At 37.9% G+C, this 144,179-nt stretch overlaps 4 protein-coding genes and 1 long non-coding RNA gene across 8 annotated transcripts; 2 read left to right on the top strand and 3 right to left on the bottom strand.

Moving 5' to 3' along the window:
• Nucleotides 1-34,903: 34,903 nt before the first annotated feature.
• Nucleotides 34,904-35,272, bottom strand: LOC127129941 (uncharacterized). The gene has a single exon (XM_051059040.1). The coding sequence runs from the start codon at nt 35,270-35,272 to the stop codon at nt 34,904-34,906; it is 369 nt and encodes a 122-aa protein (XP_050914997.1).
• A 3,621-nt stretch (nt 35,273-38,893) lies between these two features.
• On the top strand, nt 38,894-41,519 carry LOC127125677 (growth-regulating factor 3). Its single transcript, XM_051054475.1, has 4 exons — nt 38,894-39,232; nt 39,328-39,510; nt 39,635-39,926; nt 40,783-41,519. Exons 1-4 carry the CDS (start codon nt 39,010-39,012, stop codon nt 41,264-41,266), a joined length of 1,182 nt encoding a protein of 393 aa, XP_050910432.1. The 5' UTR covers nt 38,894-39,009; the 3' UTR covers nt 41,267-41,519.
• An 11,880-nt stretch (nt 41,520-53,399) lies between these two features.
• Nucleotides 53,400-92,862, bottom strand: LOC127125675 (1,4-alpha-glucan-branching enzyme 1, chloroplastic/amyloplastic). Of its 3 annotated transcripts, none has more exons than NM_001426903.1 (23): nt 92,418-92,700; nt 92,202-92,309; nt 90,794-90,948; nt 88,542-88,813; nt 87,973-88,071; nt 76,891-76,933; nt 75,673-75,732; nt 75,080-75,160; nt 73,516-73,632; nt 67,955-68,038; nt 61,807-61,928; nt 61,573-61,692; nt 60,681-60,810; nt 60,467-60,577; nt 58,610-58,738; nt 58,286-58,389; nt 56,979-57,123; nt 56,064-56,211; nt 55,863-55,963; nt 55,347-55,424; nt 54,832-54,987; nt 54,437-54,511; nt 53,400-54,250 (listed from the first exon to the last, which is right to left on the bottom strand). In NM_001426903.1, exons 4-23 carry the CDS (start codon nt 88,793-88,795, stop codon nt 53,939-53,941), a joined length of 2,469 nt encoding a protein of 822 aa, NP_001413832.1. In that variant the 5' UTR covers nt 88,796-88,813; nt 90,794-90,948; nt 92,202-92,309; nt 92,418-92,700; the 3' UTR covers nt 53,400-53,938. The 3 variants fall into 3 exon arrangements, with proteins under 3 accessions (NP_001413832.1, NP_001413831.1, XP_050910431.1); XM_051054474.1 differs by having other exon boundaries at nt 53,537-54,250; nt 92,537-92,823; NM_001426902.1 differs by having other exon boundaries at nt 92,202-92,862.
• LOC127125676 (uncharacterized) lies at nt 81,149-84,316 on the top strand. The gene is made up of 2 exons (XR_007804775.1): nt 81,149-81,293; nt 84,126-84,316. It is a non-coding gene; the product is annotated as an uncharacterized LOC127125676 (long non-coding RNA).
• Nucleotides 92,863-101,205: 8,343 nt separating the features above from the next.
• LOC127125674 (ABC transporter G family member 39) lies at nt 101,206-108,529 on the bottom strand. Of its 2 annotated transcripts, none has more exons than XM_051054469.1 (20): nt 107,953-108,529; nt 107,556-107,676; nt 107,371-107,459; nt 107,203-107,287; nt 106,793-107,083; nt 106,449-106,539; nt 105,442-106,342; nt 105,068-105,228; nt 104,849-104,952; nt 104,603-104,768; nt 104,426-104,509; nt 103,954-104,096; nt 103,486-103,818; nt 103,102-103,392; nt 102,939-103,022; nt 102,709-102,842; nt 102,387-102,614; nt 102,088-102,259; nt 101,684-101,938; nt 101,206-101,576 (listed from the first exon to the last, which is right to left on the bottom strand). In XM_051054469.1, the coding sequence occupies exons 1-20, from the start codon at nt 108,327-108,329 to the stop codon at nt 101,307-101,309; spliced, it is 4,380 nt and encodes a 1,459-aa protein (XP_050910426.1). In that variant the 5' UTR covers nt 108,330-108,529; the 3' UTR covers nt 101,206-101,306. The 2 variants fall into 2 exon arrangements, with proteins under 2 accessions (XP_050910426.1, XP_050910427.1); XM_051054470.1 differs by having other exon boundaries at nt 103,954-104,090; nt 107,953-108,528.
• Nucleotides 108,530-144,179: the final 35,650 nt, after the last annotated feature.

Genomic DNA, 144,179 nt, shown 5'->3' with positions numbered 1-144,179 from the left:
CCGGGCGTGCATGGCAAAACTTTCCATGTATCGATGCACACGAATTTCGTATCGATGCGTGCAAGGCAAAAAAGGGCCATGTATCGATGCACACGAGTTATGTGTCGATGCACACTGTTAAAAAGTGCCTTGTATCGATGCAAACAAGTTATGTATCGATGCATACTGTTAAAAAGTGCCTTGTATTGATACAAACAAGTTATGTATCGATGCACACTGTTAAAAAGTGCCTTGTATTGATACAAACAAGTTATGTATCGATGCATACTGTTAAAAAGTGTTATGTATCAATACATAACTCTATTTTGAGCTCTCATACAGCACTGTTCATGTCCATATTACTTCATGCACCATCTTCATGCACAAGAGTGAACATCTCATTTGAGCCAACACACTCCAAATATCAATTGAGAATGTATGAGCTGTCAATGAGCTGTCACAGGGCTTGAGTGAAAAGGCCATTTTGCCCTTGCTTAAGTAAATGCACATTTGCTAATTGCATGTCATTTTGCTAATTTGGTGATTAAAGCTTGATTAGTTGGAAGTATATAAGCTTAATCATAACAAACTCTTGAGGAGAATGCACAATTACCAAGTTCAGATCTCAAAACCATTCCAATTCTCTCACATTTCATCAAGAACACAAGAACTTCATATGCATCAATCTTCTTCATTCTTCAACCAAATCTCAAAATTCTTTTTGCTTTGGATTTGTATCATCATTATCTTGGACTGTTTTTGGAGATTGGAGGAAGAAACTCATCGAATCGTGACTGTAGCATGAGGAGCTTCAATGGTGAAATGTGGATTTCGAGCACTAGAGGCCAAGGCAACTGAAGTTGGACGCATCATTCATCTACCACTAGCTTGCACTACTTCTGTTTCGTGTAATTGAAGCTCAAAAACAACAAGAACTCCGCTGCCATATCCAGGTTTGAGCAAAATCGATCGTCACCATTTGTTTAATCATTATATGCGTTTGAAAGGCCTTGTTATGTAGATCGCGGTGATGTGATTAGTTTTGAGAATGATGAACCATAGGAGGAGAAATCTGGATTTTAAGATATGAACATAAACCCTAGCTCGCGCGATTCGTTCGATTTAGGAACTTTTAGCCAAGAATAAGTTGATATTCGTGATCCTTAGGCTCAGACGGTTCTAACGGATATGAGATTGTTCATTTTGGTGATGATTTGAAATTTCGTGTTCTTGAGGATTCTGGACTGTAGACGATGAAGTTCTGGAAATTTTACTGTTCAATCCAAAATCTGTTTTGAAAATTCAAACTGCATGTTTCCCGCTCCCGCCATTAGTATTTACGATAATGCCATTGTCAAAATTCTATTTAATTTAATTAATTGTTAAAAATCATTAACACATGAAAAAATTCATAAAAAAAATAGTAGAAAATTCAGAAAAATATGGAGATTTTTTCTATGACTTCCTTGTTGACTTTAGGACTTTTTTGATCTATTGGTCAAAGTTGTGCTTGGTAGAAATTCCATTTGCCCTAGGGTTTTCTCACATGAGTCACATTTTGATACACTTTACCATTTTAATTGTGAAATGCACATGCTTGCAAATAAATTCTTGAAAATTTTTGTGGTGGTTCTTGACTCATTGAGGATTATTTATATGTAAATTTCATGAATTTTTGATACCTGGTTAGAGAGCAGCAAATTCTGGAACTTAGGTGTGACAATTTGTGTCACACCTCTTGATGTCAACTTGTTGAATTTAATTGGATAACCTATGCATGTTAGAATTGAATGAAATTTTGCATGATGACTTGTTGACATGTTAGGATGCTTGATGAATTTTTGTAGGATTTTTCACTGTATTTTCAATTTAATCTTGATTTTTCATTTCTGGTTGTTGAATTTGCAAGTCCATGTGACCTAGGTTGGTAGAATGATTGAGAAATGCTCATGTTGTATTGTATGGCCATGAAATTTGATATGCATGAACTAGACACATGTTAGGACCTCCCTGTTTTGGTCTCATCCATTTCTTTTTAGTTTCCAATGAGATATGAATTTTTGAAGTGGATGTATGCATTGATGGTGTGAATTGAAGCATGTAATTGTGTCTGTTTCTGTTGATTTTCATTGACATGGTTCCATTTGCCCAATTGAGCTCAAATTTGGCATGGTAGACCTTGATTGACCCCTGTATAGGTGTAATTTAATTTGAGATTTTTTTGATGTGTTTTGGCATGGCTTTGAATGCAATACTTCTGTTTGTATATTTGGGGCTTCATTTGAACCAATATGGATTGTTTTGTGCATGAATTGAACTTGATGGATGATATAAACATGAGACCAAGGATGTTTGCTTGTGTTTGATGATAATTTGATGTTGGTTGATGGATACCTTGCTGTTTTAACTTTTTTCTTGCTTTGGGACTCTAGGCTTGGCCTAGTGGTCTAGTTGCTAATATTTGCTTGGTTTTTCAGGATCAAAAGCATAATGTACATGGAGAATGATACAAGTTGATTTTAATTGATGTTGTGGATGTTTGTACACTAACATAACCTTGTTTTGTAGGTGTTGGAGCTTGGGCTTAAGCCTTGAGCTTGCTTTGTGTTGTATTGTTTAAACTGTTTGATTGTTTGCTGTACAATTTGTTTGATTGAATACTGACTGAGTTTGATTGTTTCCAGGTACTTTAGTTGCTCAGTTCCTTGTGAACTATTGTTTTGCTTTGCGTTGCTTAAGCAACTTGCATAGAGGTATAACCTTCTTAAAACTTCATGTAGTCTGGAGACCCGGCTGTTACCGGGCCGGGCAAATTGTCTGAAGTCCTCCTTAAGAGGCAATGATTGTGGTTGTTTATTTTTAAGCCAAGCAGGAAAAGCCCTTCAAGTAAGGCAATTGGTGGAAGGTAGGGACAAGCAACCTGTCCCCCACTATTCAGTTGAGTCTTCTCCTTGCTCCCATTACATGGTTGTAGCATTGAGATCAAAAGCCCAAGATCCCGTGCAGTGCACATTGAGTCAGAGTCATCGAGTATAGAAGGGTTCCCCTATTCTGGACCCATGCTCATTTGTCAGCTCTCCCTGGTTAGGGATAAGAGCTGTGAGGTCTGATCCTCACTTCATCCTTTCATCTGCTTCACCTTAGCCTCGTAATGGCAAGGTTAAGAGCAAAACCAGCCTGTACAGACGACTCGCTTCGGCGGTCAAACCCCATTGATTGAGCCTCTTGTTTGGTTATAGTGGGTGTTTTGTGATTATTTGATTGACATGTTTGTTTGAGATGCCTGTTCTCATTTAATGTTGATATATGATGGTATGCTTGTGTGCTAGCTTCTTTCCTGGTTAGGTTAGTTTGCTTATGCAAGTAGGATAGAAAACCGAACTTAGGGTTAACGATGCATGACAACATTAGGCTCGAGTCTCAGCTCCCTAGTTGTGTATCTTTCCCCGGTTTCTGGTTAGCAATTTAGTCCCTTTCAGGGGAACTACATCGCCCTGATCCTCGTGCCAGACGAGGTATGTAGGCAGGTGGTCGTGCGAGACCACTCCGGGCAACCTTTTTCTTTTTTGCGTGTGTTTACTTGTTATCTGACTGTATGTTTGGGTTCGGATGCCGACGTAAGCCCAGTGATTGGCTGTCGGGCTCCACGTTTGCCCTTTTGAGTGTGTTTTGGTTCGGATGCCGACATAATTCCATCAAGTGGTTGTCGGGCTCCATGTTTGCCACCCTTGCTTGTTTGTATGTTTTGTGTTGTTTGGCGTGTGTAAGCCGAACTACAGTGGCTCTGATTCTTGTTCCAGACAAGATATGTAGGCATAAGGTGCGACGCCTTATCGAGCCCGTTCCTCCTAACCCCACCTGCGTTCCCTGTGTGTGTGTGATGTTTAGCAACCTTTTCTTATTCTTAGAACGTGGATCCCTAGGAGTACCTAGGACGTGAGGGGTGCTAATACCTTCCCCTCGCGTAACCGACTCCCGAACCCATTCTCTTGGTCGCGAGACCATGTCTTTCCAGGTTTCTCTGAGCGTTTCCTTTCCCTATCTTGGGATAAATAACGTTTAGTGGCGGCTCTGTGTGTTTTTATTTTTAGGCTCGCCGGTTGATTTTTCGCAGGATGCGACAGCTGGCGACTCTGCTGGGGAACATTGATGTAGACCTATGCTGGTCCATCGTCCCTAAGCGAGTCCTTCCTAGCGTTTTAGGATTGGTTTAGGTTGCTTGTTTGTGTTATTTATTGCATTTATTATTCTAACCAGTGTGTACATATTTGCATTAAATGTTTGCATGCATCATACTATCATGCTGTTGCCGTCCTCTGTGCAGGTGGTTCCTCTGTGTGGGGTGGGTGTTCTGAGTGGGGCTAAAACCCAGGCCCGAGTATACACCTAGGACTAGTGTGGTCTCACGTTGCTTCTTTCATGTTAAGTCAACATGTGCCTGGCGGCGTGATGTGCCACAAGCCGGACGAGGCTCACTTGATAGTGCTCATCTCTGTGGATATTCCGCTTTGTTTGAGTCACTCCATTTGAGTTGTTGACTCTGGTGACCGATCATTCCCGAATCTTTGGTTTAGACGATTTTAAGGGAGCTACAATGGCACACCCGAAAGGGCAAACCCATTGAGTATCTCCGCCCGATTGTCGAGACCATTATCCGCCTTAGGATGACTTGATTAGAACTTACCTGTGAGGGGAGGGTTGTTCTGTCAGATGTTTGTTCAGATAGCCTTCAGAGGGTGATTTTTGATCAGCGATTCAGAGACATATTTATAAGTCGGATTTATGGACATTTATTGCCGTGACGCCGGAGTGCTGTCCGTGACTTATCAGTGGGGATCCGTTTATTTCGGGATTCCCCGGGCCGAGATATTTATCAGTGGGGATCCGTTTATTTCAGGATTCCCCGGGCCGATTCAGATGATCGTGGGTATCTGTTCAGAGATGGTTTGATGATGATGATGATGTATCTGTCTTCCGTTTATTTCGGAACCCTTGAGTCGGACTTATGGTTAATCAGTACCTCAGATGGTAGTGATCGGTTCAGAGATCAGGGCTGTGATTCAGAGCAACAGATGATCAGATGACTTGGAGGATGGCACTATGCATTGCATACATCTGCATCATTCTCATTTTGCATTCATCTGCACCAAACTCACGTCTAGCCATATGGGGAGTATTATAGATTGAGAATCTGGTTGAGAGACATCATGAATTTCAGAATGTGGATGTCAAAATATTAGTTGTCTCGATGAAACCAGAATCCAGGATCAAAAGACAGAAGCTTCCTCATATGGATAGACGTTGCATTCATGCATATTAACCTGTTTGCTGTTTTGCAGGAATCATTGCTCGTGCTCGCAGAACCGTACCTTTGCACTCAACACGCCCTCACAGATATTACACCAGGCGCAATACTCCCAGACTGATGGATCCTCCCAACGCTGACATCCTCGAACTGAAAGAGAAGATGGGAGAGCTGATCAATGTCATGCAAGAGTTCGCCTTGGGGCAGAAAGTAATTGCCGAAAAGGTGGGGAGGATTGAAGATTGGCTGAAGATGGGGAACATGCAAGGAAACGCTTCGTTGTCTGGACCGAAGAAATCCTTTGGTAACGACCAGCGCAAGGATGAGGGTGGATCGAGTGCTGTATACGCCCAGAGAGGACACGGTAGGGGTCGTTACTACCAGCACACTGCTGCAGTAACCATCCCTGCTGGTAATCGGGCAGTCCGACAGCAACCTCAGACTAATCCCCAGAAGATACAGGGAGCTGGGAGTCAAGTGAAAGGAAAGGGGGTTGATCGCCATTTTGACAAGCCACCCATGCCATATGCTGCTCTGTTTAAAAAGTTGATGGATCTGGGGATGGTTCAGCCAAGGACGTTAGCTCCATTGAGAGCAGATCAGTGGCCACCAAACTATAATGAGAACGCCAGGTGTGAATTTCATTCTGGTACGCAGGGGCATGACATTGAGGGTTGTAGAGCCTTTAAGCATACTGTTCAAGACCTGCTGGAGTCCAAGGCCCTCCATTTTTCACTATTGACAGATGTTAATGCTAATCCCATACCGGTCCATGGTCAAGCGACGGTGAGTGCAATTGCTGAAGATTCAGATTACACCCGGGCAGTGGGTGGAAAGACCAACAGTGACTGTAAGCTGGATGGTTGGGTAAAACCGTGTGCACCGGGGCAGCAAATCCTGAACTGGAGGGTTTGAAAGATCAACATTGTTACTCATCTGGAAGAGTATTATTTCTTGTTTTCAGTTTATATGCATGAAAGCCATACGTGTTGCCCGACACGTAATGGTTCATTGTAAGGGCCACCTCATGTTTAAATTTGCATTTCTGCATCATTAATAAATGGATGTTTTTCAGTCAAAAAACAGTGTTCCCTGTTTTTCAATTATTTTTGCAGTTTAAAAACAAATAAAAATGGCAATGTTTATTTTCATTTTTCATCTTTTTTTGATTTGTCTCGTCCCAACTTCAAAAATAATTCTCCGGATCTCGTTGATAACAATTTGGTTACGCCCTCATATGACTTCGACAATCCGAGCGATCAGGCTGAAGAAGAAAGCGAAGAAGATTGTGATCTGCTGGAATTAGCCAGATTGCTGAAACAAGAGGAGAAGGTGATTCAGCCGCTCGAGGGCGAGTTGAGATTGTTATTCCAGGTACCGTCGAGGTCGGGAAGGAAAAATTGGGGCCGTTTCAGAGGCAAGCCAAAAGCAGGATGGTAGGCTTGTTGAAAGAGCATATGAATGTTTCTACTTGGTCACGTCAGGATACGCCAAGGTCAAACACCGATGTCGTTGCTCACAAGCTACCATAGAGAGAAGACTGTCCTCTAAAGAAGCAGAACGCCAGTGCCTATATCAGAGAGCCATGGTGACTTTGTTTCATGACATGATTCGTCATGAAATTGAATGTTATGCTATGACATGATAGCAAAGTCCCAGTCAGAAGAGGGGCATCTGGCAGACTGGGGGCAAGTCGTTTGACCAGTGGAGATAATTCAGACTGAGGTTGAATTAGAATGAGTGCACTATCAGAGTGCGATCCGGTAAGATGTTGGGGGGTCATTATAAGAGAGGAATCGAGGTTGCTCCTGCTTTAAAAAAAAAAAAAAAAAAAAAAAAAAAAAAAAAAAAAAAAAACAAATGCCTGAACCGAGAATAAAGAAAGAGGTTCGTGGTTTCTTAGAAAGATTGAACTACCTGTCATGGTTCACATCTCATCTAACCGCCACGGGTGAACTCATATTCAGATATTGATAGAAAGATCAAACGGTCAGGCGAAATAATGATTGCCAAGGGGCGTTGAAAAAATAAAAGGAAAAGTTGCAGGAACCTCTGATTCTGATACTTCCTGTGGAAGGAGCAACTGTTAAATCTGTACTTGACGGCCTTCGAGGGGTCTACGAGGTGTATTGGGTCAGCATGACGAGTCTTGTCGAAAAGAGCATGCAATTTACCTTAGCAAAAAGTTTATCGACTGTGAAACAGTACATTCCCTGTTCGAAAAAACTTGATGTACTTTGGCATAGGCTGCTCGCCGACTGAGACAGTATATGCTGGTTCATACCACTTTGTGGATTTCCGAGATGGATCCGATCGAGTATGGGTTTGAGAAGCCAACATCGGCCGGACGGGTTGTGAGAGTGAAAAAGAATATTGACTAATTTGGGATGCTCTCGGAAAGCAATTGAAGGGGTGTATTGTCTGATTACATCGCTCCGCAATCCATTGAAGATTATCAACCAAGGAAGTTTGAGTTCCCTGATGAGGACATCTCGAGGTGCTCTAATCGAAAGATTGAGAGTAACCAATCCCGGAGGAGGGGTCTGACCCTGAATCCGAACGGATTCTGATGTCTGATGGGGAGGATAAGATGAATAAGGTAGTGCTTCCTGGGGCACGATGGAATGCATCAACGATGGTGACCGAGGCCGAAGCTTGCATTCTGGGTACTGTACTTCGGTACGTACGTCTACTGGGGCAAACGCCTTTCTCACTCAGAGAGCCTGATTGGAGAAAAGAGGCTAGCAGCCATCTGTCATGGGCGGTATACCAGCAACGTATGAAGCGTGCTTTTGACAAGAAAGTGCGACCTCGGATGTATCACGTGGGTGATATGGTGCTGAAAAGGATCCTTCCTCCTCAAAACGATCGAAGGGGCAAAGGGACACCGAATTATGAAGGTCTATTCGTGGTCAAGAAGGTTTTCTCTGGCGGAGCCTTGTTGCTAACGACCATGGATGGCGGAGATTTCCCATCCCCTGTGAATGCGGACGCAGTTAAAAATACTTCGTATAAAGAGACCCGCTGGACGAAAAGAGCAAAACAGTCCAGGCAAAAATGGGCATCCTGGCGAACCAAAAACAGAAAAAGGTTCGGGCAAAAATTAGGGATATAAAATGAAAAACTGTACACCCGGCAAGTCGAAAACCTGAAAAGGCGACTTGGGCAAAAAGGGGTATCCCGGTGGACTGAAAACCCGAAAGGGCGGTCCAGGCAAAAGAGGGATTGAAACGAACAACTGCGTCCCGCATGATCGTTTTTGCTTTGGTTAAGGCATCATGGATAATACCCGGTAGGGATCAGTTGGAATTGTCTTGTTCAGAAGGCAGAAAGCATGGAGAGTCTGAGGACATATGGGGTGTAACCGAGTTGGAACTCGATGAGATCACGGGTTTCACGTTGCCATTAGGATAGATTTTTCCTTTTGTGCGCAATTACCTCTTTTCAGGAATTGCTTCCTTTTGTATTGCTCATTTGAGCCACATTTTTTCAATCAATAAAATGCACATTCAGTCAAATAATTTTGTTTTTGTTTTTCGTTACCGCTTTGATTGCAAAAACATCCAATTATTTTTGATAAAGAATCTTTGCATTTTAATACATACAGGTTCCTTCCAATGCATGTTTATGAGATTGAAAGCTTGAAATCTTATTTGGAAGGTTGAGTGACCCAAGTGTTGAAATCTTGACACGCCTGGGGCACGGTTTTATTTAACGATCTGTTTTGCAGGAATTGTTAGATATTTTCACTCACTTGCAGGTTGTGATGTGGAAGCATTGTAATAAATCCCCAGAGAGTCCGATCAGGGACAGAGATATCTGAAGAAACGACGGAGTGACGTTGAGGCGTACGACGATCCTTGATGATAATCAAGAAGACTCTTCAAAGTCGGAAGACTTGAAAGTGTGTAATTCCCCGCAGAGTCCAATCAGGGATGAGTGAATGGGTAGAGAAGTGGCGAAGAGGCGTTGAGGCGTACGACGACCTTTGGAACTAATCAAGAAGACTCTTCAAAGTCGGAAGATTGAAAAGTCTGTATAAATCCCAGGAGTTCGCTCTCCGTCGAGCGCGGCGCGACTTGGAATACAAGATGATGGAGCAGAAAAGGTCCAGATGAGTCTGGGAGTTCTCAAAAGTAGAAAGCTGATGCGAGATTGGAAGGTAGATACCGTGGTTCGACGAGTCGACGGGTGTTTTGTACCAACTTTTTTCATTTCCCAGCTAGGTCCCCAAGCAGAAGTATAGGACTAGCTCCCCAGCAGATTCAAGGTCGGTAAACTTCTCCAGCCAAGTCAGGATGGTTGTCCCCGGCCGGTTTACAACGGTGTTTCCTCAGCAGCCAGGTCTGAAGGTTGCTAATCCCCGAGTGGAGCGGGTTTCAAAGAAATATATCTCCAGCAGTTCCCCGAGTGGAGCGGGTTTCAAAGAAATATATCTCCAGCAGTTCCCCGAGTGGAGCGGGTTTCAAAGAAATATATCTCCAGCAGTTCCCCGAGTGGAGCGGGTTCAAAGAAATATATCTCCAACAGTTCCCCGAGTGGAGCGGGTTCAAAGAAATATATCTCCAACAGTTCCCCGAGTGGAGCGGGTCTTTTTCAAAGAAATATATCTCCAACAGTGTCCATCCTACCAGTGGATTGGACAAGTTTCCGTAGCGGACGGATGTTTGCATCTCCAGCTGAGTTGATTCTACCTATGGATTGCATGGGTTGTCCCCAGCGGAGTAGTATGCGTTTCCCTAGCAGGATCAGGATGGTTATCCCCAGCAGGTGATAGATTGATGTTTCCCCAGTTAAGCCTGGAGATTGCTATTTCCCCAGCGGAGTATCTGTGAGCATTTCCCCAGTGAAGTCAGCAGGTATCTGTGAGGGTTTTCCTGAAGCAGAGTCAGGATTGATATCCTCAGCAAGTCAAAGATTGTTGTATCCCCACAGAGTGCATTGGTGGTTCTTATCCCCAGCAAATTCCCGAGCGGATTGGGTACAAAGGAGGTTTCCCCAGCAAGGGTTGCCTATTTCCCAGCAGCAGTACTATTCCCCAGCAGGGTGGAGTTGGAGCAATGGCGAGTTCCTCAGCAGAGTGTCTCGTATTCCCCAGAGGAGTCCCTTGAGGGGGATATTTCTTTTTTATGCATTCATCATGAAAAAATAACATGGCATATTGCATAGAAAAATAAATAATCGCGTAGCATTTCCATATTTATGGAGCATTACGCAGAAAAATCAATCATGCATCATATTGCACGCATAAGCTAGTCTCAAGCTGTGGTTACTGTTTGAGAGGTGGTTTGGCCCGAAGAGCAAGGTGTTACTCCGAGGAGTTCAGAATCTTGGGTTAATCAGAGATATTCCCCAGCAGTGCAATACTGGAGGAAGCTTTTTCGTCGGGCAGAGATGGAAAGGTTACGCGATCAGCGCGACTCAAGCCGTGGTTACTACTTGAGATTTGGTTTCGACAGAAGTTGGAAGATGGTACTCTGAGGAGTTCAGCATCGGGGTTTTGGAGCAACAACATCTACCGGTCATCAATAAGTGTTTGGTCGAGCTTTCTTTGATGTCAGTAAACATCATCATCCGATGTTCAGTAAACGTCGAGTTTCTTCCTAGACACCAGTAAGTGTTCGGTCGATCATTGTTTGATGTCTGTCCGCATCATTGTTTGATGTCTGTCCGCATCATTGTTTGATGTCTGTCCGCATCATTGTTTGATGTCTGTCCGCATCATTGTTTGATGTCTGTCCGCATCATTGTTTGATGTCTGTCCGCATCATTGTTTGATGTCTGTCCGCATCATTGTTTGATGTCTGTCCGCATCATTGTTTGATGTCTGTCCGCATCATTGTTTGATGTCTGTCCGCATCATTGTTTGATGTCTGTCCGCATCATTGTTTGATGTCTGTCTGCATCATTGTTTGATGTCTGTCCGCATCATTGTTTGATGTCTGTCCGCATCATTGTTTGATGTCTGTCCGCATCATTGTTTGATGTCTGTCCGCATCATTGTTTGATGTCTGTTCGCATCATTGTTTGATGTCTGTCCGCATCATTGTTTGATGTCTGTCCGCATCATTGATTGATGTCTGTCCGCATCATTGTTTGATGTCTGTCCGCATCATTGTTTGATGTCTGTCCGCATCATTGTTTGATGTCTGTCCGCATCATTGTTTGATGTCTGTCCGCATCATTGTTTGGTGTCTGTCCGCATCATTGTTTGGTGTCTGTCCGCATCATTGTTTGATGTCTGTCCGCATCATTGTTTGATGTCTGTCCGCATCATTGTTTGATGTCTGTCCGCATCATTGTTTGATGTCTGTCCGCATCATTGTTTGATGTCTGTCCGCATCATTGTTTGATGTCTGTCCGCATCATTGTTTGATGTCATGTCAACATCATTGTTCGGTGCCTGTAAACATCGAGTTTCCTCCCGGTCATTGGTTAATGTCTGGTCGAGCTTTTTTTGGTGTCAGTAAACATCATCGTCCGATGTTCAGTAAACGTCGAATTTCTTCCCAGTCATCAGTCAGTGTCTGGTTGAAGGTGTACCCTCTGACGTGTTGCCCTCAGAGTGGTGATTGGTATTATTTCCGACATTGCCAGCAGAATTATCAGATATTTTCCGGGGTTCAAATGCAGAGGTCTGAGGATCGTTTGCACAAGCAGAAATTTCGGGGTCCAAGAAAAGCAAAGAAGAGAGAATAATAATCCCGAGCGGATGTGTGGTGTTCAGGCCATGGTTCTCCCTGTGTTACCATTTATTTTGGTATCCAGGTCGACGTTGTTCAGAGTTTGTTTCTTCGCCGATGCTGACAGGCGTTGTTAATTATTATCCCATCAGAGTGCAAATTGTTCGTCTGTTCTTGGTATTCAATCACTCTTCATCCTGATCATCCGAAAGCCGAGGCTATTTCGTATCGACAGGTTCACAGTGGATTGAATAGGGGCAGCTGTAACACCTCAAAATTTGCCCTCCTCTCTTGGGACTAGCATTAACATATTGCATATCATTTTAGGTCATTAGGCATTGCATATTGCATATCATGTGGTTACATTGTGCAAGCTATCCTCTCAAGTCTTGATCAGAAGATGAGGAAGTCAAAGGCAAGCCTAGGGGTTTATTGATTGATCATTGGCCATCTGAGGATTGGGCTGTGAAGTAGGGTTTCATGATTCTCAATGGATGTTGGTCTTCATCTTGATTAAAAAGATACATCATCATCATCATGGTTGGTCATCATCAAGTGTTGGAGCATATTCCTTGAGATTAGGGTTTTGACCACTGGTCAACCTTAATCATCTGCATTGGGCCAATCAGGGCATAATCAGGAGATGGGGGCTATGATGTATATGAGGATCATAATGTGATTATATTGAGCTCATGGATGCTAGGGTTTCATGGTTGAGCCATTTCATCAGGAGTTTGGGGCTCAATTTGATCAGTGCGTAGCCAAATTCATCTATCTGTCAGAAAAGTCAATTGTGGTCAACGGTGCCTGGATTGATGGATTTGGAGGAGGGAAAGGGCAAGAGATACTCCATTCATGTTCAAACAAGTCTCATTTGACATTTCAGATACTCACATTGAAGGATTTGAGGTCATAGCAAAGGTTTCCAAAAGGAAAAATGACCTATGGTTTCAAGTTTCCAAAAGGATGGCAAGTTTTTGGAACGACTTCAACCCAATTTTCCCCCATCAAAAAAGCTTCAAATGGAATTTTGTTGAACATGAAAGTTGTAGATCTTTCTCTCCCATTTTCAAAAAGTCCAAGATCGTGAGAATCGGATGAACGGTTGAGGAGATATGGTCAAATTACCACCGGGCGTGCATGGCAAAACTTTCCATGTATCGATGCACACGAATTTCGTATCGATGCGTGCAAGGCAAAAAAGGGCCATGTATCGATGCACACGAGTTATGTGTCGATGCACACTGTTAAAAAGTGCCTTGTATCGATGCAAACAAGTTATGTATCGATGCATACTGTTAAAAAGTGCCTTGTATTGATACAAACAAGTTATGTATCGATGCACACTGTTAAAAAGTGCCTTGTATTGATACAAACAAGTTATGTATCGATGCATACTGTTAAAAAGTGTTATGTATCAATACATAACTCTATTTTGAGCTCTCATACAGCACTGTTCATGTCCATATTACTTCATGCACCATCTTCATGCACAAGAGTGAACATCTCATTTGAGCCAACACACTCCAAATATCAATTGAGAATGTATGAGCTGTCAATGAGCTGTCACAGGGCTTGAGTGAAAAGGCCATTTTGCCCTTGCTTAAGTAAATGCACATTTGCTAATTGCATGTCATTTTGCTAATTTGGTGATTAAAGCTTGATTAGTTGGAAGTATATAAGCTTAATCATAACAAACTCTTGAGGAGAATGCACAATTACCAAGTTCAGATCTCAAAACCATTCCAATTCTCTCACATTTCATCAAGAACACAAGAACTTCATATGCATCAATCTTCTTCATTCTTCAACCAAATCTCAAAATTCTTTTTGCTTTGGATTTGTATCATCATTATCTTGGACTGTTTTTGGAGATTGGAGGAAGAAACTCATCGAATCGTGACTGTAGCATGAGGAGCTTCAATGGTGAAATGTGGATTTCGAGCACTAGAGGCCAAGGCAACTGAAGTTGGACGCATCATTCATCTACCACTAGCTTGCACTACTTCTGTTTCGTGTAATTGAAGCTCAAAAACAACAAGAACTCCGCTGCCATATCCAGGTTTGAGCAAAATCGATCGTCACCATTTGTTTAATCATTATATGCGTTTGAAAGGCCTTGTTATGTAGATCGCGGTGATGTGATTAGTTTTGAGAATGATGAACCATAGGAGGAGAAATCTGGATTTTAAGATATGAACATAAACCCTAGCTCGCGCGATTCGTTCGATTTAGGAACTTTTAGCCAAGAATAAGTTGATATTCGTGATCCTTAGGCTCAGACGGTTCTAACGGATATGAGATTGTTCATTTTGGTGATGATTTGAAATTTCGTGTTCTTGAGGATTCTGGACTGTAGACGATGAAGTTCTGGAAATTTTACTGTTCAATCCAAAATCTGTTTTGAAAATTCAAACTGCATGTTTCCCGCTCCCGCCATTAGTATTTACGATAATGCCATTGTCAAAATTCTATTTAATTTAATTAATTGTTAAAAATCATTAACACATGAAAAAATTCATAAAAAAATAGTAGAAAATTCAGAAAAATATGGAGATTTTTTCTATGACTTCCTTGTTGACTTTAGGACTTTTTTGATCTATTGGTCAAAGTTGTGCTTGGTAGAAATTCCATTTGCCCTAGGGTTTTCTCACATGAGTCACATTTTGATACACTTTACCATTTTAATTGTGAAATGCACATGCTTGCAAATAAATTCTTGAAAATTTTTGTGGTGGTTCTTGACTCATTGAGGATTATTTATATGTAAATTTCATGAATTTTTGATACCTGGTTAGAGAGCAGCAAATTCTGGAACTTAGGTGTGACAATTTGTGTCACACCTCTTGATGTCAACTTGTTGAATTTAATTGGATAACCTATGCATGTTAGAATTGAATGAAATTTTGCATGATGACTTGTTGACATGTTAGGATGCTTGATGAATTTTTGTAGGATTTTTCACTGTATTTTCAATTTAATCTTGATTTTTCATTTCTGGTTGTTGAATTTGCAAGTCCATGTGACCTAGGTTGGTAGAATGATTGAGAAATGCTCATGTTGTATTGTATGGCCATGAAATTTGATATGCATGAACTAGACACATGTTAGGACCTCCCTGTTTTGGTCTCATCCATTTCTTTTTAGTTTCCAATGAGATATGAATTTTTGAAGTGAATGTATGCATTGATGGTGTGAATTGAAGCATGTAATTGTGTCTGTTTCTGTTGATTTTCATTGACATGGTTCCATTTGCCCAATTGAGCTCAAATTTGGCATGGTAGACCTTGATTGACCCCTGTTTAGGTGTAATTTAATTTGAGATTTTTTTGATGTGTTTTGGCATGGCTTTGAATGCAATACTTCTGTTTGTATATTTGGGGCTTCATTTGAACCAATATGGATTGTTTTGTGCATGAATTGAACTTGATGGATGATATAAACATGAGACCAAGGATGTTTGCTTGTGTTTGATGATAATTTGATGTTGGTTGATGGATACCTTGCTGTTTTAACTTTTTTCTTGCTTTGGGACCCTAGGCTTGGCCTAGTGGTCTAGTTGCTAATATTTGCTTGGTTTTTCAGGATCAAAAGCATAATGTACATGGAGAATGATACAAGTTGATTTTAATTGATGTTGTGGATGTTTGTACACTAACATAACCTTGTTTTGTAGGTGTTGGAGCTTGGGCTTAAGCCTTGAGCTTGCTTTGTGTTGTATTGTTTAAACTGTTTGATTGTTTGCTGTACAATTTGTTTGATTGAATACTGACTGAGTTTGATTGTTTCCAGGTACTTTAGTTGCTCAGTTCCTTGTGAACTATTGTTTTGCTTTGCGTTGCTTAAGCAACTTGCATAGAGGTATAACCTTCTTAAAACTTCATGTAGTCTGGAGACCCGGCTGTTACCGGGCCGGGCAAATTGTCTGAAGTCCTCCTTAAGAGGCAATGATTGTGGTTGTTTATTTTTAAGCCAAGCAGGAAAAGCCCTTCAAGTAAGGCAATTGGTGGAAGGTAGGGACAAGCAACCTGTCCCCCACTATTCAGTTGAGTCTTCTCCTTGCTCCCATTACATGGTTGTAGCATTGAGATCAAAAGCCCAAGATCCCGTGCAGTGCACATTGAGTCAGAGTCATCGAGTATAGAAGGGTTCCCCTATTCTGGACCCATGCTCATTTGTCAGCTCTCCCTGGTTAGGGATAAGAGCTGTGAGGTCTGATCCTCACTTCATCCTTTCATCTGCTTCACCTTAGCCTCGTAATGGCAAGGTTAAGAGCAAAACCAGCCTGTACAGACGACTCGCTTCGGCGGTCAAACCCCATTGATTGAGCCTCTTGTTTGGTTATAGTGGGTGTTTTGTGATTATTTGATTGACATGTTTGTTTGAGATGCCTGTTCTCATTTAATGTTGATATATGATGGTATGCTTGTGTGCTAGCTTCTTTCCTGGTTAGGTTAGTTTGCTTATGCAAGTAGGATAGAAAACCGAACTTAGGGTTAACGATGCATGACAACATTAGGCTCGAGTCTCAGCTCCCTAGTTGTGTATCTTTCCCCGGTTTCTGGTTAGCAATTTAGTCCCTTTCAGGGGAACTACATCGCCCTGATCCTCGTGCCAGACGAGGTATGTAGGCAGGTGGTCGTGCGAGACCACTCCGGGCAACCTTTTTCTTTTTTGCGTGTGTTTACTTGTTATCTGACTGTATGTTTGGGTTCGGATGCCGACGTAAGCCCAGTGATTGGCTGTCGGGCTCCACGTTTGCCCTTTTGAGTGTGTTTTGGTTCGGATGCCGACATAATTCCATCAAGTGGTTGTCGGGCTCCATGTTTGCCACCCTTGCTTGTTTGTATGTTTTGTGTTGTTTGGCGTGTGTAAGCCGAACTACAGTGGCTCTGATTCTTGTTCCAGACAAGATATGTAGGCATAAGGTGCGACGCCTTATCGAGCCCGTTCCTCCTAACCCCACCTGCGTTCCCTGTGTGTGTGTGATGTTTAGCAACCTTTTCTTATTCTTAGAACGTGGATCCCTAGGAGTACCTAGGACGTGAGGGGTGCTAATACCTTCCCCTCGCGTAACCGACTCCCGAACCCATTCTCTTGGTCGCGAGACCATGTCTTTCCAGGTTTCTCTGAGCGTTTCCTTTCCCTATCTTGGGATAAATAACGTTTAGTGGCGGCTCTGTGTGTTTTTATTTTTAGGCTCGCCGGTTGATTTTTCGCAGGATGCGACAGCTCACTCCCTTGAACATTGGAGGATTGTTCTTCTGGAACTCACTCAACTGACGAGCAGCTCCCATTCCCGCAACATTCGGATTTCCTCCAAGTACTCCAGCTAGCATACCCAGAGCCTCAGCAATTGCAGCATCATCTCTACCTCTTCCAGCCATCTCTATTCTGAAAACCCAACAAGCTAAACAAATGAGTACTGATAGGGTTACACAACCCCTATCCCGTACAGGGAAAACAGAATAATTACGACTCGACTCGACCGACTATGCTCTGATACCACTAATGTAACACCCTTCTAAATACCCCAAATGATTATAATTAAAATAACAATATATTCATCAGAGTAATTATGCCCCGAAGGGTGTCACACAATCATGTCACAAAATCATTAAAATATCCTGTCATGCTCATTTATTTAATCAAAATAAGGTTCTTTGCATAATTCGCAGCGGAACAAAATTCAACTCAATGTAAAACATGTAACACAATACATGTAACTCATCAACAACCAATATCAAATCAATTAAGACATCCCCTCCCGATGTTACATCTATCAGAGCATGACCATAAGAACTACTCTAGACTCCAAGCATTAGCTTCTACTCAACTCATTTCTCGTTACCTGAAAAATAGGTTGTAAGGGTGAGTTCCTCAATCAATATAATAAGCATTATAGAACAACATGTAATGCTAAGTAAATAACACATTAATTCACCCTAACCAGACTACGCATTCAGCAACGGCAATATCCGTCCAAACATCATATTCAACAATAATATATATCATATGTATAATCCTCAAACCATATTCAACACCAACAACACAACACAACGATTTACTCACTAATTCCTCACAATGGGAATTAGCTACAGCCCCACAGGCTATGCCATGCATTCATTATGCAATGAGACTCAACATATGCGGTACCGACTATTCTTGAACATATAGTTCAAGCTCACCGATCAATCCAGATACGGCTACTAAGCTCACTAGTCCCACTCATTTGAGATCTAATGACTCACTCACTAATTCCTCACTATGGGAATTAGCTACAGCCCCAAAGGCTAGACTCCACAATGATTCACTCACTAATTCCTCACTATGGGAATTAGCTACAGCCCCAAAGGCTAGACTATGCAATGATTCACTCACTAATTCCTCACTATGGGAATTAGCTACAGCCCCACAGGCTATGCCATGCACACTAATCATCTAGAAATGCAGCATCAACAACAACTCACAATGGACATATGCTCACACTCTAAGCCATACAACAGTCCATTCACAAATACATGCATAATATATTAATTCACAACATTTTGCATATCCTCAGACATCATCAATACATGTATCAACACATCATCAACACATGTATAAAACACTTCCTCAACACATGTATGAAACACCTCAGCAACGCATGTATAAACACTTCTTCTGCCTTGCTCGCTAGGCGAGGCAGTGGCGAAGCTCTGGTTCGCTAGGCGAGCTCAAGGCGAACAGCTCCAGGAAATTGGTAAATTAATTCGCTAGGCGAGCTCAAGGCGAAGGTAATAGCGAACTCATTCTGTTTTGGTGAAAAACACAGCTAGCACTCACTCGCTAGGCGAAGCTCCAGCGAGTCCACAGCGAACATTACAGTAGCAAAACCTCTCAAGCTCGCTGGGGCGAGGTTGAGGCGCGTTCCTTCGCTAGGCGAAGGTTATGTTCGCTAGGCGAACATGACAGTTCACCAGACGCGTTTTCTCTGGGCAGGGATCTCATGTGCCCATCCCAGACCCTTCCCACTCAAACTTACTCGTCGCCATTCATCACCAATTTATCGGTTTGATTACACACAATTATCAATTTGATTACGGTTTTCACTCAACCTATTCATCACAAATTTTCAGCATTTCAAATCCCAATTAGGGTCAAATTGACGGCTTATCACTACCCATGACATATTATCCCAAAATACCCATTAATCGACGATAAACCCCCCTTACCTTAACAATCCGGCAGAATCTTTGAGCTTCAAGCTTTCGTTCTCCAACCTTTGCTCTTCAGCTCCTCTTCTCTGCCCTTTTTCCCTTTTTCTCACGATGCTTCTCTGTTCTGTTTTCACGTGAAATGCCTTTCCCAATGAGAACTTTTCCTTATTCCAACATATATATATTTTCCAATTTATTTTATTCCAATAATAATAATAATTCAATAATTCCCAAAAATAATAATAATAAAAATTCCAATTATTTAATTAAATTAATAAATATATTATTAACTCAATTTAAATAATTATTTTATTATTATCGGGGTGTTACATCGGTACCCAGATTAACAATCTCCAACTCCTCCTGATGAGGTTGGATGACCCTTTCCTCCTGCTTCAGCAATCTGACCAATTCTGCGGGGAGTTCACAGTCTTCCTCACTCTCCTCTTCAGCTTGGTAGATGGGAATATCAAAATCATACTGAGCCATAACAGAATTGTTCATAGTGGATTCCGTGAGATCACTTCTGCATGTTAATGCCTTATTTTAGAAAAAGAGTTCAAGAAAGTCACAAAAAACAAAAACATGCCATTTTTATTGTTTTGAAAAAACGAAAACAAAAATAGAAAGACAGGGATCACAAAATTTGATTGCAAAACGTCCTTTATTAATGATAATCATTAAAACATGATGAGGCCCTACAATGAACCACTACGCCTTGGGCAGAACGTAGGGTTTTCATGCAAAATGAAAAAACAAAAGAAAATTACTCTGTCTGAAGAGTAACTTGGACCACTTCTTCAGCCGTCCAGTTGTTGATAGACTCCCCTGATGCACACGGGCGAACCCAGTTGTCTAAATCACAGTCGCTGTCACAGTCTTCACTACCAGTTGCAAAGACGTCGCCATGATTCATCAGCCCAGCGTTGGTAAAAGTACTCGGACCCGCCTGCACACTCTGCTCTGCTTGGAGAGGCTCATAACCAATGCCAAATTTGTCTTCTTTGATAGGCAAGTCCACCATCTTGCCCCAGCCTTCAGCTTTGCCGGAATTAACAACCTCTTTGGCCTGCTTGTACGAAGCAATCGAAGCACCTGGCTTCCTCTGCTCAGCGTACGCCACTTTCTCAAGAGCCACAGTCTCAAATGCCTGGCATAAGGTTTCGTGGATCTCGCCATCCACCTCGACATACTTGAACGAGGATAGGTGACTCACCAGAATCTCTTCTTCGCCACACACGGTTACAATCTGACCGTTCCAGACATACTTGAGCTTCTGATGGAGAGTCGACGAGACTGCCCCTGCTGCGTGAATCCACGGACGCCCCAACAAACAACTGTAGGCGGGCTGAATGTCCATAACATAGAAGATGATATCGAAAACCTTCGGACCTATCTTCACCGGCAAAGTAACTTCCCCAAACACAGAACTCTTGGATTCGTCGAAAGCACGAACGATCAGGTCACTAGGAGTAAGCACAACTCCTTCAACATCAATCTTCTTCAGAATCTGCTTAGGCAGCACATTCAGCGACGACCCGGTGTCTACCAATACGTGAGACAACACTGCCCCCTTGCACTCCATAGTGATATGCAAGGCTTTGTTATGATTACGTCCTTCAGGCGTTAAGTCTAGGTCGGTGAATCCTACACCATGCCTGGTGCTCACATTGGCCATCACACCCTCCAGTTGGTTGACGGAAATCTCTTGAGGTACGTAAGCCATGTTCAGCATCTTCAACAAGGCATCACGATGTGCCTCAGAGCACAGCAGCAAAGAAAGAATTGAAATCTTGGACGGAGTTTGATTAAGTTGATCTACGATCTTGTAGTCACTCTTCTTTATGATCTTCATAAACTCCTCCACGTCCTTTTCAAATGAACCCTCAGGCACCTCCTTCTGAGCCGGTTCTTCGTCAACGACAACCTGTTTGCCCTTTGACTTGGCAGAAGCCTCAGCATTAGCATCTCTCAACGGCTGAGGAGCAAACAGTCGTCCATTTCGAGTGAAACCTTCTGGTCCACCAACGTTGTCCACAACGGGACTCATAACCACAGGAGTTTTAACCGGTGCACTGATTGTCACAGGCGCTTGATTTGCTGGCCTCGTCTGATTATCAGCCCTTCTGTTGCTGCGGTAGGCATTATCATATCTCCATGGCACAGCCCTACTATTCTCAATCGGTCTTCTTCCAGACGCAACGATAGTAGTTGGAGCACTGATGGTTACAAGCGCGGAAATGGTAACTGGGGTACCACTTGTTGCCGGTGCACTAACAACTCTTTGTCCACGTCCTTCAGACGGTTTAAAGTAGATGGTGACAGTAGACACTGCCCCACGATCTCTATTATCAGCCCGGACAAACTGGACACAGCCTTCGTCTATCAGCTTCTGAATACCAGCCCGCAACTGATCACACCCATTCTCGGATTCAACACACCCAATACAGCCCTCGTCACAGCCCGGGTCTACACCCTCATTCAGCAGACGGCCCTTTACAACCAGCAGAGAAGTCTGAACATCATCAACACTACCAACCAGATCTTCAGCTTCTTCCCCTTCAATATTGTTCACTCTATGCCCACCATGCTAAGGCATAGGATTGTTCACGACGTTAGGCACTGGAGCGAAGTTGATCGTCTTGGCGTTGATCAAATCTTGGACTTTGTGTTAGAAAGCCCGGCATTTCTCAGTATGGTGCTCTGGTGCCCCAGAGTGAAAGTCACAACGGACGTTGGCGTCGTACCCAGGAGGCAATATTGTTGGCGGAGCCATTGTACGCAACTCAACAAACCCCAACCTGAGTAGTTCGGGCAGCAGTTCAGCGTACGACATGGGTAGCGGATCAAAACGTCGATCAGGCATCCTTTGTCTGGGCTGATACAGACGTTGCTGTTGTTGTTGTTGTTGTGGTTGCTGAACTCTTTGTTGTTGTTGTTGACGAGGTTGAGGTGCTGGAATGGTTACAACAGCAACCGGGCGATACTGATTTCTGCTCACACTTCCTCTGTACACATTCCCTCGGTGTTGTACAGCATTGGTTTCACCCTCTCTACGGCGAGGTGCCCCAGAGAAAGGTTTCTTTGAAGACGAGGAACTAGCATCATTGATCTTTCCAGCTTTGATCAAACTCTCAGTCCTCTCTCCACAAATGACTACATCAGAAAAACTACCGAATGAGCAGCTTCCCATCCGGTCCATGAATACTCCCTGAAGTGTGCCAATAAACATATCGGTTAACTCCCTCTCCAGCATAGGGGGTTGAACTCTCGCAGCCAGCTCACGCCACCTCTGGGCGTACTCCTTGAAGCTCTCATTGGATTTCTGATAAAGACTTTGCAGCTGAGTCCGGCTAGGCGCCATGTCCATGTTGTGCTTGTATTGCCTCAAGAAGGCCTCACCCAGATCCCTCCAACAGCGGATAGAATCTCTCTTCAACTCCATGTACCAGTCCAAGGAAGCTCCAGATAAGCTATCTTGGAAAAAATACATCCACATCTTCTCATCGTCTGTGTAAGCAGAGATCTTCTTGTAGTACGCCTGCACGTGGGTGCGAGGGCAAGAAGTACCGTTGTATTTATCGAAGGACGGTGCTTTGAACTTGTATGGGATCCTCAAGCCTTCCACTAACCCCATATTTGTCACATCAAAACCGAGAGAGTTCTGACATTCCATAGCCCGGATCTTCTCAGCAAGGGCATCAACTTTACGATCCCTCTCATCAACCCTTCCCAAAACGTCTTCGTCTTCACTGAGCAGCGTGAACATATCCTCTTGTTTGTCAACAATCGGAGCCTGATTACGGGCCGGAGCACAGACTACTCTGGCCTTAGCGGGATCTGGAGCAATAGGTTGACCGTTGATTCGAATACCCCTCAATTCGTCACCTACAGCATAGTTGTTGATGGGCACAGCCGCAGTAGCAGGGTCATTGATCGGGCCTCCCACTGGCAGAGCTTGGTTGGCCGGTGGAATTACAGCTTCTTGTCTCTGAACTAGAGCTCAAAGTTCTTCTTGACCTTGCGCAACCCCTTGCATCATGTGCATGAACTGGGCCATGTTAGCCCTCATCTCAGCTAACTCAGCTTGCACTTGATCCATGTTCCTTTGATGATTCAACCTCGTTGAGTAGCGATGCGGACGTTGATCAGCTATCCTGCCTAAGCACAGGAACCAAAGTGAGAAGTCACGAACAAGAACACCTGCTATGCAAAATGATATGAGTATGATGTTAATGATGTGTATGATGCACATGATATGTTCATTTCTCAGGCATTCAAAGAGCCTGATTCATCCTCAAAAGATGGCAACCTGCAGCAACAAGGGAACAACATATACGAGATAAACGAGAACAAAATGAAACACCAACAACCTTATCTATAGATAAAAGCAATAGGATCATACAACAAAGTCAACAAAGATCCAAATAAACGGAGTACAACAATGAATCCCATCCAACAAGCCTGGAGGTGATTCTCAACATACACATCAAAGATACAAGCTAAGACAAACGGTCTCCCGGAATGAGAGTCTTCAGGTACTGGCACTGGTCTATCAACAGAGCACATTCTGAACATTCTGGTAGAGGGGTGATCTTCTCCTTCAATTGTCTTCTAAGCTCTACAACTTCTCCTCCAAGATGGTTCTCTGATGCCTGTCTCAAGTCAACCTCATTCTTCAACTGGATGTCTTTGTCTCTGAGTTGCTTCTCCAGGTCTCTGATCTTCTTCTGATAACTGGCTTCAGCTCTCTGCAGCCTCAAGCACTCCCGGTGTTCTGCATCTAACATGGATTCCATCTCCTCGTAGGATCTCTTCTTGCTTCTCAGTCTACTAGCATCTTCTCCCTGCACTCCTCTGAGTTGATGAGCCAAGTTCAACCTATCAGCTTTAGCTTTGTAAAGCTCCATCTGGGTATCTTGCTCCTTCTCTCTTAATCGGCGATTCTCCATCAGGGCTTGCTTGTAGTGCTCAGCAGGCACACTCTCAGCAAGGACCAAAGGTGGTTGCTCCTGCAATGGCTCCATCCTATCGTAGGGTAACAACAAAGTCTCCACTCTCTCCTTGACCCAATCAGTGTAATCAGGCATAGCAATGGCAAACTTCTTCCCTAAGACAGATCCATCCTTAACACCAATAGACTTCCAAGCTCTTCCTATCTGCTCCAATCTAACCGGGTCACTCTGCTTCTCAAAATACACACTTTCAGCTATCTCAGCATCAAGTGGTCTTCCCTTCATCACAAACCCCAACTGGCGAAGAGAAAGAACCGGGTTGTAATTGATGCAACCCTTAGTCCCTACGAGTGGCACATTACGGAATTCTCCACAGCTCATAATGACGTTACGCACATCCATCCGGTAAGATTGCCATCTGATATCATAAGAGGTAAGAGACATAACCCTCTGAGTCCACTTATGCGTGCTCTGAGCATCCACAAAAGGTCCACTGACTGGCAGGAGAGACATGAACCATCTGAGCAAAAGCGGGAGACAACATCTGATAGCCCCACCCTTACCATGCCTACTGTGAATAGCATAGTAAGTGTCAGCTAACAGAGTAGGAACTGGATTCCCTCCAATGAAGCTACAGACTGCAGCGTAGTCCACAAAGTTGGGCATACTCGGGAACAAGACAATCCCATAGATCATAACAGCTAGCTGGGCATGAAAAGCTTCCCAATTCCCCTTCTCTGCTTCTCCTCTAGCAACTCTCAACAAGAACTTCAAAGGCAACCCTACAACATCCCCACTGGGCTTCCAGTTATCACAAACTTCTTTGATACCCAAATGAAGAGCTCGAGCAACGACTCTGAAATCAACTTCCTTAGGCACATCCAAGAAAGGAACCTGATACCGGATCGGGACACTCAGCAGAATAGAATACTCCTCAAGAGTAGGCGCCAACTGATAATCTTGAAAGGTGAAACAATGAAGCTCTGGGTCGTAGAACTGAAGAAGAGTCTGCAACGGCACCGGATCGACTACCATCTTCAACAGCGTCAGAATATCCCTATACTGGTCAACAAACCCCTTCTGGTTACCACTGGTCATAAGGCTACTCAACTCAATCAGAGACGTCAAAGGCTCACGGTGAAAGTTGTAGGAACAAGTCTTCCGCTTCGGCTCTGGGACTGTTGCCATCTCTATCAGTGAACAGACTCTGGAATGTACCTGAGAAATGATATGCATGCAAAGATTAGCTTTTTTCTTTTTTTTTTCTTTTTTTCTTTTTTTTTCTTTTCAATTCTTTTTTATTGCGTATTTTTTTGAAAATAAACATGCTATGATGCAAATGATGCAGACAAGACCAGCTGTATGCGCATTTCAGAACACAGGATCGAAGCTTCGGTTTAGACTCAGAACCACGATTCATCTGAAACCCAAAGTCAACTGAGAAACTGTCATCTGAACCCAAAGTCACCAACAGGACCACAAGTCACCAACGGTACCTGTAATAATGATCATCCCCTCCCCACTCACGGGTGTCATCTAGGCCAGGGTAAGGTCGAAAGAAATGCAGCATAAATAACCTTTCACAGAATATCATCATATACACACCCGAAGTATGTAACGATAATATCCCATCAGGGTCTGAACTGCTCGTGATGTCAATGTTCCGCTAAGTGTCGCAATACCACCCGCTTCCCATGACTCACTCTATTCCTAAGTATCCTAGATTTCACTCATGGCCTGGGTATTGGGCCTTTTACCTCAAGTAACTCCCACCCCAACAGAGAGAAACAGACAACCAGCCAGCCAGATGAACAATGAATATGAATGAATGCAAACATAAATGCAAACAATAAATAATGAATGCAATAAATAACAGCAAAAAGCAACCAAAACCCTAACCTAGAGAGCGCTAGGAGAGACTCGCTTAGGGAAGATGGACCAGCAGGAGGTCAACTTCTGTATTCCCCAGCAGAGTCGCCAACTGTCGCATTACGCGAAAAACCGGCGGGAAACGAAAACAACAGAGCCACCACAGTGCGTTATTTATCCCAAAAGAGGGAAAGGAAACGCTCAGAGTAAACCTGGAAAGACATGGTCTCGCGACCAAAGAGAATGGGATCGGGAGTCGGTTATGCAAAGGGAAGGTATTAGCACCCTTACGCATCTGTCGTACTCGACGGGATCCATGCACAATAGGAAGGAAAATGGTTGCTAAAACACTGCTCAAACAAACATCTACACAGGCTGAAAGAGACACAAGAAAACAAACAAGACTGACTCGGCAGGATATCGCATCCTGGGCCTACTTAGTCTATCAAACATAGACATCAGAGTCAAAGTAGTTCGGATTGAGGGAAAAACATGCTCGCTAGGATGTCGCATCCTATGCATACGTATCTTCTCGGACTAAGAAGAATCAGAGCACTCGTAGCTCGGCTCACGCACACCAAACACAACAGACACAGGCAAACGTGGAATCCGAATGCCAATCGCTGGGCTTACATCAGATTCCGAACCAAAACACACCCACACTGGAAACCAGATGCCACTTAATGGACTTATACCGGACTCCAAGCACACAACAAGAGGATACGGAATGCCAATCGCTGGGCTTACATCCATCTCCTGACACACACAAAGACAAAACAAAAAGGGCGCCCGGAGAGATCTGCTCATCTCCTGCCTACGTACCTCATCTGGTATGAGGATCAGGGCGACGTAGTTCCCCTACGAAGGGACAAAGGACTAGCCTAACCAGATAACAAAGGGAGACACAACTAGGGAGACTACGACTCGAGCCTAGATGTTATCATGTATATCATCCCTAAGTTAAGGTTGTTATCTAACTTGCACAGGAAGCAAGCTAACCTAAACATGACTTGCACAGGGAGCAAGCCAAACTAACCCTAACTTGCACTGGAAGCAAGCTAAACTAAAAAAGCACAAACACACAAGCACAAATGGCACACACTATATGCAATCAGTTGGCTCAATCAAGGTTAGGTTTTAGTCGAGGGGTTATATCAACCTCGACAAACAAACCACTGTAACAGGGTAATGTTAGCTCTTAACCCTAACATTGAGAGTTAGGGTGAAGCAGATGAAATGGTGAGTGAAGATGAGACTTCACAGGTCTTATCCCTGGCCAGAGAGAGCTTCAAGACAATGAAAGTGTGGGTTCAGAAAGTTGGAACCCTTCTACACTTATGACTGACACAATGTACAATGATCTTGGGTTAGTATCTACAATGCATCAACACAGTGGTGTGAGCAAAGCAGATGACACACAGAATAGTAGGGGATGGATTGCACATCCCTGGTATCTGCCAATGCCTCTTCACTTAGGAGGTCTTTGGATATGTATAAGGACAAAAGTAAACAAACACAAACATTACCTCTTAAGGAGGACTTCAGACAGGTGCCTGGCCAAGTAACAGGCCAGGTCTTCCAGACTACATGGAGAAAAGAAATTCTACCTCAATGCTCAAGCTATCAAGCAAAGCCAAAGCAAGTTCACAAAGGAACTATAGCAACTAAAGTACCTGAAATCAATCCAACATAATCAGTATACCAGACAAACAAAAGTCAAACAGAAAATTACAAGTCCACAGCACAAACAGATAACAAGCATCAATGCACAAAGGTGCAAGCCACAAGGCCTAAGCATAAGTCTTAATGCCTACAAAACAAACTCAAAGTTAGTCATAAACAAGCTATAAACCAACTCCAATTGAATGCACATCATCAAGCATAAGCAATTGTGCTCTTTGACCTGAAACAAAGCTCAAATGTGAGAGCACAAACCACTAGTACAAGACTAGGGTCAAAAGGGGAACAATAAACCAAAACAGAACATGAAACTTATCAAAAATTAAGATCAATCAAATAAGAATCAAATCCAAGTGGTCTCATGTTCATATCATTCACCATTATCATTTCTTGAAGCAAAGAGTACAAAGCATGCAATTTGAAGCTCATAGAACCAAACAGAATGATTCAACTCAAATCAACTCACAAACATTTCAATAAATCCCAAAAAAAAATTATGGTCAAACAGCATTCATAACATGACAATCATACCAAATTTCAAGTCATTTGGACCAAGGGAAGCAAGTCAATTAAATTCATCAAGTCAAAGCATGTTCAAGCAAGCTCATACAAGGCACCAAATCATGCATCAACTTCAAGCAAGCATAAAACAGAATTGGCATAAGATAAATGAATGAAACCAAAGCCATGCCAAACTTCAAGATGTCTATTATACACATGCCAAATTTCAAGTCCATCCAATAAACCACAAGAATTTCACAAATCATATAAAATCATGTATCACAAGACGTCAACAATTGGTCAAACAGGGAAGAAAATCTCAATCAAATTGGAAATGCACTCAAAAAATCCACAAATATTCACATTCAAACTTAACATCCAGAAGATTCAACATGCAAAAATTCAGGTCATTTCAAGTTCATATGGCATGGTAACAAAAATCAAGAAGTTGGACATGAAATGGTGTGACACAAATTGTCACACCTCCAAAGATCATAGCATATCTCACAATCCAGGAATGAAAAAATCACAAACTATGTACCAAAATGCTCCTCAAGGTCTCTAGATTAAGCATGTAAAGTTTCAAGAATTTCCAATTAAGCATCATCATTTCATGATCAAAATGGTAAACAAGGTGCAACAAATGACATGTGAAAACAAACCCTAGCCAAAACAGAAATTCACACGTGCACAATTTCTATAAAAATCATCAAAAAATACTAGACATGGTAAGGATCATCATGGAAAAAATCTCATATTAATTAGACAAATATTGAATGAGTTATGATTTTTGTAATGGGATGAAAAAATAAAAAATGATGAACAATGCATGTGAAACATGGAAGCAAGCATGAAGAAAAAAAATGCCAAAGCCAAAAGGAAATGCTGGAGCGGAGGATCGAACCTCCTCCAAATTCAAATACAACGCGCGCTACATGAAGCGCCGCATTTCAATAAATGACGTGTCACGACTTGATTGGCTTCATGAGCGAAAAACAACAAAAACATGCAGCACACGCAGGAAACGGATCAAACATGAATTCTGGGCAAGGAAATTAGGGTTCACACGCACATTCATCCAGTTCATCATCATCATGAACTTTTTTCACAGAAATTGAAAATGGATACACCAATCGGTTCATCTCATCATGCACATCAATAATCTAACATTGGTTTAACCTAATTCAAACTAACATGGAAGAATCGAACAGAATAACATTCAACAACCAAACTTAAAATCCAGATATCTTTCTCAATACTCAGTGAAAATCAAAACTAAAAAGTTCAGCATGCTCATGAATACAAGATCTACAAAAACCATAGCATAATTTCATGAATGGTGGATTTCGAAATCTGACCTTCAATCAAGTGCAGATGTGAAATCGGGTGAATCTGGCTTGGAGAGGTTGAAACAGAACTTCTACAACCCTTGGATAGATGAATGGATGCTGCAGAATAGCTCAACAATGCTCAAACTCGAGGAAATCTCCAGCTGCCATGTGAGGTGCTTGATGTAACAGTGCTTGAAACAGCTTGAAATCCTTGCTCTCTTGCTTCAATCCAGCTCAGTGATGATTGTAGATGATGATTCAATCGTGGAAAATGGCAAGGGATTGGAAGAAACTTGCAGAAAAAGTGAGAGCAAAAGTTGAGAGAATTTGCAATTGGATCTAGATCTGAGTAGAAATGAAATGCTAATGTGTTTTTTGTTTTGATTATGCATATATACCATCTGTTAATGATCTTTGTTAATCAATATTAAGCCAAGCCAAAAGGATTAATGAATGCAAGTGTTATGGCCAATTGGGAATTCACCCTCATGTGCATGGGGTGCATGCTACAGTACACGAAATTGGGCCTAAATCCACTTAAAACTCTGTTTGTAATCCAATGGGAATGTTGCCAAGTGTAAACAATGCATTATTTTAATATTTGAAAATTCCAACCAAAAAGTCAAGTGAAAAATCAAATAATTTTGTGATGAAAATGCATGACTTGTGATGCATGATTTGAATAGTGCATGTTAAAAGGAGAATGTAGCAAAAAACCCCACTCAATTTGGCCAAATGGTGTGAAAGTTATCCAACTTTGAAGTTCAAATTTCCTTGACAAAGATCAATCCATAATTTCTCAACTACACATGAGAAATTCATGTTCTTGGACTTTTTGGAAAGGTGAGATCAAGATCTTCAACTTTTATGTTGGAGAAAAATTCATTTGAAGCTTGTATGATGATGTAAATTTGAGGAGAAGACCTTTCTATTTTTGGCAATTTCCAATTACAAGTCACTTACTATTTTTGGCAATTTTTCATCTGACCTCAAATTCTTCAATCTTGATCTTTGAAATGTCAAATGAGACTTGCGTGGACATGAATGAAGCCTTTCAAACCATCTCCCACCTTCAAATCTATGAATTCAAGCACAGTTGACCACAGTTGACTTTCTAGGGTTTCTGGTGGATTGAACAATGACTGATGACTTCTGAGCACCCAATCTTTGACCAAACCACTTCAAAAGGACCCCTAGGTCATGTGAACATGTTGAACCAACCCTAGGGCTTTGCTTCCTTGAGAAATGCACTTGCTTGCTTGTTTGACTGATCCTCCTAACCAGTTGACCTAATCTTGTCTGATGGCTTGCACTTGGGCAAAGGACAATGCAATGCTATGCAGTGGACAATGTAATGTTAATGACCTAGTCATGAAAATGTATGTACAAAATGGGAGGTGCAAATTTGAGGTGCTACACATACGTTGATCCTTAATTGGAAATAGGCGTAGTAGACGTAGCATACGTTGATCCTTAATTGGAAATAGGCGTAGTAGATGTAGCATACGTTGATCCTTAATTGGAAATAGGCGTAGTAGACGTTGATCCTTGATTGGAAATAGACGTAGTGGATTTGATCTTGTCCGGATCGGAAGCGTGGCTTGGATTCTAGATATTGAATCGGAAAACGGTGAAACATTGGGTTCACATTAAGGTACCACATGCATAGAGTCACATGTCTTGCATTGAGTCACATTAGAGTTATGTGATCATCGAGTGTATGCATTATTGTGATTGTGATGTGTGTATGAGATATGGTAATTGAGTTTGGTGATGTTTGGATACATAACTTGGCAAAATATGTGATTATGTGATAATTGTAGTTATGTGTATTTTTGGGAATATAGTATTGGATTTTAATATTGTATTCCTTGAGTTTTGATGGATGTTTGAAACATGTGAAATAAATGTTGATTAATATTACTTACATGGTTATACGAAGTGTGATGAATTCCTTTAATTGTTGATTTAATCATTGTGCCTTATTATACTCCTTCATAATGATTTGAATTCTCACCCTTTCTGTTTGAATGTTACCTTTACATGGGTATCGTGCAGATACTCAGGAGTAGTATCGCTGAAGTAAGTGGAAGGTAGCTCATTCGAGATTTAGCCAGAGAGCTTCCGTATTCTAGTTTGGAGACTAGGTAGTGAGTCAATGCTCTGGTCATGTAACACGGGGTAAATTAGTAGTATTGAACTCGTATCCTATTTGGATAAGTATTTTGTTATTACTTGTGAACATGCTTATTTGCAATTTGCTGTTTGAGAGGCCATAGTGCCAAATATTATGGATATGGTTTTATTTTATCTTGAGGAGATTATTGAGAGATGATCATGGTATGGGACATGGATCATTTTATGAAATGCATGAGTATTCATTATTTTCCGCTGCGAACGCATATTCGTGAATATTCATGATAATTGGAATGTGTTATTTTAAATGACCAGGTGTATTATATATTGATGATGAATGATGTTTGGTTTTTGAAAGCTTGTAGTTTTTGAAAACGTCGATGTGACGCCCTTTGGTCTGTATGCGTGCTTATTTACTCTGATTATATGTTAAGTATTTTGGGGTAGAAAAAAAGGTGTTACACTTGACAAGCACATGAGGCTACTGCAACAAACTCAACTCCAGTGCTTGAAAGAGTCACAATGGGTTCCTTCTTTGAAGACCATGATATATGACCTGATCCAAGCTTAAACACATACCCTATAGTACTTTTTCTATCATCCTTATCTTCTGCATAACCAGATTATGACCACTCTTACAAGACCATCTCATCATTCATATAGTACAAAACTCACAGGGTCATAATTCCATTTATATACCTTAGGATTCTTTTTGTAGCTGCCAGGTGAATCTCAATTGGTATCTCCATGTATTTAGCTACCAAGCTTCCCACCACTTGCTTGTAGCTTATGGCATTAACTGGTTTGCCATTTTCATCCTTGTTCAACCTACAACCTGATACAATAGGATTATAAACCTTATTGCATTGAACCATGCTAAATCTTGTGAGTATTTCATTGGCATATATTCTTTTGGCAGATGAAGATTCCTGCACTTTTTTCTTTACTTCCACCCCCAAGAAAGTATTTCATTTTCCTCATATTTGTCATGGAAAACATCTTCCTCATTGATTCCTTGAATCCTTCAAACATTTGTTGATTATTTCCATGAGGGCACTTTTCAAAGTTCTCTTAATTGAAACATGCTTCAATCTTTCTATACCAGGCCCTTGGAGCCTGTATAAGGCCATAAAGTGAATTTATCATCTTGTAGACCTTGTCTCTTCCTCATTTCTCATAGACAAGTGGTTGATCTATATAGACATCTTTCATCAACTCACCATGCAGGAATACACTCTTGATATTAAGCTGATACACCTGCCACTTCTTGCATGCTGCAAGTGCTAAGACAATCCTGATAGTATCCCACCTTTCCACACGAGCAAAAACTTCATTATAATATATGTCATGTTCTTGTGAGCGCCCTTTATCCACAAGCCTTGCTTTTATTTCTATACTTCCCATTTTTCATTGCAATTTTGTTTTGTATACCTATTTGACACCAACTTTCTTAGCTCATAGTGGTAGATGGACTATGCTCCAAGTATCATTTTTCTCAATAATTTCAATTTCCAAGTCCATAACTTTCCCCCACTTCTCATGCTTGACTGCTTCGTCATAATTGAGAGGATCATTGCTGCTATAAAATAATGCTAAGTTGTGTAGTTGTTATTCTTCCTCCCCTTCAGGTACCCTGACCTTCTTCTTTGCCTCACTACTAGCTCTGCATACTCTTGTCTTTGAGCATTGTTGTCTTCTTTAGTAACATTATCCTCACTAGCACCTTCTACATTGCTTCCCTTATGTTGAGATCCATCATTTTCAACATGCGCTCCATCATCAATCACTTCAACTTCATCACTCCCCATGTTTACTTCTTTTTTGTTAAAATTGTTGGTTGATTGAGTCTTATCTTTTTTGTCATGATTGTTTTATTCCTAACTTTTTCATTATTCAAAAACCACATCCTTATTGATCAGGGTCTTATTATTCACAGGATCATAGAGCTCGTAAGCCTTTGATTCTCCACTAATTCCCAGAAGAAAACACTTTGTACTCTTGATATCTAGCTTTTTTGTGCACATCAGGAATGTGTACAAAATCTATGCACCCAGACACCTTGAAGTGACGCACGAAGGGATTTACACTATTCCATGCCTCTTCTGGAGTCATGTTCTTCGCAGATAATGTTGGACTTCTATTGATTACATATGCTGGCCATTTATTTTCTTTAGGCCAAAAGCTCTTAGGAACATTTTTACTTGCCATCATGCTTCTGATCACATTCATCAGAGTCTTATTCTTTCTCTCTAATACTCTATTTTTCTGTGGAGTATAGGTAGTTGCCAATTACCTCTTGATGCTAAGAAGACTACAGAAGTCACAAAAAAGCATTTGATGTAAACTCTTCTCCTTTATATGTCCTAAGACATTTGATGTAGAGGCCTGACTCTTTTTCTACTAAGGCTTTGAATTGTTTGAAAAAATCAAAAACACGAGGTTTTTCATGCAAAAAGTAAATTCATGTCTTTCTACTAAAGTCATATATGAATGTAATGAAATACATGCTCCCACCATTTGATGCAGACCTGATAGATCCACACATGTCTGAGTGGATTAACTCAAACTTTTCTTTGGCTCTCCATATAGATTGCTTTGGTATGACTTCTCTATGTTGCTTTCCCATCAAGCAATCTGAACAAGTATCCTCCAAGTCCCTTCATCATCTCCTTATTGACGAGTGTGTCAAGGCCTTTAAAGCTCAGGTAGCCATATCTACAATGCCACAAGTGTGTGACATTATCTGAATAAATCTTCATGCACATGGGAAGAACAACAGGTGCAGACACAACAAATATTTTGTTGGATGTGATCTTTATGCTCAGGATCAATCCTCTATTAGCATGATGTATTTTGCAACCTCCCTCCTTTAACACTATTGTTAGTTCCTTTTGCATTAATTGACCAACACTTAGAAGATTATTCTTCAAGCCTGGGAAGTAATACACATCAATGATTACTTTAGTGATTCCATTCATGTGAAGCTTCAAATTTCTCTTTCCCATTATTTGCATCTTGGAATCATCCCCTAACTTGACAGATTCACGAAATCTTTCATCAAAATTGAACAACCATTATTTTGGCCCAACCATATGATTGTTGCACCTGAGTCAAGAAAACACACTTTATTGTTGGTTTTTATGTATTCCTTTTGAGCCATGAGTAACAACTCTTCACTTTTATGGAATTCAACAAAGTTTGCATCGTTCTCTTGCCAACTTGAACATTCACTTTGATAGTTCCCTATCATGTGGAACTTATAGAATTAGATATAATCTTTGCCCAGTCTTCCTCTGCCACGACCACGAAAGCCACCATGTCCCTTACCGTGACTGTTGATACCACCACAACCATTTCTTACAATCTTTAACACATGTCCATCCTCATTTTCTTGAGTGATCTTCATCATTTGCTCATGCACCAAGAGACTACTTTGTAGCTCATCAATGGACAAGGATGTGACATCATTCGATTCTTCTATCATGCACACCACATAATTGAATTTTATGGTCATAGACCTCAACACCTTCTCAACAATGGTGGTTTGCTCCATCTTCTCACCTTGAGCAGTCATCTTGTTTGCAATAGCCAAAGTTCTTGCAAAACATTCATAAACTGTTTCGTTATCCTTCATGCAAATAACTTCAAACTCTCGACGCAAAGCCTGTAACTGAGCTCTCTTCACTTTCGTCGATCCTTGCTACTTCTTGCGTATGGAATCCCAAATATCTTTGACTGTGTTGCAATTCATAATTGTTTCAAGAATTGTTCGATCAATTGCTTGAAACAAATAGTTCTTAGCCTTGAGATATTTGAGCTTGACTTCTTCTACAAGTTGTCTTTGTTTCGGCGTTGCATCTGGTGGTGCAACCGTAATAGCATTCTCTACAAGTTCCCAATACTCATTGGATCTAAGATGATTCTCCATAAGCATGGCCCAACGATCGTATAATGTATCGAATTTGGAAATTGCTGATGTTAAGAATTTTGATGAATCAACCATGAAGATGATTCAGATGGGGGTCTGGTATGAAAGGATAACAGAAATAACAATTTTCTCTCACCACGATATCGAAATTGCATTTCTTGAATGAAAGAGTCACACATGGATCATCAACCATACTCTAGATACCACTTGTTAGAATCTGAGAAATTTGTTATTGAATAATGCAACTGTAAACTGTTTGTTTACATGAAAGATCAATTGCTTATATACAAGGAATCACACTCATAATTAAGTGCTTTATAACTAACTCCTAGTGAGTTATTCTGTTAGCCAACTACATTCTAACATTTGTATGTTGAACACAATGTTGTAACATTTTGTTTGACATTCCAACATACCAAAACACAAATATATTTTCTCAAATATTTTGCACAAATTATTTAGATGATTTTTTTCAAATTTAATCCCTTAAGTGATCAAAAACTTGTGATTTGATTTACTACCCACATTACTTGTACATGTAACAAAGAAAATATTGAATTTTTTAAATTTATTTTCATCGCTATAATTTTTTATTTGATATTTTACTTATTTTGTTAAGATTTTCTCTTATTTATAATTTGACACAACCTCGTTATAAAATACAAATTAATCATTTTATATTGAGAAAAAAATGTATTAATAATATAAAATAATTTTATATTATTAACTAATCACCATTATATATTTTGTTAAATAAATTAGTTGTATGACATAGTTGAATGATAAATTTCTATTGAATGAGAGTGTAAAACTATTTTACATCCTTTTCTTTAATCTCTTTTATATTATTCAATAACTTAAATGAATATAAGTTTTTATTATGCTTGTTACAAATAAAATTTAATTTATGAAAACCACTTCCCACCAAAAAGAGAGAGTTTAACGAAAACAAAGGAATTATTTGTTTTTTTAACTCCATTCACACTCAAAGTCAAAACCTGCCTAAAACCTCTTCCCAGTCTGAAATGCAGAAGAAATAGAATAACGAAAAATCGTCTGATAATCTTTCTCAGATACTGAAAATAGAACTCAAGTGTCGGATCAAAACTCCATATGTCAGTCTTCATCTCTCTCTGCAACAATATATCTGCACTCTGCAAAACAACAAACACAAAAACAGAAAAATGAAACTCAACTTTTTTAGTATTTCTTTCAAAATACACACCAAAAGACAAATTTGAATAGTATAAAAATAATAATATTATTATACTCTACTATACTATACTATACTAGTACTAGTACTAGTACTGTGAAACTGCTGCTATAGATAGACTTTAGTAGTAGATGCTGCTATAGCAGTAAACTTAATTATTATAAATATATTTTATTACAAACCCCATGCTGTTAGTTTTCTGCTACTATTTCCCTGGAGAGTGGTATTTCCCAAGCAAAAGCACAAAGACAAATACCGCAGGTTCTTTCATCTCTCACTATCTTTTTATTTTTTTATTGTTTTCTTCTCTCTCAACTGTCTTGTCTCACTGTCTTTTCTCAAGTGCTCTTACCCTTCCCCACTCCCTTCAAAGACAAATTTTGCAGGCTTTTCTGTCAGAATACTCTCTCTCTCTCACTACCTCTGGTTCCATAAAAAAATTATTTTTGTGGATACATTAAATAACTAATACAGTCAAAATTATCCTAAATTATAAGAAACTTTATAAAAAGAATTGTTCAAACTATAAGCCACTTTATATTATAATTCTAATGTAATAATCTATTTATAATCTTTTTCTTAATATTTATTATTATTTTTCATTCTTTCAACTTTTTTAATTTTTCTTTTGTATGTAATTACGAGAGACATTACTCTAAAATTATATATATAATTTGTTTTTTTATACAATACTGTAATAATTAAAGTTTTTTAATTCATATGAAATAAAAGAGTGTCCCAAAATAAATAATTTATTTTAATTTTTAATATATTTCTTTTAATTTTACTCTCTAATTAATACTCCATTTTTTAGTTGTCAAGTTTTTGATAATTTTGTGTTTATTTTTAATTGTCACTTGCTAAGTTCAAAGTACTCTCTCAATTCTTTTTTAAGTGTCACTTTCTTAAAAAAATTGTTTCTTTTTAATTCTCATTTGCAAAGTTTAATGTAATGTTAATTGCATTTTTCTTAAAATTACTCATAAATAATTATTAGAAAGAAAAAATAAAATGAGTATAATAAATAATTAAGAGTATTATAGATAAAAGAATAATTATTATTTAAAAAATAAAATAATGATTAGCTTTCTTGATATACGTAAAATGTCAAAAAAATGACATTTAAAAAAATTGAGAGAATAGCATTAAAATCGTTTTTGTCAAAATTATCCATAAATAAATATTATAGAAAGTAGGCATGGCAATATAACCTGTACCCGCGGGTACCAACCCGAATTCGCCTCGAAGTTGACGGGGAAATCCGCTTTGATTGGGTTTGGGTTTGGGTTTGGGTTTTTCCCGATTTTAAAATATGGGGACGGGTCGGGTAATGGGGACACTAGTACCCCGAACCCGTCCGCGTTTATTTTACTATGTACATTATTATTTATTTTTGATAATTTAAAATATTAAATATGTGGTCAATGTTTTGATATTTTAATTTAAATTTATTGTTTAAAATATTTAAAATATATGTATGAAATTTTTTTAGATTATTTTATTTTATTATTTGTAATGTAATTTTATTTTGGAAAAATATATATTTTTATTAAAAAATTAATTTTACTAAATGAATGGTGGCGGGACAGAGATACCCGAACCCAACCCGAACCCGTTTGGGACGGGTTTGAGTTTTGATTCCCCATCCCCGTTTGGATTTGGGGCGGGGAACGGGGATTGTTTGGGAATTCGGGTTTTGGTTTGGGAGAGGTAAAAACCGTCTCCAACCCGTCCCGTTGCTATGTCTAATAAAAAGAATGTAAAAGATAGCAATATTAATTAGCTTTTTTTGATATATGTAAAAAAATTAAATTAATATTTAAAAAATATAAAGAGAATATTATTTTTATAATTTTCAATATATAATAAAAATAATTTAATAAAATATTGTTTTCTTTTATTTATTTATTTATTTATTTATTTTAATATGTATAAAATAGTCAACTGCTTCGTGGAAAAAAAACTTAAACCTTGAGGTATATATTTTAGAAAATATAGTCTAAAATTATAAATAAGGAAGAGATAAGGGTGTGAAAACAAAAGTTAGAGGTAGTATCTATCTGTGAAAGATATAAAGGAAGGTGTACAAAAAGCTTTTTACATACAGTACTTGGTTTTTACACATCCAACACAAACACTGTCACCTAACCGAGTTAATTTCCTACACACACTATTTATCAAAAGTAACACCAAACACAAACAAACTTGCACTCTCTCTCTCTCTCTCTCCATGGACTTTCATCTGAAACAATGGAGAAACCAGCATGAGTCAGAACAACAACAACATTCTACAAAGATGCCAAAACTTGCTCTTCAGCCTGCACTATCTCATCAACAACAATCTTCTGTTACTCCTGCACTTCCTTTCTTTGTACCTCAACCCAACAACACCAAAGTCACTAACAACTTGTCAGATTCCACATTATCACCTTCCTCCAACAGATCATTTCCTAGTAAGCACCTTTCTTTTTGAGTTAACTTAACGCATCAGTTACTTCATTTCAAGTTTTCTTTCAAACTTACTACTTTTCTCTCTTCACTTTATTAGGAATGGGAAGCCATTTTAGCTTGTCTCAGTGGCAAGAACTTGAGTTACAGGCTTTGATATTCAGGTACATGTTGGTTGGTGCTTCTGTTCCTCCTGAACTTCTTCAACCTATCAAGAAAAGTCTTCTTCATTCATCTCCTTATTTTCTTCATCACCCTCTTCAACATTATCCACCTGCAGCTTGTAAGTCTCAAATCTTTACACGATTTTCAATATCACATACTTCAAAATAAAACAAACAAAAACAAAACTCGTTTTTAGTGTTTTGTGATATCAATGAATATGTTTTTTTGTTCGTTTGTATTAGTGTTGCAAACGGGGTATTGGGGAAGAGGAGCAATGGATCCAGAGCCCGGTCGTTGTCGGAGAACCGACGGCAAAAAGTGGCGGTGCTCGAGGGATGTGGTGGCTGGACAAAAGTACTGTGAAAGACACATGCATCGTGGTAGAAACCGTTCAAGAAAGCCTGTGGAACTTCCCACACCAACTAGTGCCGGTGCTGGTAGTGCATCTTTCAATGCTTCTTCCACTATTTCTTCTCAGCCTCTTGTTACTTCCTCAATGAAATCTCCTTTCAATCTTCTTCACCTTAATGAACGGTAATCTTCTTCTCTTCTCTCTCTTTACTTAAATAGTCATTAGTTTATCCTAATGAGTAATTAATTACTAGAGGTGAGTGATGTGAACATCATTTAATTTAGTGGGACATGACTTGATTGAAAAAAATGTTATTTTCTTTGATTTTAAGATGGTTTCATTGACCTACAAAAAGCAAGTTTGAATGTGATGCATAAGAAATATGAAAGGAGATAGATAGATAGAGTATAATTAGTTTAGCATTGTGACAAGACTTATGACGGATACCTAACTAGGATACGGATCCCTAATGAGGGAGCATGGCCAATATGTCTCTCATGCTTTGCAAATAATGAAACTTTGGATTGGCACAAATAATCCCCAACCGTTTCTTTCTAAAACTATATTTGGAAAATCATCAATCATGCCATCCATTTGTTTTATGACCACTATTAAGAGTCCAATGTACTACAAAGTAACTTTGTGGGTCATGATTCACCCTACAAATTGGTGGTTTTGTATCATTAAGTCCTAATGGTATCAACTATATCATAAATTTGTTGGACACCCATTTTTTTTACATATTTAGTAACCGATCTTGAGACAGACTAATTCAAGAGGATGAATCTCACTATTTACCAGTAGAAATTTATTTAAAGTCAGAGCGAGTCTGACCCTAAATCCTGATTTTTGAGAGAAACACACTCTCAGGTCCTACGCTATCACCAACCCATTATTAATAGTACCTAAGCATTTAAGTAGTTTATTATAGAGTTGAGTGAGATCAAATTTTGTTTATTATGAATTCTATGGAGACATTTTTATGATAAAATGTCCTTGTTTGATATTTATGATGTCTCATAACTGGGCCATGTGTAGTTCATCTGGAAGCAATAATGAAGAGAAGAGATTATTTGAAAACGAAGATGATCATGTGGGTGGGGATGGAAGATCAGGTGGGCAAATGCTAAGGCATTTCTTCGACGATTGGCCGAGATCACTGCAAGAATCTGACAATGGTGGGTCATCCTCCACATGTCTTTCAATATCAATGCCAGGAAATAATAACACCAACAAGACTAGTTCATCTTCAGATGTGTCATTGAAATTGTCTACCGGTTATGGTGAAGAACCATGTCCTAGAAATGTGAATGTGGGCCTAGAAACTGAGCAACAACAGCAACAACAAATTCAATTGAATTGGGTTGGAGGATGGAATTCAGGTAATCAAGTGAGTTCTTCAATGGGAGGACCACTTGCTGAAGCACTTAGATCATCATCCACTTCAACTTCTTCACCTACTAGTGTTTTACATCAATTGCCACGTTCTTCTGCTTCTGAGACCAGCTACATTAGTACTTGAGTTTAGTGGTTGGTGCTTTTTATTAACTTGTGTTCTTTTTTTGGGGAATTCTTGGACCACGAAACACGTTTTGTATCAATCTTATGACATATGTTTGTTGCTGACTTGTTGTTGGGAAAGAAAGGGATCATTGATTCATCAATATTTCATTATGTTTGATTATCCCCTTGAGTTTCATTCTAATGTCATAAGATGCATTTTGTCGCATCAAAACTTTGTCTCATGAATGATGAATCCCACAATTTTTGTTTTATTATTATGACAATGACGTGACTAAAATAAATATACACGTTATTCTTTATACATTGAATTAGTAATGCTAAAGTGAACGAAAAGGGTGATGAAAATAACAGGAGACTTAAATAGAACTTCTAACACCCCCTTATTTTTACTCTTTAACACCACTCTCACCTCTCTCTCCCTTTGTATTGTGTACCAGGACGAGAGGATCCATACTCCAAGAGTGGCCTATATTTTTGTTACCAATTTACTGTCAAGCACTATTAAATTAATGAGATTAATTACTATACATTGTAAAACTCTTTTACACTGACAGTGTATTTCAATTAATTTTTAAATTAATAGAGACTAATAAATAGAGTAATAGTTTTTTTTCATAGATTAATTTGCAATGACCCGTCTTAATATATCTCTAACACAAACTAGTTTGATATTAACATTTTAATATAGTTTTGATGGTTCAAGTTTTTCAAATGTGTGATTTTGGGTCTTGTTTATCAAATGTGATTTTAGTCCCCTTTCAAATTTTGACTAGATTTTATTGGTGTCCCAAAACAAATAACGTCACATGATCAACAAAGCACATTCGAAGAAAAAAATATTTTTTTTTTAATTTTGATTATTCATCATATTTCTTTCTCTCTATTCTTCATTGGTCTCTCATCATATTCACCACTTTATTATTTTTGTGCCACTATCAACAACCATTCCAGGATCATCTAATTATCAATATATTTAATCTAGTGTAGACCTGAGATGGTTGATGTCGCACATGTTTGTCTAGATAAGATGACGAGTTTCGACAACCGATGATTATTTGGTGCTTGGTACGACGTTCGAGGTAGTATTTACAAATACTGTGATGCTTAAATCAATGACTTAATTGAGGTAAAAGGAAACATTTTGGTTAAAATGGTGTGCATTGATTTTTCGTTTGCCTCTCATTTTATAGGTGGATTCTAGGATTTTTTTTGGAAAGTCTAGAACCTAGGCATGGCAACGGGACGGGTTGGGGACGGTTTTTACCTCCCTCAATCCCAAATTTGAATCCCCAAACAGTCACTTTTCTCCACCCCAAACTCAAACGGGGATAGATAATCAAAACTCAAACTCATCCCAAACGGGTTCGGGTTAGGTTAGAGTATCTCCGCCCCACCACCATTCATTTAGTGAAATTAAGTTTTTTAATAGAAATATTTATTTTTTTCAAAATAAAATTACATTACAAATAATAAAATAAAACAATCTAAAAAAATTTCATACATATATTTCAAATATTTTAAATAATAAATTCAAATAAAAATATCAAACATTAACCACATATTTAATACTCTAAATTATCAAAAATAAATAATAATGTACATAATGAAATAAACGGTGCGGGTTCGGGGGCGGGTACTAGTGTCCTCATTACCCGATCCATGCCCATATTTTATATCGGGAAAAATCCAAACCCGAACTCAAACTTAATCAAAGCGGGTTTTCCCCGTCAACTTCAGGGCGGTTCTGGTGGGTCCTCATGCCTACTAGAACCTTTTTTGTGTAGGATAGTTGTTTGTCTTTCATTTTATAGGTGGGTTCTAGGATTTTTCGGAATGTCTAGAGCCTTTTTGTGTAGGATAGTTGTCTAGATGGACAAGTTTCAATGTTTTATTTGTTCTATAATCTAATAGTCTTGCTTAAATCACTCATCTTGATTAGGTGTTTCTTTAGATCACAACTTTGTGTATTTTTGAGTTCACATTATTCTCTTTTTAGGGAGACGTTATTCTTCATTTATTTTGATATTGTGATCTCGAACTAATGTGTCGTAAGGTTGTGGATCGAATTGAGTCTTCCTCTTTATCATGGACCCATACTATTATTGGATTGTTGTAAGTGTGTTCGTCAACCCATGCGGGAACAATAGCCCCTGGGCATGGTTAGGCGAAGTGAGAGTATTGACGTGTAATCTCGATCATTTTTAGAGATGGTCTTTTGGACTATTTTAATAAATGTTTCATCCATCATTAATTTGTCTCATCATTAATGATCTTTGTTATTCCTTTTTCTCCTAACAAAAAATAATATGGCTCATTTGGATCTATCGTCTTTGTTATTTGCCACATGTCATTTATGGAGGATAAGGTGATGATCTATTCATTGGCATGGTATGATTATCTCTTGGGATTCGTAACTGTCATCATTATTTTGATAATTATATCTTTGATAATGTCACACTTGTTTACTGGTCGATACGCGACACTTAGATCCACTAAAGTCATTGCGTTTTTCGAATCTAAAAACTTGTCTATAATGGATTTAGATACTCTATTTAATAAATTGCAATAACACACAATATTGAACTAAATTGTAAATATAATGGTTGCACTTAGAGATAAATAAGTCAAAGACAATGAGTCAAAAATAGAAGGCTACCAAAATGTTCATGAATTTTCTAGTTCATAAATTTAAAGAGTTCATAAGATACATAAAACAACCTCAAAACATTCCGCATAAAAATGAAGAAAAATCATTATTTGTCCAAAACACGCTTTTCAATGCGGAAAGAAATGTCACGTAAAATCAAATTATTCGCTAACAAGAGGAGACCTGAAAAAGACAAAAGACCATAAAAATAGCTTACATTGCATAAAACTAAAACAACACATACTCCTCCAATAAATTCGAAAATAGGAAGAAATTGACATATATCTCATGGAAAACCACAAAGAAAGTGAGGTAAACAATTATGAAACAAAACTTACTTTTAATGACCTTTTCTCCATATCGAAAAGAAATATTTTCTCTCTTGAAATTAAAATTGACACTCTCATCAACAAAATAGAACTTCTTAAAAAATATATTTTTTAAAAATAAAAACTACACTTATACTTATTCTAACCATTTTCAAGAAAAAAACCACCAAATGTGAAGAACACAAAATCTTACAAAATAAAATTGAAAACTTGTATAACACGCTTGATAAATTTATCAAAGATATAGATTACTTAAACATGATCATATATAATCAAATAAGGACTTGTAATAAAGTTGAGTTGGACTATTAAACTAAAATCAATGCTAAATAAATCTTTCAGAATTCTTTATCACCTAAATAAGACCCCTAATAATAACATGCTTAAATATATTTATCCTGATAAATCCAATCACAATTCTTGTTCTTCTTAAATAAGAAAAGATCACGAAATTATTTTCACTATGAAATGAATTTCAAAAAACATCATATATTACACAAATGCTATTTAGGTACCCAAGATTAATAATTAAATTTGTGAGCAAATGTGCTTTATAGTCTAGAACTCAAAACGATATCTTAATAGTGGTCGTTCAAATTATTAGAATTGGGACAAAAACATCTTATATTATTTTTATCCTAAGAAAATGCTATATATCTTATGATGACAATAACAAAAGTACAACTAACATAAATTAACAATAATAAATAACAAAATCTAGACACTACCAAATAATTTTAGATGTTTCAACATCTTGGTTATGTCGGCGATAGACCTAGAAATTATCGCATCAAAATCGATTAGTCCCTTAGTTAGCCTACGGTGATATGTGTCCACATAAATTTTAAATCTTTATTGATCTTCAACTCAATAAGGTCGTATTTCACATTTCCATCAGTATCAATCCAGTCTGAACAAAACTCGATCTTACTCACCTTTCTGTTCTCGGTGTCAAGAAACATATCATTTAACTTGGGTCTCAAGTCGGCGAGACATACAGTACCCTCCGAAAGCCGAAACTCTATTGGTGGTTTCACCCTATTCAAGTACACTTCTACCTTAAATAGAAACTGAGAAATTGTAAGATTTTTTTCTTAATAACACATGATCCCTATTTATACAACTTTGGATTCATTCAGGAACCCACAAAATGGTAGGTGCAATCGTAGTCGTACAATATTATCGGCAAAATTGTAACCGTTTAAAATTTAAACTACAAAAAATTCATTTTTTTAAACTTCCGATATCACATGGTATTTCTTAAAAGCATTGATATCGTTTCAAAGATACCGGTCTTTTTAAAAAAATAGGTATACTTTTATATCGACAATTTTAAAATAAAGTGTTAATGGAATTTTTTTTGAACTACCGATAGTTTAGTTTGCACATTTTGTCCAAGGACAGTTTTGAAATTAATGAAATATGTGGAGACTTCTCCATGATATCGATCTAACGATCTATGAGGTTATGGGTCGAATCGAGCCTCCATCTTTACATGAGCCCATAGTCTTAGTGGGTCATTGTAAACACATATGTCAGTTGTGAGCATTTAACTTGACACCCCCCAGTTGTAATGGTGTTCGCACGTGTTTTCGCGTGAACAATCTCTAACCTCCTTTTGAGGTTTACTTGTAGGATCAGATACAAAATCCTAGATTAAGTGTTAAGTTTATGGGATGTTTTGTTTAAATTTTTGGATTAAGAAAATGGTAGATAGAAAATGCTTGTAAAAGGTGCAGTTAAAATAGATGAACGAAAGACAAGATAATTCGTAAATGGCAAAGCAGATAAAAAGACTTGGTAATTTAAATTGCTTGAAGGTAAATGTGGACGCAAGCATACATTTTAGTAGGAATGAATTATTTTCTCTAAACGCTTGATACTTTGAGTGTTTTCCCTCTACAATGTTACAAATGCGACCCCCTAAAACTAACAATGAACTTTGCTTAAATAGGAAATAAATTTAACTACTATTTCGCTCTTGATGATTAATAGCTTGACACGTGTCTACCCACTTCCTTTATAACTTCCCACGTTCTTTCTATTTTCAAATCTTACCCGCGTAAATTGTCATTTGCTTCGACTTCGACCTGCATATTTTCTATTTGTCGGACCTATTTGGAGTTGGCTTGTGTTCCATGCCCGTCTTGTTTGTCGAACCCCTTCGACTATGTTCACTCTTCTCGACGCTTCGTTTTGTGATTCCATACTTCTTGCTTCGATTTTCCTCTTTTGCATAGTCAAAATTTGTTGGCTAACAAATTCCCCCCCTAAAAGACCAATTTCGACTGAGAAACGTTTTGACTGAGACACTTGGCATTTTGTCTTTCCCAATTTCGACGGGTGTCTAATCGTTGCTGACATCATGCACAATGATGAGACCTTTCTGCGCCACGATTTCCAAGGGGAAATGTCATCATTTGCAGCTACTCCCTAAGTCGTTGGTTTTCAACCACCTTTACTAACTTTCCACTATAGCAGAAACTGAACACTTTTTAACCCTCGATTGTCTCTTGGTTGGCATCAACTTTTGCTTACAAATACCTGTCTTTCACATTTTTTGCTTTCCTTCTTCTCTGTTTTCAGATTTTTTTCTGCAACTTTCGGAACAGTAATTCTTTCCTCATTTCCCTTCTTTCTTTCGTTGCAATGGCCTCTTCTACCAACGTTATGGATACAGTCGCCTACAACACTGGTAATAATCCCATTGCTTTCAACCTTACTGAAGAAGAAATTCTAAAACCCATTCCTCAACCAGCATATACTGACGAAGTTGTAGTAGAGATTTGGCAACGTCAAATGCTCATTCCCTTTGTTGTTGCTGATAAACTCCTAGCTTTCCACGAGCCATATCTGGATACAAAAATGCAACGAAAAAACATTTAATCATACTTTCCTTGCTTTACTCCAGCTGTTCCACCTGCCTTTGAGAAGAATGGTTCCATCGACCTGAAGTTCATGGACCCAAAGGCTAGGGTTTTTAGGTCGATGTCCACTCCTTGTAATAAAGAGTATGTGACCTGGCTCAACAAAGTCCAAAACAAACGTCGGGAACAATGGAAAATGGTTGGCATCTTCGACGCCATCCAATTTTCGAGGAATGCCCATCGAATCAACCCCTGTATGCTGCTTGCTTTGATGTACTTCTGGGAAGGTTAGACTAACACCTTCCAACTCCCTTGTGGCATGTTTACACCTACCCTTTTCAACATGGCAGCCATCATTGGTCTCTCACCTCTAGGAGAAACCTTCGACCTAACTCTTCCGGCAAAAAACACTTTTGCCTTCAATCGTGCAAGTTTTTAGAATTACATTGAAGATCGCTATGATCAAGACTCCACTGAAGTGTCCGACGAATATCTCGTCACATTTAGACACGTTGAAAGTGTAAGTTTTAGCAAAATATTTATCTGTTTTCTCCGTTTTGACGGGACTTTTCCCGTTTGATGGTTTCAACCATTTACACGTGTAAGGAGGTCCTGGCTTGAGCTCAGCCACGTTGACCTCACTTTCATCGACAAGCTCTTCATCATCAGAAGAGTATTCGCCAGCTACTACATAAGACATTTTCTCTTTCTTATGGTATCTACTAGTTTTGTTTTTTTCAGCTTTTAAGCGTTCGATTTGTCGAACTCTATCAGCTAATTGTGCCATATCCCTAAGATATTGTGTGTCTAACTTTTTCATGATAGAATAGTCTAAACCGCCTGCATCTACTTCAACTAATTCGTGCTCAGGGACTTGAGTAAAGCATATTGATTTTAAAAGTCTAAACATGTTGAGATATTGATCGACTGACTCAGCGGTCTTTCGTTTGACGTTGGTCAGTTCTTTCAAACTTATTTTCGCATGTCCCGTGTATAACTGTTCATGGAACAATCTCTCTAATTGTGTCCACGTATGGACAGATTGTGGAGGTAGCGTTGTAAACCAAGTGAACACATTCTTTGTGAGGGAACTTGAAAAATATTTCATTTTAAAGTCCTCATTATTTGCTATGTCACCAGCTTTGGCTTGGTATCTGGCAACATGTTCGACAGTAACTCTTCAGTGTCTCCAGCGAACTTGGTGAACTTTGGAACCTTCAATGCCCTAGGTAATTTTGTTTGTAAAATAAATTCTGGTAATGGATAAGAATATGTTGGCCTTTGAAGGCATGGGTTTACCCAATTTCGAACCATGATTCATTCGCAAATGACCTCTAAATTTTGTTCCCCAGCCATTGCATATTATCGAACCTGCCTGACCACATGGTTAGGATCTTGATTTCTATTGACTAACACAATGAGAGGCCGTTAGGCCACCCTGGGTATTGGTCGACCACCTGGTGTTCTTGGTCAATCGTTTTGTCGAACAACTCCTCATGTCGGGCTGGGGTTTCCGGTCGAGGTGGAGGTGGGGAAGTCTGTCGAACTTGTGCTATGGGAGCCCCTAGGAAATCACCTATTCGGGTCATTTGAGTTGTCAGGTTTTGGTAACTCTGAGTCAAATCTTGAATTGACGGTCTAAGTATGGTACCCATTTGCTGACTCAACATATGGACCATTTCGTGATTACTTTCGTCCATCTGCTGTCTCATGACTCCGACAGAGCTCGATGTGAAAGTTGAGATCGACTAAGATGAAAAACCTAAACCTGGGGGTCGACTGAATCGGTTTTCCAAAGGCTATAACCCATGGTAGGGTGGGAATAGCGATAATGGATTTTCATCAAATGTCGAATTGCTATTATATATACTTGCCATAAATTCAGTTGGCATTCCTAAGGTTCGATGTATCGGCACTGTGAAACTGGACATATATTTCCATGAAGTCCCCATCATCGTCGGCCTTGGAGTCGTAGGCTGACGTGGTGTCAATATTGGTCCACTATGTGCAGTTGAAACCGCAAACACAGTGCCAGAACCAACATCAATTGTTTGCGATACAACTGTACTTCCTCCTGAAGAGGGTTCTTCGTTTGGATTTGGACGTGGTGTTGCCATTTTGCCACTACGTAATTGCATATACTTAACACAATGTGTCCTATCAGGTGTGCCAATTTGTTCGCATGTCTTTTCGCGCGAACAATCTCTAGCCTCCTATTGAGGTTTACTTGCAGGATCGGCTACAAAATCCTAGACTAAGTGTTAAGTTTATGGGATGTTTTGTTTAAATGTTTGGATTAAGAAAATGATATATAGGAAATGCTTGTAAAAGATGCAATTAAAATAGATGAACGAAAGATAAGATAAACTGTAAATGGCAAAGTAGATAAAAAGACTTGGTAATTTAAATTGCTTAAAGGTAAATGTGGACGCAAGCATACATTTTTGTAGGAATGAACTCTTTTCTCTAAACGCTTGATACTTTGAGTGTTTTCCCTCTACAATGTTACGAATGCGACCCCCTAAAACTAATAGTGAACTTTGCTTAAATAGGAAATAAAATTAACTGTTATTTCGCTCTTGATGATTAATAGCTTGACACATGTTTATCTACTTCCTTTATAACTTCCCATGTTCTTTCTATTTTCAAATCTTACACGCGTAAACTGTCATTTGCTTCAACTTTGACCTGCACATTTTCTATCTGTCGGACCTATTTCGACTTGGCTTATGTTCCATGCCCGTCTTGTCTGTTGAACTCCTTCGACCATGTTCACTCTTCTCGACGCTTCGTTTTGTGATTCCATACTTCTTACTTAGATTTTCCATTTTTGCATAGTCGAAATTTGTTGGCTAACAACCGGGCACCCTCCATATTTTCATATTTCCGAAAATGTCCCTGCTACTCCTTCTGTCTCGTAAAAAGAGTCTCATTTGCACTTTTTATATGTCTCAATATAATTGTCCCTTTACAATACAAATGCAACATTTATTATTATTTTTACACTACTATAAGCATATTTATTAACTTTTACTTTATTCAACTACCCTATTAAATATAATTAATAGATGTGTTCTAGTAAATGATATTAGTTTTAGAAGGAGTAACTAAAATCAACACATCTAATCATTTTCTTAAGAACCACGCATTGTTCAAATATGATAGTTTTTATGAGACGGAAGGAGTATTATTTACCAATGAAAATTTACTTTTCTTAAAAAAAACCACTTTTATTAACATGTCTAAAACAAAATTTTCGGTAGTGTAAACGAAATTTCAGGTATGATTTTATTTTTCATTTTTTGAAAATCTAACATTTTTACCGACATTTTTAAAGTTTTCGGTGAAGAAATACCGTAAGTTTTAAAAATTCTGGTAGTTTCCTGGAAAATCCCAAACCTATACCGGAAATTATTGAAATTTCCGGAAAACTACTCAAACTTACGGAAATTTCAAATTTTCAGGTACACCAAAATTTTTGTCCATACTCAAAATTTTCGACAGTACTGCAGAAAAATGTTTTACTATATACATCCCAAAATGTTTTACTTAAAATGGACACTGAAGAAGCTCAAAGATTTGTTCTCTTAAGAAAATTTGCTACCGTAGGTTGTGGTGATGGATCGGGAACTTGCATTGATGAATTCCATGGAAGTTGTGTTTCCAAATTCAACTCATTTGTTGTATTCGTTCCATATTTTAAAAATCGTTAGTATGAAATGTAAAGAGTATGTTAAATCAGAAAGACAATAACATGTCATGGATATATGGAACAACATCATGTATGCTAATAGAGAAACTGAGTTTGTCGAACACTTGAAGCACTTTGAGACTGTTTCTGCTGATATTCCTTTATTTGTTAAGTTTGTGAGTAAAATATGGTTGACACCTTATAGAGAAAGGTTTGTTGCTGCTTGGACTAACAAAGTCACTCATTTAGAGAACATAACAACATACAAGTACAAAGACTTTATTTTGATGTTATTACATTACTAAACATAATTTAATATATACATTTCTAATTATGGTTTTTAGGATGGAGTCTGCTCATTGGAGACTAAAAAACATGTTGACGACAAGTCAGAGAGATTTATATCGAAGTTGGGATGCTGTAAACACCATGTTGAAGTTGCAACAAGGTTCAATTAGGGTCTCGTATCAAAAAAAATATGTCAACATTGATCATCAATATAACGCTCTATTATATACCAACTTGCACAACTTTGTTTCAAGGCAGTGTATACAGCATATTGGAAAGAAACTATAAAGGGTAAAATTTATTGGTGCAAGCCAAGATGCATGTGGTTGCTTCATTAGAACAACACATGGATTATCGTGTGCATCTCAATTTGTCGGTTTCCAAAGGCGATCATGTTCCTTTAGAACCAATTCATATTTTTTTGGGGAGAAATTACACATTGAAAGGCATGATGTCACTCATGAAGACAATGGTACACAATTAGATTTAGAAGCAGAGTGTGAAGAGTTGAAGACATATTTTAGTATTTTGGATATTGTAGGTCATAGGGTGTTAAAGAAAAAGGTTTGAGAACTAACACATTCATCCATAACTTATATTTGTCCACCGTCGGTGAAGTACAAGTCAAAGATGGGAGTTAAGAAGAGCAGAAAGGATGAAGAGAGTGATGTGCATCATGATCCTTTATAGTGGGAATATGGCGAGGGCTCGCATGGGAGTTAGACTACAAAGAGATCATGCACGGAAATAACTGAAAGTCAACTGTCAAGTATGTCGGCTAGAAGTCAATTGTCTACTGCATTTTTTAGAGATGTTTACTTGTCTCAGTTTCCTGATTTCTTACATTCATACATTGATGACATTGTTGATGTGGGTGACGATAGAAATTGTGGTTTTCGGGATATTGCAACTTTATTTGGATGGAGCGAATAGTCATGGCCTTTGATTTAAACGCAGTTAGATACTCAAATTCATCAACATCCTCGATTATTTTCCAATATGTTATATGACATTGTCTCTACAATTATGAATGTGTTACGAGTAGAACACTTGGATGTGCAGGGTATTGATAAATGGATGATGATTCCTGATATGTGTTACCCTATTGCTTGTAGATACAATGTCGTATTTGTCTCCCTGTCAAAGAGACTTAATATCACATTTTTCCCTCCTACCTTAGCTCCACCTATGTATACGAGCAGACATAAAATCATTGATGTTGGTTTTGTCAACAACATCATTGGATTCATATAAAGTTGAAACCTGATTGTCCCTTGTCTTCCGTCACTGACCATTTGAGACAGTACTGAAGATGCAAAAACATGATAATCAACATATGCAGGACGCATACGAGGAAGATGAAGTTAAGAAGTCATCCTAATTTATTTTGTATTCTTGTATGTAGCATAATTTTATTATATGTATATATTTTATCGAATAGTTTTTTTTATCGAATCAGTTATGCAAGAAAAAAAATGAACAAGTTTCACTCATTGAATATCGAAAATTTCTTAATTTCCAGAATTCTATGACAAATATCAAAAATTTCACAATTTTCAAAATTTTGTTCTAATTTCTGAAAATTTCACAATTTCCAATAAATACAATCGTAAATCCCAAAAATTTCACAATTTTTTCTATCAGAATTTTTACTAAAAGTTTTAAAACTCCCTGTGTATATATATACCGGTAATTCAAAATTGACGGTACTTTTAATTTCGTTGCTGTAAAAAAATGTAACTTAAAAAAAATTTCAGTACATATTCAAAATTTCAGAAAAACTAGGTACATTTCAAAATTTTCTGGTATGGCAAGTTAAATGTTGTTGTTTGTGCACAGAGAAGTCTAATAAAAAAATGTATAAGAAAAAAATAAAATAAAAGTCACGTGAAGTGTAATTTTTAAGCAAATTGACTTAACTTCACGTTTATTAAGAATTTAGTTTAACAGTTTTGATTTTAATATAAAAATAAGTTATAATTATTATTTATCACAATAACCATCACAATAAATTTGTTCTGTAACGATGCACCCATTTTAAAGAGATGGAAGAATTAGTGATAGATATTTTTAAAACAATAACATTAAATACAGTTGAATTTTGCCAATTTAGCTCAGGTTTGAAACTATTATATTATGATTTTTGTTTTGTTTTTAAATTAGATAAAATAAGTATAATATATATAAATGAGTTTATTATTATTATTATTATTATTATTATTATTATTAATAATAATAATAATTATTATTATTATTATTATTATTATTATTATTATTATTATTATTATTATTATTATTAATGCTATTACTGCAATTGGAGGCAAAGGTTCCACCATTTATATTTTATAGTAAGGCAATACTATTTTCACCGTGTACAAAACAATTATTTCATCAGCACGGCCCTATTGCTATGACTCAACTTTTAATTCTGAAAGGAGAAATCATATATAAGGCCTCCCGCAAAACTTTCCAGGGTTTAATTAAGGTTTGTGCACTTATGGGTAAAAAGGATTTATATGTCCACAGAAACGGAGGATCTGAGGACAGTACATTTGTTGTTTCACATTCACACGCCACGCAACTTGTGCCTATTAAACCCCAAGTAAAAACAAAAAACTTGACGTGCTATACATAATTGACCTAGCAAGCAATGGGTACAAACACTTCAACGTTGGTTTGCTGCCGCACTAAAGATTAAGTTAACACAAGGGCTCCGCCTTGCAGTTTCAGAGCCTGCTCTAATCACCTTAAGTTGGTTGGCTGGTTTTGACTTGATTGCACTGATGCCATTATGAAATTGATATATTCATTCCAGAAAAACTTGTCATCATGGTTCAACTTCAACTGACTATTGAGTTGTCTCTGATTCAACTTCAACTGACTGTTGAGTTGTCTCTGATTCAACTTCAACTGACTGTTGAGTTGTCTCTGATTCAACTTCTTCAACTGACCGCTCAATTGGCTCTGATTCAGCTTCTTCAACTGACAGCTCAATTGGCTCTGATTCAACTCCAACTGACAGCTCAATTGGCTCTGATTCTACTCCATCTGACAGTTCAATTGGCTCTGATTCAACTCCATCCGCAAGGGCATACACCACTGCTGTTCTAGAAGGTGCATAAACGAGGAAAGATCGAGGCCGGTCATCATACCACCCTTCCTGTAAAACCATCCAAGGGAATCCGAAGAGTCTGTTAATTTAATTGGGAGAAGCCAAAATGGTAAAACCATGACCACAAGAATGTAAGGGAAAAAACATAAAGCAAAATAGAAACACAAATAATTTATAACACAACAACACGCTTGATCATTTTCACACAGAAACATGTTTAAAGAAGTCCCTTACAGAGGTGAAGTACTCAGCAGTATGATTGAGCCTATTGAAGCCACCAAACAAGGTATCATCTGAATCCAAGACAATCTAAAAAAAGGAAAAGCACAAGCCACCAATACAAAGTTATGCTCTCTAGAGAAAATGAATTTAATAATGATATACATCCAAAATTAAGAAAGAAGATTAAAATTGGTTCCAATGAGGCTTTTGTAATTAAAAATTTGATATTACTTAACCAAGTGTGGCACTTTCCTTGATTGGGGTCTGGGTTAGGAGAGACTAACCAAACATGTGATGCAAAGGATGTTTCTTAGGATAAAATAACATATCTTAGCTTTGACATTGTTATAAAGGAATTTTCTTGTTACAACTTTAGTCTTGCCAGACTAATAATTGATAGATATTACCTTATATTTCCCTGGCTTTAAACAGCCAACCTTGTAATCTGAATAACTGTTGGTCCAGTGAAAATTGAAGACAAAGACCAGGTTGTCTCTTTCAAAGATTATAACTCTGTCACCTTCATTTTTCCGTGAAATATATTGGTGCTCAGAAGTCATGAACTGCATCAAAGGTAGGTACAGTTAACTTTCCTCGACTGCTAAGATATTAAAAACCAATAAAAAACTTTATTAATGGTTCACCCATTAGTGATAACAATCCTAGGTTAGATACTATTTGTGCTCTTAATTAAAATAATTTAAGATAAGTTGCATAACACTGTAGGTAGAGCTTGTTTTGAAATAAGAAGAAATCAAGTCTGCTTTCACAAAAGTGTTAACTTTTATTCAAAACCAACTTCCCACAAGTTATCTCAAAATCCAATGATGAGCAACAAACATCAAATCATAAGCAGATACCAAAGAAAATTTTCAGGTATTTCGTTGGCAAATAAAGTAGATGACAAAAATTGAAATCTTACACCATATCTCTCTTCTAGATGCTGCATAGCTCGATCAAATTCTTGCATTCCATGATATCTTAGATAATCTGCATCACCCTGATTAAGCAACACAGAAGATGATTTTTATAATTATTGAATGAGAAAAAATGAGAGACATATGATAAAACTGTGTTTAAAGTTTCAACTACGGCATGGAAGTTTCAATATATAGGCTCAATATACGATCTACAACATTAAATACAATAAAATATGTTATTCCTATATTTACATGATATACTAATAAACATATCAAGAGTTCCCTTCAAGTTGGAGCATTTAAATCAGTGCACCAAGCTTGCTACATATATAACTAATTCTAGGACCTCGCAAGGACATTGTAATAATGTGGGCCAATTGATTATTGAAATTGACAAAGCTTGTGACCATGTTGCTTGATTCGATCATCTCTTTGACAAAATAGCAGTCTATATCAACAAACGTCGGAATATAAAGTAGTAATTATACAAGTTGTGAATGGAGGAACCAGAAACTTACCAAGTCAAATCTACGTCTGCATTTATCATAACTGTTGTTATTCCCAGGAACTATTTTGCCATTAGGAAGATGTTGCTCACCCCTTGGAAAATCGATCCACTCTGAACAGAACAATAATAAATTATCAAACTTAAGGTATCCTTGATTTGGTAACACCAAATCCAAGAACTTCTCAAAAAGAGTTAAGTCAAATATGTTTACCAGGATGTCCGAATTCATTCCCCATAAAATTCAAATACCCTTCACCACCAAGGCCCATAGTAATAAGCCGAATCATTTTGTGTAATGCTATACCACGATCTATTAGAGGAGTAGATGGCCTGTCTAAAGCCATGAAGTCATACATATCCTGAAGCAGCCAACAGAGCATAAGTAAAATCTAAATGTACAGTGACAAACTACAGCAATTCCCATTTATTAAGCAAAAGCAAACATCTTTAATGATTTGACAGAAGCTAAGTAAGAACCTAAGGAATTCAAGAAACGGCGAGAGAATCAATGGATTCCTAAGTCGCAATAACACTAATCGAGAAGTTTCCACGAACATTTATAATAGTCAAGAAAATTTGATGTATATGCTACTAAAAATAACTTTACTGCAGCAGGCAATTTCAAATGGAGAAACTCAACTCCCAAACTCTTCAGTATAAAAAGAGATAGCTTTTGTTAAGAATGGTGATTAGGCCTAACTCAACCCTACAAAACCGGTTGATAGAGTGAGGATTGCCCCCATTTATAAACTCATGTTCAGGCCATATATTGTCCGATGTGGGACTCTTAACAGCTTTGATCCAAAATAAGTTCTTCTAGTATAATTGAGAAACACTATACTCCCTCTGTTTAATAATATAAGTCATTTTTCCGTATTAAGAAATGTGATCATTGTTGTATGGAAAAGAGAGATTATGAAGAAATTTACAAAATTGTCCTTCATTAATTATATGGGAAAAATAAATTTAAAGAATTGAAAAGAGAGAGAATAATAAATCCTTAAGGGTATAAAAGGAAAAATAACTTAAAGGATTTATTGGTATTATAAGACTTATAATTTGTTACAATTTTTTCCTCAAAGCGACTTAAAATAAAAAACGAAGGGAGTATTCAAGAGCTACACACCTTGTCCATCAACCAAAATGCTAGTGTCTTATCACCAACCAAGGCCTGGTCATGACTTTCAGCATAAACCACACATTTTTCCAGCCACCTTCTGTTTGTCAGTGTGTGGACTATATCACCCATTCTCCAATCTTCATCTTGTTTCCTACATGAAAAACAATATGGCTGAAATTTAACATGATTTTTTTTACACTGCTAGCAAACCACAAGAATGAATGACAATGGCTTATGTTGGAGAAATTACAGCAAGAGGTTAGAACCGATATAGGATTTGATTTGAACAATATTTGGAACAAAAAGACACATATATGCATGCTATCAACTTATGAAACAACAACTCATGCCATATCTGATTGGCTTATACTAATGAACATACATATTTTTTTGGGTTCATTAATGCAGATTAGAAAGACATTAGAGCTTTATATCCATTTATGATTTATCTAATATTCTAAATTTGATGCAGATTGATACGAAGAAGTGCTTTATTGATTTAGTTTTCTGATATTTTCAATGCAACAAATTATGCAAAAAGGTTGAATATCATAAGGCACCAAAAGCGAATTTAATATTTGTAACCTAAAGATGATAATAAAAAACCTTAGAAAAACTATAAGTCTAACAAAAAAAAAACATAATTCTAGTAAATCATGATTACATTAAAAAATAAAAAATAAAACTAGATAAATCCTAATAAAAATATCTAATGTGTTTTTATTCTGCATCACTCATTCACATTGGTTTTAACCTAAAATTTATCTGTAACCCAATATCAAGAAAGCATTGAATACATACAAGCCCATTTAGAATCTTCCCTTTGGGTCATTTTAAAAAAAAATTATCTATCATTCTGATGCACCATGTCTTGGCTCTTTCATGATTTGATATAAAGGTAGAAAATTATATAACAAGGAAGTCCAACAACCACCAAGCCTTATCCCACTAAGTGGGATCGGCTACCTGAATCGTTAATTTCGAGATCTTTGTTAATAATTTCTCTTATAGTTTTTCTAAGTTTTCCTCTATCTCTAATTGTTAAACTTCTCTCTGTCTGATCTAGTCTCCTTACCAGAGAATCTACAAGGCTTCTCTCTACATGCCCAAACCACCTAAGTTTATTTTCCACCATCTTTTCTACTATAGGTGTAACCCCAACACTCTCTCTAATGTTGTCATTTATAATTTTATCCTGTCTAGTCTTACCACACATCTACTTGTATTTTTGTAATCTAGCCATCCTCAAACAGGACTATTTGAAAAAGCATAATATACTGTATTTGCACTCCAGAATAAGAATAAAAGATTACTTAAGAAGCTCAATCCACTTGTCTGCAACAGCCATATGCAAGCGGTAGTTAAAGCCAATCCCACCATCTTGCGTCGGAAGGCAGAATGTTGGCATTCCACTCACCTGGAAATGGAAAGAAAATTGTAACATTGACTGCCAGTTTTAACTGACTTAATTTGATGGTGTTCAAATACCATATTATCTTTTGTGCTTTACAGCAGTTACTGAGCCCTCTAGAAATTTAAGCATGGAGAGACAATAAAATCTATGAGATCACAGTTACTCAACATACAACTTAAATGAAATATAACGAATTAGCATAAAACTCGAGAGGAGGGCATACATCTTCACCAATTGAAACAGCTTCAGGGAAGAGCCCGTGAATGAGATCATTAACAAGCATCATGTAAACCACAGCCTCAACATCAGTTGCTAAACCAAAATACTCACTGTAATTTCCGGTAAAAGATACCTGCAGCAAGATTCAATAATCCTTTTAAGGAAAAAATAAATAAACGATTGATAACGGAAAGAATCCTATATTTGATTGAAATGAGAACCCTTTTCTTCAAAGGATAATCACAACTATAATATATTTTGACATTGTTTCCTTTCCTTCTCTTTCTTTATCTACTTCTTTTAGTCCATTCCTATCTCATTATCTGTGTTGAGGAATCTATCTGAATCGGAGTTAGCATTGTTGTAAACAAGGGGCCTAGATAATTTTCTACAGTAAACTGGATTTAGATTATATTCTATCATGAAACTTATGGAAATCATTTACAACGCAAAATCAATTGCTTAAAATCTATAGAAGGTCAGTTTTATATTGGTGCTAATTGCTATTGTCCTTTACAATGTATCATATACTGTATATCCCAAGTTTGTTTATGAGATCTGTCTATGGGATGGAGAACCCCTTGTTATCCTATTCATATATTTGTATTTACCAAAAAATACTATAGACTACTTAGACCCACGTCAATGTGAAGAGTGAAGTGGAAGTTGGTAAGGGAGAACCTAAATTGTCAACTCCACCATTGAACAATTTTTCAATTATTAAGCCAGTTATGTTCATGGTTATCATGCATTGGTGCATTTATGTGGACCGACCAAGCTGTAAAATTATCATTCAGAAAAAAAATTGTGTGAAGGAAAAAATTTAGAGAGGAAAGAAGTGCAAGGAGGAGGAGGACAGATCTACAACAAATGAGCTTAAAAAAACAAACAGGACTATAAAGCAATAAGGTTACCCAATTCTCTGCAATGTTCTGATACCATTATAGAAATTGAAAGCATAGTATGAATCTAGAGAGAAGCTGAGGGAAAATATTTCTTCATATTGAATTGAAATCCGTGGCAACCAGAGTAGTCATTCCAGGATAGCAGCGCGGAGCGGGCAACCCCAAAAGTGGGATAGCATGATAGTGTATAGTGGGATGACCGCTCTATTTGATACTTTTTTGGATAAATTACATATAATAAGTATAGACATATATTTAATGTAAAATTAAACAAATAACTCAACTCATTAAATATTCATAAATCAAAGCACACATGACTCTTGAAGTACATAAACGATTATGAAGCTTGAAGTACATAAACGATTATGAAGGAAGGTTAAGGTTGTGTCTCAACTCAAATTTGATTGAAAAAACCTAAATTATCCTTAAAACATTGTAAATTTAAGGGGGGTAATTTCGGTTATTTAGATGGGAAAAGGATAGCAGGCCAGAAACCACTCTGCTCCGCTATCCCGCTATTTACCTTATAGCGGCCGCTATAGTGTTCTGCACCGCTAAGGCTCTTCCCATAGTGGTCGGCCTCCGCTCCGCTATAGCGGGATAGCGCCACTATTGGCCGCAATTGACTATTCTGGTTGCAACTAAATTCTAGCTTTGAGAATCTAGAGAGCAAGTATTTATATCTAGCTTAGGAGCTGCTGCGACTCAGCAGAGTCAGTTACAGTAGTGCTGACTTAGCCAAGTCAGTTACATAGTTAAAGCCTTATTTGGTCAGGATAGAAGTGCATTATTACTAGATACTCTAAGCTGATATTAATACAAAATGGTATTTAAAATTTCAGCCCTTCTTCACTTGGAAATACTATAATCCACAATGATCAAGCACGAATGCAGCCAGGTTATCTTAGAATATCATAAACTTAAAGACTACACCCAAGAAACCAACCAAATTGTACCTGCAGTCCATGATGAGTGTACATCATTGATGTGACGCCATCAAATCGAAACCCATCAAACTTATATTCATCCAGCCACCATCTTGCATTTGAAAGTAGGTACCTTAGTACCTAATTAAGAAAATAAGCCACTATCAACCAGAAGGGTATAGAAGAATCATGATAGAAAAAAATATTCAGAACAATGTCAATGAACTCTGGGAGTAGCACTTACTTCCCAGCTTCCATAGTTAAAAAGGCGAGAATCCCACATCCAATGATAACCCCGTGAACCAGGATGGAAGTAATGACCATCAGTTCCATCAAACATGTTCAGGCCATCCAATGTATTATTTGAGGAATGGCTACATTAATCAGATACTGGTAATCAGGTCTAAGCAGCAGATTAAATCCCATCAATAAGATCTTGCATGTACTATCACTATGCACTGATGGCTGATGATTCAGTTGAAAAATAAGAACTAGAGATATTTTACAAATAGGGCTCCAATTGTGAAGACTTATTCTAGGAGGAAGCCCACAAATTTATATGGGCCTGGGGTAGAACTTGTTAATTAAGTATAATTACAAATTAGGGATGAAAGGAAAGTAGGAAACATTCGATTGTCCGTATCTTGGTTGGTTGGGAGAGACTAGGCTCTCTAACTCCTAGGGTAGTTCCTTGTGGTTACCATTTTACTTTCTACTCTAATTATTGTATTTTCTATTTCCCTGAAACTACTTTGTTGGAAGAGCACTCCCAGAGATTGATCAAATAAAGCAGAAATATTATTCAGTCACTATATTTATTTCAGACTAGTTTCTATTGATTGGTGTCAGAGATGGTTCAGTGGCTTGGAAAGGGCTACCTACAGAGGGACTGACAGGAAAGATTGAGAAAGTGTCGTAGAGTACTTCTGCCAGGAGGTAGACTCTCAGGGCCGGTGGTATGATAGGGGAGTTCGATGTTTTCGGGTGCCTAAGTTCCACATCGAGTAGTATGAGATGTTTAGTTGCTTGGTCATCCCCCTTGATAGCTAGCTTTTAGGGGAGGGTTCTTCAAGTTCTTGGATACTTATCAAGATATTTCCAGAAAAATGAAAAGAATATTAAGGTATAAATATTACCTATGTACAATATCCATCAGAACAAGCAGGCCTAGTTCATGGGCTCTGTCTATCAGAGACTTGAGATCTTCTGGAGTACCAAACCGACTGCTAGGTGCAAAGAAATTAGTAACATGGTACCTGTCATGCAGAACAATCTTTTTAAAGTCAGGCCACAAATTTAAATCAGCATTTTGGGAGGGGGAAATTTTTATGATTAATGATAGCACTGGATAGGCATTCTAGAAGAATTACCCAAAACTAGCATAATAAGAATGTTCTTGGATAGCCATAATCTGGACAGCATTATAGCCAAGTTTTTTAATGCGAGGTAGTACATCATCTCTAAAGTTCGCATATGTGTTGATTTTTGGCTCCTGCACCACATGGTTCAAAGCATTATTAGTAACAGAAAAAACACTAGCTCTGAATAGACATTTCATTGAACATTATAGATTAACTCTGTTATTATGCAAAATATTCTGTATTTAAATCTGAAAGACACCGATTGTATTAATGAGACCAATGTCTTCATTGCAAGGAAATAATTCAATAAAAAATAATTTTTACAAAAATCTAAAGCCTTGTTGCACGTAACAAACAACTAACGCCTTTCACTTAGCATTTAGTGGAAGAGTGAGGAATCAGTTTAACTAGCCTTACTTTTGTGAACCGTAAGATGATTTCACTTCATGACGCAGATAAACGATACAATTTCAAAACAAGTAACTATTTGCAGTTTGACATTTATAAATAGAGTAACTTTTAATTTGAGAATCACTAAATAAGAATGGAATCCTCTGAATGTCATTAGGTCAGCTAAGTCACACTTGCCCAAGGATATAAAACTTAATTTCGGGTGGTGTCTATCTACTTAGTCGTGCAAGTCAATTCAGTTCCATTTGTAGGCAATCGGGAATGAAACTTTCTGTAAAGAAATAATTATGTTGCTTTCTTGCAAGTTCAATATTGTCGCTTCTAAGGAAGTGAAAGAGATGAGAGGAGATGTTTCAAGTATGATATTTTCTCCTGAGCAGTGTTTCCCATCAATAAATCTGATAGTAATAATTCTGGGTGGAAGCTTCCAGGACATATGAACATGTCCCAAAAGGTGAGAGGGTATGTCGAATGTCAAACAGTGGGGCTATACCTGTGAATAGGAATTAGTTTATTCATAGATTAAGGGTTTGTTCCTAGAATAAGGGAAACAAATCAGTATGAATAGGAATTAGTTTATTCATAGGGTTTGTTCCTAGAATAAGGGAAACAAATCAGAAATTGATTTGTTCTTATTAAATGTAATTAATTAGTGTAATTACTTGTATAACCCTGTAATCTCTATATATACCAGAAATAATAATGAGAGAGGTATCAAACCTATTTTCCTGACATGGTATCAACCTCGCGATCAAACCTGTGATTTTCTGGTTCTGATCGAGTTTTGTTGTTCATCGTTTATTGGTCTTTGATCGATCAACGTGGAATTTGTTTCGCGGAGATTTCATCGTGATTCTAAGGTTAGGGCTTCGGTTTGTTTTGCGATTCTTTTCCCAAATCGTGATTCTCGGTCGTGTTTGGTTTTTTTTTCGGTTGCAATTTTGATTTTTTTGTTCTTGGATGTTCTTGGTTTGAGATTCTTGATCGTGATTATCTTTTGATTCTGCCGCTTCTTCAAAATTGCATTTGCTTTGTTTGTGGATTGTGGATTGTTCGGTTCGTGGATTATCTTGGTTATCTTCTTGTTGCACTGTTTGTGGATTATGGACACTATACTGTCCGTGGAGTATTTGGTTTGTTTGCTGTTGCTGGATTATTATTATAATCATAATTATTATTATAATAAGAATTATTATTATAATAATTTATCAATTAGTGAGGTTGAATCTTGTTGCATACTAACTTAGATGGCTTCCGAAAAAGAAAGAGATAATTTTTGTGTCCGTTGTACCGGAAAAAATTATTCGGCATGGGAATTTCAATTTAAGATGTATGTTAGAGGAAAGGGATTATGGAGTCACTTAGATGATGTTTCTAAGGCACCGACGGAGAAAACTGCTTTAGATGTGTGGGAAACTAAAGATGCTCAAATCATCACTTGGATTCTCAACAGTATTGATCCTCAGATGATCAATAATTTGCGCTCTTTTTCAACTGCTCAAGAAATGTGGAATTATTTGAAGCGCATTTATAACCAGGACAATTCGGCAAAACGGTTTCAGTTAGAGTTAGACATAGCCAACTATAAACAAGGTGACTTGTCTATTCAAGAATACTATTCTGCTTTTCTAAATCTCTGGACAGAACACTCCGCTATTATACACGCTAAGATTCCCAAGACCTCCCTCACGGCTATTCAAGAAGTTTACAACACCAGTGGGCGAGATCAATTTCTCATGAAACTTCGTTCAGAATTTGAGGTTGTCAGAGGTGCTTTGCTAAATAGGAATCTTGTTCCTTCTTTGGATACTTGTGTTGGTGAACTTCTCAGGGAAGAACAACGTCTGATTACTCAAGGAGCTATGTCTCATGATGCTGTCAGTTCCGAACCCGTGGCAATTGCATATGCTGTTTAGAGCGAGGAAAGGGTCGTGATATGCGACAAGTCCAATGTTTTTCTTGCAAACAATTTGGACATATTGCTCGCAGCTGCAGTAAGAAGTTTTGCAACTATTGCAAACAACAGGGTCATATCATCTTTGACTGTCCCACGCGTCCTCCCCGACCAGTACAACGTCCAGCCCAAGCATTCCATGCCACTACCAACTCTACAGTTGGTCCTCTCAGTACTGGTGCATCTAATGGCGGTGTTATACAACCTGAAATGATTCAACAAATGGTACATTCTGCTCTTTCAACCTTGGGAATTCAGGGTAAGTCTTCTAATGTTTCTCAACCGTGGTTTCTTGATTCTGGCGCATCCAATCACATGACGGACTCCTCTGAATACTTGCACAATTTACATTCTTATAATGGCAATCAGCAAATTCAAATTGTTGATGGTAATAAACTCACTATCGGTGATGTTGGTAACATAAACTCTAACTTTCGTGACGTGCTTGTATCACCCGGACTTGCTTCCAACTTATTGTCAGTTGGTCAATTGGTGGATAACAATTATAATGTTAATTTTTCTCGTGTTGGTTGTCTTGTGCAGGAGCAGGTGTCGGGGAAGGTGATCGCGAAGGGGCCTAAAGTGGGAAGATTGTTTCCGCTCCAGTTTAGCTCTAGTCGTTTATCTTTTGCTAGTAATAGTGTTTTGAACTCTTATGAGGATTGGCATAGAAAATTGGGCCATCCAAATTCTGTTGTTTTGTCTCATTTATTTAAAACTGGTTTGTTGGGAAATAAACATGTTTGTACTGCTTCTATTTCATGTTCTGTTTGCAAATTGGCTAAAAGTAAAACATTTCCTTTTCCATCAGGTGCTCATCGTGCCTCCACTTGTTTTGAGATGATTCATAGTGATGTGTGGGGAATGTCTCCTGCAGCATCTCATGCTCACTATAAATATTTTGTCACATTTATTGATGACTACAGTCGTTTTACTTGGATATATTTTCTTCGATCTAAGTCTGAAGTGTTTTTTATGTTTCAGAAGTTTTTGACATATGTTGAAACTCAATTTCAAGCAAGTGTGAAAATTTTTCGATCTGACTCTGGAGGTGAGTATATGTCTCATGAGTTTCAGGAGTACCTTCAACAAAAAGGGATCTTATCTCAACGATCTTGTCCCAATACCCCCCAACAAAACGGGATGGCAGAGCGAAAGAATCGTCATTTGCTTGATGTATCGCGCACTTTACTTCTTCAAGCTTCTGTGCCATCCCGATTTTGGGTAGAGGCTCTTTCCACAGCCGTATTCTTGATCAATCGTCTTCCTTCTACGGTTATTGATTTTGATTCTCCTTTCTTTCGTCTTTTTAAAACTCAGCCTGATTATAGTTATTTACATACTTTTGGATGTGTGTGTTTTGTTCACTTACCTCAGTTTGAACGAAATAAGCTTGGAGCACAATCTATTCAATGTGCATTTATGGGGTATAGCAACTCTCATAAGGGTTTTGTGTGTTATGATGTGTCTAATCACCGCTTTCGAGTTTCTAGGAATGTTACATTTTTTGATAATCAATTTATGTTTCATTCTCTTTCTCCTGTCACAAATGAAATTGCTATTCTTTCTAATTTTTCTGTTATGCCTCGATCTATAGAACATTACAAACCAGGAATCACATATGTCAGACAACGCAGAAAACAGGTTCCCACTGCCCCTCCCGACACAGATCCGCCACCTGATCCTGAACCGGTCAAACAACGACGTTCTAGTCGAATATCTAAAGCACCAGATAGATATTCACCAGACAGGTATGATTCCTCACATACTTCTCTGACCACCTCACTGTCTAGCATATCTATTCCTACTTGTTATGCACAGGCTGTTAAAGACGTGCGCTGGATAAAAGCAATGAATGAGGAACTTCAGGCTCTTCAAGAGAATTTTACATGGGATATTGTCTCTTGTCCCCCTGATATCAAACCCATAGGTTGCAAATGGGTGTATTCTGTGAAACTGAATTCTGATGGGTTTCTCAATCGTTTCAAGGCTCGATTGGTTGCCTTAGGAAATAAGCAGGAATATGGAATTGATTATGATGAGACATTTGCACCGGTTGCCAAAATGAAATCTGTTCGTACAATACTCTCCATAGCTACTTCTAACGGGTGGTCTCTTCATCAAATAGATGTGAAAAATGTTTTTCTTCATGGTGACCTGACGGAAGATATTTATATGACTCCTCCTCAAGGTTTATTCTTGTCATCTAAGGGTGTGTGCAAGCTCAAACGCTCCTTATATGGTTTGAAACAAGCGCCTAGAGCATGGTATGAAAAATTCCGCTCAACTCTACTTGGGTTCTCCTTTACTCAGAGTCAATATGATTCTTCTCTATTTATTCATAGAACTTCTACTGGAATTGTCCTACTTCTTCTGTATGTTGATGATATGATTATTACTGGTTCTGATCATGCTTCGATTCAAAGCCTTAAACCACAGTTACAAGCATCGTTTCATATGAAAGATCTTGGTAATTTGCATTACTTTCTTGGTCTTGAGGTTCATTCTACATCCAAGGGCATATTCCTCCATCAACACAAGTATGCCACAGATTTAATTTCTATGGCTGGTCTACAATCGGCTAATCCAGTGGATACTCCTCTTGAGGTTAATGTTAAATATCATCGTGATGATGGTGATCTCTTGCCTGATCCCTTATTGTATCGTCAACTTGTGGGTAACCTTAATTACCTGACTATTACTCGCCCTGACATATCTTTTGCTGTTCAACAAGTAAGTCAATTCATGCACTCTCCTCGTCATCTTCACTTGGCAGCAGTTCGTCGCATAATTCGCTACCTGAAGGGAAGCTCTCATCGTGGTTTATTCTTTCCCACTGGAATTGCTCCTAAACTGAGTGCTTATAGTGATGTCGATTGGGCAGGATGTCCTGATACTCGTCGATCTGTCACTGGTTGGTGCATGTTTCTTGGCTCTTCATTGATATCATGGAAAAGTAAGAAACAAGCGAGAGTCTCTAAATCTTCTACTGAATCTGAGTATCGTGCCATGTCTGCTGCCTGTTCTGAAATAATTTGGCTTCGTGGTCTTTTGGCTGAACTTGGATTTCCTCAAACAGAGTCAACTTCACTTTATGCGGACAATACAAGTGCCATCCAAATCGTTGCGAATCCTGTTTTTCATGAACGCACCAAACATATCGAAGTTGATTGTCATTCGATCCGTGACGCATATGATGACAGACTAATATCACTTCCTCATGTCAGTACTCAGTTGCAGGTTGCAGATATTCTTCCCAAGGCCGTTCCGCGTCCACGTCATCAGTTTCTTGTTAGCAAATTGATGCTCATTGACCAACAACATCAATTTGAGGGGGGATGTGAATAGGAATTAGTTTATTCATAGATTAAGGGTTTGTTCCTAGAATAAGGGAAACAAATCAGTGTGAATAGGAATTAGTTTATTCATAGGGTTTGTTCCTAGAATAAGGGAAACAAATCAGAAATTGATTTGTTCTCATTAAATGTAATTAATTAGTGTAATTACTTGTATAACCCTGTAATCTCTATATATACCCGAAATAATAATGAGAGAGGTATCAAACCTATTTTTGTGACAATACCTATGGTCAGGGCATAGTGTTGCCATGAACCATGAAGTTGCTTGGGTTGGCAAAAAAAAAGTTTTAGTCTTTGACATTTTGCCATTGATGATAAACAATAACTATCTTTTCTTCTGATGTAATAGATCATTGACTTCCCAATAAGGCAACAAGGGAAAAGAAAATAATTACCTATTACATAAAATTAGAGAAAGAAAGAAAATACGCACCGGGCTACTCATTCCAATGTGTGACTCATATATTCTAATTGACTGTGGTCGTTTTGGCTGTGGATGTTTGAAGACATACTTTTCCTGTAAAAAGAGAAAAATATAAACCACAACAATAGTGCATGACAGAAAAATCAAATGATATGTAGAAGTCAACAATTAAGTAATTGACACTATAGAAATATATTGTATATTTCATTGTGATAGGAACTATTACATTGTACGGTATAAATAGGATACAACAAGCTGTACTAACTTGTTAATAAACAGAGAAATAACTCCGTATAATTGCTGCTACCTAAATAAGGAAATAATAATAATAGAGAATAAATCTATTTACACCACTGTTTTGTAACAGCTTAACAAATCATAATCAAATGATTATGATTTGATATGTGCTAATCTTCAACACTCCCCCTCAATCTGGGTGGTAGATGTCTATCATACCCAGATTGGATTTGATATTTTCATAAGTATTCCTTGGAAGAGCCTTGGTTAAGATATCTGCAGTTTGCTTGCATGATGGGACATGATCAATATTTATAATCTTCTGATCAATTTTTTCTTTAATGAAGTGCCGGTCAATTTCCACATGTTTTGTTCTATCATGTTGGACTGGGTTCTTTGCAATGCTTATAGCAGCTTTGTTATCACATAGTAACCTCACATAATGGTTCACATGAATTTTGATTTCATCTAGCATGCTCTTAAGCCACATTCCTTCACAAATACCTAGGGCCATAGCTCTAAATTCTGCTTCTGCACTACTCCTCGTCACTACAGATTGTTTCTTGCTTCTCCAAGTTACTAGGTTCCCCCACACAAATGAACAATAGCCTGTAGTCGATTTTCTGTCTGTGGAGCATCCTGCCCAATCTGAATCTGTATAAACTTCAATGTCCCTGTTTGAATTCCTCTTGAAGTGGAGGCCTCGGCCTGGTGTGCCTTTGAGATATTGGAGGATTCTATTCGCCATTTTCATGTTAGACTCAGTTGGATTTGACATGTAGCGACTAGCCAAGCTTACAGCGAACCCAATGTCGGGCCTAGTGTGAGATAGGTAGATTAGTTTCCCAACTAAACTTTGATATCTATCTTTGTCGGCTGGTGGACTTTCATCTTCTCTTCCTTTTATTTGTTCTATTGGTGTATTAGCTGCCTTGCACCCAAGCATTCTAGTTTCTTGAAGTAAGTCAAGGGTGTATTTCCTTTGTGATACATAGATACCATCCTTTGTTCGAGCAACTTCCATCCCTAAAAAATACTTCAGTTGTCCCAAGTCCTTAACTTCAAATTCCTTTGCCAAGAGTCCCTTTAAATGATCAATTTGATCATAATCATTTCCTGTAATAACGATATCATCAACATAAACAATAAAAAAGCTACCTTTCCTTCCATGGAGTGTTTAACAAACATAGTGTGATCTGATTGGCATTGGTTGAACCCGTCTTTCTTTACAACTCGAGTCAATCTATCAAACCACGCCCTTGGAGACTGCTTGAGGCCATAAAGGGATTTTCGGAGCCTGCACACCATATTTGCGGTGCTGGATGATTCAAGTCCAGGAGGAATCTGCATATAAACTTCCTCTTCTAGGTCACCATTTAAGAAGGCATTCTTGATATCTAGTTGATGGAGTGGCCAATCTAAATTTGCAGCCAAAGAGAGAATAACTCTAACTGAGTTCAGTTTGGCCACCGGTGCAAAAGTCTCTTCATAGTCTACTCCATATGATTGAGTAAATCCCTTTGCTACAAGTCGAGCTTTGTACCGATTTACACTCCCATCTGCATTATACTTCATGGAGAATATCCATTTGCATCCTACCGGCTTCTTCCCTGATGGTAGGCTTGTGATCTCCCAAGTGCCATTCTTAATTAAGGTCTGAACCTCTTCAGTTACGGCTGCTGCCCATTCAGAATTTTGGAGTGCCTCATGGATGTTGCTTGGAATATGTGTATTGTCAAGGGCTGTTTCAAACGTCTTGTAACTCTGGGACAATTTTCCATAAGATACAAATCTTTCAATGGGATGTTTAGTACACGATCTTACATTTTTTCTCAAGGCAATAGGAATATTAATGTCGTCAACATTCACAGAGTTAGGAGCAGTATTACCTGAGGGAACGTCATTTTCTAGAGTCTTGGAGGTTTCTTGGTTCTGCCTTGGAGCTGTGCAGGACTCTATTCCCTTCTTGCTCTTCCTGGAGTACACTCTCACGTAGTTTTCTGGTGCAGTTTCTGTTGTAGGGGCTGTAGTTTCTACTGCAATTTCCTCTACATTTTCTAACGTAGTTTCTTCTGGTCCATGTGTAGGTTCTGCAGTTTCTGTTGCATTTTCATTTGGTTCAGGTGTAGGTTTTGATGCCTCTGCAGTGAGTTTGGGTTCAGTTAGCTCAAGTTCCAAAAGTTGGGATTCTACCACTTCAATTGGATAGATCTTCTCCCCCTGAATGCCAACTTTGGGATAATATGGTTGATTCTCAAAAAAAGTTACATCCATGGTGTGGTAGAATTTTTTGTTTTGAGGTGAATAACATTTGTATCCCTTTTGGTGAGGAGAGTAGCCGAGGAATATGCATTTAATGGATTTCGGGTCAAGTTTACTGCGTTGGGGATCAAGATTATGGACAAAGGTTGTGCATCCAAATATTTTCAAAGGAATAGATGTAAGGATGCGATTGCTTGGGTATAAGGTTTGGAGAGTGGAGTAAGGCATATGAAAGTTAAGGATTCGGGAAGGCATTCTGTTTATTAGATAGGTTGCAGAGAGGACAGCTTCTCCCCAAAAATGGTTAGGGACATTTGTAGCTAGCATGAGAGATCGGGTTACTTCTAGGAGGTGTCTATTCTTTCTCTCGGCAACCCCGTTCTGCTGAGGTGTATCCACACATGAGGTTTGGTGTATTATTCCATGTTGCGTAAAGTATGAGCTTAGTGCAGAATTATAGTACTCACGACCGTTATCACTCCTAAGCACTCTAATCTTGCTTTGAAATTGTGTTTGCACCATGGTATGGAAACATTCAAATATTCTACCAACTTCCGATTTGTCTTTCATAAGGTAGACCCAAGTGATCCGTGTATGGTCATCAATAAAGGTGACAAACCATCTTGATCCAGTTACATTTCTGACTCGCGATGGTCCCCATACATCACTATGAATAACATAAAAAGGTTGGGAAGGTTTATAGGGTTGAGGTGGGTGGGGGCTGCGTGTATGTTTGGACAATTGACAAATTTCACATTGAAACAACTTCTGATTTTTATTGAATACTTTAGGAAGCATTTTTTTCAAGTACATAAAATTTGGGTGGCCTAGTCTATAGTGCCACAGCATTGCAGAATTTTCACTACATGCAGAAACTACAGCGCAAGAGGTTGCCTCGGATTCTGGTTTAGATGCTTCAGCCTGAAGGATATAGAGTCCAGCACATTCTTTAGCATTGCCAATCGTCCTCCCCGACTCCAAAATCTGAAATTCACACAGGTTAGGAAAGAATTTAGTGATACACTTCAAATCCTTTGTAAGTTTACTGATGGACAGCAAGTTACAATCAAGTTTAGGCACATACAGTACTGAACTAAGAGTAATATTTTGTGAAATAATGACTGAACCTTTACCCATGACCTTAGAAAGGGTACCATCAGCAATTCGAACAGTCGAATTATTTTGACATGGAGAATAGCTATCAAAGACAGTCAAATCTCCAGTCATGTGATCAGATGCTCCTGAGTCAATAATCCATGAATTTTGTTTTCCCATGCTAGTGTTTAGAGCATGAAAAAGATTACCTTTTTGTGCCACAGTAGCTGTACCAATTGTTTGTTGAAGCATTTTTTGTAAGGCTTCCATTTGCTCCTTGTTGAATGGTGATGAGTGAGAATTTACCTCAGCTGTGTTCCCCCTGCTGTCCCGGTTTTTAGTCCATTTTAGCTCTGATGGCTTTCCATGAATGATCCAGCATGTCTCCTTGGTATGACCCGGTTTCTTGCAGTGGTCACACCAAGGCCGAGTTTTCTTTTGGAAAGAACGCTGATCTCCCCTTGCTGCCATTACAGATCCTTCTATAGATGGGACTGCACTGGATTTTCCAAGCATCACTTTTCTCCTGCTCTCCTCTCTTCGTATTTCCGAGAATGCTTCTCGAATTTTTGGAAGAGGTTTGGTTCCAAGGATTCTCCCACGAACTTCATCAAGTTCTGTGTTCAAACCTAATAGAAATTTGTAGACTCTATCTTTCTCCACCAATTCTTTGTACTTCTTTTTGTCCTCCGTGCAGCTCCATTCAACTTCATCATATACATCCAGTTGCTGCCAGTGACGATTGAGAGTATTAAAATACTCTGTGACTGAGCGGTCATCTTGACGCAAATCATGGAGTATGCTCTTGATTTCAAAAATTGCAGATGTATTGTCGACATTAGAGTAGGTTTCCTTTACGGCATCCCACATCTCTTTGGCAGTGTCATAGTACATGAAATTTTCTCCAATTTCATTTGTCATGGTGTTTAGCAGCCATGACATTACTAGACTGTTTTCTAGTTGCCATTTTTCGAGGGTTGAATCCCCCTTTTTTGGACACTTGGAGTCTCCTGTGATATAACCTTCCTTCCCTTTTCCTTGAAGGTAGATTTTGACTGAGCGCACCTATTGATTGTAATTCTGGCCATTCAATTTGTGACCAGTGATAGGAAGAGCATGTCCTTCAGCCAAACTGTTGGCTGAATTTTCTGCTTTAGTATCTGCCATGGGTGGTGCTCAAGATTTAGGGATGGTTCAGATCTTGTGCTCTGATACCATATAGAAATATATTGTATATTTCATTGTGATAGGAACTATTACATTGTACGGTATAAATAGGATACAACAAGCTGTACTAACTTGTTAATAAACAGAGAAATAACTCCGTATAATTGCTGCTACCTAAATAAGGAAATAATAATAATAGAGAATAAATCTATTTACACCACTGTTTTGTAACAGCTTAACAAATCATAATCAAATGATTATGATTTGATATGTGCTAATCTTCAACAGACACATATTATAATTTATATTGAATAGCACCTAAGGTCTGTTCTCTTTAGTTGTCAAGATAGCCGGTATACTGTACCAATAAAATTACATTAATTTGAAATACAGATATCTTAACAGAACTACTTCGATAATGTTCTGCGAACCGGCAGTTGCAAAAAGTAGTTATAAAAATGTTGCAGCTTTGTCTAGTTTTTTTAGTCGTTCAATTATAGTTAAGGAACAAGGAGAGATTATATACATATTTTCTATGAAGGGTGCAATTAACGAATAGTATACTTGCAATATAAAATTTTAATGGAACAAAGGTCAGAGTGATTGACTTCTGAAAATACTATAGAGCAATCAACCACATTATATGTCATTTATATAAAAGTTCCCTTGAAACCACCATTAATAGATAACCAGAGGAATGTCATAATAACAATTCTATCCCATGACATATGTAAGGGAGAAAGAGATATTTAGAATTGGTAATCTTTTTTTCCATGCTTAACCTCCATGGAAGAAATGTAGAATCTTACCTCCTCTGGGGGATCATAGTATATTCCATTGTATGGAATTTCACCAGGAGCCTGTACAGAGAATTTGATCCAAGCAGGAATCGAGTCCTTGATCCCAGAGGGAGTATCCATGTGGATCTACAAATATAAATATTTACGAAATCTTTAGTTTACATTTCAAAAATATACTCATAGGCTTAGTTCAAGATATCAAAAGACGTTTAACACACTTGGTCCTGAAAAAATCGATGTCCTTATTTGCTTTTGTAGGATAAAAAACATATAATTAGAGAAAGAAATTTACAACCTACATCGGGCAAGGATAAGACATGTCGTAGTAATAAAAGAAATGTTTTACACTTAAAAACCAAAGATGAAGAGAAAGATAGATCAACTAGCCTAGCTTGCCAATTTTCTTCGGTTAAGAATCCCACGTCGGACAATCTATGGGGGCAATCCTCACCTTACAAGCCGGTTTTATAGGGTTGAGTTAAATCCAACTACACATTCTTAAGATGGTATCAGAGCTTCGTTTAAGATCCGGTCGGCCACCTACTATTAGGTTTTTGCTACCGGACCACCCACCATTTATTTCCATGCGTCAGATGTCCGGTCCTGGGCGTGAGGGGGTGTGTTAAGAGTCCTACATCAGACAATCTATGGGGGAAATCCTCACCTTACAAACCGGTTTTGTAGGTTGAGTTAAGCCCAACCACACATTCTTAAGATCTTCAAAACTAGTATGGTTTGCAAGAAAGTATGGTCATTTCAAAATAACAACCATATTCCTATTAAAGTTTCTGTTTTGAACATCCTATTTGCATTCTAGAATATTTTGTTTGGTGAATTCTTGTACCAATACAAATGAGAATACCATAACAATTGCATAAATGATACCATTTTGTCATTTATACATTAAAATGACCCATGCCCAGTTTTAAAATATAGATCTCTCTTTTGATTTAAGTTGTATTTGCATAATTTTTTAATAATTTTTGTTTCCAGAAAATTTGAAACATCATTTTTAATGAACTTGAATGATTGGGCTCTCCCCTCCAGGGGGTGCTGAGCTTCCTATGCACAATTCCTAAAAAGATACACATCTTTCCAATTCATCCATAAAAAATCTAAATAAAGAAAAAATTACAAAGAAGAATTATGGAACATAGAGATGGATGGTTTCAGAAGACAATCTTTATCTAACCATTGAATAATATATCTATTCCTTTTCTTGTTTGTGTTATAACATCATTCTTGATAAATGCAAGGAATTTCATATTCTTTCTCAAAGTAATTCTTAATAAAAAGTAAAAATATAAAGAAAAGTTATGTGGAACCAGGTCACATATTTGGAAAAATCTTCATAATTTGTACTGTAATACAATTCATTATCAAAAAATACTCAAAATACCAACTATAAAGGAAATAAAAAGAAAGATTATAACTTAGTGTAGTAAACTGGTGGAATTTAAACAAATTGTTGTTTTTTGCAATCCAAAATCGACAACACTGCTATAACCAATGACTATATGGACATACATGTAAATCTTCAAACTCAAGAAATTATTTTCAGGAGGAAAATTACCTTGACTCGAGAACCATGAGGAATTGGTGGCGAACCATCGGCATTGTTTGGCAAGAAGATCTCCCATACACCAAAAGCGTCCTGTTTGACAAAACAAGAACATTTTAAAAATTCCAAAATCAATACAATCAAAGCGTCCTGTTTGACAAAACAAGAACATTTTAAAAATTCCAAAATCAATACAATTGTCAACTAAATCTAAGTAAGGATGTCCAATATCCAGGATTAGGTGTTTGTCAGATTTATCACAATCACATCTGTCCATCGATATGAATTCTCTTAGAATTTGGATTGGTTTGAAACAATCACATTTAAATTCAACAAGTTTTAAAATAGAAATCAGAATGGTCTTATTGTCACTGTCCTCCGTGAATCATAGATCTCAAACAAATACAGATTCTAGGTCATAATAAATGAAGTACATTTATCCAATTCAATTTTACACAAACAATGAGTAGGAACATAATAAGGGGGAAAGGAGGTGAGGTTCTAGGTCAAAATCAAATAGATGGCGAAAAATATGAGGAAGATGAAAGCAACAGACTTTTTAATGAACACATTTAAACTTCAAAGAGAAATTAAGAATTACATACCTTAGTCATTACATCTGCATTTGGATTCCAATTGTTGAAATCTCCAACTAATGCTGCTGACTGAAGAAGCAATCAATAATATCCATAATGGTTGCAGAGGAAACAAACTCAGTTATACTGTGATTGATTAAATGAATTGTTTTGAAGTTTAAAGACAAGTTACAAACATGATATTCAAAACCATATTGTCTCAAAGCTTTGTTTGAAAACATATAATAATAGAAATGCAAAAGGAAGAGGTAATGACAACTGCTTAAAAATAAATACAATTTCCTGAATCTATCTTTTCAATACTATGCCTTTTTGTTTTCTACCCAAATAAACTGATACATAACTTCATGTACTACACAAATACTACTATCATTGTATAGACAATAAGACAGTAACTGTAGTCTATGAGTGCAGTTGTAAATCAAATAAAAGTATGAATTTGATCATGTAAACAAAACAAAGTTTGATGGAGCATATTTCCTTCAAGCTACAAACTACTAAGAGAACTCCATTATTTCCTAAATAACTATTAGGTATTTGTAAACATGATACCCATTATAATGCACGTTGATTGAAGTAGAATTTATATCTAAACAAAAAATCTCAATGACTTTGCCAAGAAAGCATAGATACTTCAAAATAGTCGTCATTCCCGTGTTGGACACCTAATGAGCACTTCAAATACTCCTAAATGCATTTTATAGCTTTGTACTTCAATTTTTTGAACTCATACACCAATCACCAATACAAATGGTGAAATAGAATAGGACAAACAGGTATTATACAGCTCCCGCCAATAGCAGTTGGGGTCCAAGGCATGGTCAGATCTGTTGCAAATCTATTTTAGTAAGCCATACCTTGCATTTCAAGAGATTGATTTCACAACTCAAACCTATGTATGACCTTCCAGTAATATGGTATTAACGACAAAGTCCGGGCACCCCTTCTACTGATAAAAGGGAATACCAAGATAATTAGATAATAAATTATAGGAATTTATTATGTCTTTAATGACCCATTCATTCTGTCTTTTGATTTGGGATTTGTCTTTATGTTATTTTTATGCTATCTTTAGGTATCTGACATGTTATACTATCATGCCTATAATTTTAAAATCTAGTATATCGCCATATCCTGTGTTGTATCCATGCTTTTAGAACTCTACAAAACAATTTGAACCAAAAAACGAGAACCAGGGTTAATAACAACAATTGAAATGAAGTATACCTTAGCTCCAGGTGCCCACTCCCTGTAAGTAATGCCTGTAGCACTGCAAACAGATGTGTGTAGTCATTAAAGACCATATCAATCAAGTGGAAATTAAAGCATGCGCTAATTTCCTTTTTAAGCACAATTACTGTTTGGCTATCAAACCTTACACTATTAAATTACTCAAATTATAAATAAAAGCTGGAAGACGGTGTAAGTTTACATGTGGGAGGGAGAGTAATAAAAGTTGAGAAATACTATAATATCTTTAGTATATTTTATAGAGTATTCTATATGTTCTGTTAGGAATTATTTTTCCTTAAAATTGTATCATTTGTTTCCTTTAATTAGGACCTTTGAAATAATTAGGTACATTGTATATCATGTACATTGAAATAGAATCTCCTATATTAATTGCATTAAAATAACTTTGTTGTGTAGCCAAGACACACAGTTTCAACATCTCCTGCCTCTGTTTTTTCCCTTTCAACATATCATATTGGTTCTCTTGCGGCCCGAAGCCTTTGAAATTATAGTTTTTTAGATAAAAAGAGAAGAAAAAGAGGAGTAATTTTGAATTATGAATATGGTTTGGTATGATTGATGATTATGATTTGATACAAAAAGACTAAATACTAACCATCATTTATACTAATAAAAAACTTCACATCCAAATTAAACAAATCATAAGAGATAGTCTAAGGTCAGTGTTGTCATCAGACATGCAGTAGCAGAGCACTTCAGTATAGCAGACATAGCAGCTGCTACAGAGGTCAAAAATGTAACTGTTGCCACCACAGTAGCGCTGCACCTAATAATTAGATTAAAAAATTCCTAAGATTCCCTTAAATTTTAACATTAGATCTATTTTGTCCATATTGCGCTATAGCGTGGCAGTGGTAGGATACTTGTTTGTCTTCTTTGTCTTCTGTTTCTATTCCTAAAACTCCAGGTGAAGCATTGTCTCACCCTGAGTGGAGGGAAGCAATGATTGATGAAATGTGTACTCTTCAAAGCAGTGGTATCTGGGAACTGGTTCCTCAACCCCATGGGAAATCTTTAGTAGATTGTCGTTGGCTTTATCCAGTGAAGGTTGGTCCAGATGGTAAGATTGATCGATTTAAAGCTCGCTTGGTAGCCAAAGGATACACTCAGATTTTTGGATTGGATTATAGTGATACCTTCTCGATGGCGTCTATTAGACTTTTCTAGCCATTCCAGTCATTCGACATTGGCCTCTTCATCAACTTGACATCAAAAATGTTTTTTTACATGGTGATCTTAAAGAGGAAGTATATATGGAGCAACCACCTAGATTTGTTGCTCAGGGGGAGTCATCGAATATGGTGTGTAGGATACACAGGTCTCTTTATGGTCTTAAGCAATCTCCGATAGCTTGGTTCGGCAGATTCAGCATTGTAGTACAACAGTTTGGTATGATCCGTAGTGAAGCTGACCATTCTGTTTTTTATCGTCACTCAGCCCAAGGGTGTATTTATCTTATTGTGTATGTAGATGATATTGTCATAACTGGTAGTGATCATCAGGATATACTCTAGTTAAAGCAACATCTCTTGAATCAATTTCAGACAAAAGATCTTGGTAAACTTCACTATTTCTTGGGTATTGAGGTAGCCTAATCTAAAGATGGTTTGGTGATTTCTCAACGGAAATATGTTATGGATATTTTGGAAGAAACAAGTTTGTTGAATGCTAAATCAGCTGATACTCCTATGGATCCAGGTGTCAAACTACTACCCAATCAGGGGGAGCCTCTATCTGACTCAGGAAGGTATAGATGATTGGTTGGAAAGTTGAATTATCTCACAGTCACTCGTTCAGACATTTCTTTTGCAGTTAGTGTGGTAAGTCAGTTCTTAAACTCCCCTTGTCAGGAACACATGGATGCTGTTATCCGGATTCTGAGATACATCAAATGTGCTCCAGGAAAAGGTCTAGTGTATGAAAATAAAGGAAACACCTTATAACCGCCTATGTCAGAAGGGGGAAAGGTTTAATAGAGAATTGGTTATAACAAGCTTGGTGCATTTGACTTATATGCTCGAGCTTTAGGGGGAGTGTTGATATCTGTAAATATAATATTAAGAATATTTGTATATCAAATAGTCTCACATCGACTATATCATATAATTAGTTATAATCTCTCTATATATAATAAAATCTCCGTAGTGTTTTTCAAAACATACGGTTTAACCTAAATGTCTCTTAGTCTCTCCTAATTCAACAGAAACATTTGAATTACCTCACATTTTAAATCCTCCAAAATTTTCAATTATCTCATCTAAATACACTCTAGAACTTTTTAATTGAGATATTTCAAAAACTCGTGTAACTAAAAAACATCATAACATCGGATAGAAACTCAAAATTCAGATAAACGAAATTTTACATTTTTGTCTATAAACCGTTACGTAGTAGTTTTAACTTCAATCAATAATACATTTTTCGTTTATCTGAATTTTGAGTTTCTATCAGATTTTTGTGTCTTTTTGAAGTATGTTTTATGGGAAAGATGTAAAAACAGTTTTGATTGATTGTTGTTTATGGAAAAATGAGATAGAAACCAAATTAAATGTAACTTGCATTTAATTTTACCTTAAAAAATATGCATTTTTTAGAAAAAGATGCTTAAATGAAATAAAGATGACTCTTTTGCTTATAATTTGTTACAAAAAAAAATGAGTGTTTTTTTTTGTTATAAACTGTTACGGAGGGAGTATTACAGAGAGGACTCCCTATAATCCCAGAGCCAAGTGCTCTTCAGAGGAGAGATGAGGAGAGATGATTCTCACTCTGCCAAACCCAAAAGGTCTCTAGCCAAAAATACACAATGAATCCTCCCTTGCTATTGGTGTCCTTATATAATTACCTTTCCCCCTTCTGACATAGGCGGCTAGAAAAATAGCCTTGTCCTCAAGGCTGAGACAAGAAAAATGGCTTGAATAAATTTGATCATCTCTAGCTACTTGTGTAACTCCTCCTACATGAGGAGTTTGCAAGTCACCAAAGACTTATCCATGAACAATTTCAACAAAATAGCTACTTTTACAATGGACAAAAAGAGAGTAACTAGGACAATAGATAAGTGTCATTGCAATACAAACTCTTGAAACTTGAAAGAAACCTCTGAAGCTTGAATCCTCTTGTACCGACTACTTGAATTCTGCCAAAACCTCAATGCAAAAGTAATTCAGCCATTGTTGGAAATAAGACAAACATGCTCGGAACCAAAGGGACATTGGTAAAGTCTCACACCTGCGCACTATGAGGGTCAACTTGTCCAGTCATCCAAATAGACAATTTCCAAAAATGCAGTAATTTTTTTCATATATTGTGGAAGAATCTGGGAGAGCATTGCCTTGAGAAATTGTTGGCACCAATGCTCTATGACCATATAAGGCACTCCTACTCCTTGCAGTACAAACGCTTGAGCTAGATTCTTTTGCATTGAACAGTTTTGCCTCATAAATCCCATTATCGTTCTTCATTTGCACTGTTTCTAACATTTTTAACAGTAATGATTGTGTTGCTTGGGTTCCCTTATCTTCCCCCACACCTTTGCAAAAAAGAAACCGTTGTCCATTAGCCCAATTAAATTTGAAAGGCCCACCTAAAATAGAAATTAAACTAAGCTTTTCAATTCCTTTCTCCCACTTATTATATTTATAGAGGCTAATCCAATAAGGTTAAAGTGGGACCCAACTCACCTATTACCCATTTAGCCCTTAATATAACTAGAATGATCTCCATCTTAAAAATTAGCATTTTTGTCCTTAGTTGTGTTTCTAGATCATTCTCTATCTCGGTAGTGATAACATATAGTGATGAAATGCACCTGATCTACTTTGACACAGAGGGACTGAGTTTAGATGATTTTGTTCCCAAACGTAAAGAGAATAAGCCACAGCCAATTGTAGAGGGCATGTACCTAGTAAATCGTCGTGTGGTAGTTCTGGTGGTGGTGGGATCGTTGTCTCTCACAAATATACTCGGGCGGTGATTCAAAAGGGAACCATCATTGGTAGAGCATTGAATAAGCTTTCCAACGCTTCTGACCGTGCGTAAATCGGAGTTACGGTTCTCATGTAATGTCAAAAATAAGATTTTGATTTTTTGTATTGCAGCAGAGCGCACTTAGCGGGATCTGCTACCACTAAACGCGATTTCACTTTCCAGCACACTATATTTTCACTTTTTTTCATTTCTAGGGTCATGGTTTGGGTATTTTTAGCTCCCACTCCATCACCAATATTTTTTTTAGTAGATAGACTTAGAAACAATATTAGAGGTTGCATTTTGATGATCCGGAGCTGAATCTGCATCAATCGGATTGACAAACCGAGAGATTCCTCTTCATCTTCATTCTTCTCTTTTTACCCTTTATTGTTGAGGTTTTGTATGTAAGTTACCTTGACTGTATGTATGTTTATTGATCATGGTTGTTGTATACAATCTCTTACAAATCTTTATCGATGTTATCTTTGATTTCAATATTTATCTTAATGGGTTTGGATTGCTATAGAAATATATGGTTCAAACTCGATCTAAGATGAACATCTATTAGATTCTAAACTCTAGACATGGATTTAGGTCTAATATTCATAGTGGGTACCGATTCTTAATGCTCTGTATTGTTGGATAGGTCGAGAGATCGTCAATTAGACAATACGATAAAACTTTCGTCAGTGTTGCAGACATTAACACTAATGTGAGCGAAACGTGATAATATTGATAAGTGTTTTACGTTATGCGTAACTGATTGGTAGATTTGCGTATTAGATAGGTGAAATTCAATTCCTGACGAGTTCTCTCGACTCCGAAGAATGCATTTATTTTTGTTGATATGTTTTTCTTTTTGCATTTTACTTTCAAACCATTGAAACCCAATCTTAGAGACCGTTGAAAGACATTCTTTCCCTCGCACCAATCCCTGTGGAGACGATAAAACCCTGAATTCTTCCGAATTTAATTTTTACTTGTCGCTTTACCGCAACAACATTATATCGGACCAATTATAAAAACTCAAAATTCTGATAAATGGAAAATGTATTATTGATTGAAATTAAAACTATTACAGGGAGGAATCCCTATAATCCCAGAGTCAAGTGCTCCTCAGAGGAGAAATGATTCTCACTCAGTCCAACCCAAAAAGTTTCTAAACGAAAATATACATAATGAATTCTCCTTGCTATCGGTGTCCTTATCCTATCAACATCATTGGGGTTTCGTCTCTAGCTTATCTCATTTGTGTTCTCTCTCACCCTATGGTATAAAAATTTCGAAAAAGTGGTATAAAAATTTCGAAATAGTGGTCAATGGTCCATCCCGCTATAACAACTTTTAGGTTGGCAGCTACACTACATTATCTAGAATTGATAAAATTGCCTAAGATCCTCCAAGATAAGAAACTAATCTTTAAGGGATGATCTAATGTATTATGAAATATCACGACATTATAATTGTTCATAAGGAATATTTATTGTTCTGATTTTGTTATTATTATCTCCGTTTTTTTATATAAGAGACAACTCAGGTTTTAAGTTCATTGAATAACCAATGTATTTGGTTAGTTTGTAGACGAGATACATTGATTATTCAATTAACCTAAAAAGTGAGTTGTCTCTTATATAAAGGATTAGAGGTAGTATTACAATTTATGTTAGTTGCTAAATATATGTTAGGTTATCTCTAATTATATAGCAATTATAGGAATTAGAATATTTGTATCTTTAGTGTTGTTTATGACTTATGTACTATATATGGAGAGTATCATATCAATGAAAAAACACATACCACAGAAATTTTGACATGGTATCAGCAGTTTATCGATCAAACTTGTGTTTTCTTAGTTGATAACGTGTTATCTTCGAAAATATTGTTTGTCATTTTTTTTTTGGTTTGGCTCTTGTTTTGTTTTGGGTGACTCTTGTTTTGGACCCCTTCTCTGCACTCGTTTTTTCTCGTCGCTATTTCTTGCTTTTGGTTTGGTTTCATGGCTTCGAAAAAGGAAAGAGAGAACTTATGTGTTTGATTTACTTGGAAAAATTATCCTTCGTGGACACTTCAATTTGAAATGTATGTGAAAGGGAAAGGAATGTCTGGTCATCTCAATGGGGCTTCGAAGGCTCCAACCGAGAAGGCTATGTTAGATACATAGGAAACAAATGACGCACAAATTATTTCTTGGGTCCTTACCTCCATTGAGCCTCAAATGATTAATAATTTGCGTTCCTTCTCGACTGCTAAAGCCATGTTGGATCACAAGAAGGTTATATACGATCAGAATATTGCAGCGAAACGCTTTCAACTTGAACTAGATATTGCAAATTATCTACAAGGCACTTTGTCCATTCAAGATTTCTACTCTGATTTTCTAAATTTATGGGTTGAACCCTTTGAGATCTTACATGTTGATGTTCCTAAAACATCCCTTGCAGTTGTTCAAAATATTTATGAAGTCAGCAAACGCGGCCAATTTCTTATGAAACTTAGCACAGAATTTGAAGTGGCTCGTGCAGCTTTGCTGAACCGCAATCCAGTCCCTGATTTAGAAGTTTTTGTAGGGGAACTTTTTCGCGAAGTGCAGCGCCTACTAACCCAAAACAGCATGTCGCATGATCAGAGTAATCCCAAAGCTCTCACAGTCGCCTATTCAACTCAAAATACAGTCGACAGACGCGACACGCGACATGTCCAATGTTTTTCCTGCAAACAGTTTGGTCATATAGCTCGCAGTTGCACTAAGAAAGTTGCATTAAGAAATTCTGCAACTACTGCAAGCAACGTGGCCACATTATTACTGAGTGCCTCACAAGACCTACTCGGAGTCCTACCTACTACCCATGTTGTCGGTTTTTTTACTCATATCATCGCCAATGCATCTGATGCATTGACTCCTGAGAAGGTGCAACAAATTGTTCTCATCTCTATCAGCTTCGGGCATTCAGGATAATTTTACTAGTGCTTTAACACCTTAGTTTGTGGATTCAGGGGCTTCTAATCATATGAGTGAATCCCCTAAGCACTTACAGAATGTCCATTCTTATAAGGACATCCAAAATATTCAAATTACTTATGGTAACACTTTGCCTATTTCTGTTGTTGGTGATATCAATCCTTCCTTTAATAATGTATTTGTGTCACTAGGACTTGCATCTAATTTAATTTCCGTAGGCCAACTGGTGGGTAATAATTATAATGTTAATTTTTCTCGCAATGGTTGTTTTGTGCAGGATCAAGTGTCAGGGAAAGTGATCGCAAAGGGACCTAAATGGTTGTTTCCGCTCCAGTTTCATTCCTCTAATTTTTCTCTTGCTTGTATTGATGTCTCACATTTGTTTGCAGATTTGCATAATAAATTAGGACATACAAACTCTGTTGTTTTGTCTCACTTAATAAAAAGAGGTTTATTGGGCACCAAGAATATCACCGTTGACTCATCTTTTAATTGTTTGGTGTGTAAACTTGCCAAAAGCAAAACTCTTTCTTTTCCTCTTAATGCTCATCGTGCTGAAAAATGTTTTGAAATTATTCATAGTGATGTTTAGGGCGTGTCTCCGATTTTATCTCATGCCAAATATAAATACTTCATGACGTTTGTTAATGACTTTAGTCGTTTTACTTGGGTTTATTTTCTTCGTTCTAAAGCTGAAGTTTTTGCAGTGTAAGAAATTTTTGGCTTATGTTAAAAACCAATTTCACACCACCATTAAGATTTTACACACAGACTCCATGGGGGAATATATTTCTCATACTTTTTAGGAATTTTTGCAACAAAAAGGTATCCTGGCTAAGCATTCATGTCCTTATACGCCTCAACAAAATGGCATCGCAGAACCCAAAAATCGGCATTTACTTGATATTACGCGTTCCTTGCTTCTTGCTACCTCTGTCCCTACCCAATTTTGGATTGAAGCTTTGTCCACAGTTGTCTTTCTCATCAACCGTCTTCCTTCTCAGGTTCTTGGGCTTTATTCTCCCTATTTTCGTCTCTTTCATGCACATCCTGATTATACTAATTTTCATCCATTTGGTTGTGTATGTTTTGTTCATCTTCCGCCTCCTTAACGGGATAAACTTGGTGTCCAATCAGTTATGTGTGCAATTTTGAATTATAGTACCACTTATAAATGTTTCTTGTGTTATGATCCCACCTCTCATCGCTTACGCATATATAGGAATGTTGTTTTCTTTGATTAACAATTTTTTTATCCAAGTTATAAACCTTCTTCTGTTGGTTTTGTTACTCTCGTTGATTTTTCTAATGATTCTCCTCTTGTAGAACTATTTAAACCAGGACAAATTTATATCAGACGCACTCCTACTTTGTCCCTTCCCGTTGTTGATTTGTCACTTAAGCCTGCACCAGCACCTCTACAACGCTCACAACAAGTGACTCGCTCACCTGATAGGTATGAATATAGGCATATTTCTCTTAGTGCTACTCTATCTGGAACATCTATTCCTACGTGTTATTCTCAGGCAGTTAAGGATGCTCATTGGGTCACGAAAGTGAACGATGAGTTATATGCCTTTCAAGAAAAATTCATTTGGGAAATTGTTCCTTGACCTCCAAGTGTTAAGCCTATGGGGTGTAAATGAGTCTATTCAGTTAAGCTGGATTTATACGGTACTCTCAATCGTTACAAAGCCCAATTGGTTGTATTAGGTAATAAACAAGAGTATAATGTGAATTATGATGAGACCTTTGTACCTGTCGCAAAAATGACTATTATTTGAACCATGTTTATTGTTGCTTCTCAAGGATGACCACTTACTCAAAGGGATGTGAATAATGCATTTCTCCATGGAGACTTAGCAGAAGTTATTTATATGACCCTTCCTCTAGGGTTGCCTTCCTCATTTGAAGGGGTGTGCAAGCTTAAACACTATCTATATGGATTACGACAAGCTCCACGGGCATGGTTTGAAAAGTTTCGGACTACTATACTCAATTTTTCTTTTACTCAAAGTAAATTTGACTCATCCATGTTCACTCCTCGCACATCGACTGATATTATTCTTCTACTTATCTACGTTGATGATATGATTATTATCGGTTTTGATCATGCCGCGATCCAACACATTAAACAACAACTTCAAGCTTCTTTTCATATGAAAGATTTAGGAGATCTTCGTTATTTTTTAGAGCTTGAGGTTTGTTCTAATTCCAAGGGAATTTTTCTCCATCAACATAAATATACCGAAGATTTGATTTCTTTGGCTGGTCTAACTTCACCCACTCCAGTGGATACTCCTCTTGAGGTTAATGTTAAATATCGTTGAGATGAAGGTGATCATTTGTCTGGTCCTTTGTCATACTGGCAACTGGTAGGTAGCCTTAGTTATTGGACCATTACTCACCCCGACATTTCCTTTGCAATCCAACAAGTGAGTCAATATATGCACATTCCCCGCCATCTTCACCTACTTGCGGTACGTCTCATCGAACGGTACTTGAAAGGCACATCTACATGTGGCCTATGTTTTCCTACTCGGCAGCCTCTTAATTTGATTGGTTATAGTCATGCATATTGGACTGGTTGTCCCGACACACGAAGATCAATTACTGATTGGTGCATATTTCTTAGAAGAGTAAAAAGCAATCTCGCGTCTCTAAGTCTTCAACAGAATCCGAGTATCGAGCAATGTCTACATCCTGTTCTGAAATTACCTAGCTTCATGGACTTTTGGCTAGGCTCGGTTTTCCTGAACATACAACCACACAACTCTTTGCTGACAATACCAGTGCTATTCATATTGCTACTAATCCAGTTTTTAATGAACACACAAATATTAAGGTGGATTGTCATTCAATTCAGAATCATGTTATATCTCTTCCTCGTGTCACATCACAACTTCAACTTGTAGATATCTTCACCAAGGTTGTACCTCAACCTCGACATCAATTTCTCATCAGCAAATTGATGCTTCTTGCTGTGATTTTGTTATGATTACAATTTATGTTAGTAGCTGAATATGTGTTAGGTTGTCTCTAATTATATAGGAAGTATAGGAATTAGAATATTTGTATCTTTAATGTTGTTTATGACTTATGTGCTATATATGGAGAGTATCATATCAATAAAAAAGACACACAAAACAGAAATTCTGACAATAATATATTTTCATGTCCTCTAACAAAAGCTTTGAAATTCGTGACAAATTTGGAGGATTTTCAGTTACTTGTTGAGCATAAAATAATTGCTTTCCAATCCATTTCTGCCAATGATCATTCTGATAGTAAAGTGTTCTTTGGTCATGCAATGTGTACCTATCAATCCAACATCCCCAGTATCCCTGAGTACGTTTTGAGGAGCTGCATCGCCCCGTTCAATAATTTTTCTTTCAACATTATTAACATCGGGTGAGACTACACTTACTAAAAGCTCTTTTTTGGTGTTACCATACTCAACACGTACAATGAAGAGTCGGGGTATTAATAAGATGTGAGCTCATTTGATTGAAACAATTACTCAAAGAACTTTAATTCAAAGGGTTTTTGAGTCTCAAAGAAATTCAATTTGAAGAGGCAAGACTTATGACATTAATCTTTCATAATCGATAATTAAGTCACATTGCATATTGTCTCAAATCCAATTTTTTATGAGAGGTCCAAACATATTGGAATGGATTGTCATTTTGTAAGGAGATGATTGAATCAGGTGACATTATCATGGATTTTGTCAATTCAAATGATCCATTGGCGGATATTTTTACAAAATCCTCGTTAGGTCCTAAGAATAAATTATACATGAAGCAAGGAGAATGTTGATATTTAAATTAAATAGTATATTCTGCAAATAAAGAAATAGCATATTCTTTTATGCTCTATCATATTCTATTGTAATTAATGTGTACATTGTATATTGATTTGTTGCTTAGTCTATATAATGAAACCTATGTGGTGTTTGAAACACCCAGTTTCACCATATGTCTGTCTCACTTTTTCTCATTCAACAGGTTTAATAGACTTTGCAAAAATCATCTTACGAAGAAGTCATAAGTAACTTATGATACAGAAAATGTTAAACTGGAGTAGGGAGAGATTGATTGACCAAAATAAATGTAAGATAATACCTGCGTGTGAAGCCAAACTTTTCGTACCCACGCGAAAATGCATCAAGACCACCTTCATATTTGTCAATTTCCTCCCGAATTCTTTTGTATTGTCCATAACTATGATTTGACAAATAAATATACTTAAGCGAAAATCAAGCTTTTGTTTCAGTGTTGAGCACTAAAAGCACAAAATTAGTAAGGGAAACACAAAATTAACATGCCAACCAAAATGTTAATCAAATAACTGTGGAGCAGAAGATAGAATAATTAGTTTGTTTTCTGGATTTTGGATTGGTAAGGTATACATCATAATAAATTATCATGACAGCCTTGGTAAGGAATTACGATAGACATGCAATATGGCCCTGTATTTTTGGTAGGCAAACAAGGCTGGAGCCCAAAAATCTTGCCTTTTTATTTGTCAGGTTATTATGGGTTGTTCCAGGTTCCCATGGCCAATTAATTACTTTAAGTCCAAGATGGCCCAATTATAAACTTCCACGGCTAATTGAACTTCCAATGCTTTGCATTTGCTATTTCATTCAGAAAATCAAGTACTTGCTTCACTTATATTGGGATTAGCTTACCGGAAATCAAGATGCTGACGGTGAGCTTGCAAAAGTGGATCAATCTCATATATTTTCTGCCCAGTACCGGGTGGAGGAATGATCTTAGGTTTATCTACTTTTACTTTCTTGTCTGAATGAACTGATGTCTTCTTGGCTTGAGTGTCGGTGTTAACATCTACAAGTGATGATGACGTAACAGAACCTTTCTCATCTCCAACCTCTCTATAACTGCTAGTTGATTCATCAATATTGTACTTATTCCCATCTTTCATGGTTAAATCCTCCAAGTTCTGAAAAGACAAAAAATGCATTGAGCTAAGAACATCGAAAGAAAATTATGATTTCTGCAGTTTACATATTCTGATATCAGTAATAAGTAACAAACATACATTGCAAACAAACAAAATAAAAAATCAAATACATCTATAGGCATGCTAATAGAGTAGAATTAAGAAAGAAGACCAAGTGTTTACTGCCTATACACAATGGCTAAAATATTTAGATATGATCGACAACCATCAAAACAGTACTCCAGTGTTACATTTGCCCTTGTTTAATAATTGCTTTAGAATACCAATGCAATATTTATTTCCACTAATATACCTGAATTTCACTCCACTTAATTACTCTACTAACTGCGATTAATAAGGTTGTTTTAGTAAATGATACTATTACTTATTTTACCATTGAAATCAATTCAATTAATCATTTTCTTAAGAACTATCACGCACACATCCCAAATATGACATCCATCTGAGATGGATGGAGTAGTAACTTATTCCGAAGAGTTACATTCTCAAATGTGACAATTAATTCACAATAGTCACAATATGTATATCGTGTTGTATAACTAATTCACATGATCTTTTTAATGAAGTACAAAATGAGGAAGACAGGGAATTCACTAGCTCTACATTTCAAGAAAACAAAGAATACAATGAGGTTGCTCAGTCTCGATGCATGACTATGATAGCAACTTACTAGAAGTAGCCATGGGTTGGACACCATAGATAATAAAACTTAATTCCAACTCAATCAATTTTGGGAAAAAAGAACATTCTTACAACATGAGTAATTCCTCATTCTGGCCAAACAAAGAATACAATGAGGCTGCTCAGTCTCAATGCATGACTAAGATAGCAACTTACTAGAAGTAGCCATGGGTTGGACACCATAGATAATAAAACTTAATTCCAACTCAATCAATTTTGGCACAAAAGAACATTCTTACAACATGAGTAATTCCTCATTCTGGCCAATCATCATTTCAGTCACACTCTCCACTCCCAACGAGCCACGTGTACAGTTAGTTACATCTTCCTTCTTTCCTCCTGACCCCACTATCAGCTCTCCAAATCCTCCTTTACCTCTTCCCTTTTTACCCTTCCTTGCATACACATGTTTTACTGGCCTATCAATAAGCACTTCAGCTCCAACAATATGCACCAAGGACTATTAAGACTGGAAAAGTCATAACTGTCTCATATGATAATATTACTACTACTTTAAATATCTCAAAATATGTTCGAACTTGCATTGAATTAAATGAAGTCCATAGCATACAATGACTGGTAGTAGTACGATTCATGATCAAAGCAAGAACTAAATGTGTTTTATCAGATCATATGCCATATAAAAAGAATTCAGGAGATAACAAATTTGGATAGACTGATAAAGTTTGGAATATCGATGAAAAAGTGTCAGTCTAAGTTGAGATAACATTCTAAATAAATTTCACACAGTGGATTTTTTATTATCAGTATGCATACAAATATGCAGTGATGACCAGGAAGAACAGCTGTCAACCTTCCATTTGTTAAACCCAGCATCTGTACTTTATTTTTTGGGTGATATATAGCAATAAGGACTCTTAATATGTTTTTTCTCCATCCTCTAGAATCTTTATTGATCATAGATGCATTCAACTAATAAACACTATTCTGAAACTCAAGTATATTGCACCACTTTATCATTTAAAATGCCTCACAGCACATTCTCCAAATGAATGCCACAGTCCCTAGGCAGCAGTGTTATCAAATTGCGGCGCCATGGCCGCTATGGCCGATATACATGCCGGTTTTTGGGCTTCCACAATGGTAAATATTGTCCGCTATTGCAGGTTTTTCCGCCATAATCCGCAATAATGGCGGGATTTTGGCTCTCTGCCATGGACCGTCATCGACAACACTGCTAGGCAGTGAAAGGCATGTAGCCGGCAGCATGCAAAATTATTTATATAAAGATATTCCACACAGAGAAAGAGAAAGCACCTGTGCATCCTCTGAGGTTATATCAGGATTTTCAAGTTGATCTGCCAAGGATACAGAGTTATCTTGATCTTCAGGAATAAGTACTTTATCAGATTCAGCAATTGTGGAAGATTTGGTTTCAGAATCGCGGGAAAACTTTGCATAAAGTGAGGTCCCTGAAAGAAGCCATGAATTGTTAGTGCCCCGCACAAACTAGATTGTACTTTATTTTCATTAAGAATAGAAGTTATATACCACAATCTTTGCCTATTCTATTTTCAGCATTACTGCATTGGTGTATAAGTAATTTAAACTGATCATTGATCACATTAAATACTAACAGCCAATGATCAAACTACTATTTCCTTTTCAAGATCAAACTGCATAGTTAAGAATCAATCATTTAATCGATATTCTCAATAAACAATAAAAGAGTGAAGTAATACCAATCAACTACAAACTTTTTACAAAACCTTCCAACTAATATTTGAAAACATTCTGTCAACCTATTCATGGTTAATACAATTTCCCAAGCAGATAGCAGAAACGGCGTATATTGTACTAAAAGAAACATCTAAGATCATCATAATACTTTCCATGCATTGCAAGAAAATAATCAGTTTTTGTCGGTGAATCCAAGAGAGCAATTGTAGCATAATAGCTAATAACATTATGCATTCCGTTTCTGTGGTCAGTGAACCATTGGTGCAGAATTTCAAATGTTCTATTCATAAATATACACGAAGTATCCCAGTTCACAACAGATGTATCCGCAAAAACAGAACTAAGCCAAATTTGTTAAGCTCAAAAGATCCTGAAATCCAACAAATCACCAGAATCTCATGCCTCAGTTCCGCTCAAGTTACCAACCGCAACTAAAATGGAGTCAAAACCAGTCCTACCTAGTCAATTCAACAGTACTAACAGAAACGTGTGTTTCAGATTCGTTTAAGTTACTAACCGCCACTAAAATGAAGTCAAAACCAGTCCTACCTAGTCAATTCAACAGTACTAACAGAAACGTGTGTTTCAGATTCGTTTAAGTTACTAACCGCAACTAAAATGAAGTCAAAACCAGTCCTACCTAGTCAATTCAACAGAACTAACAGTTACTCGTGCTTCAGATTCGTTTAAGTTACCAATGCATGGAATCAAAACCAGTTCAACCTACGAAATTGAACAGTATGAGTACCCACAGAATTCCATGATTCAGTTTGGCTTAAGTTACCATTCGCTAATAAACGGAAATCAAAACGAATTCAAACAAGATTCCACAGATGCATGTTATTTCAATGATCATAAAACAAAACAAAAAAAAATCATTAATATCATTAATCAAGCAAATATGCAAAAATAGAAAGCAAGTGAACTCGAAAACCGTAACGGAATTGAAAAAGAATCAAGACGAAAAACGAGATAGGTTCATTACGAGAGAATGATGACGAGTTGTTCTTGAGAAAAAAAGAGTGAGATGAAGCTCTGCGATCGCAGCGTAAGGTCGACTTGTGCAGAGAAGGAAGAACGGGAAATCGAATTCCTGAGATTGTATAAACCATCTTCTTCTATCAGCTTAGGGTTTATATTGCAAAGAAGAAGAGATCTAAAAAATTGAGTAGAAGGAGGCAAGAGAAGTGTGATGACATACAGAGTAAAAAATGATTCGCATTAACTTCTTGAAAGAATAAAACTATTTAATAATTGAATAAAATGATATAATGATGAGAAGAAAATTGTTTGATTATTATAGATAGGGATGTATTGTACGGTGAAGAATGGCGTTATTATCTGGGTGGAGGGACAATGAAAACCGAGAAGTGATGTTGCTACGTGTGAGTACAGTTCAGAACTGAGTTTAGCATGGTGATTGGGGTTGTGGGACCCACTTGGTTCTGTTTTCGAATTGTGATCGTTCATTTCATTGTTTTCTCGAACAAACAATAAGGCACCGAAGAGAGGATATGAAATGACTGGCTATTGGTGTTAGTTTCCGTTCTTTGGTTCTTTGTACGTGTACTGTGAAGGGAAGGTTGAGTTGACATGTAGTAGTAGTTGGAAAGCACCGGGGAAAGGTAAAAAGGATTTCTTTTGGGTTGTGATTGTGAGTGTGTAGTATATCCCTTTTGTGTTTGCCTACCCTTTGTTGAAATTCTTGTGAGTGTTAATTTTATATTAGAAAAAAAATAACAATTATTTTTAAAATAAAATTTGTTTGAAAAAATAACACTGATTACAAACCGGAATGTTAATATCTAAGTTTCAGAGTTAGTAATCATTCATTGGCTTATATAAAGATTCCCATGTATGCTTGACAGGAAATATTCTAAAATACCATGCATGGTCCATGGGTGGAACCACCACATGTATTCCAAGAGATCTATATATTTAATTGAAGTAGAATGTGGAAACAAGATATATTTAATTGTTTGATTTTTTTCAATAATAAAATTTATTGTCTATTGGTAATAATAAATGGAGTGATTATTAATTTAAGGGAATTTCTTATTTTATTTTATGAGATGGAAAAATATTCTATAAAAAATCAAAAATGTCTTTTGAATTTTAAAAATGCATCTCTGGATACAGATTGTTAAAATCAAAACGTTAACTAATTTGGAGATGCATCTCTTAGATATTTTAAAACATATATCATTAATCTCACTCTAAAATGCATTTTACATGTTTATTGTTCCCGAGATGCATCTTTGTTTAGGGTTTAGAGAGATGCATCTATGTACTCTATCAGAACAATGCATATTATGTTTGTTTTATGGTTACGCGGATGAAGGTAGTGATTTATAAATGTTTAGAACCCTCTTATGTGATGAGATTTAAATCATAATCGATGTACAAAAAATGACATATATAAATCTTAATGGTCCAAAATTGACATATATAAATAAAGTCGAAATATACGATAAAGTAGAATGAAGTGAATATAAAATGCAATTCATAATGAACCCAAAGTACAACTATTATATATTATTGTGTATGTCGGACTACAGCTCCTTGTGCTATTCGGCATCCACTACCCCTCGTCCTTTGACGTTGTCTCCGGTACATCAGTGTCTCTCGTGTCTCTGTCATAATAACATCTAGGACTTGTCTCACCTCATACCCATCAGAGAAGATGCCTCTGTCAATGTCTCCCTAAGCAATCTCCATTATGCAACAACATCTAAGCAAAACATCATGAGTATGATCTAATTGCGTATGCTCCTCCTCTAGTATCTATTGATGAGCGGGCCTCAGTAGATCTCCTCGAACAGCCTATACCATATATGGATGTGACACCTTAAAGAACCACCTTAAGTACCCTTCGACGTAGCTCTAATCGCTCTCAACTATGATACTATGTGCCTCCTCTGATACCAAATGACAAAGATAATCATCAAACATGGCATTTGTCTCTCTACGTATTATAGCAGGAGGAGCAGATACAAAGGTGTCTGGGAATAGCCTTAGTGTATCCAAACTACCGCATGACGCGCTCAGACAGATAAGGAAATATGAGACGTGGATCGCAAGCCAACCATCCAGAGTATAACATTATGTCGTCAAATGTTCGCGTCTCACGGTGATCGACATAGTTGTTGAAGTGCATATCCTCGACAACCAAACGGTCAAGATACACTCTAAACGACTTTATCGCCTGGTTCCCTCTAAGTGGGAAAAATGCATAAGAACGCGACATATCCTTAGTGTAAGTCAGTACTTACGACCATCCGAATATGCGCGAAAAGTGTTGGAGGATCCAAGCCTGAAAAATGTTTGAACACGCGAATCATCAGTAAGGGCATTGTAAAAATGCAATGAAAATGACACATAAACATTAAAAGACCAATAACTATTACTTTCAGTAGTGTGATGTTGTCTGTGACTTGTTTCGTCTTCCACATACAACCCTCTGATAAGTTCGAGTACAAGTAGACCAAATAAGTGGCTCTTTAGTTGTACTCGTGGATTCGCTCGAAGTCCTCGAAGTACCGTAGGTAGACCACATCTATATAAATGGAATTGTTTTCCATAAAAATAGCAGTGTCAACCAAATATAGAAAGTATGCTCTCATATCACATGCTATATGGAGCTCCACCTTCCCGTCATCACCTCTAGCCTCCTCATCTCTAAGGATCTCATTTGTATATACTTTTTTCAGGAATTCAAACCTAGTATGAGCCCCTCTAGTTTTTTCAAACTTCCTCATGGAATCATCTGAGTCAAATCTCAGATAGTCTATTATTATCTCGAGTGCCTCGTCTCTAATAATACTCCCATGATCTATAAGTTTCCCACTGATCAGAAGATCCAGCAAACACGACATATCATCGAGTGTGATAGACATTTCACCAAGCGAAAGATGAAATGATGAGGTATTTGTGTGCCATCTCTCCACAAATACATTAAGCATCATGTGGTTGACTGTAACATAATCGGTCGTGCATAAGTCCTTCATCCCAGATGGAGACAAGGCAACCTGAAACCACTCCTCATTCGGCTAGGCATGTCAGTAATCTTCCATTCATGGTTAATAAACTTCAGCGGATCACGGTCCTGTAGAAAAATAAATCTATTTCAGAAACTTATAATACAATAATAAACGTAATTTAAGAAGAATGAGTCCAACTAATTTTACCTCTCCATCCCAGATATGTCTGGCAGTTAGTCTGGGTATTGCGGCAGAAATGAGGACTCTACAAGGCCTCATCCAAATATCAGAGGTGGCACTGGTACATCATCCTCAACATCTTCATCATCCAGAGGTGGCACTGGCTCATCATCATGAGGTCCCTCTGGTACTTGGGGTGGCATTGGTGCCACTCGTGACTTAGATACCTCTGGCACCTTAATAGGTGAAACCTATCGCCTGCGAGAGAAAGGAGGCAGTGAAGCGCCAGTAGGTGACACTCGTCTCATACAAGAAGAAGAATATGGAAAAGCATGAGCCTAAGAAGTTGATGACTCCGCATGTGTAGGTCTAGAGTGAACAAGAGCCTCTGAAACCTGACACTGCTCCCTCTAGACGGGTGCATGTTGTTCAATCCTTTCGTGTCTCAGTTTGTCGTCTCTACCGGCCATAATGCCTATAAGTAAACCAGACAATTAGTACAAGCAAACCTAAAAGTAAGAAAAAAAAAAATATACTGATAATTTACAAAGATGCATCTCTGGTTATTGTGCAATACAAACATTGAAACATTTTGGAGATGCATCTCTAGAATTTTCTACAACTTTCCAGGTCTGTCAATGACAACAACGCATACCACCAAACCTCGTAAATAATGGTTTAATCGTTATTTTCAACCAACAAACATGTTTTACAGTATGTATAAACTATCATTCATACAATTTCTACTAATTTCTTACCTAAATCATCAATTTATACTCAATTATACAAAAACTCAAAAAAATAATTCAAAACATCAAAAACTTACAAATTTAGAGTTTACTTCCGTATTAAGTGAAGTCTCTGATGTACTTGATGTTGATTGAAGAACCTTTGAGATTGGTTGTTTGATTTTGAACTTGGTTGATGGAAGAACCTTTGAGAGAGTTTGAGAAAATTTTGTATTTTTTTAGAAATGAGGAAGGAGAAGGATTCTGACACAATTTAAGCTCCAATACCGTCCGGAGATGCATCACTAAAATAATTTTGAAGATGTATCTCTAGAGTTTTTTAATGCTAATTTAAAATTCTATTTACTCAGGGTGTTGTTGATTGCAGTATGAGTGATATCATGGGTAAGTATTTGTTTATCGTCTCCACGGGGATTAGTGTGATATCAATGTCGTTCAACAGTTACTATGATTTTAAGCTTATGTTTACAAGGTTTATTTTAAATCTACGCTATGTAAAATGAATAACAGAAAAATAAAGTTTCAGAGAGGTGAGAACTTGTCAGGATTGAATTTCATCCAATGATCAAATATGTAATTTACCAATCGATTATGCATAATCTAAACATTCATCAATATCATCACGTATCGCTCACAACAGAGTTCATGTCTAAACTTCCGTCGAGAGTTCTATCGTATTGTTTAATCGACGATCTCTCAGCATATCAAACAATACAGAGCATTAAGATTTGTTACTCACGTGAATGTTAAATCTAAATCTATGTCTAGAGTTTAGCGTTTAACAGATGATTATCCTAGATCTAGATTCGAAGAGTATTTTTTAGTAACAGTTCAAATCGATAGATAAGACAAGTTGACAAGAATAACATCGATATAGATCCGTGAATAGATTATACATAACGCCATGATTAATAAAAATACATACTATAAAAGTGAACTTACATCCAATCCCAACAATAAAGAGATTTACCTACCATAGTAGCTAGATACAAAGAGAAAAATGAAGAGAAACAAGCATCCACCGTGATTTCCCATTGATAGAAACAAATCCAACTCTAGATCTTCAATAAGCACCCTAACAGAGTCACAGTCAGCAGACACAGACATAAGTTCATGTGGAAAAAACAAACCAAAATAAGTAGCATTGAAAATACTATTAACATTGGATAAATCAGTTAAAAACATAACAACAAAGGATAAATATATGAAGTTATAGAGTCAACTACATCATCATCATGAGTGGACGGTTCATTAGGGTTTAGTTTGGACGTATGCTAAAAAAGAAGAAAGATAATTTTTTTATCAGATTATAGAAAAACATTACAACCACATTGGTTAATGTTTAATATAAGAGCACTTCTTAAGTTGAAAACTGATCCTTTAACTTTTTAATAGAATCTTCACAATCTTTGAAACCAACAATAGATAATATATCAAACTTAGGCTGATAAATAGCCCTGATTGCTAACTCCTTATTCAACATTGAGTCTAATGGATATGGAAATTCAAGTGGATCGTCTTCACCAGCCTAAAAAATGAACATATCCACAAACGATTAGAATATATATCTCAACTTATAATCACTTTAACACATGCATATAAATACCTCAACTAACTTTGTCTTCAAATCAACGACTGATATTCCAAAAAGCTTTGCACAGTCATTATCCCAAAAGATAAATTTGGCTTTGTGTTTGCTGTCAAAAGCATGAACCTCAAGTTTGTATCTATGTCAACATTTAAACATATATAACACATTAGTACATGTTTTTGAGATTCATGGTTTGCATAACACATAAACTTCCCATCTTTGTGTGTCACACTTTTAGTACATTGGTCATAACCTTGATAATACCACCTGGATTGTCTAGCTTCAAATTTTTTTAATTTGGCAACAACCACAATGGTTGTCTCCTATTTATTCATGATATAGTATATTGCAGTCAGAGATAGGAGTTAATATTAAATAGATATAGAAACTTAGTTATCAATATATAGAACCAACTTAATAAAATACGATACACTTACATATTGCAGACCGAGAATATCAGAAACATTCATTACTTGTGTCTTCCATATGAATTTATCATGGTCGGAATATTGAGAGTTTTGAGTAAAATCATTTTGGAAAGAAGAACTTGATGATAGAGGTACATCTCCTTTGAAACTGGACATAATATAAGTTATAAATGTATGTCAGACAAAAATTAAACAGAAGAGATAAAAGATGCATGTACCTTTCTTTGAACTACTTAATTTTGTCGATGCTAAAGTCATTAATTGACAACTTTGTCCCATTCCATGCATTTGACACCGTCAAAATTTCATAAAGATGTGCAAAATATGATACTTTAGTTGAGGTATATTAGAAGTATGATAATCAACATTTGCACAATATCACTTTAAAAACAGGAATATAATTACCTTCTGCTCCTTTTATCCTTACATTTTGCAACAACACAATAACATGTCCACCTGATTTGTTATTATTATAGATATTGCAGAATTGCGATGCAAGATCACCCCATAATGTACGGTGAACAACAAAACTACTGAGATTTAACATTGTAGAGAATGGTTGATTGAGTTTAATAATCATAATAAAACGTAATATACACATAATGATAGATATGTGTACCATTAAATTGAACTTGAATTACTTCATTAACTCCCCCAATTACATGTAAGAGTGAATCAATAAACCAAATAAATGAAGCAAAATTAAATAGAAATTAACAATGCATAAAAAGAAACTAATAATCGATTACCAACTAAAATTTCTGGTCGAAAATTCACCACAAGCAAGTCTTCGAAACTTGTGAACATAAAATTGTTCAGAGGAATGTCTGAAAAATCTGCAGTCCTGGCAGAAGTTACTCCACAAAAAATCACCTTAAAGTTATGTGTTGTAGCCTTGAATGTTAAATCATTTTTAACCACCTTGAAGTTTTGAATGATGTATGTCTTTCATATTTTAAAAGTATCTTTATGCTTTGGAACCAAATGTGGTGGTACAATAACTTGGATCATGTCTTTCTAAAAAATCAATAAAAAACAAACAAACATATCAATCTCAAAACATAACAATGAATATTTGTTGTTAAAATATCAGTTGCCCGCAAAAAACTGCCTAAACAATGAAGAAATTGACTTTAAAAATTCAAATTGTAATGGGTAGTTACATGATACCTTCGAATCAATCACCACCATTTTCAAATGTTCTTTGTTAGTCATGGTTCTAAGAGACCACAAATCTTTGATTCTAACAACAATCTTCCATAAATTCTTAGAATCATTTATGTTTTTAATATCTTCAATTGGGCGAGTCATTCTAAAATTATAGAAGTTGCAACAAAAACATGAATCAGAAAAACTTCCACAACACATATTTAAACAAATTTTATTTGAACAAAAAATTGAAAGAAATGAGCGAAGCATGAAGAAGGACGACGAAGGAGGAGGAAGAAGAACAAAGCATGAAGAAGAAGCATATCAACCCGAACGATGGAGAACGAACATGATCGTCGTTTTGACGATTAATCAGAACGTTGGAGGAAGAAGAAGTGGAACAATGTGGGAAGAAGGGAAACATAAATAATGAGGTTAAGAGTGAGAGGTTCGGTTGATGATATAAATAGTGCATAGTGTCTAGTGTAAATTAAACTCCTAATATTGCAATAATGAGTACATAGTAATGTTGTGTAAATTAAATTATATCTATAATAATATATAAAGGGAAAACTTAGTTTTGGTGTAGCCTATTTTTCTACCAATTTTACCCTTAGATAACTTACATAATAACTTTTATTGAAACCACTATTATCTTCTTTCACATAACTTCCTACTATTAACTTCTTATATTACTTCCAATTAAAATTAACATTAAATAAAACAATATCGTATATATTTTCACGTATATTTATTTAAAAAGTGGACAGACGGGCACAGAGTGCCCGTCTGGACGCTAGTACATTGTAAATCTAAAATGTCTGCACGTATTTCATCGGTAGTAGTAAAAAAAGGTGGTTGCATTAATGATATACTCCTTCGTACCGGTTTATAAGAAAAAAATACTCATATTTTTTTTTTACAAATTATAAACAAAAAACATCAACTTTATTTCATTTAACCATTTTATTTTAAAAAGTTCATCTTTTCCAAGATAAAATTAAATACAAAGTGCATTTAATTTGATTTCTCTCTCATTTTTTTCATAAACAACAACCAATCAAAATTGCTTTTACATCTTACCAAAAAACATATTTCAAAAAAGACATCAAATTTTATATTTTTTTAATAAATGTGAAATATTGGATTTTTTCTTATAAATTGGTACGGAGTAATACTATTATTATAGTAAAACTTAAATTTTAATCAAATAGATTGAATTGTCCATGTTATTAGAAGCTTGAAATGATGTCGTCTTACGAATCTTTTATAACTTAAATATATTAGATTCTGTTGATAATTGTATAAGTACACCAATTACAGGGGTATGGGTTCGAACCCGCGACATCCCACCTGTTCATCTTTAATATCTTTAATAAGGTGGACTCTAGTTATTAGATTACTTATAACAAAAAATAAATACATACTAAATATAGTATGTGAATGATTTAAGTTCTTCATTATAAAATACTCTTCACAAAAATATTTGTATTTCTCTTTTTTGTTCTCTTATATTCTTGTATTAGAGTATTATGAGATATTTAAATATTTATTTTCTGAGATACGGGTATTTTTCTGATAATATTTTTCTCAATTTTAAAGTTTTCATATTACTTTCTTTGCATTGTAATTGTATCTTTTATTTTCTCTACGGACAAATTTTCTCTATGATCGAGGATTGTACTTTCTTTTGTCTGCTCTATGCATTCTGGTGTGATTATGTTTAATATCGGAGATATTATTCCAAAAGTATGCATGGGTGTTATGCTGTCTAGTTGGATATATTGTATTTGTTCTGCCTGTTAAATTTCTGTCATGTATTTGGCATATCTTACGCCATCGTGTTGATTTCTAATACAGTTCTTTCTTTGGATTTTAAAAAAGAAACTACTTCATCTATTTATTTATCTACTCAAAAAGGAGATTCCTAAAGCTTTATTTATTGAATTAATGAGTGAATACCTATAAGAAAACATAACATGTAACTTTTAAGCTGATATCTATGGTATGATTCTATCTTTTCTGGAAGTTGAAGAATTTGATGCCGAAGGCAAAGACAAATGCAAAGAGGACAACCCATCCTATATGAGCAACAGCAACTTGTGGAAGGAAATCATGATTATAACCCCAACTTTGTTTCAAGAATTCCTTCACTTCCATGCTTCCTGCTCCTGGTATCACTATTTCTGTATTGTTGTCACCTAATTGTGATGTTATAAGGCCATATATTGTCCATGCAACAGGAGAAGCCCAGTAGTACCATCTCCACCATACAGGAATTTGCTGTATATCATACAAAATAGCGTAAATATATGTAAGTTTCGATACTAAAAACACTTCAACGGACTTCAAATCAAAAAGCCTAGTTCTCAAAAGGGTTGATGACATACCATCCTAGGAATGATGAAGCCAGAGAATAAGTTCCAAAAACTCATAAAGAAAGCCATGCAAATGGAAGCAACAATTTGGTCTGATGTTATTGCAACAAGCATCATTCCGTACAATGTGAAGTAGATAAAACTCATCAGAATGTAGTAATAAAACCATAAGAAGTTTGCCACCTTCCATTCAAACCCAATCATGGGGTAAAAGATTAGTGTGAAAATGGCTGTTTGAATTGCATTATAAATTGTCTCAACTGCCACCTGCATTATCAATGTCTTACTTTTAGTATAGCTTCGTTCAATAAAACAAAATGAAATTTGTTAGAACATGTGAAGATTGAGGGAGAAAAAATTGTTTTGTCTAATACATAAAAGAAGGTCAATAGGATCACTCTTCCTTTACTTTATACCTGACCAAATGCATAGGGTGATGCAGAATACAAGCCTGCAGCTCTTTCTCGATAGAAGACAGTTCTTGCAATAGAAACAACTGGTTGTACCGCTGAAGCATTTGTTGCGCCAAGAAAAAGCACGGCAGAGTACATGCCTCCCAAAAGATTCAGTAAATCTTGTTGTGTTTTTCTGCCAAAAATTTGGTTGGGCGAAAATTAAAGTGAAGATATTAATGAAGTGAAACATAACTTGTTAGAATAACAGAACAAATTATTGCTAAGCAAAAATTGAATGAATATGCATTTTTATGACTTACGTCTTTTTGGCTTGCTTCCAAAATATTAGACCAAACAATATTCCAATGAGTATGGTCATGAAAAATCGGACGGCATTATATTGAGAATGTCTCCAGTAGGACAAATTTTGTTTCCAAAAGTTAGCTTTGCATTGAACAAAAAATGATTGTGAATATTTGGTTGGGAAATACAAGTCCTTCGAATCCGGTGCAGGAGTACCGAGCTCCTTTATAAGTTCTTGATTCCTCCTAAAGAAAGTACAAAGAAAACAAGATTTATAAAGCTAAAAATGTTTTTGCTTGCAACTTAAGCAAACATAGTCACAACAAAAAAAAAGCTTACTGGTAAAGGGTAGAATTGTTATAAATGTCTGCAAAATCTACATCTAATTGAGCCTCAATTGAAGCAGAGCTGACCTCAAGCATCCATGTGGCCGGATTATAACCATCCTTGATTTTTTGTACCCCTGAGATAGCCTGAAGTTTGTGTATATTAGGTGAAGCTATTAAAGATCTATAATAAACACTTCAAAGATGGTAGACATGTAAAACTTCAAATTATTCAATACTCACTTCAAAATATTCTACAAGCTTATGTGAGTAGCGACCAAGAGGCCCTGCATAGATAACTTGTCCTCCTCTTTTCATCAACAATAGCTATAGTAACAAAGAAATCAAATTTAAAGATATTCAATGATAGTCAACCAAGGAAATAAATAACATAGAAATTACTTGCCTCATCAAAAGCTTCAAAAATGTCTATGCTTGGTTGATGAATTGTGCACACAACTGTTCTCCCCGTGTCTACCGTGTTCCTCACGGTTCGCATAACGATAGCAGCGGCTCTAGCATCGAGGCCTGAAGTTGGTTCATCCATGAAGATGATTGAAGGGTTGGAAACCAGTTCCACAGCAATAGTAAGCCTTTTCCTTTGTTCTGTTGACAGACCATCCACACCTGGAAGGCCCACAAGAGCATCTCTAAGTGGTTTAAGCTCTACCAACTCCATAACTTCTTCGACAAACATCTACATCAACAATAGAAATAAAAAATGAAATCAAAATGTTTTGAAAAAGAATTTCATCTTAGACTTAAGATGGCAAAGCTTGTACCAACACACCTTTCGAGTTTGTGTCTTTACATCTGAAGGAAGACGAAGCCACGCCGAAAACAGTAGTGATTCATAGACAGTAACATGTGGAGAATGAATATCGTTCTGTTCACAGTAACCGCTTATTCGAGCGAATGTTGTTTGGTTCTTTTGGTAACCTGATATGCTGATATTTCCTTCAATGTATCCACCTGTTTTTCTTCCAGCCAATACATCCATGAGGGTTGTCTTTCCAGCACCACTAACACCTACAAGTGCTGTTAATATTCCTGGTCTAAAAGCACCACTAACATCTTGTAGTAGTTGAAGTTTATCCTTATTGACTCCTTGACTCTTCATTTCCTGATGTCATAAAAGTCATAAGTATAAGCTTATCATATTTATACACTAGTGAATGCTAAGCTTCTACTTAGTTCAAAATGGTAGTTTACGTAATAGTTACATAGAAAATGCAATGCTTAGAATTGAGAGACTCACTGCTGGCATGTCTACATAGTAATTTATATGATTGAATGCCATTGAAAGAGGTTGAAATGGTAGAACCATTCCTCTTTCCGGTTCATGGTTTGATGAATTCATAGTATCTGAAGAATTTCTTACTGCCATGTTGGTACCTGTTTCTAATCAGTAAAATTAGCAGTGTTAAATAACGTATTTTCATTGAATACATGAACATGAGTACTATTTGCAACTAAGAAAACTATGAACAACTAAAGTTTCCTGAAAATATTGTTGCAAAATGAAGAAAAAGGACTTGTACTGAAATTTTTGGAATATTCAAATCCATCTAGAACTGCTGCAACTAACTAACTAAACATGTTTATGAAAAAAAGTTAACTCTGCTAAATATTTAATTATACACAGACTTCTATAAATGATAATGAGATACACTTAGTAGAATCCCCAATAAATTATTAAGGGGGAAATATACTAGTATATAGACACGAACCTTCAAGGGGATGGTGCCTAGAGGGTGAACTTTCATTCTTCTTGTCATCTTCATCCGCAGTGACTGCTTTCGAATCACCGAACGCTGAAATTTTGGTGTAACATTATAAGTTTAGCAACCGTGAAAAAAACTATTGAATTATAGGCGTTCAAAATCAAAAGAATACATATAACTTACGATTCAAATAAGTTAATGCGAGAATGAAGAAAAGGTTGAAGAGAAGAGAAAACCCAACCAAGGCTCCAATGCATATCCAATACCAATAATCTTCTGTATACAGGCCTCTGGATTTGAGAAGTACTTTTCCAACTGTTGGTGCATCAATTCTTGTGTCTGTATTTGGCTGCAAGAGAAAAAAAAAGACAAGAGATTTAACAATGCTTAAAGTTCATATCATATATAATAGGAATATTAAATTCTTACTTTACTCCATCTTTTGTCTAAGAATTCATTAATTGCTAAGGCATTCTGGCCATACATAACAGGAGATATATAGTAGCCCCAAATCATCCATGGCTTAATATCATCTACAAGATCGAAAGAAAATATGCTGCAATAAGTATTTGTTCGAACTATAGCTAGCACAAGTGATTGGTGTGTAGCGTGTGCGAGTGTTGTATATAAAATCGTTCAATTACTTACCTTTGGCAACAATGAACCCTCCCAGAACAAATACCACTAACACTGTCAATGTACCTAATGAATTAGCAACAACTAGTGATCTACCAATTGAGGCGACGAACCGAAACAAGGAGAGAGCCATCTGATGAATGCCAAACAATGCCAAGAATTGTCGAAAAAATCTGATCATATAGACATGAAATTATCATTCCATTTTCTAAAAATTGTCAAAGCCAAAATATACTGTTGCACTTGCACTAACACAGACACCAAATCAGTTATAATTTGATAATACTTAAGTAATTGAAAGTAATTACAGGTGTTGGTGTCTGACGCAGGTCGGATTAAGGACATGCCGTCTGTTAAGCTAGTTGATAAAAGTAAACTCATATTACCTGCTAGCAGAAGGAGCAAACCCAATTGTAAAATACGTAAGGACAATCCATATCAATGATTCCAGAAAGGAGATAGGGATCCTAAGAATCCATATAGGTAATCCAAATGCCCATGCAGGGTAAAACTTGAAATCCCTTTGTTTGTAGAAAACAGGAAGCCTCGAAACTGTCATGGCGAGTTCTGCCAACCCATTAAACATCACATTTATCAGTGTAAAGAATAGTGCACCATAGAATTTTTGTCCATCTTGAACCGTTCCAACCGGCATTTTTGTTCTAAAGAACACAGTAAAAGTAATAACAGACATGATTGTTATCTGTATTGTTTTGAACACATAAACAAAGGCATTCCTCTTCATAAGAAGCCATTCTTTTGAAAAGCACGCCATAAATAGATCCCAATTTGAAATACCATAGTTTTCTTTCACTAATGCAGCTGGGTGAGTTTGTCTCTTATTATAAGGAACCATAAGCTCTGTCACAAGTTGCTCTCCAATATGAAATGAACTAAAAGAATCAACAAATTCAGGAACTGAAACATATCTATAAGGTTCATCTCTTCTCGACCAGTATTGTTCTTGATCTTTTTTTGATGTTACTTCTTGTAAGAAATCAGCGACACCTTTTCTATCTGGGCACCTAAAACCTGTGTATTCAAAGAACTCTAACACATTTTCGCGCGGTCCTTGGTAGACAATTTGACCTTCTGAAAGTAGAATAATATCGTCAAACAGTTCAAATGTCTCAGGCGCTGGTTGTAAAAGAGAAATGACTACAGTTACATCCATTATATGAACCATTTGTCTCATGAACTTGCATATTTGGAAAGTCGTTGAACTATCTAATCCTGTTGATATTTCATCCATAAAAAGTGCTTTTGCTGGTCCTACCAGCATTTCCCCTATAGTTCCGACAAAAGCAATCAGTACATATTCATAAATAACTACAAATGCTTGTGAGATTAAATGTTTAATAAGCTCAGATTGTTGATTAAGAAAAGATAGAACCTGTTGTTACACGCTTCTTTTGTCCTCCAGAGATACCCCTTCTCATTTCATCACCAACCATAATGTCAGCACAAATATCCAATCCAAGCATCTGTGATAAAATTCAGCTTTTACAAAAATGGTGAGGTTTGGATAAACAACTTAGTTAATCTTTCATAGCATAATTTCTTATCATATAAGTGCTTATCTATTAGCTATTTTAACAAAACAAATAAAAAGAAAGATAAAAAAGTCAAACTGTTTCAATAAGCTACCATAAAAATAAGCTTAAAATAGCTTATCCTAATAAATAAACTCAAATGAATCAATTCAACCAAGTTCAAAATAGAATAAGAGGCACAAACCTTGAGAACATAATCAGTTACAAAACTGGTTTTTTGGCCTGATAATGCAGTAGCCTTCATGAAAGCATCAATCTCAGGGTCTGGTTTGATTCCAGCTTCTCTCTCTCTTCTTGAGAGCTCCATCAACATATCATACCTATTGCCAACACCTAAACAACGCGACGAAAAATCCAATGTCTCTCTCACCGTAACTTCTCCATAGTGAATGTCATGCTGACCAATATAAGCACAAGTTTTTGCAGCAACAAATTCATTTAGCTCATGACCACAATAAGTGATTTTCCCAGAAGCCTATTCACACCCAAAAACAAACCTCATTATTTAAATAATCCTTAAATCAATACAAGTTAAAGTAATGAAAGACCGCTATTTAATTAAACTGATTTAGAGTATTAAAAAAAGGAACAAACTCTTAAATGAGGATCAAGTTTTCCTGCAAGTGCGAGAAGCAACGTTGTTTTCCCGGAACCTGGTGGACCCAAAAGGAGTGTCATTCTGAAATTATCACAACAAATGAAATAAGTTATAATTAATTTCTAAAAATAATCCATGAATCATAGAAACACAAGAACCTATACCTTGATGGTTTCACAATCCCACTAACATTTTTGAGAATCTGAATCTCTCTTTTCTTGGAAGGTGCAAGACGAAACAATCCAAAAATACTCTACCATGCAAACAAACAAATAAATAACACTCTCAAATTCAACTAAACAATACATAAACGATTAAATCTGACACTATCATATGAAAAAAGAAGTACCTCCAATGTATTGATTGTGACATTGAGAAGAGTAGGAAGCGCTCTACTTCCAACATACACATCACCTTCCACAGATAAATTCTCATAACGAACTTCAATTTTCGGAATTTCAATCCCCACTCTGTATTGTATTGCATTACAATCACAAATGTAAACACAATCTTCATCATGAGAGAGATCTCTACCGCTCCAATACTCGAGCACAGAGGATCCAATCTCTCTAGTAAATTGGTTGATTATTGAATATTAGTCAACAATCAACCAACTTACGATTTGACAGATATATGGATTTGACAGATATATAGTCCACAACCAACCAGTTTATAGTCCTTGAGACTAACCGGTTGGTTGTGGACTAAACAAGAAAATTCAAAGAAGGGGATGGGATAAGACAAACCTGTCTTGTCTATCTCTAAGTTTGTAGAGGAATTTATCATTATCTTCTTCAACAATCTTGAGGATACTATCCAACAAGATTTTTTTGTCATGTAAACTAAGTTTAGCAACATCAACTTCATCATGCATAACTTTTCCATTTTCAGCAACATGTTTCATTACACCTTTTCTCATGCGCTCAAAAGTAGGCAACCGTTCAATGGCTGCCCAAGTGAGGTGATATTCGTCATCTTCCAGTGTATGTCGGTCACTCCGCTCGAACACGTCTGGAAGAGCTGTTGTTGTCGCCGTCCATACGTCCCTGAAACTCGTCGACGTCCAACTCCGACGACTGCTGGTTGATATGGCCACTTCATCCCTGGTCAATGCTGAGGCCATTTTAGTAACTGATTACCTAAAAGAGATAATGCATGTTTCTTACTTTGTTTATTTGTAAAGTGCTTCAAGTGAGACTAAAGTTTTCTACACGAAGGAGGATGATGAGAAAGTATCGTATTAGAGAGGAAATATTTTATGCGTGACTGTGTCGCTTTCATTGAACGTGTTACTACGTGGTTTTGATACATGGAAATTTTCTCAATCTTACCAAACCAAACCACATGAGAGATTTAAAGTGAACAGCAACTTAATTGATATTTTATGTATGCAAGTATAGCAAAATATGAATGTTAGAGATATTATTGGTTTGAATACATTTTATATATTTTTTTTATATGAGATATTTGATTGAACTTTAGTATGGTTGAATGGTAGTTTTTTTAGTTCGACAATTCGATAAGACCTTAATATGTCATCAAAATCTGTTTACATGCTTTAGTCGAAGTATGTTAAGATTGTTACCATGTCGAATTGGGTCTGTTTGTTATATCCAATTGTTTAAGTTAACTTGTTTTTTAAGTTAACTTGTGTAATGTATCTGTGTGTAAAAGTCCATTAATATAGTATGTTAGTTTTTTTATAAATAGCATATTAGTCTCTTATCATTGAATAATGCAAATCCTAATTAGGGTGAGAGAAGTTATTTGCTATTCTATAACACTTCTAATCTTGTTTCAAAGAGAAAGTAAAGAATAACAGTTTATAACTAATTTTATTGTGTTCTTATTGTTTTCTTATTTTCAACCTTTGTGGGTTTCTTACTGATCAAGAAACCAATTATACTTTGTAATTTCAACATCGTTTTCACAACAAATTTGTGTAGTGAGCGTGAAGAAGATGCCGCCAACAAAGTATGAGATTGAAAAATTCACTGGAGTGAACGATTTTAGTCTGTGGCGCTTGAATATGAAAGTCTTACTAGTTCAGCAGAGTTGTTTAGAAGCGTTGAAGGGAGCCGCAACCATGGAAGTTGCATTAAAGGATAAAGAAAAATGAACTATGATAGAGAAAACTCACAACGCCATCTTATTGAGCCTTTGTGATAAGGTTCTTCGACAAGTTACGAAGGAGACGAGGTCGAGGACGGTCGAAGAAAAAGGTGTTGTCGCCGGTGGTTCATCCACTTGTCAGCAAGGAAAATTTAACGAAAAGTGTAGAAGATATTGATAACAAAGGTAGAGAAGGGGAAACTATTGAGGATGGCGAAGAGGAAGCAAAATCGCAAACCCTATAGGGTAATTCATCGCAAGAAAAGATAACAAATTTAACAGAGGAAACAGAGAAGAAACTTTGGGTTGATGTCATCATCGATAATTGTCTACCAGCTAATGGGATGGAGATTTAATTTGTGCCCCCCAAAATCGTGGAGGGGAATTTGAAGTGGAAATTGATGACTCGATGTTGAATCAGAGAGAATTTTATGGGAAGATACCCTTATAATGTATGTGTTAGGAAAAGACCTCAACATGAATGCAGGTAACAATACATGATAAGGTTTTGGAATTTCATTCAATTGCCCGAGATGTTTTATCACGAAGAAGGATATTTCTTGCTGAAGTTTCATTCCATTAAAGACAAAAAGTATGCGGATGAGAGGACCATACTCAATACACAACATGCATATGGTCTTAAAAGATTGGAGCCATGAGTTTAACTTCAAAAGGGATATGATTCACGCTATACTAGTCTGGGTCAAGTTGCTTGATCTACCTCTGCATCTATAGAGAGCTAAAATCCTAGGGAATATAGGGAGTTCCCTAGGAAAACCATTATTCACAAATGAGTGCACGACAAATAAACTGAAAGTGTCTTATGCTCGCATCCTAGTGGAAATTGACATAACACAAAAGCAAAAAGAAAGTGTTATTATCAAGGATAATGAAGGTTAGAAAATTACACAACCTGTTGAGCTTGAATGGAAACCAAGGTATTGTGATACTTTCCATAAGATAGGTCATCAATGCATTAAGGACAAGCCCAAGGTAATCAAGCAATGGCGTGAAGTACCTGTGAAAGAGAGTAACAACTCAGTTGAAGTAGAAACACCATCCACTTCAATTTATAAAGCCACATCCTCATGGAATCAAGTGACAAATAATAAGAAAGGCATAGGTAAGATGGTGATGAAAGAAAACCACAACAAGAAATGTGATAAGGATGTACCATGTCAAAATGGCTTTGCTCCACTCATGATCTGGAATAATCCTGCAGTGACCATAGCTGAAGGGACATGATCATAACCTGGAATATAAGAGGGTTGAATAATGCAGAGAAATATAGAGATATTGGAACCCGTCTCAATAGTCTAAGCCATGACCTTGCTATCTTAGTTGAAACTAGAGTGAAGTAGTTTAAAGTTGGGACTATAATGAATAAACTAGGCCATAAATGGTCATATATGGATAACTATACTAAATATAGTAATGGTAGAATATGGATTCTATGGGATGAAACCAGAATAAAAGTTGATGAGGTTTACTGCATAACATAACTTATTCATTATAGGATCTAGTGGAAATTTGATAATGTCGTGTAATGCTATATATTCCTCACAATACCAATGGTCCTTGGTTCCTAATGGGTGACTTAAATAATGTATTGTAGACTCGAGATAAAATTGGTGGCACTCCAGTCCATAAAGTAGAATATAGAGACATCGTTAACATGATGGAGAAAATTGACCTCTTTGAGAAGGAGAGCAATGGTGACCATTTCACTTGGTCTAATAAGCAGAGTAATAGTACCATATATTCTAAAATTGATAGTGTCCTTGGGAATTTGTCTTGGAAACAATAAAATATCGAAACTACCTTGTACATCATGGAGCCAGGGTTATCAGACCATGCCCCGCTTTATCTTAAAGTTCATAATTAAAGGAAAGGAAGAAGCCTCCACTTTAAATTTTCTAATGCAGTGGTCAATTCTGAGAGCATCCACGTGAAGGAGAAGAGCGATCCAAAACGCAACGGAATTTAAAAATTTTCTCCTTTAGTGATCCTTACGAATGGGCATGATTAGTGATAGAATCGTTACCTCTTGTGGCGATTGAAACCTTTGATGCAGATCTACGGAGTGATCACGAACGTTGAATGGTGACAACGCCTCTACTCACTCCACACGAATAGATTCCTTCAATCTCAGTGCTAGCTACTACGAGTGAAGGCTTTGAGTGAGAGAGATAGAGATAGAGATAGAGAGAGAGAGAGAGAGAGAGAGAGAGAGACGAAATTACAACTGCACAAATGCTTCTGCACAAGGGTTCTATTTATAGAACCACTTGTGTGGGCTGCAAGCTAAAAAGTCCATTTAAGTGTATATGGCCCATATCTTATGATATGCCAAAATCACTTAAGCGTGTGGTACCTTACCATATTTCGTATTCTACTTAAGTACAAATTACCTTACGATGTTCTACAATTCACTTAAGTGCTCTGTACCTTACGGTGTTCCTTAGTTACTCCATCTCTCATCAATATGTCCTTTTGTGTGTGACCCTGTAGGTTTTCGCGATATTAGCAATTATATTAAATCACGTATTTAACATAATAAACAATGAGCGGTATCTAGCAACACATCATTGCTACCCAAGACACGAAAATATCATGTGATCTGACAAATCCTTTTATGATAATACTTATCTATATAATTACCCTTTTGCCCTTATGTCTATATTGAACACAAGGCATAGACCATGTCATCCTTGTCCAGTTCAATATTGAGCCCGTAGGCATTTATCCTGTTATGCAGGATGGGCAAATTTCATCTAGGTCACTCATGTCCCTCGGCATGCTTCGTGGAGTACCCATCAATTGTCTTTATGGTCATCTAGTTACGGACAATGTTTGATCAACAATAAGGCACTCGACTCTACATCTAGGGTACATAGTGGTTTCAGGTCAAAGGGTGGTATACACCATTATCACCATGAGAATAACTTATGACACTTTGCATAACATTTTATATAGTATTCTCATAGCGGGTCAATCCACTATAAATATTACTCTTAATATTCATACCTATGTTTAAGACTTGATAACTCCTTATCCATGATCCATGAGATGTGATCATCAGTCTATATACATCATAGTCTTAATGCTTTAATGTTATCCCACTTCACAATAAAGCTCGACTATGGATACTTTAAGAATAGTGTCCTTATGTTTAATGGGATCTCATGATTAAGTCACACTTGATACATTAAACGGACTAGCTATTCTAGGGACTTTATTAAACAAACATAATAAAGAAAAAGCCTTTTATTATTAATAAATAATTCGATACAAGTACCAAAAGTATTGGCCTCTAGAGCTTACACCAACACCATGAAGTTGTGGAAAATAATTGGAACCAAAGTCTCATTGACAATGATATGTATGTTGTTTGGAACAAATTACAAAGGATGCAACCCACCATCAATGAGAAGTTTAAGCCTTATAAAGGCACCAAACACAAGATTGATAGGGCTAGGGAAGGTTTAAATAGAGCTCAACAAGATTTGTTTAATGATAGAATGAATACTCAAAAGATAGAGAAAACCCAAATCTTCATCATGGAAGTCATCAAGTTGAATAATATTAAAGAACAAATGATTAGTCAAAGGGCTTAAATTGAGTGGTTAAGGCTTGGTGATAGGAACAATGCTTACTTTCATACATCTTAGAGGAGTAAGTTGAATCAAAGTCAAATGCAGATATTAAAAAACAGGGAAGGTGATACCTTAACTGACAAATATGATATTGAAGAGGAAATATTGATATACTATGGGGAGCTTGTTGAGTCTGCAGCTACAAACATATAGGGAATTGATATTGGTGCTATGAGACAAGGAAAATAATTGACTACTAAGCAACATGACTACCTGATAGCTCTAGTAACTGAAGAGGAAATCTTTAAAGCTATAAAGGGTATCGAAGACTTGATAGCCCCTAGGGTAGATGGTTATGGGGATAAAAATTTTAAGGGTACTTGGAATATAACCAAACAGAATGTCATAGTAGCTATTAAAGAATTATTTGAATAAGGGAAGATCTATAAGGCTATTAACAATACTTTTGTGACTCTCATCCCCAAATCAAAGGCTGCCAATATGGTAAAGGATTTTTCGCCCATTTCTTGTTGCACTACTATATACAAAATCATAGCTAAGATCATGGCTACTAGATTAGTGAATGTTCTTAGTAGTATTCTTCATATGAGCCAAGTTGCATTTGTTCCAGACCAACATATCCAAGATCATATTCTTTTAGCATATGAGCTTATTAGAATGTATAACACAAAAGGTGGAGCTCCTAGATGCATGCTGCAAATGGATTTGCAAAAAGCATATGATATAGTGGAATAGAGAGCAGTAGAAGACATCCTGAAGGAACTAAACTTTCCCCCAAAATTTATCAAGTGGATTATGATTACTATGACTTATATATCTTACAGATATAAAGTTAATGGTAAGATCACTAGCATCTTGAAGACCAATAAGGGTCTTAGAGAAGGAGACCCCTTATCTCCTCTTCTTTTTGTTATTATCATGGTGTACCTTCATTGAGTATTATAGAAATTGAATAGAAATCCCAACTTCAAGTTTCACTCCAAATGTGAAAAATTGAACATAATCAACCTTAGTTTTGCAAATGATCCTTTGCCTTTTGCTAGAGGTGGCATAACATCAGTAGAACTTGTCATGCAAGCTTTTGTGAATTTTTCCAAATCCACTAGGCTAGAAATCAACCCCTCAAAGTTATAGGTATAATTTGGTAATATCTAGGATAGCATAAAGCAAGATATTCAAAGGATAATATCATTTTCCGAGGTCCTTCTTCCATTTAGGTACTTGGGTATTTCTCTAACTAGAAAAAAGTTATTTGTGAACCACTGTCTAATTTTGGTTGAGAAAATTGTTGTTGGAACTAAGCACTAGAGTTCTAAGTTACTTAGCTTTGCAGGTAGGATCCAGTTGATTAAGAGTGTGTTATTTGCCATTACAAACTTTTGGATGCAATGTATGCCCATCCCTAAGCAGGTTATCAATAGAGTGGAAGTTGTTTGTAGGTATTTTTTGTGGTCTGGTAGGGAGGTTATTACCATGAAATATCCAATTCCTTGGAAGAATATCTGCACTCCTAAAAACCAAGATGGCCTTAACATCATTTCCTTGAAAGAGTGGAACAAAGAATCCATGTGTAAGCTGCTCTGGAGCTTGATTGGAAAAGCTGACATTATTTGGATTAGATGGATACACTGCCATTACAAAAAGGATGATGATATCATGACAGTTGTAGTTAGAAAATCATGCTCTTGGATTCTCAAAGATATTCTCAAGGTCAGACAAGACATGATGCAGTCCCAAACCTAAAATATAATGTTGTAACAGCCTAGATTCCATACCATGCAAATGTATATCTCAATGAAAGATTACCATCAAGTGGTGCAATGGAGGAAGATTCTAAATGGCAATGTCGTTAGGCCTAGAGTCAATCATATCCTTTGGATGACTTTCCATGATAGACTAGCCACCAAAGATAGAACGAATCATTTTGGCCTACTTGAAAATAAAACTTATTGTTTTTACAGGAATAGAGAAACATTGCAGCACCTCATGTTTTCTTATGCATCTATGAGAGAAATTTGTGAGTCAGTTCTGAGTTGGCTGAATATTAATCACATCCGAAAAGGTTGGAAGGATGATCTAGAGTGGATCATTGGCAACTGTCAAAGGAAAGGTTGTAAAGTTGACATTCTCAAGTGTGCTTTTGCAGAGATAATTTATGAAGTATGGTTGTATAGGAACACCAACTATTTTGGAAATAAAGGGAAGGCTAAGAAATAGGGACTAAAATTATAAATAACATTGTGTATAGGTGCTGGAAAAAACCTAAGCCGAGAAAACACATAGAACATTTTCTCATGCCTTAGGTTTTTATTCACTAACTTTTGGATTCTTTGTTTGGCTGGATATTTTTTTATTGCATTTACTTATATTGTTTTTGAATCTATCAATAAAGTATTTTTTTATTAAGAAAAATACAGACCACTAAATTGAAGGAGATTGGCGATCGAAAACGCAACGGAAATTAAAAATTTTCTCCTTTAGTGATCCTTACGAATGGGCATGATCAGTGATAGAATGGTTACCTCTTGTGACGATTGAAACCTTTGATGCAAATCTACGGAGCGATCACGAACGTTGAACGATGACAACGCCTCTACTCAGTCCACACGAACGGATTCCTTCAATCTCAGTGCTAGCTGCTACGAATGAAGGCTTTGAGTGAGAGAGAGAAACGAAAATTGCAACTGCAATGAATGCTTCTGCACAAGGGTTCTATTTATGGAACCACTTGTGTGGGCTACAAGCTAAAAAGCCCACTTAAGTGTATGTGGCCCATATTTTATAATATGCCAAAATCACTTAAGCGTGTGGTACCTTACCATATTTCGTATTCTACTTAAGTACACCGTACCTTACGATGTTCTACAATTCACTTAAGTGCACCGTACCTTACGGTGTTCCTTAGTTACTCTATCTCTCATCAATCCATCCTTTGTGTGTGACCCTGTAGGTTTTCGCGACATTGACAATTATATTAAATCACACATTTAACATAATAAATAGTGAGCCGTATCTAGCAACACATCACTACTACCCAAGACACGAAAATGTCATGTGATCTGACAAATCCTTCTGTGATAATACTTATGTGTATAATTACGCTTTTGCCCTTATGTCTATATTGAACACAAGGCATAGACCGTGTCATCCTTGTCCAGTTCAATATTGGGCACATGGACATTTATCCTGTTACGCAGGATGGGCAAATTCCATCTAGGTCACTCATGTTCCTTAGCATGCTTTGTGGAGTACCCATCAACTGTCTTTATGGTCATCCAGTTACGGACAATGTTTGATCAGCAATAAAGCACTCGACTCTATATCTAGGGTCCATAGCGGTTTCAGGTCGAAGGGTGGTATACACCATTATCACCATGAGAATAACTTATGACACTTTACATAACATTCTATATAGTATTCTCATAGCGGGTCAATCCAGTATAAATATTACTTTTAATATTCATACCTATGTTTAAGACTTGATAACTCCTTATCCATGATCCATGAGATGTGATCATCAGTCTATATACATAATAGTCTTAATGCTTTAATATTATTCCACTTCACAATAAAGCTTGACTACGGATACTTTAAGAATAGTGTCCTTATGTTTAATGTGATCTCATGATTAAGTCATACTTGATACATTAAACGGACTAGCTATTCTAGGGACTTTATTAAACAAACATAATAAAGAAAAAGCCTTTTATTATTAATAAATAATTCGATACAAGTACCAAAAGTATTGACCTCTAGGGCTTACACCAACATAAATATCTATCACTCACCATCTAGTTTTAACTTCATCTTGCAATACCCCAAGTTTTACATTTTGTGTGTGGTTGAAGAGACTAACAACGTTTTTTTTTTGCCAACAATTTAGTCTTTGCTTGCTTATTCCTAGTAGTGTTATGACATGTATCAATAGCCTCTAAGCTAACAATATGATAATAACTCTTGTTGCTAGATTTATCCATTCTTATATGAAATGGACATCCTTCCATACACTTAATAACAATTATATGTTTCTCATTTTTTCTTTCAAAACACATTTTTCTTAGCAAACAAGACATAATTCTGGATAGCACTTGAAATTCTGGTATAGTCAGAGTTCAGATGTTCTACACGAAGTCATGACATCTGATCCAACATTGTTACTAATACAGCAAGACATTTATAAAAATTTAAAACCCAGTACTCATATGCACCCAGTCACAGATGTCACGACATCTGCTACTATACCACCATGGAAAGAAGAACATCCAGTTTTTTCCATCTAGTGCAAAGACACAGTAGAGATCAAACATAACACTTATGTTTATTGGTTCTGCCCAGTTAACAGCATGATGTCTTAACATTGATTTGAACATCACATGTTCCCACATTACAGATGGGTGAACTGTAACAGATCCACCAGTCTATACATTAGTATCAGCAGTCAATGATGAATGTCATTACATTCTGTTTTTCATTCAGACTGCAGGCTATGTGTCAGGTCTGTTATTCCCTTCATAAACAGACTATAAACAGACTGAGTTATAACAGACAAAATATAGTGTGCAGAAGGTAAAAACACCAGTAATTGTTAACCCAGTTCGGTACAACATTACCTACTCTGGGGGCATACCAAGCCAGGAAGAAGATCCACTATTAGCAGTATTAATTCAGAGTTAAACTCCCCCGTTTACAACTCTTCACTTAATCCCTACCCAATGCAATCTATACCTAGGCACTCCTAGATAGAAACCTCAAGTTTCCATTCCTATCACTACAATTACCATGTAATGCTTAGACAACTTGAACATGCTTCACACCTTCGTTCAAGAACATAATAACTCTTGCCTACAGGCTTTAAGTTACAAATAATCTCATGCTTTCAAGCACTGAGAAACACCTGGTAACCTTCCCACAGGTTGGGAGGTTTACCTCACACACACCCCTAATTTTTACATTGTTTGAGGCTTACAAAACCTAGGTTACAATCTGTTATTTATAACCTAACCACCCAACTGGATTTGGGCCTTCAGAAATCGCAGCAAGCTTCTCCTTTGCTGTTACAAAGCTGGTAGAATTCTTCTGCTACAATCAAGGTCTTCAATCTTCTATTTCCTAAAAGATCTCCATATTTGGAAACTGTATATTCACCAAATATTCTGATTGAGTCTGTAACACCTCAAAATTTGCCCTCCTCTCTTGGGACTAGCATAACATATTTGCATTGCATTTTTAGGTCATTAGTCATTGCATATTGCATATCATGTGGTAACATTGTGCAAGTCATCCTCCTAAGTCTTGATCAGAAGATGAAGAGGTTGATGATGCAAGCTAGGGTTTCATTGGACTGGTCACTAACTATCTGAGGATGTGGTGATACAAATTAGGGTTTTATGATTCCCAAGGAGATTGATCTTTATCTTGGTTGAAACGATACATCATCATCATCATGGTTTTGTTATCATCCAGAGGATTCAAGAGATTGATCAGATACCTTGAGATTAGGGTTTTGACCACTGGTCAACCCTAATCAGTTGCATTGGGCCAATCAGGGCTTGGCAAGGAGATGAGGTTTTCAATGGATATGGGGATCATTTTGTGATTATATTGAGCTTATGGAAGCTAGGGTTTCATCCTTGAGCCATTTCATCAGGAGTTTGGGGCTCAGCTTGATCAGTGCACAACCAAATTCATCTATCAATCAGAAAAGTCAACTGTGGTCAACTATGCTTGATTTTATGGATTTGGAGGTGGGAGAGAGTTGGATACACTTCATTCATGTTGAAACAAGTTTCATTTGACATTTCAAACATCAAGAATGAAGAAAATAAAGTCAGGAGAAAACTTTCCAAAAATGGAAAGTGACTTGTAATGAAAGTTTCCAAAAATGGAAAGTTTTTCACCATAAAATTACATGTCCAAAAATGCTTCAAATGAAATTTTGTTCAACAGGAAAGTTGTAGATCTTGCTCTCACCTTTCCAAAAAGTCCAAGAACTTGAATTTCTCATGAATGGTTAGCAAGATATGGTCCAATCATTTTCCAAAAATGCCTAAATTCAAAGTGGCATAACTTTCACATGGAATGGCCAATTTGGGTGATCTTTCTTTGAGCAAACCCCATTTCACATGTACTTTCATGATGCATGATCAAATTTCATCAAAAATGGTCATGGAAAAATGGCATTTTTCAAGTGAATTCATTTGCATTTTTGGTGTGAAATGGTGATTTTGAGAATTACATGGTTTTTGCACACAAGACCAATTCTAACACATTCCAAATGGAAAATATGACTTGTGGGAACTGTCATTTTACTGTTACATTGCATAATTTGGAAAAGGCATTTTTGACATAACACTTGAAATTGCATTTTCACTAATACATGTCATTTTTGCTAATTGTGATTAAGAAAGTGGATTAGGATGTGGTATATAATGTTAACCATAACAGAAAATGCAAATCACTTCACATTCTTCAAGGCATAACAGAATTTCCCTCCATTTTCACCAAATTCTCTCAAACTTTTTCTACACATTTTTCACCAATTCTCATCAAAATCTTCATCAATCTTGATCAATCTTGTTTGATCCACACTCCATAAACCTTGGTGAAGAACTGTTTCACGAAATCCATGCCAAAAGCTTGATGAATCGCAACTGTTGCAACTTCACACTTCCATGGCAAACTGATGAATCTTGGATCTGGAGCATCGTGGAGCTGAGGAATCTTTTCCAAACATCTTCTATAGCCTTGCACTTCATCTGTTTCGCATAATTGGACCTTGAGAGGCACGAATTCAGCACTGCATTCTCCATAAGGTAAATGCTCGAATTCTTCGATTACATGAATTGTTATGTGGTTTGTGTAGATCTTCCAGTGTAGATTATCATGATGCTCATGGTTTTTGATTTGGTTGAGTGTAGAGAGAGATATCGTGATTTGAATGTTTGGACATGAATCTACTTTCGCTTGATCCCGTTGCTATGCTTAGAGTTAGGACAAATGCTTTCCATATCCTTAGTCTAGGTTGAAAGACGAACACAGTGATATATGATTTGTTGAATTTGGTTGAGATTTCGCATTTTTCGATTTTCTAGAATTCTTGTTTGATGAAGATGATGAAAACTCACTGAAACATGTGTTAGATCCATTTTGCCTTGGCCTTGTTTTCAAATTCTGTTTACCGCCACCAGCTTCCAATGAAAACGCGCCAGCACATTAAAATGGAACGACGTCGTTTTGGTCGTGTTGCTTAATATTACCGTTTTGCCATTTTCAGTTTATTATTTCATTATTTCTCATTTCTTTTTCATTTCTATTTTCATTTTCATCCATGATCTTTAGAAATTCATATCTAATTCATTTTTTGTCCAAAATTAGTGAGACTTTTTGCATTGTTCTCCTTGTGATGTGTCGATTTTAATGGTGATTTTTGTGATTTTTGTGCACGTGTGAAAATTAGAAATGCCTAGGGTTTGATTGGATGTATGCAATTTGTACATGTTTTGCCATATCACTCATGAAATGATGATGCTTCTAAATAAATTCATGAAACTTTTTGTGCTTATTCTAGACTCTTTGATGGTGATTTTGATGTGTAGTTTGTAATTTTTGGATACCTGGTTGAGGAGATATGAATTTTTGAATAGAGGTGTGACAATTTGTGTCACACCATGCTTGATAAACTTCATGATTTTATTTGCCTTGCTTGTGGACATTGGATTGAGCCAAATTTTTGCATGATTGAGCATATGTGTGTTGAGAATACATGAGAATTTTTCTGGATTTATTGATGGCATTTCCTAATTGCTTGGAATTTTCTCTTCTGTTGGCTCATTTTATGATTTTTTGTGACACATGTTGGTATTTGCTTTGTGAAATTCTGGTTATTGATTGGATGAATGTGAAATTTGGTATGAGCATTGTAGACACATTATAGGTCATTGTGGTTTTGATCCCATTCATTTATCATATTTCATTTCTGTTTTATGATTATTGGAAGTTGATGATTGTTTGGATGCCTTGTGTTGGCTTGCTTGAATTTGTCTGAACTTTTTGATTTTCATTGCCCTACTTCCCTTGATCCAAATGAGCTGAAAATTGATATGCTACACATTGAATGTGTTCTGTTTAGGTTGGAATTTTTGTGGAATTTATTGAGCTGTTTTGATGTTGATTTGATTGTGATCATTCTGTTTGGTCTTTTGAAGTTGCAAATGGCATGCTTTGTGATATTTTGTTTATGAAATGATGATAATGAATGAGATGAGCATGGGACCAATGGGATTTGTTTCTAATTTGTTGGATTGTGATTTTGATTAATTTTCACTTGCTGTTTTGAATTTTTCACCTCCTTTGGACCCTAGGCTTGGCCTAGTGGTCTTGTTTCTCACTTTTGAATTGTGTTTCAGGTTGAGATGCAAATGCATTAAAGGAGAATGATGCAAGTTAATTGAGCTTGATTTGGCTAATTGTTGTGAACTAACTTGTGTGTTTTGTAGGATGCTTGGCTCACTTGAGTTGATTGTGCTTTGCACATTGCATTGTCTGATTGTATTGTCTGTTGATTCTTAACTTGTCTGTTTTGACTGTGTGACTTGGATACTGACTGTATTAGATTGATTTCAGGTACCATAGTCGCTTTAGTTCTTTAAGAACTTGCTGTGCTGCCGCTTGGTTGTATAAGCCAGTTGAGGTAGACTCTCTTGTCTCCATGTAGTCTGGAAGACCTGGCTTGTTATTTAGCCAGGCAACTGTCTGAAGTCCTCCTTAAGAGGCGATGTTTGTGATTGTTTAACTTTGTCCCCAAGCAGGTAAAGACCTTGATTAAGGTAATTGGCGGACAAAAGAGATACGCAATCTATCTCCCGCTATTCTGTTGAGTCGTCCCTCTGCTCACACCACTGTGTTGATGCATTGGGACATTAACCCAAGATCTTGTACATTTGTACAGTTGAGTCTGAATCTTGAGTGTAGAAGGGTTCCTCCATTCTGAACCCACACTCCTTTGTCTGAAGCTCTCCCTGGACAGGGATAAGAGTTGTGAAGTCTCATCTTCACTCACCTTTCATCTGCTTCACCCTGACTCTCAATGTCAGGGTTAAGAGCAAACACTACCCTGTACAGATGACTTGCCTCGGCAGTCCACCCTTGTTTGAGCCTCACTTGACTGGATATAGTGTGTGCTATTTGAAATGTTTCCTTTATTTTGATTGATGCTTGCATGCTTGTTTTTCCTGGTTAGGATTAGCTTGCTGTTGTGCAAGTAGGATAGAAACCATAACATAGGGCAATGATGCATGATAACACTAGGCTCGAGTACAGCTCCCTGGTAGTGTGTCTCCCCTTGGTTTCTGGCTAGAATTTCTTTCCCGTTCAGGGGAACTACGTCGCCCTGATCCTCATACCAGGTGAGGTACGTAGGCAGGAGACCGTGCGAGGTCTCTCCGGGCACCTTTTTTTCTTTTTTGTGTGTGTTTGCTTGTTTCTTCTTGTGTGTCAGGATATGGATGTAAGCCCAGCTATTGGCTGTCCGTATCCTGAGTTTGTTTGTTTGGTTCGGAAGCCGATGTAAGTCCAGCGATTGGCATTCGGGTTCCAGGTTTGCCTGTGTTTGTGTGTGTCTTGTTTGGCGTGCATGAGCCGAACTACGGCAGCTCTGATTCTCGTTCCAGACGAGATACGTAGGCATAGGATGCAATGTCCTAGCGAGCCCTCTTCCTCTTAACCCCACCTGTGTTGTTTCGGTGTGTGTGTGTGTGATGTGTTTTGTTTTAGCAACCTTTTCTTTCTTTTAGAGCGTGGATCCCGTCGAGTACGACGGACGTGAGGGGTGCTAATACCTTCTCCTTGCGTAACCGACTCCCGTACCCTTTCTCTTTGGTCGCGAGACCTTGCTTTTTCCAGGTTTACTCTGAGCGTTTCCTTTCCCTCTTTGGGATAAATAACGCACGGTGGCGGCTCTGTGTTGTTTTTGTTTCAGCCCGCCGGTTGTTTTTCGCGGATGCGACAGCTGGCGACTCTGCTGGGGACTTCAAAGATGTTGACCTGTGCTGGTCCATCTTCCCTAAGCGAGTCTCTCCTAGCGCTCTAGGATAGTTTAGGTTGCTTGTGCTGTTATTTATTGCATTTATTATTCTAACCAGTGTATATATTTGCATAAATATTTGCGTGCATCATACTATCATGTCGCCGTCCTCTGTGCAGGTGGTTCCTCTGTTTTGGGGTGGGTGTTCTGAGTGGGGCTAAAACCCAGGCCTGAGTATACACCTAGGATTAGTGTGGTCTCATGTTGCCTTTTTCATGTTAGGTTAACATGTTCTTGGCGATGTGATGTACCACAAGCCGGACGAGGTTCATTTGATAGTGCTCTTCCTTTGTGGGGTACTCCACTCTGGTTGAGTCACTTCATCTGAACTATTGACTCTGGTGACCGATCATTTCCCGGATCTTTGGTTTAGACGATCTCAGGAGAGCTACAATGGCACACCCGAAAGGGCAAACCCATTGAGTATCTCTGCCCGATTGTCGAGATTATTATCCGCCTTAGGATGACCTGATTAGAATTTACCTGTGAGGGGCGGGTGATTCTTTCAGATGCATGTTCAGATGGTGACTCAGATGGTGACTAATGGTTCCGTTGATCAGAGTCCTATTTATAAGTCGGATTTATGGTCATTTATTGCCGAGACGCCGGAGTGTTGTCCGTGTTATTTATCAGTGGGGATCCGTTTATTTCAGGATTCCCCGGGCCGATTCAGAGATGGTTATGGGTATCTGCTCAGAGATTGTCTGGTGATGATGATGGTGTATCTTTCAGTTCCGTTTATTTCGGAACCCTGGAGGTGGATTTGTGGTTACATATTCCTTCAGATGGTTGTGATCGGTTCAGAGATCAGGGCTGTAATTCAGAGCAACAGATGATCAGACGACTTGGAGGATGGCAATGCATTGCATTCATTCATCAGCATCATTAACATTTGCATTTACCTGCATCTAACACATGTTTATTCATATGCAGGGACATTTTTGATTGAGATTCTGGTTGAGAGATTTCTTTGCTCAGACATGAGGACCGGTTTGAAGCATGATGTTGCCTACAGTTTCTTCGACCCAGAGATTGGTGTGCTGAGAGATACGATAACCTTGATTACACCCGACCATGTGGGGATGTTCAGAGAGGCATACGGTGGTATTTTGAAGACGGTTTTCAGGCTCACTGATAGCGACAGAAGCGCCATTCATACACTTCTCCAGTTCTATGACCCGGGTTTGAGATGTTTTGTGTTCCCGGACTACTTGTTGGGACCTCTGATGGAGGACTATGCTAGCATCCTGGGTATGCAGATCCGTGATCAGATTCCTTTCCATGCTACTAGGGTGGAGCCTGACATCCTTGGGATTTCCCGTGCTCTTTATTTGAGTCCGGAAATAGTCAAGGAGGGTTTGAAGGAGAAGGGCAAATTACCGGGTTTTCACTTGAGTTTCTTGGAAGCTAAAGCCAAGGAGTATGCTGCCTTGGGTAACTGGAAGACGGTTTGTGCTCTGATTGCTGTAAGCATTTATGGGATTATCATGTTTCCTAATCAGAAGAACTTTGTGGACCATAATGCTATCAGATTGTTCATGCAGAGGAACCCTATTCCTACTCTGATCGGAGATGTCTATTACTCGGTTCATAACAGGAATGAGAAGCGGCGTGGTGGTTTGATTCGGTGTTGTGCTCAGTTGCTATTCAGGTGGTTTATGGGGTATTTGCCTTCCCGAGGTGCTTTTGCTCATCTTGATCCGACTGTCAGGTGGTCATTCAGGTTGATGGGTTTGCGGGCTGATGACATCGCATGGACTCATAATGGTATGGCTGGACGGGATTTTATATGCAGTTGTGGGAGTCTTCCCAATGTGCCTCTTGTAGGAGTTCAGGGTTGCGTCAATTACAACCCGGTGCTTCTCAGGAGACAGATGGGGTTTGCTGTGGAGGGTCCTCCTCTCAGTTGAGAGATTCAGGAGTCCTTTTACTTCCCGATTAAGGGCAATCAGGCCAAGCTGAGGCAAGTATTGGATGAGTGGCGTGATATTCAGAGAAAGGGTAAGGTTCCTTATGGCAAGGTCAATAGCCGGTATTTTCCTCTATTTGATGACTGGCTTCGGAAGAGGATCGAGATCACACATTTACCATTTCCGGGAGGTGATCCTGGGTGTCCTTTGATTGAGGGTCCGCGTTCTTCTGTCAGTATGGAAGAATTCCTCGAGATGAAGAGAGCCAGAGATCAGTTGCTAGCGGAGAAGGCTGAATTGGAGATGAGTGTTGCTCGGATTCAGATGGCTAATCACGAGATTAGTGTGAAGATGGAAGATCAAGACAAGCGACATGCCCTAGAAGCAGAGCGCTTTGAGATGGATACCGCTTACTATGGGAAGGTTAGCCAAGCCCTAGCGTCATCTACTAGGGAGCACGACATCACGAAGGAGAAGCTAGCCAGAGCTTCAAGGGTCATCGAGGATGAGAAGAGGAGGCAAATCCTCGTGAGAGATCAGAGAGACGCCAGAGCCAGAGTCCTCGCTGCAGAGTGGGAAGCGGAGAAAGCAAAGATCATCGCCGAGAGAGATCATTACATTGCTGAGAGAGATCATTACTTCAGGCAGATGAAGATTCACCAGAAGGAGGTGGGGAGATTACAGCAGGAGAACACCGAGCTCAGGTTCGCCGCAGAGTTCGCAATGATGGTTGATGAGATAGGGCCATCTGGGGGACCCTCATCAGGCTAGCTTTATCATTTGTGTGGATTACCGTCAGGCTTGTTGACGGAATTCATTTGTTTGTATTTCTTTCCCGATTCTGGAAGATTGTATTGGATTTATATCTGATTTGATGTATGACTATGGCACTTATTGTGCATTTTGTTATGTGATGGTTATTTTCATTCAGTGATTGATCTTCAAGCTTTATTTGCTTTCCCGTATGTGTAACACCCTTCTAAAAATACCCCAAATATTTAATTAAAACCACAAAATATAATCAGAGTAGATATGCAATTAAGGGTGTCACACTTGACACTTCACACCATTCACCATAATATCCTGTCATGCTCATTTATTTAATCAAAATAAAACATTTGCATAATTCGCAGCGGATAAAATCTAACAACAATGCAAAACATGTAACACATTACATGTAAACTTGTTCAAAAATCAACGATGAAAAACAAGTAAAACATCTCGTCCCGATGTTACGTCTACCAGAGCATGACCCACTAAGGAACTACACTAGACTCCAAGGACTAGCTCCTACTCAATCACTGCTCGTTACCTGAAACATAGTTGTAAGGATGAGTTCCTCAATCGATATAATAAGCATTATAAAATATCATGAAATGTTAAGTAAATTAACACATTTCATCACCCTAATCGTAACACATATTCAGCAACGGCAATATCAACTCATAATTATCATCATCATCATACTCAAACTCAACACAACCATAAAGCACACGTATAATATTGGAATACATCCATTCATATTATACGCCATACATACATACATTATGCAATGAGACTCCATGCATGCGGTACCGACTATTCGTGAACATATAGTTCAACCTCACCGATCAAATCCAGATACGGCTACCAAGCCCACTAGTCCCACTCATTTGAGACCTAGTGACTCACTCACTAATTCCTCACCATGGGAATTAGCTACCACCCCAAGGGCTATGATATGCACGCTAATCACCTAGCATGCAAACATCAACAACAATCCACAATACTAACTCACTAATTCCTCACCATGGGAATTAGCTACCACCATAAAGGCCACAATATGCAAACTAATTCACTTAGTCATGCAAACATCAACAATCATCCACAATGGACCTATGCTCACACTCTAAGCCATAAACAGTCCATTCATAATTTCATACATGATAGATACATTCGCAACATTATGCATATCATCATACATCATCAACATATTCACCACATAATCATATCATGTCATACCACATAATCAATCACAGCATTAGCACACTCTACTAATACCTATACTACTCAAAACAACGGGAACTGATCCCTACTCTATCATACACCAGCTAAATTACATTACTCAGCTGAACAACCAAAAACTGCACAACAACAGCACAGAAAAATCACAATCCTGCCCATACGCGTATTGCCTAGTCCCATACGCGTATGACCCAATTCTCATCCAAATCCCATACGCGTATGCTACGCGTACCACTTCCCCATACGCGTACCAACAGAGACCAAACCACGTTCAAAACATCATCTTCCTCATCCATACGCGTATTGCCTAGTGCCATACGCGTACCAGACCATCTCATACGCGTATTGCCTAGTGCCATACGCGTATGACCAGAAACCAGATTTCCAGATCTGCTATGGTTTTCTCTACCACGAGATTCCTCAGATCCAACCTCCCACAGTCCAATTTTTCACAGTAATCGCTCATATCATCTACACGAATCATACCCTATTCGATTTCACAAATGCTAACATTATTACATCTAATTCCTACGAATTTCTCCAATTAAAACTCATATTTCGTTCATTCAATATTTCACAATTTTTCAGCATATATCATTCTAATCAGAGTCAAATCCATGGTTTATCACTACCCACTACATGTTATCCCATAATACCCATTAATCGACGATAAACCCCCCTTACCTGAATTAATCCGGCAATCCTTTAGCTTCGAGCTCTTCCTCTCTTCAACCCTTGTTCTCTGGCTCTTTGCCCTTTTTCCACTTTAAAGTCGTTTCTCTGTTTTCACGTGAAAACCTCTTTTTACCAAAATGGAACTCTTTTTCCTTATTTCCAACTTATATATATTTTCCAATAATTATTATTCCAATAATAATAATAATAATAATCCAATAATTCCAATTATTTAATTAAATTAATAAATATAATATTAACTTAAATTAAATAATTATCTTATTTTTATCGGGGTGTTACAACTCTCCCCCACTAAAAGAGTTTTCGTCCTCGAAAACATACCTCAAGCGAATAACTCCGGATAAGACTCCTTCATCTGATTCTCAAGTTCCCAAGTCACATTGCCACCTGCTGGTCCTCCCCAAGCTACCTTCACTAAAGCAATCTCTTTACCCCGCAACTGCTTCAACTCTCGATCCTCGATCCTCATAGGTGATGTTTCAACAGTCAGGTTATCTCTCACCTGTACATCATCTATTTGGATTACATGCGACGGATCAGGAATGTACCTCCTCAACTGAGACACATGAAAAACCTCATGCAAATTCGCAAGTGACAGCGGTAAAGCGATACGATAGGCTACCTCCCCTATCCTCTCCAAAATCTGATAAGGACCAATAAATCGAGGTGTCAACTTCTTCGACTTCAAAGCTCGACCAACCCCAGTTATCGGAGTAACACGAAGAAACACATGATATCCCTCTTGAAACTCAAGTGACTTCCTCCTCTTGTCGTGATAACTCTTCTGACGACTCTGAGCAATCCTCATCTTCTCCTGAATCATCTTAATCTTTTCCGTAGTTTGTTGAACAATCTCCGGTCCAACCACAACACTCTCACCGGACTCATACCAACATAAAGGTGTCCGACATCTCCTACCATACAAAGCTTCAAACGGTGCCATACCAATGCTCGAATGAAAACTATTGTTGTAGGTAAACTCAATCAAAGGTAAATAACAATCCCAAGCACCTCCCTTTTCCAAAACACAAGCTCTCAAAAGATCCTCTAGTGACTGAATCGTCCTCTCAGTCTGACCATCAGTTTGCGGATGATATGCAGAACTCAATCTCAGCTTAGTTCCCAAAGCCCTCTGCAAACCTTCCCAGAACTTCGATGTAAATCTAGGATCTCTGTCCGAAACAATACTCGACGGAATACCGTGCAAACTTACAATTTTCTCAATATACAACTCAGCTAATCTCTCTAACGGATAATCCATTCTGATCGGAATGAAATGAGCCGATTTTGTCAATCTGTCAACAATCACCCAAATAGCTTCAAAATTCTTAATTGTCCTCGGTAAACCAGAAACAAAATCCATACTGATACTATCCCACTTCCACTCTGGAATAACCAACGGTTGCATTAGCCCAGACGACTTCTGATGCTCAATCTTTGACTTCTGACAAGTCAAACAAGAATAAACAAAACTCGCAATTTCTCTTTTCATTCCCGGCCACTAAAATAACTTTTTCAAATCATGATACATCTTCGTAGCCCCAGGATGAATACTCAAGCCACTACGATGTCCTTCCTCAAGAATACTCTTTTTCAGTTCGGTAACATCCGGAATACACACCCGATTACCAAATTTCAAAACACCATTCTCATCAACTCTGAATTCACCACCTTGACCTTGATTCACTAGAGTCAACTTATCAACCAAAAGCACATCGGATTTCTGACCCTCTCTAATCTCATCCAGAATATCACTCGTTAACTTCAACATTCCCAATTTAACGCTATTGTGAGTACTCTCACACACCAAACTCAAGTCTCTAAACTGCTCAATTAAATCCAATTCCTTAACCATTAACATAGACATATGCAATGATTTCCGACTCAATGCATCAGCCACTACGTTTGCTTTACCCGGATGGTAATTCAAACCAAAGTCATAATCCTTCAGAAACTCTAACCATCTCCTCTGTCTCATATTCATCTCTTTCTGATCATACAAATACTCTAAACTTTTATGGTCACTGAAAACCTCAAATCTTGACCCGTACAAGTAATGCCTCCATAACTTCAGAACAAATACCACAGCTGCCAATTCTAAATCGTGTGTCGGATAGTTCCTCTCATGAACCTTCAGTTGTCTCGAAGCATAAGCTACAACCTGCTTATCCTGCATCAAAACACCACCCAAACCCAACAATGAAGCATCACAGTAAACCTCAAATGGTTCCGACGGACTCGGTAATATCAGAACAGGAGCAGTAGTTAATCTTCTCTTTAACTCTTGGAAACCTTCTTCACATTTTGAGTCCCAAACAAACGCTTGCCCCTTTCTAGTCAACATCGTCAACGGTAACGCCAACTTAGAAAATCCCTCAATGAATTTCCTATAATAACCTGCAAGTCCAAGAAAACTCCTTATCTCAGAAACTGACTTCGGAGCTTCCCACTTAGATACCGCTTCTATCTTAGAAGGATCAACCGCAACACCACCTCTGGAAATCACATGACCAAGAAAACTAACCTCTTCTAACCAAAATTCACACTTGGACAATTTAGCAAATAACTTCTTTTCTCGTAGAACTCCTAAAACCACTCTCAAATGTTCATCATGCTCTTCTTCAGATTTCGAATACACCAAAATATCGTCAATAAACACCACAACAAACTTGTCTAGGTACGGATGGAAAATCCTATTCATATACTCCATATATACCCCAGGCGCATTAGTCACACCAAAAGGCATTACAGAATACTCATAATGTCCATACCTTGTGCTGAAAGCAGTCTTCTGAATATCCTCAGTTTTCACACGTATCTGATGATAACCCGATCTCAAGTCTATTTTACTGAACACACTCGCACCAACCAACTGATCCATCAAATCATCAATCCTCGGCAAAGGATACCGATTCTTGATCGTCACTTTATTCAGTTGCCTGTAGTCCACACACAACCTCATAGTACCTTCTTTCTTCTTAACCAACAACACTGGTGCACCCCACGGCGACACACTCGGACGAATAAATTCCTTATCTAACAGATCTTCCAGCTGACTCTTCAATTCAGTTAACTCAACAGCAGACATACGGTACGGAGCCATCGATATCGGCCTAGTACCAGGTACTAAATCAATCGAGAACTCAACTTCACGCTATGGTGGTAATTCATTCACTTCTTCAGGAAACACATCAGGAAAATCACACACCACGGCTAGATCACAAATCGCCAGTTCATCTTTAGCCTCCAAAGTCGCTAACAGCATAAACAACTCTGCTCCATCTACTACTGCCTCCTTCACCTGCCTTGCTGATAGAAACAAACTCTTTTCTTCCCCAATCTCAGGAAAGATCACAGTCTTATCAAAACAGTTGATATAGACTCGGTTAAACACCAACCAGTTCATACCCAAGATAACATCAATCTGCACTAGTGGAAGACACACTAGGTCCATCCCAAAGTCTCTACCAAAAATACTCAAAGGACAATTTAAACAAACTGAAGTAGTAGTCACTGAACCCTTCGCAGGAGTATCAATCACCATACTCCCATGCATCTCAGATATCTCTAAATTAAGTTTCACAGCACAATCCAAGGATATAAAGGAATGAGTCGCACATGTGTCAATAATAGCTACAAGAGGAAAGCCATTAATATAACACGTACCTCGGATCAAACGATCATCTGTAGAAGTCTCAGAACCCGATAAAGCAAAGACCTTGCCTCCCGACTGGTTCTCTCTCTTCGGCTTAGGACACTGTGGACTGATATGACCCACTTCTCCACAGTTGAAACAAGTCACAGTCTTCAACCGGCACTCTGCAGCCAAGTGACCACCTTTTCCACACTTAAAACACTTCTTCTCATTACTGGTACACTCATGGATACGATGTCCCGCCTGACCACATCTGTAACACTTAGCAGGGGCACTGGAGTCTCCCCCACTAGGCCTCTTCATCCCACTTTGTCTCTGGAAACCTTTGCCAGCTGCATACGGTTTCCCACGATCATTTTGATTCTTGCCTTTCCTATCAACCCTTTGCTGATAGCTCTCCGCTCTGGCCTTGGTATCCTGTTCAAAAATCCTGCAACAGTCAACCAAGTCAGAAAACACTCTAATCCGCTGATACCCAATAGCCTGCTTGATCTCGGGACGTAGCCCGTTCTCAAACTTCACACATTTTGAAAATTCCCCAGTAGCCTCGTTATAGGGAGTGTAATACTTCAACAGCTCTGTGAACTTAGCAGCATACTCAGTAACAGACCGGTTGCCCTGCTTCAATTCCAAGAACTCTATCTCTTTCTTTCCTCTGACATCCTCTGGAAAGTACTTCCTCAGGAATCTCTCTCTGAACACCGCCCACGTGATTTCAGTACTTCCAGCAGCTTCCAACTCAGTGCGGGTAGCAACCCACCAATCATCTGCTTCCTCTGACAGCATATGCGTACCGAACCTGACCTTCTGGTTATCGGCACACTCAGTCACTCGGAAGATCCTCTCAATCTCTTTCAACCACTTCTGAGCACCATCTGGATTGTATGCTCCCTTGAATATTGGAGGATTATTCTTCTGGAACTCACTCAGTTGACGAGCAGCTCCCATTCCCACAACATTCGGATTCCCTCCAAGTACTCCAGCTAGCATACCCAGAGCCTCAGCAATCGCAGCATCGTCTCTACCTCTTCCAGCCATCTCTATTCTGAAAACCCAACAAGCTAAAACAATAAGTACTGATAGGGTTACACAACACCTATCCCGTACAGGGGAACAGAATAATTACGACTCGACTCGACCAACCAGGCTCTGATACCACTAATGTAACACCCTTCTAAAAATACCCCAAATATTTAATTAAAACCACAAAATATAATCAGAGTAGATATGCAATTAAGGGTGTCACACTTGACACTTCACACCATTCACCATAATATCCTGTCATGCTCATTTATTTAATCAAAATAAAACATTTGCATAATTCGCAGCGGATAAAATCTAACAACAATGCAAAACATGTAACACATTACATGTAAACTTGTTCAAAAATCAACGATGAAAAACAAGTAAAACATCCCGTCCCGATGTTACGTCTACCAGAGCATGACCCACTAAGAAACTACACTAGACTCCAAGGACTAGCTCCTACTCAATCACTGCTCGTTACCTGAAACATAGTTGTAAGGGTGAGTTCCTCAATCGATATAATAAGCATTATAAAATATCATGAAATGTTAAGTAAATTAACACATTTCATCACCCTAATCGTAACACATATTCAGCAACGGCAATATCAACTCATAATTATCATCATCATCATACTCAAACTCAACACAACCATAAAGCACACGTATAATATTGGAATACATCCATTCATATTATACGCCATACATACATACATTATGCAATGAGACTCCATGCATGCGGTACCGACTATTCGTGAACATATAGTTCAACCTCACCGATCAAATCCAGATACGGCTACCAAGCCCACTAGTCCCACTCATTTGAGACCTAGTGACTCACTCACTAATTCCTCACCATGGGAATTAGCTACCACCCCAAGGGCTATGATATGCACGCTAATCACCTAGCATGCAAACATCAACAACAATCCACAATACTAACTCACTAATTCCTCACCATGGGAATTAGCTACCACCATAAAGGCCACAATATGCAAACTAATTCACTTAGTCATGCAAACATCAACAATCATCCACAATGGACCTATGCTCACACTCTAAGCCATAAACAGTCCATTCATAATTTCATACATGATAGATACATTCACAACATTATGCATATCATCATACATCATCAACATATTCACCACATAATCATATCATGTCATACCACATAATCAATCACAGCATTAGCACACTCTACTAATACCTATACTACTCAAAACAACGGGAACTGATCCCTACTCTATCATACACCAGCTAAATTACATTACTCAGCTGAACAACCAAAAACTGCACAACAACAGCACAGAAAAATCACAATCCTGCCCATACGCGTATTGCCTAGTCCCATACGCGTATGGCCCAATTCTCAGCCAAATCCCATACGCGTATGCTACGCGTACCACTTCCCCATACGCGTACCAACAGAGACCAAACCACGTTCAAAACATCATCTTCCTCATCCATACGCGTATTGCCTAGTGCCATACGCGTACCAGACCGTCTCATACACGTATTGCCTAGTGCCATACGCGTATGACCAGAAACCAGATTTCCAGATCTGCTATGGTTTTCTCTACCACGAGATTCCTCAGATCCAACCTCCCACAGTCCAATTTTTCACAGTAATCGCTCATATCATCTACACGAATCATACCCTATTCGATTTCACAAATGCTAACATTATTACATCTAATTCCTACGAATTTCTCCAATTAAAACTCATATTTCGTTCATTCAATATTTCACAATTTTTCAGCATATGTCATTCTAATCAGAGTCAAATCCATGGTTTATCACTACCCACTACATGTTATCCCATAATACCCATTAATCGACGATAAACCCCCCTTACCTGAATTAATCCGGCAATCCTTTAGCTTCGAGCTCTTCCTCTCTTCAACCCTTGTTCTCTGGCTCTTTGCCCTTTTTCCACTTTAGAGTCGTTTCTCTGTTTTCACGTGAAAACCTCTTTTTACCAAAATGGAACTCTTTTTCCTTATTTCCAACTTATATATATTTTCCAATAATAATTATTCCAATAATAATAATAATAATAATCCAATAATTCCAATTATTTAATTAAATTAATAAATATAATATTAACTTAAATTAAATAATTATCTTATTTTTATCGGGGTGTTACAGTATGCACTCACACAGCACACACATGGTTGGGGGTTTTTTGCTAAATATATATCTCTGATCTGTATGATGAAATCGAATGCTGAATGTCAGAATATTGCTGCCGGATTGTTATATGTCTCGATGAAACCAGGATCGAGAGACAAAGTGTTCCTCATATGGATAAATGCTGCATTCATGCATGATCATAATAACTTGTGTTTTATTTTGCAGGTATCAGTTCTAACGTGCTTGATTGTTTCAGGAATCATTGCTCGTGCTCGCAGAACTGTACCTTTGCACTCAACCCGTCCTCACAGATACTTCACTCGACGCAATACTCCCAGACTAATGGATCTCCCGAATTCTGATATCCTCGAGCTGAAAGACAAGATGAACGAGTTGATCAACATCATGCAAGGTTTTGCAGTTGGTCAGAAAGCTCTAGCTGATAAAGTTGAGAAGCTCGAGCGGGCTTCAGCGGCAAACAGTGGTGTAAACCTGGATGGTGTCTCCAACCAGGGGCTGGGCGGTTCTCGAGATGGTGGCAAGAGAACAACAGTGGGTATAGTAAACAATGCCGCTGGTTTCGGTGCTGCGGGTGGTCAGCCGGGTCAGAACATGAAAGATAGTCTTTTCCCGCCTTTCTTCGGGGTTGATGACGATAGAGAGGAAGACAGAGAGGCTGATCAGTTCTCGATGCACAACGAACCGTTTGGTCAGTACAATGCCCCACCATAGAACAAGGAGATTCAGCTGCTGGCTGAGAAAATCAGGGCCTTGGAGAGTTATGCCACGCCGGGGGTGGTTAATATGTCAAACATGGGGCTGGTAGAGGGGATTGTGATCCCACAGAAATTCAAAGCGCCCGCGTTTGATCGGTACAATGGGAGTTCCTGCCCCGAGACTCATCTGCAGGCGTTTGTCCGTAAGATCTCAGCTTACACTATGGATCAAAAGCTGTGGATGTATTTCTTCCAGGACAACCTGTCCGGAGGCTCACTTGAATGGTACACCAAGCTCAAGTCCTCAGATGTCAAGAATTGGCAAGATCTTGGGGACGCCTTCTTTAAACAGTATCAGTTCAATGCTGATATGGCCCCGAGTCGTACCCAGCTGCAGGGTATGTCTCAGAAGAATAGCGAAGGGTTTAAAGAATACGCCCAGAGATGGAGGGAGTTGGCTGCCAGAGTGCAACCTCCACTAGTTGACAGAGAGATGTCTGATCTCTTTATGGGGACCCTGCAAGGGGCGTTTGCTAAGAGGATGGTTGGTTGTCCGGTGACCAACTTTTCAGATATAGTGGTGGCTGGTGAGAGAATCGAGAGCTGGTTGAAGCTTGGAAAGATTCAAGGGGGTAATGCTTCATCTTCAGGATCAAAGAAGCCCTTCAGTAATGGCCAGAGAAAGAAAGAGGGTGATACCAGTGCCGTCTACGCTCAGAGAGGACCCAGTAGGGATCGTTACTTCCAGCACACTGTTGCGGTAACTATTCCTGCTGATAATCAGCAACCGCAACAACAACAACAGCAACCTCTGTAACACCCCGATAAAATAAGATAATTATTTAATTTAAGTTAATAATATATTTATTAATTTAATTAAATAATTGGAATATTATTATTGGAATTATTATTATTGAGTTATTATTTTATTGGAATAAAAGTTGGAATTTAGAAAAGGTCCCATTTGGTAAAAAGGTTTATTTTTCACGTGAAAAGGAAAAAGGGACAGAAAAGTGGAAAAGGGCAAAGAGAACAAGGGTTGAAGAGAGGAAGAGCTTGAAGCTTAAAGATTCGCCGGATTAACTCAGGTAAAGGGGGTTTATCGTCGATTAATGGGTATTATGGGATAACATGTAATGGGTAGTGATAAACCATTGATTTGACTCTAATTGGAATGATGCATGATGAAATTGTGAACTTTTGGATGAACGAAATTTGGATTATAATTGAAGGAAATTCGTAGGAATTAGATGTAATGATGTTAGAATTGTGAAATCGAATAGGGTATGATTCGTGTTAGATGAGATGAACGAATACTGTGTAAAATTGGACTGTGGGAGGTTGGATCTGAGGAATCTCGTGGTAGAGAAAACCATAGCAGATCTGGAAATCTGGTTTCTGGTCATACGCGTATGGCACTAGGCAATACGCGTATGAGATGGTCTGATACGCGTATGGCACTAGGCAATACGCGTATGGATGAAGAAGATGATGATTTTAACGTAGTTTTGTCTCTGTTGGTACGCGTATGAGGATGTGGTATGCGTAGCATACGCGTATGAGGCAGGCAATACGCGTATGGGATTGGCTGAGAAATGGGCCATACGCGTATGGGACTAGGCAATACGCGTATGGGCAGAATTGTGATTTTTCTGTGCTGTTGTTGTGCAGTTTTTGGTTGTTCAGCTGAGTAATGTAATTTTAGCTGATGTATGATATAGTAGGGATCGTTTCCCGTTGTTTTGAGCAGTGTAGGTATTAGTAGAGTGTGCTAATACTATGATTATTAATTGGCATGACATGATATGATTTTTGTGATAATATGCTGATGATGTATGATGGTATGCATAATGCTGTGAATGTATCTATTATGTATGCAATTGTGAATGGACTGTTTTATGGATTAGAGTGTGAGCATATGTCCATTGTGGATTGTTGATGTTTGCATGCTAAGTGATTTAGCTTGCATATTGTGGCCTTTATGGTGGTAGCTAATTCCCATGGTGAGGAATTAGTGAGTTAGTATTGTGGATTGTTGTTGATGTTTGCATGCTAGGTGATTAGCGTGCATATCATAGCCCTTGGGGTGGTAGCTAATTCCCATGGTGAGGAATTAGTGAGTGAGTCACTAGGTCTCAAATGAGTGGGACTAGTGAGCTTGGTAGCCGTATCTGGATTTGATCGGTGAGGTTGAACTATATGTTCACGAATAGTCGGTACCGCATGCATGGAGTCTCATTGCATAATGTATGTATAGCGTATAATATGAATGGATGTATTCCAATATTATACGTGTGTTTTATGGTTGTGTTGAGTTTGAGTATGATGATGATGATGATTATGAGTTGATATTGCCGTTGCTGAATATGTGTGATCTGATTAGGGTGATGATATGTGTTAAATTACTTAGCATTACATGATATTTCATAATGCTTATTATATCGATTGAGGAACTCACCCTTACAACTATGTTTCAGGTAACGAGCAGTGATTGAGTAGAAGCTAGTCCTTGGAGTCTAGTGTAGTTCCTTAGTGGGTCATGCTCTGATAGATGTAACATCGGGATGGGATGTTTTACTATGTTTTCAGTTGGTTGTTGAACAACTTTACATGTAATGTATTACATGGTTTGAATGTTGTTAGTTTGTATCCGCTGCGTATTATGCAAATGTTTTATTTTGATTAAATAAATGAGCATGACAGGATATTTTGGAAAATGGTGTGAAGTGTCAAGTGTGACACCCTTGAACTGCATATTTACTCTGATTTGTGTTTTGTTATTTTAATTAATTGTTGGGGTTTTTTTTTAGAAGGGTGTTACAACCTCAACAACAAAGACAACCGTTTCAGCAGAGGCCTCAGAGGGCTGGTTACCAGGTGCGGGGAAGGATGAATGATAGGCATTTTGACAGGCCACCTGTGACTTACTCTTTCCTGTTGAAGAAATTGCAAGACTTAGGGTTGGTACAGTTGAGGACTTTGGCACCTTTGAGACCTGATCAAAGGCCGGCCAATTATGATGAGAATGCAAAATGTGAGTTCCACTCAGGTGCGCCCGGACATAACGTAGAGAACTGCAAAGCTTTTAAGCACGTGGTTCAAGACCTGGTGGATTCGAAAGCTATCAACTTCGCACCATCTCCCAACGTCAATGCTAATCCCATGCTCGCGCATGGTCAAAGGGGGGTGAATGCTATCTCTGAGGAGGGTCGAATCGGGTTGTTGAGGGTTGATCAGCTGAAGACTCCTCTGGCTAAGGTCAAGAGGCAGTTGTTGTTGAATGGGGTTCACCCGGGCTGCTGTGTTGATTGTGCTGAGTGCACTGTTGTTCAGAACGGGTGTGAATCATTGAGGAAGACTGTCCAAGGTTTGATGGACAATGAGACCATCCGGGTTGAGAAGGTTGATAAGGGAAAAGATGAGATCTCCACCATAACAATTTACTTTGATCCGGTGGATTTGTCTACTCTTGCTGAAGCGGCTCCAGTTACCATCACGGTACCTGGACCAATTCCGTATGACAAAGATGATGCCGTGCCTTGGCATTATGGTGGAGAAGTGTACTGTAACGGTGAGAAGGTGGAAGATCAGACTGCAAGTGAAACCACCGTTTCAAAGGTGGATAATGCCGGTCCCAGCGGTTTCACTCGCAGTGGAAGACTGTTTGCTCCTGATGCCTTGAGGGGAGGAGAAGGAGAGAAAGAGAAAAAAGAAAAGGCCGAGGCTTTAGCCAGGGCAAAAGGGAAAACAGTCGTGGGTGATGGTACTCCAGTGGTGACACCGACGCTGGTGGGGTCAGAAGAAAAGCTTGATGATGATGCAGAAGAATTCTTGAGGATCATCAAGAAGTCTGAGTACAAGTTGGTGGACCATCTGCAGCAAACTCCTTCCAAAATATCTATTTTATCTTTGTTGTTGAGCTCTGAGGGGCATAGGGAGGCTTTGATGAAAATCTTGAAGAAGGCCTATGTTCCTCAGGAGATAACAATTAACCAGTTAGAGACGGTCGTGTCTAACGTGCATGCCAGCCATGGGTTGGGTTTTACAGACATGGACCTGACTGTGGATGGGAGGAATCACAACCGGGCGTTACACATAGCAATGGAATGTAAAGGGGCCGTGCTTTCGCATGTGCTGGTTGATACTGGCTCCTCATTGAATGTGTTGCCGAAGAAGGCTCTGGCAAAGCTGAATTGTGACGGGCTGATTCTGACTCCGACTGATTTGATAGTAAGGGCATTCGATGGGTCAAAGCGGGCCGTGTTCGGAGAGGTGGAGCTGCCAGTGAAGATAGGCCCAGAGGTGTTCAAGTCGACTTTCTATGTCATGGATATCCAGCCGGCATACAGTTGCTTGTTGGGTAGGCCATGGATCCATGCTGCTGGGGCAGTAACCTCGACTTTGCACCAAAAGTTGAAATATATCTGGGAAGGACAGGTTGTCACTGTGTGCGGAGAAGAGGACATCTTTGTCAGCCACCTGTCCTCATTCAAATACGTTGAGATGGACGGCGAAATATGGGAGACGTCGAGTCAAGCGTTTGAAACTGTTAAGGTGGAGAATGCTTTGTTTGCAAAGGAAGAAGAGAAACCGTCTATTGCTTCATACAAGCAGGCCGCTGAGGTGGTAAAGAATGGAGAGGCTCCTGGTTGGGGCAGGATGATGGATGTCTCTGCGAAGAAAGACCGCTTCGGAGTGGGGTATCAGCCTGGCAGGGGCTCGTCGGGACAAGGCAGAGGACGCCGTACGTCAGTCACCTTCACTAGTGCCGGAATGCTGGATCCGGATCACATCTGCATGATGGGGGACGACGATGACAGTGACTGTGACATTGACCGGTGGATAAAGCCGTGCGCACCAGGGATGGAAATCCAGAACTGGAAGGCTGAAAAGATCATCCGGGTCACTCTGCTGGAAGAGTAATATTTTTCCTGTTTTGATTTTATATGCATGAAAGCCATACGTGTTGCCCGACACGTAATGGTTCATTGTAAGGGCCACCTCATGTTTAAATTTGCAAATTCGCATCATTAATAAAAGGGTGTTTTTCAATTAAAAGCGGTGTTCCCTGTTTTTCATTTATTTTTGCAGTTTAAAAATAAAAACAAAATAAAAATGGCAATGTTTTCATTTTTCTTTTTCAATTTGTCTCGTTCCGGTTCTAAGCAATGCATGAATCCACATTCATGCAGATGCGATCAATCTCCGGATCTCATTGATAACAATCCTGTTACACCCTCGTATGACTTCGACAATCCAATCTATCTTGCTGAAGAAGAAGACGAAGAAGATTGTGAACTGCCAGGGGAATTGGCCAGGTTGTTGAAACAAGAGGAGAAGGTGATTCAGCCGCATGAAGAGCAGATTGAAACGGTGAATCTGGGTACCGACGAGGTCAAGAAAGAAGTGAAAATCGGGGCTGCTTTGGAGGAAAGTGTCAAGAGCAGAATGGTAGCACTATTGAGAGAGTATGTCGACATCTTTGCCTGGTCTTATCAAGATATGCCAGAGTTGGATACCGATATCGTTGTGCACAAGCTACCGTTGCGAGCAGATTGTCCTCCAGTGAAACAGAAATTGCGCAGAACTCGACCTGACATGGCAATGAAAATCAAGGAAGAGGTGCAGAAGCAGTGGGATGCTGGTTTCCTTGCTGTCACTAATTATCCGCCGTGGGTTGCAAACATCGTGCCAGTCCCGAAGGAGGATGGGAAGGTGAGAATGTGTGTGGACTACCGAGATCTGAACAGAGCTAGCCCGAAGGATGATTTTCCGCTACCTCACATTGATGTGTTGGTAGACAATACAGCTCAATTCTCGGTGTTTTCCTTCATGGATGGCTTTTCTGGCTATAATCAAATCAAAATGTCGCCAGATGATATGGAGAAAACAACGTTCATTACACCATGGGGCACCTTTTATTACAAGGTGATGCCATTCGGTCTCAAGAACGCCGGTGCTACTTATCAGAGGGCCATGGTGACTCTGTTTCATGATATGATTCATCATGAAATTGAATGCTATGTTGATGACATGATAGCAAAGTCCCAAACAGAAGAGGGGCATTTGGTAGATCTGGCCAAGTTGTTCGACCGGCTGAGACAATTCAGACTGAGGTTGAATCCGAATAAGTGCACGTTCGGAGTGCGGTCCGGTAAATTGCTGGGGTTCATTGTAAGTGAGAAAGGAATCGAGGTTGATCCTGCTAAAGTAAAAGCAATAAGAGAAATGCCTGAACCGAGAACAGAGAAGGAGGTTCGTGGTTTCTTAGGTAGATTGAACTACATTTCACGGTTCATATCTCACCTAACAGCCACGTGTGAACCGATATTCAAGTTGTTGAAAAAGGATCAAACGGTCAGGTGGAATAATGATTGCCAAGCGGCATTTGAAAAGATAAAAGAGTATTTGCAGGAGCCTCCGATTCTGATGCCTCCTGTGGAGGGAAGACCGTTAATTTTGTACCTGACGGTCCTCGAGGGGTCTATGGGGTGTGTATTGGGGCAGCATGACGAGTCTGGTCGAAAAGAGCATGCCATATACTACCTTAGCAAAAAGTTTACCGACTTTGAAACAAGATATTCACTGCTCGAGAAAACTTGCTGTGCTTTGGTCTGGGTTGCTCGCCGATTAAGGCAGTATATGCTGGTTCATACCACTTTATTGATTTCCAAGATGGATCCAATCAAGTACATTTTTGAGAAGCCAGCATTGACCGGATGGGTTGCGAGGTGGCAAATGATTTTGACAGAATATGATATACAGTATACCTCTCAGAAGGCGATTAAGGGGAGTGTATTGTCTGATTACCTCGCCCAGCAACCCATTGATGATTATCAACCGATGAAGTTTGAATTCCCTGATGAGGACATCATGTTTCTCAAATCGAAAGATTGCGAGGAACCAATCCCGGAGGAGGGGCCTGGCCCTGAATCCGAATGGATTTTGATGTTTGATGGGGCCGTTAACGTGAATGGAAGCGGAGTTGGTGCTGTTTTGGTTACGCCGAAAGGATCCCACATTCCTTTTGCTGCCCGGCTAACATTTGAGTGCACCAACAACGTGGCTGAATACGAAGCTTGCATATTGGGGATTGAAGAGGCGATTGATTTGAGAATCAAGAACCTTGTCATATATGGAGATTCAGCTCTGGTTGTTAATCAGGTTAACGAAAAATGGTATACGCATCAATCTCATTTAGTTCCGTATCGGGATTATACGAGGAGATTGTTGACGTTTTTCACCAAGGTGAAGATGCATCATGTGCCCAGAGAGGAGAACCCTTTGGCAGATGCTTTGGCTACACTGGCTGCCTTGATTAAGGTGCAGTGGTGGAATCAGTTTCCCAGTGTTGAAGTAGGTCGTCTGGATAGACCGGCTTATGTGTTTGCTGTCGATACAACGCCTGATGATGAGAAGCCGTGGTATTACGATATCAAGCGCTATCTAGAGACTCAAGAGTATCCTGAGGGAGCATCAAAGAAGGACCGAAAGACTCTGCGGAGGTTGGCCATGGTGTTCTACTTAAATAAAGATGGGGTTTTGTATAAGAGAAATTTCGATTGGGTCTTGCTCAGATGTGTTGATGATAAAGAAGCAAGCCAATTGATGAAAGAGGTTCATGAGGGATCGTTCGGTACCCATGCCAGTGGGAAAGCGATGGTAAAGAAGCTGCTGAGGGCAGGCTATTATTGGATGACAATGGAGGCCCAATGTTTCAATTTCGTGCGGAAGTGTCATAAATGCCAGATTTATGCTGATAAGGTGCACGTGCCTCCAAATCCGTTGAGTTTAATGTCATCTCCATGGCCGTTTGCTATGTGGGGGATTGATATGATCGGAAAGATTGAGCCTACGGCTTCGAATGGGCACAGATTCATATTAGTGGCTATTGATTACTTCACCAAGTGGGTAGAAGCAGCCTCTTATACGAACGTGACGAAGCAGGTCGTTGCCAGGTTTCTCAAGAGAGACATCATTTGCAGATATGGGGTTCCCGAGAGAATCATTACTGATAATGGTTCTAATTTGAACAATAAGATGATGGCAGAGTTGTGCCGGGAATTCAAGATTGAGCATCACAATTCTTCTCCCTATCGTCCGAAGATGAATGGGGCGGTTGAGGCAGCCAACAAGAATATCAAGAAGATTGTGCAGAAGATGGTGGTAACCTATAAAGACTGGCATGAGATGTTGCCGTTTGCATTGCATGGGTATCAAACGTCGGTGCGTACATCTACTGGGGCAACTCCTTTCTCATTGGTATATGGAATGGAAGTTGTGCTACCAGTTGAGGTTCAGATTCCCTCGTTGAGAGTCCTGATGGACGTGAAATTGCAGGAGGCGGAATGGGTAAGGACCCGGTGTCGCATTACGCGAAAAACCGGCGGGAAACAAGAACAACAGAGCCGCCACCGTGCGTTATTTATCCCAAAAGAAGGAAAGGAAACGCTCAGAGTAAACCTGGAAAAAGCATGGTCTCGCGACCAAAGAGAATGGGATCGGGAGTCGGTTATGCGAAGGGAAGGTATTAGCACCCCTACGCATCCGTCGTACTCGACGGGATCCACGCACAATAGGAAGGGAAATGGTTGCTAAAACACTGCTCAAAATAATCATCCACACAGGCTGAAAGAGACACAAGGAAACAAACAAGACTGACTCGGCAGGATACCGTCTCCTGGGCCTACTTAGTCTATCAGGCATAGACATCAGAGTCGAAGTAGTTCGGACTGGGGAAACGACACATGCTCGCTAGGATATCGCATCCTATGCATACGTATCTCCTTTGGACGAAGGAGAATCAGAGCATCCGTAGCTCAGCTAACACGCACACAAACAAACACAGGCAAAGGCAAACGTGGAGCCTGAATGCCAATCACTGGACTTACATCAGCATCCGAACCAAAACACACGCACACTGGAACCCGAATGCCACTCGATGGACTTACATAAGCTTCCAAGCACACAACAACACGAAACAAAGACACAGGCGCCCGGAGAGATCTGCTCGTCTCCTGC

This window comes from Lathyrus oleraceus, chromosome 3 (genome assembly GCF_024323335.1).
Source record: "Lathyrus oleraceus cultivar Zhongwan6 chromosome 3, CAAS_Psat_ZW6_1.0, whole genome shotgun sequence".
NCBI lineage: Eukaryota > Viridiplantae > Streptophyta > Magnoliopsida > Fabales > Fabaceae > Lathyrus > Lathyrus oleraceus.
Note: the sequence above shows the minus strand (reverse complement) of the source record. Positions and strands in the feature narration are given on the sequence as shown.

Bases quoted from the DNA above. Each gene is read 5' to 3' on its own strand.
- LOC127125674 (XM_051054469.1), bottom strand. From the start codon at position 108,329: ATGGCCTCAGCATTGACCAGGGATGAAGTGGCCATATCAACCAGCAGT. The intron at 102,615-102,708 runs GTAAGCTTTTTT...TACTTTCTTTAG, and splicing joins AACAATTCTACCCTTTACCA to GAGGAATCAAGAACTTATAA. The intron at 101,577-101,683 runs GTATGTCATCAA...TATGATATACAG, and splicing joins GCTTCATCATTCCTAGGATG to CAAATTCCTGTATGGTGGAG.
- LOC127125675 (NM_001426902.1), bottom strand. From the start codon at position 92,328: ATGGTTTATACAATCTCAGGAATTCGATTTCCCGTTCTTCCTTCTCTG. The intron at 75,733-76,890 runs GTATACTTCATT...TTGCTTCTTCAG, and splicing joins AGTGGGCACCTGGAGCTAAG to TCAGCAGCATTAGTTGGAGA. The intron at 57,124-58,285 runs GTAATCTTTTAT...TTTTTCATGTAG, and splicing joins AAGTGGATTGAGCTTCTTAA to GAAACAAGATGAAGATTGGA.
- LOC127129941 (XM_051059040.1), bottom strand. From the start codon at position 35,272: ATGAAGGATAACGAAACAGTTTATGAATGTTTTGCAAGAACTTTGGCT.
- LOC127125677 (XM_051054475.1), top strand. From the start codon at position 39,010: ATGGACTTTCATCTGAAACAATGGAGAAACCAGCATGAGTCAGAACAA. The intron at 39,511-39,634 runs GTAAGTCTCAAA...CGTTTGTATTAG, and splicing joins ACATTATCCACCTGCAGCTT to TGTTGCAAACGGGGTATTGG. The intron at 39,927-40,782 runs GTAATCTTCTTC...GGCCATGTGTAG, and splicing joins CTTCTTCACCTTAATGAACG to TTCATCTGGAAGCAATAATG.